Source organism: Cavia porcellus, unplaced genomic scaffold (genome assembly GCF_034190915.1).
Source record: "Cavia porcellus strain 051 isolate PalLab524CR breed Dunkin Hartley unplaced genomic scaffold, mCavPor4.1 scaffold_30, whole genome shotgun sequence".
Lineage (NCBI taxonomy): Eukaryota > Metazoa > Chordata > Mammalia > Rodentia > Caviidae > Cavia > Cavia porcellus.
The window spans coordinates 8,490,470-8,634,648 of record NW_026947513.1 but is presented as its reverse complement, the minus strand read 5'-3'; the positions used below and the strand labels follow the sequence as shown (position 1 = coordinate 8,634,648).

General features: G+C 36.2%; 1 protein-coding gene across 1 annotated transcript; it reads right to left on the bottom strand.

The window, feature by feature from the left end:
* Positions 1-24,358: 24,358 nt before the first annotated feature.
* Tbc1d19 (TBC1 domain family member 19) lies at positions 24,359-143,950 on the bottom strand. Its single transcript, XM_063240565.1, has 21 exons — positions 143,714-143,950; positions 119,035-119,107; positions 118,165-118,210; positions 114,531-114,606; positions 95,066-95,140; positions 94,348-94,411; positions 93,298-93,344; positions 90,409-90,519; positions 86,413-86,485; positions 71,523-71,561; positions 69,653-69,765; positions 66,727-66,801; positions 65,820-65,882; positions 55,990-56,074; positions 53,748-53,792; positions 40,347-40,379; positions 37,776-37,885; positions 35,891-35,982; positions 30,653-30,768; positions 25,562-25,632; positions 24,359-24,566 (listed from the first exon to the last, which is right to left on the bottom strand). Exons 1-21 carry the CDS (start codon positions 143,810-143,812, stop codon positions 24,492-24,494), a joined length of 1,581 nt encoding a protein of 526 aa, XP_063096635.1. The 5' UTR covers positions 143,813-143,950; the 3' UTR covers positions 24,359-24,491.
* Between the last annotated feature and the right edge of the window lie 229 nt (positions 143,951-144,179).

Here is a 144,179-nt window from a genome sequence, read left to right as displayed (position 1 = left end):
CTAACTGCATGAAGTTTCACTTTTTGAGAAAGTTTTAATCTAATCTTTGAAACTATTTGGATGACAGTCAGCATTGGAAAATATACTTCTGCTTTAAAAAAAAGAAAAAAGGAAAGCCTTATTCCTTAGGATTCAAAGGCTGAACTGAACTCATTCAGAGGTAGAACCACTTAAAAATGTTAATTAAAAACGTATTAACAGCAGCACCATGTACGTGGCCATCCCTTGTTTTGCAGATTTTTACTCCAGGACAGTAGGCTCTGCTCTGCAAACTTCCTTCTAGGTAGACAGGGTGGGGAAAGACTATCAATGCTCTTTTCTATGCTGAGACAGCTTTATTTCTCCCACCTTGGAACTGAAGGGACCAACGCACCAGGATGCACAACCACAAAGTTACAAAGCTAATATTTATCGCCTGGCCACCTGATTTGACAGCCCACTTTGTGACCCAATCTTCCTTTCAGGAATGATACTTGGACTAGATGGTAAAAGCGAGGACCTAACCTCTGGGGTTTCCAAGGGCTGGCTCTTAGAGGCCTTAAGCGCTCATCTAATTTATTGGATGCAGAAGGCTGCCAGAGAGCTTGTAAAGGCGCACTGAACCTCCGTCTCTCAGAGATTACAGTCTGCACATCTGGCTGTTTCTGCCCTTGTCAAAGACTTCCCTCCAGAATTGCTTGGCTTCCTCCTTGTCTCCTATTAGCTAATTACTACCCCTTAAGTGAGGTTTCACTAGGCCAGTTACTCACTAAGGGGCCAGGAAATTTCTTATTTCAGTCCAAGGGAGGCATTATGAAAGCAGAAAATCCCTCTATTCTTTGTTTATTTTTGCAACCTGCCGCATATAATATGGCCTCCTCACAGTTCACGGATGCCCACAACTCACCTCCTGTTCTTCATCCGGGCCAACATCTTGTTTCCTGTTTGACCCACTTAGTCCCCAAAGTCACGGGACTTGCCTTGCTGTATCAAAAACCTACAGCCAACCAGGCTGTTGACTGCCTCCAAATCCTGGTGCATTCTGGTGTTTCAGCTTGCCCTAGCATTATGAGCCTGGGGGAAGTGAAGGGAGGAACTCTGCCTGCTTAGATTGGTCACAGGAGACCGGTGGCCTCTCCCACCAGGATGAACAGGTTGCACTGTGGATATTTTATTTGGTTACTTGCTAGCTAGGACAGGGATCTTGAGGAGGCTATTGAACCACTTCAGCCGGGAAATGACACTTTTCCTCAGCTGTCCTTTGGGGAACAAAAAAGAAGATTAATTATTGTTTGATGTTCTTAGTAGAGAGGAAAGGAAACACTTGCTCCATCTCTGAGCTGTATTAACTCTTTTTGGTCCTAGAGTGGCTTTCCTTCAACGGTTAACACTGGCAGGAAATTAAAGATTCTCAACAATCTGGGGGTAGAGAGGTTTCTCTGAAGGGTAAACTGGTTATGTTTGGATGAACAATTTCACAAAGCATTTTACTACCTGCTAGATGACCAGGGCTTGGAAAATGTCAAGACTTACTGGAAAATATGGAATGGTTCCAATTTAGAAACTGAGATGTAAAGGATTCCCTACTTGATCAGAGAACTCTTGGGTCTGTGGAATTCTAAGTGTCCCATCCTCCCAGCCACGACCAGTGAGGGATGTCAGGGGGATTTCCCAGCAATAGCGAGCCTCGGGGCAGATCTCACATTGAAGTTACTTCACCACCAAGTATCTCCACACTGCATGCAAGGGGATTTGAGCTGATCTCTGGGCCACAGCTGAGCCCACATGCCTCACACTAGTCAAGTCCCTCAGAACCTACTGATGAGAGTTGCTTGGGTCTTGCCAAAGGGGAGGACATATAAATTATAAGCTGGAGTGAGAACAGTGCATGTTGAGTCCTGCTACACTACAGTTGTCAGATTACATCTTGCACACGATGGGTGGAGTCAGGGTGAAAAATAAATCAAGTTCTGACACGCTGTGCGTCTCAGGCACTCATTTCCATATTCCTTCTTGTGCACCAGGCTTGAGTTACTTAATGTTGTGGCCAAGACTGTGCCCAGAGGATCAAAGTAAGTGCTGCAAGTATTGCTGGGAGGCCTGGACACGGGACAGCAGGAAACATAAGGGAGGATCCACAGGGAAAGAACAGGGAGACAGATGGTGAAGGTGAAGGTGAAGGCAATGGGAATGAAGTACACTATATGTTTGCAAGAACTCTTGCCCCGGAGCTGTATTCACCAGTCTGATCCTGCCTGGCTCACTCAGCCCTGGAAACTAAAGACCCATCGAGATTGAAGGTCTGCCTAGCCAAGCACTAGGTAAGAAGTGCTGGATAAACACTCTGCGAGGCTGAGGCTAGAAAATGCCAAGTTCAAGCTCAATGTGTGCAGCTTAGTAATCTTTCTTTCTTTTTTTGTACTGGGGATTGAACTTACGACCTCACATTTGCCAGGCAGGCGCTTATGCCACTGAGATAAATCCCTGGCCAGCTTAGTAATTTAGTGAGACCCTCTCAAAAAAAATTCTTTCAAAGAGAAGGGTTAGGGATATAGCTCAGTGTGAAGGCCCTAGGTTCAATCCCCAATATCACCCCCCCCACACACACACACACATAAAAGTGCTTGCAGAATCCTCTCCCTTTTACCTAGAATAATTTTTCTCACTTGTAGTTAGCAAATCAGGATAAGGCTTACCCTGATTCTGTGCTACATGTACTTATTGACATTGTAAAAGGAAGCCCAGCTAGTTTCATTCTATTGCAGAAACTCCTTGGACCAGCAACATCTGCTGTCTGGGAACTTGCTGGCAATGTGGAATCTCAGCCCTTCTGCGTGTCCACTGAGTCAGTACCTACAATTTACAAAGCATTCTGTGATTGCTAAGAATAGAAAGATGAAGAAAATGGTGTTGAACCCTGCTTCTCTGACCTGGCTATGCTTTGGAATTACCTGGGAAGTTTTAACAGTGTTGTATATAGCCAGTCATTGTGACACACATCTATAATCCCAACACTCAGAGGCTGAGGCAGGAAGATCACCACATGTTCAAGGCCAACCTGTGCTGAGGTCAAGGAAACTCAACAACAACAACAACAACAACAACAACAACAATGGCTATATGTTAATTTTAATGAGCATTGCAGTTGTCATCGAGGGTCCTATAAGAATGACTCTCATTCAGTAGCAACTGAGCAACTGAGATTTCAAATTTCAAAGTGTGCCAAGTGATGCCAATGCTGCTGTCTCAAGCAAGATTTTGAGAAGCACAACTTGAAGGCACACTAGAGTGGTCATCAGAAGGAACGGCAGTAAGTCCAACTGTGCTATATTGGAGCCCAGGTTCAAGGGTGTGGCAAAAGACTTCAGATTAAGAGTTGAGCAGATCAGGATTCTAGTCTCTGCTTTCAGATGTGGAACCTTGAACAGATTGTATATATATTACATTTCCATAATTAAAATTGGGATCCAGAACCTATTATAGCTTTGTAGAGATGACCAACTATTTCAGGGTTTCCTGTCAAAGAAAACCAAAACAAGGAAACAGATTATATAAACTATAATTTAAGAAAATTTTTCTGAAATTTGAAAAAAAGGATTCAAAATTATATGCTGAATGAACACACCATGTGTCCTGGAATATGAACACAAAACAAACAACAGCAAGACACATTCTTGTTTATTACTCTGCTTAGAGAAAAAGAAAAAATTTCTTAAGAAGCCTAGACACAACAGCAAGTGATTTCTATGAGACAGAAAATCAGATTTTTTAGTTCTAAGCCAGAAGAAAATGAGGAACAAATATAAAATACTCGAGGAAAAAAATGTGAGCTGAGGATTTTATATCTAGCTGTCACCAGATGGGGCCCAGACAGGTTCCTCCAAAGAGGGGATGGAGACCTTAACTCACCCTCACCCACAGAGTAGGCTCTTGACTCACTATGGAAAAGAATTACAGGACTTGTCAGTGAGAGGCAAAGGTAAGAAGTACACAGAGAAAGTAGAGTGAGGTCATTTGAAAGAGGGGAGAGCTATGGTCTGGGGGGAGTATTTATGTGTTTTGGGGAGCATCCTCAAGGTGGATGATCTAGGATATGTATTATAAGTGTCTGTTGGGCTAGTAGGCTAGGTTAGAAAGCACATTTGTTTGTATGCTTTAAAATTTAGAGATTTATACCCAATTAATAGTGCTATTTCCTTGAGGTCAGAGTCTGTAGAATTTGTGGATATATAGCATGGAAGCAAATTGAGCTCAGTCTCAATTTGCAAGTGGAGTATTAGGCTCAATTTACTTGTTTATTGCATCTTTTGAGGCTTAAGATTTTTGCAGTGAGTTTCCTGGAAGGAAAAAAAAAACTATATATATATGTGTGTGTGTGTGTGTTTGTGTCCTCAAGCTATAGTCTTCTTAAAAGTACAATTTTAAAATTACGATTTCCCTGTATCCTTTCCACCTATCTTTGCTTCCTCTATCCTATTGCATGAGTAAACTTACTTTCAAGTAAAACAAAAAGGATCATTGTTTCACCTATGAGTCATTTGAAAGGATCTATGCAGCAAACTTGCTTCAGACAACTAAAATGACTAGCAATGCGGTGGGAGGTTAGGGGATGACGAGCTGGCTTGTCAAATGCGTATGACTTGGCAGTCATGGAGATTCAGCACACATGATCAGAAAGTGATCAGAAAGTGCTGGTAAATTCTTCTGGTCAGTTCATCTGGCACAAAATCAAGCAGGTTTTTGATAGGCAGCCTAGATCTGATGTCAGAATGGGAGATAAGAAAGACAGCAGCCATTCACCTTGTGGCCACTGTACTCTCTTTCTCTTCAGTGGCCTGTTCCCATTCTGTAGACCACACTTGTTTTCTTCCCTTTAATGAATGTAAAACTTCACTCCTTTTGCACAAAGCTTGCACATGCCAATTCTTTGTTCAGGACAATAAGAACCTGGAAAAAATCTCTACAAGGAATTCATAGCACCTCAGGACCACTGGCAACAAAAAGACACTGAATAAGTATCAATTATGAGTACTCATTACAGTTACTAAGACTAAATCAAAGTTAATTGTGAGGGGGGGCATGTTTTAACAATATGCTCTGAGGATGCAGACATTGTGCAACTACAAACAATGGTGCTAGAAGGGGAAGAAAATATGACGACCTTTAAACATTGTGAGACGGGGTAATAGTTTGCAGTTGAGACTGTTTTATGTGAATTGTTGGATAAAGCAAATGAAAGATTATAGCTTTTTATTGTATTACCTCATATCCTTGAGGACCACAATCATTAATGTGGAAAACAGAAAAAAAAAATCGAACTTAACTAAACACACTAAGTCTATTTAAATTGCAAGTTACCGCTGAATACCTGAAAAGACCTCATATTATTCACTTGTCTGTCACTGGGACAAAATACTTGACACACCCAACATAAACAAGGAGAAATTTACCTTGGCTCATGCTTGCAGAGGGCTCAGCCCATGGTTAGCTGGCTCCAAGGCAGAAACAGCATGACAGAGGGGCTGGTGGAGGAAAACTGCTTAAAGTATATGATCCAGGAAGCAGAGAAAGAAATGAAGGGGCCAGAGTAAGAGGCAGGGGTGGAAGATAAGAACATACTTGTTATAGTTTAGACCTAAAATATCCTCTTAAATTCTCATGTGCTTTGAAGATGATTGAATCACGGGGTCCTGCACTCCTCAGCGGACACATCAATACATGAAGTTAGGAGATGAATGCACTACTAGGAGGTGGTCCCTGTTTGTAGGTGGGTCATAGTGGGTGTGACCTGGAAGGGTGTATTTTTTATTCTTGTTCTTGCCTCCTCCTTTCTCTGTTTCTGAGCTATGATGTTCAGAGTACCTTTTCTTCTGCAGTGCTGACCACTTACTGAATCCATGAGCCAAAGTGAATCTCTCCTTCAAATTGTGAGATCCTGGTATTTTGTTCCAGTGAAAGTGACTAAAAGAGATTTTGATTACTGGGAACTGGGATTATTGCTGTGACTATACCTGAACATGTGGCTCAGAAGACTTTGGGAATAGTTTTTAGGAGTTTGGGAAAGTTTGGAGATGCTGCCACAGAAGACGTAAAATACTTAAATTGGGCTTAATGAAAGTCTTTGGCCAGAACTAAGAAGACCAGAACACTGATAGGAATGTAGATAGTAAAGGCCAGGCTCAGGAGGTTTCAGCTGGGAACAAGAACTGTACTAGAAGTTGAACTAAAGGCCATGCATTTTAAACCCAGTCAGAAATTTTGTCTTCATTTTTGCCCATGTCCTGAGGCTTTAAGGGAGACCAAGATTAAGGGTGATAAATTAATTCATCTTGTGGAGGAACTTTTAAAGCAGCCCACAGTTCAGACTGCAGCATGAGTACTTCTGGTTCTTTTAGACAGATCTACAGTGAGAATCAGGAGGAAAATAACAGATGTGAAAAGCTTGAAGTTTTATCAGAAAGGAAGCTGCTGCAAAATTGGGACCAGGAAGAGCATGGCTTCTAAAAAGATTTGCATTAAAAGGAAGCTAGCAATTTGCATCAAAATAATAGCAAAGATAGTTTAAAGTAATCTCAGAAGTCAATAAGATTTCACATCTCACAGGATCAAGGGTGCAAAGCTTTCATTTGAAAAGAAAGCCCCCCATCCTAAAGGCTGCCTAGGGGTTTGGTTCCCTAGGATTTGTTTTGCAGTGCTCATCCATTCATGTACTCAGAAGCTGCTGCTGCCATAAAAGAAAGTGGTGTGGCTCCTTTTTGAGCTGTTAGCAGAATTTGGTGTCTTTAATGTGATGCTTGGTTTTTAGACATACAGAATGTAAGAACTGCAGAATCAGACAGGCTTCCATCCAATTTCAAAGGTCTGGAAAGCCACAGTGTGTCCCTAGGCTGCCTGAGGCTGTGAGAGTGAAGCCAAAAGTATACTGTAGACTCCAGGAAGTTAAGAGATGCCAGGAATGTGAAATTTCTGCTGAGGAAAGCTGCAGAGGGTAAGCAGAGCCAGCCCATGAGACAGGGAATATGAGCTGCAACTGGCAATGTCTTAGGGTTGGGCCTACTCAAATCCCTTGGTCTTCACATCTCACCAAATCCATCCCCAGGAGGTACAGGATTTATGTTTGCCCTGCTGGATTTCAGTCTTGCTTGATTTAATCCCTATTTTCCTATTCCTTTTGAAATGGCAGTTTTGCCTTGTGCCTTGTAGGTTAATGTATTTAACTTTCTTTTTGACTTTTATAGGGGCTCACTGTTAACAGTTTGTCTTGAAGGCCAGGGATATAGTACAGCAGCTGTCTAGCAGGTACAAGGTCCTGAGTTTGATTCCCAATACCGTAGGTCCTGAATTTGATTCCCAATACCAAAAAACAAAACAATAACCAAAAAGTTTGCCTTGAGTCTCAGAGGAGACTCGGGACTTGAACCTTTATGATACACATGAGCCTTTGGGGGACTGGAGCAATTAAGGTTTACATCTAAATCATCTCCCAAAGACCAGAAGGTGATTAAACCTAGGGGTGCTGTACTCATCAGTGGATTCATGCGTTGTTGAGTTAAGGAGCTGAATGTGCTATTTAGGAGACTGGGGGGGGGGGGCGTTGGAGGTGGGTCACTGGAGGAGTGACCTGGATTCTTAATTCTCTCTCTGCTTTTGTCTCCTGCCATAGGATGAGTGGATTTCTTCTATCATGCCCTTCTACTATGCATTTATGTCTTGAACCCAATCAACTTTGGACTTAACCCACTCGAAATTGTGAGCCAAATAAACATTTTTTAAAAATCTTGGGTGTCAGTCTCAGTGATAGGAAATTGACAAATACAACAGTCTTCCAGGTCATGGCCCCAGTGACCCATCTCCTCCAATCAAGACCTATCTCCTAACAATACTTTCAGCTATGAACCCATCAACAAATGAATTCCCTGATAAGCATAACACTTTATGATCCAATCACCTTCTAAAACCCTCTTGTTTGAATATATGAGACTTTTGAGAGATGTTTAAAATCTCACAAATAAGATAACCAAACTTGTAGCAATGTATATAATTCTAACAGACTGTTGCCTTGAAATATTGTTTTTCATTAAAAAAATAAGAGACCTCCTCCTCCACCCCAGTGACCCCTGCAACCCACAGAACCATCAACAACACCTTCTCTTTTACCCTGGAAATCCCTGCAGCCACGGGATTGTCAGCAGCACCTTCCCCTCCTACCTTGGGAGCACTTGGGGACAGAGAGATTGTGGGTTGCAACTCTTCCTCTACTCCGGAGACTTCTGGGCAAAAGGACAGTTGGTCACCACTCCTACTCACCCCAGAGACCTCAGCAGCCCATGGACTATCAGCAATACCATCCACCACTTCTAGAACCCTGGTGGGCTGGTGGAAGCCTCAGCAACTCCTCTCTCACACAGAGGACCATAACAGACCTACAACAGTATGGTGAGTTTTCCCTCAAACAAAGGATCTCAGAGGATCAACAGGAGCAGCAGTGAACCCTCCCTGCCTATTGTAGGACTTTGGTGAGCTTGGCAAGAGCGTGGGTGAGTCCTTCCTTACAGAGAACACCACATGGATGGAGGAGAGCATTGACAAGACCTTCCCCAACCCAGAGGAACTTAAAAAGGGCCTAGGAGACACCCACTAACATAGTAGGGTCCCAGCTGAGGTACGCAGTATAGCCAGGTAAATCTGGCAACTTGGAACAGCCTAAAACCACAGTAAAGCCACAGTAACAATAAAGGGTTGGTTTACATCAGTATTCCTAGGAAGAATATATGACTCACTCAACAGGCCCTGCAGGAGGAATTTGGGTGGCTGGCCTCTCTCATTCATGGTGGGACCCAGCAATTGGACAAACATCACCCATGCATTAAATCCCTAAGACACAAATCACAATCAGTTGAGATTAGGGAAATTGAAAAGACCAAAATATTAACCCAAGAGGTAAAAATGACAAAATGAAAAAGCAAAATGCAATCTCAAATATCCAGCCCATCAGGCACAAGTATAGGAGACTATTTGAGGACATTAGAAGTCATATACCTGAAATTTCTGAAAAGGTAGCAAGTGAAATAAAAAACAAATCCATGAAGCCATAGAGGAAATGAGATTAGAAATAATCTCTCAGATAATGAAAGAAATGACAACCTTAATAAAGGAATCGCTTACCCAACCAAAAGACCCAACCAAAAAGAAGAACTATATGCCATTTTCTCGAATGAACATTGATGCAAAAATTGTCAATAAAATACTGGCAAATATAATGCAGCAAATCATCAAACAGATTATACATCATTACCAAGTGGGATTTATCCCAAGAATGTAGGGATGGTTTAGGAAATCAATAAATGTAATGCACCACATCAACAGAGATGAAGACAAAAATCATATGATCATCTCAATAGAAGCAGAAAAAGCTTTGGATAAAGTCCAACACTTGTTCATGATAAAAACCCTACAGAAACTTGGAACAGGTGGTATCTACCTTAATCTGATAAAATCCATGTATGACAACCCAGTAGCCAAAATTATACTAAATGGTTAAAAACTGAAAGTTTTCACTCTAAAATCAAGAACAAGACAAGGATATCTATTACCACCACTCCTATTCAATATAGTTCTGGAAATTTTAGCCAGAGCAATTAGACAAAAGGGAAAAACAAAAGGAATGATAGGAAAGAAGTTAAATTATCACTCTTTGCAGATGACAGGATACTTTTAGAAGACCCTAAATACTCCATCAAAAGATTAATAGAGTTAATAAGCAAATTTGGCAGTGTAGCTGGATACAAAGTCAACACTCAAAAATCAATAACATTCTTTTACACAAACTCACTGATAGAAATTATGGAAATAACACCTTTTACAATAGCATCCAAACAATGAGATACTTAGGAGTCAACCTAAGAAAGGATGTATACACTGAAAACTATAGCACTCTAAAAAAGGAGATTGAAGAGGATATCAGAAAATATATATCTTGTTTTGGTTAGGAAGAATCAACATTGTGAAAGTGGCCATACTCTGTTATACAGATTTAATGCAATCCTGTTCAAAATACCTATAACATACCTTACAGAGAAATATCTGTAACATGCCTTACCTTAGAGAAAACATTCCTAAAATTCATTTGGAAACAGAAGAGACCTAGACTAGCAAAGGAAATCCTGGGCAATGAAGACAAGGCAGGAGGCATTTCAATTCCTGAACTGAAATTATACTACAAAGGTACGGTGATAAAATCAGTATGGTACTGGCAAAGAAAAAAAAAAAAAAGACCTGAGGATCAATGGAACAGATTAGAAGATGCAGACACAACTACAAAGACACTCATCCACCTTATTTTTGACAAAGGGGCTAAACATGTTCACTGGAAGAAAGATAACCTCTTTAATAAGTGGTGCTAGAACAATTGGCTTTCCACATGCTGAAGACTAAAATTAGACCTATATGTATCACAATGCACTAAACTAAAGTCAAAATTGATCATAGATCTATTAAAATAGAAACACTAAGTCTAGTGTTTCTAGACAAGGTAGGAAGAAATCTTGAAGACATAGGAGTAGGCAAAGAATTCATGAACAAATGCCAACTGCACAGGAAGTACTTCAAAGAATCAACAATTGGGATCTCATCTTATTAAAAAGTTTTTGCACTTCAAAAGAAATCAATAGAGTGAAAAGAAAATCCACAGAATGGGAAAGAATTTTAGCAGCTGTCTCTCAGACAAAGGACTTCTCTTCTATACAAAGAATTGAAAAACACTAGGCCCCCACAATCCAAAGATCCAATCCAAAAATGGGTATCGGAAATGAACACACACTTCTCAGATGAAGAAATACAAATGGCAAATAAATAAATGAAGAAATGTTCAACATCACTTGTCATTTGAGAAATGCAAATTAAAACAACATTGAGATTCCATCTCCCTCCAGAAAGAATGTTTGCCATCAAGAAATTAACAAATGTTGGTGAGGCTGTGGAGAAAAGGAACACTTATCCACTGTTGGTGTGAGTGTAGACTGGTGCAGCCACTGTGGAAATCAGTATGGAGAGTCCTCAAAAAACTAGGATTGGAAGTCCCATTCAATCCAGGTATTCTCCTTCTGAATTTTTCCCAGAAAAATTGAAAATGTCATGTCACAGCAATGTATGTACACCTATGCTTATAGCAGCACAATTTGTAATAGCTTGATCTTGGAAACAATCAAATGCCCATCAACCACAGAATATATAAAAAAGATGTGGTATTTTTATACAATGGAATATCACTCAGCTATAATAAAGGATAATCTTGAGGCTTTTATAGGCAAAGGGAGGCAACTTGAGATTATAGTCATAAGTGAAATAAATCAGACTCACATATGTAAATATTATATTGTCTCCCTGGTGAAAAAAATAAATAATAATAAAACCTGAAAAATAATAAAGTCCAAAACATATAATAGCTATTATAATAATGAAAGGGAAAAAGAGTACTCAAAAGGAAAGAACAACGGAGATAGGGGAAAGGAGAAATGGAAGTAAGAAAAAGAAAATATGTACACAGGCAACACATATAACTGTATGTATGTAGACGTGTGCGAGAGAGATTACTACTAACACTGTATGATAATCTCAGGAGATACAGAAAAGACATTTTTTTTCAAAGTTCAACATCTGTTTCTAAATCTTTCAAAAAACTTGGAGTAGAAGGGGATTTCTTAAACTTGACTAAAGGTGTCTAAAGGTGGCTACTCACGCTCTACATTTTTATTAGTGCATACTGTTTTATCTGTACATACATATAATACACTGTCATCTGTTTTTTTACCCAGGTTTTCAGATTCCGTGTATGACAGAAAATACATGATATCTGACCTTGTGAGTCTGCTGCTTTCGCTGAATGACAGTCTTCAATTTCATCCATTTTCCTGCAAATGACAAGGTCTCATTCTTCTTTATGGCAGAATAATATTCCATCGAGTGTATATACATTCTCTATCCAGTGGGCCCCTAGGCTGTTTCCATAGTTTAGTTACTGTAAATTATGCCACATTAAATGGTTACACAGGTATCAGCATATATTTTGTACTCTTGATGATAGTCATTCTGATTTTGATGAGGTTGAAACTCACTGCAGTTTTGATTTGTATTTCCCGGATGGCTAAAGATGCTGAACATTTTTTCATATATTCATTGGCCTTTTGTACTTCTTTTGAGAAGTATCTGCTAAATTCGTGTAGTGACGTGTGCTTATATGCACGCTTGCATATGTGTGTGCGTGTGTATGTGTGTTTTGAGTTCTTTATACATTCTAAATAGGTACTAATCTGTTAGAAGAGTATCTGGCAAAGGTTTTCTCCATTCTGTAGGTTGTCCTTTCATTCCATTCACCATTTACTTTGCTGTGCAGAAGTTTTTAAGTTCCATGCGGTTTGGTTTGATTCTTGCTATCACAATCTGTGCTCCTGAAGGCCTATTCGGGAAGACCCAAAGGCTCCTGCTGTGTTGTAGAGAGAGACTGGGAAGAGAGACAAGAGGAAGGGATGTACATGAGTAAGTACTGGGTACCAAGCCAGAGTGGAGAAACATGTCCTCGGTCCCTCCCTTCCTTACTGAGATAGACGTCTTGGTGAAGGGCCTGAGGAAGGCCCTGCACAGTGCCTCCCAGAGCAGGCACCTGGACTGGAAAAATGGACTGACTGACTGGTTTTCTTTCAAGGATACAGTAGATTGCTGTGCAGTGAGTCTGGTGTGGGGAAGGAAGCTTGCTCCCTTGCAACTTTTAAAGCCATCATAGGGCCTGTAGTTTGCCAGGAAAAAACCACATGTATTTTGGGCAGGGAGCTTGGGTCCTCTATAAAGAGATGCAGAGAATATGGATCATATAGAGCAAATGAGAGCCATGCCACAGCCAGAGGGCTGAAACCGATCTACAGACACGAAGTCGCTTGTGTGTGTCCTGCAACTGTGTATTCTGTCATTTCTCACATTGGCAATTTTTGTCTTTTCCTGATCAGTCTGGTAGCATTTTATCAGTTATAGTGATCTTGCTAAAGAGCTAACAACAGTGTAACTAAGATCTTGCCTCTTCTTTTTCTCTGTTTTTATATTCCATCAATCTTTGCTCTGATCTTTGTTCTATTTGTTTGGTGTAATTTACTCTTAGCTCTTCCTAGTATTTTTTAATGTAGTAAGAGCACTTCACAGGAAATCTACCATCTTAAAACTTTAGGTCTACTACAGTATTATTAACAGGCACAATGTTGTATAGTAAATCTTCAGAATTTATATATCTTGCATAATTAAAAGTTTATATCTATGTGTAGATATTTTCCATTTCAGTCTCCCCACTACTCCTGACAATCACTGTTTGTTTTGTTTCTGAGTTGGGCTATTTTACATACCTCATGTAAATGGAATCAAGTAAGTGGTATTTGTGGCTGCTGGCTTGTTTCACTTAGCTTAATGTTCTCAAGATTTATCCATGATGTCACATATCGTAATACTTATTTTTCAAGGCTAAATAATATTCTGTGATATGTTTGCATCACACTTTATCCACTCATTCACCAATGGGCATTTAGTTTGTTTTCATATCTTCACTTTTTCAAATATATTTGTATTCTTAAAAAGTCTTGAGCTCTGTTCTACTATGGAGTTAAGGTACATGGAAGTCATGTAATCCTCTTGAATATTGCTTTTTAAATTTTGCAAGGAGGGACTGGCACAGCAGTTAGTCCAGGATTAATGGTCTCCACTAATGATGCATAACCCTGCTTGTATTCTACTTAATGGGGCATGAATTATGAGATTTTTCGTTCTGGCCAGTGGGAACAGACTGCATGTGTGGCCCTGTGTGAGGTCAAGGGATTGTCCTTTGGGTCAAGGGATAATCCTTTGGCTTTGGGTGGCTCTTCCCCAGTAAAAACTTGCAGACTTTTGCACCTCCTTGGTTTCCCTCTCGGTGCATCTCTCTCCTCTCATACTTTCTTTCAAACTCTTGTTGCCGTGGCCTCCTTGGACTCACAGTCATCTCAATGCAAGGAGATCTCCAGCACTTCCTAGGTTTCTTCCTCTTTGTTTGCATAATGGAAGCTTTCTATAGGCAGTAAATTGGAGCGATTGCAAGGCTTAATGTTCTTAGGGCTGATTCCCCACATCTTGAGAACTGCTCTTTCATAGTCAGATTCCCAGTGGTTCCAGGAGAAGGGGACTCTGATTCTGGTCACTCCTTTATCTCGGTCTGCATGGGTTACTATATTAAGATGACCTAGACCGGGGTGGTCTGAGCACAGTTCACAGCTGCAGAAACGGAAGTTCAAGATGAAGGTGGTGGTGAGGTGCAATTCATTTCTGGGACTTTTCTTCCACTGGCCATCTCACTGTGTCCACCCTACTCCTCTTTGTGAACATTTAGGGGACACGGATTATCAGCTTCACCACAGGAGCACTGTTTTTATGAGCTTTTCTAAACCTAATTATCCCTCAACATTCCTACTTCCGAATATGGGGTCTTCAATATGTGAATTGAAGGGGAACACATTCAGTCCACAGTCTATTTTGAACAAAAATGGAAATTTCTCCAAATTGTGTGTGGGCTGTTTTGTTTTTGTTTTTTACTTCATGCTGGGCTTTAACTTGTGACCCTCTTGCCTCAGCCTCTCAGAGTGCTGGGATTACAGGTGTTAGTCACCACGCCCAGGGCCAAGTTGTGTTTTGAAGAAGACTAAATCTGCAAGATGTCACTAGTGTATGCAATGTTAAGGAAATCTGGGTTAGGTAATCAGTTTGTTTTATAGTCCTTAAGGCCTGTAATGGACTAGTGTGCAGTGTAAATTTTCATGAAGAAACTACAATATGGAACATTTCCCAATTTTTCAACAGTCAAACTCTAAAATGATAGGGTACTTTTGATGGGTTTTAGTGTTCTAAGGTCAGTTTTTACATGTCTATTATATTAATTTTTTTTATCACTGGCACCAAGCACCCAACACACACAATTTAGAGGAAGGGTTTTTATTTCCTTACATCGCAGTCTGTGGTTGTCTGGCACCAGAGCAAGAACATCACAGAAGAGGGATATGGTGGGGCAAAGCTGCTCACTTCCTGGTGGCCAGGAAGCAGAGCAATGGGACACAGCCAGAGAGGAAGGGGCCAGGGACCACAGATAGGACTGCAAGTCACACCTCCATGACCCTCCCAGAGAAATCTAATCCTCTAGGCGGCTCCCAAGTGAATTAAGTTGACAGGTTTACCTATCAAAACTATTCACCTGTTAGTTTCACATCTCTTGACGATAAGAATGGTTTTTCTTCGTCAGGGTAAAGTAAATATTTTATATGTAGTATCTTATTTAATCTTCATTGTAAACAGCCCCATTTGGCATTATAGAAATGAAGAAATCAATGCACATAAAGGTTAGGACACAGAACTAGCAATGGTGGTAGTAGGATTCAAGTCTGTTTCCAGTATAGTGTAAAGAAAAAGTATGGGGATATTGTGAAAATATTTGCTGCAAACGGTAGCGACTATTTTGTTGGTCTCCAGTCCAGAAGTTGCTAAATATGCATGCTTCTCTACAAAGCACAGGCAGGAATTCCCCTCTTCCTTCAGTGATCTCCCCTCACACAAAAGAGGTGTCCAGCGGTTCACTGAAGAGCCAGGAGGCAGTGCTGGAGGTGACCCGAGCTTTATATTGGCAGGAGGGGTCTGAAATGTCAAGCAATGTGTCATTTCCATTGTCTGGCTGAGGCACCTACCTTGTCCTGAGGCTGACGTGCTGGGGTCGTGTTCTTTCCAGGAGAGCTCCTTGTTCTCTCTGCACCCTCCACAGCCTTTCTGTAATGAGCACTGGCCTGTGTCCTCCGGAGCTCTGACAAGGTGGGGACCACTCTCGGGGTGTGTCTAGTTAGCTGTCTTCACACCCAGATCTCTTTTCTTCCCACGCATGTATTCAGTTCGTTCTGTTTTTTAGGCTCTCACACACGAAACATATACTCATCCATTCACTCTTCTCCTGTGCTGGGGGAAGAAACCATCAACACAAAAAAAGTGCAGTTCTGCACTCCTCCCTCCTTTCCTACACGGGGTAATCTGTCACTCAAGTATGGTAGAAAACCATGGTATGGATGTAAGTTAAGTTGTATGTCGTGATAATTTATTCTTTTTTATTCTGAGAAACTTTACAGTGATTCCATTTTTAAAGGAAGGATCTTTTTATCTGAGTAATCAAAATAATCTTTCCCGATGCCATGAGCAAGTAGAGACAATAAAGGAGAAGCCGAAAGAGAGAAACCATTCACTGGATAGAAAAAAAAAAAAAAAAAAGCTGAGCTCCCAAGCCAGCGCACAGCTTGAGCGGAGGACCACAGCGCTCGCCGTCTAAGGCAGCTGACTATAATTAGACCACACCCGGCTTCCCGAGGGAGCAGCTGCCCCACAGAGGGGGACGATCTGAACCGCAGCAGTCCATCTGCACATTCTTGTTTATCCCCTTCTTCATCAGACTCAAGTCCACTAGCTACCAATTATCCCAACTTTCTTCCTTTAACTTGATCGAATTTTTGCCCCTAACCCACATCCTCAAATTTCTGCCCCAGTAAACTGTTTTCCTCTACCTCTTAGAATTTCCAAAGTGTTATCGGTTTTTAATACCTTCTCTGGAGGGTCATCTTCTACTTAACTAAAAGCAGTCTCTCTCATCCACAGTGCTTCAGCAGCAGCCGAACTCCTCAGTGCCACTTTTGGAGCGTTCTCCTCCTGCCCTCTTACAAGCCCTCTGTCTGTGGAGGCTCACTCCACCTGGTGATGCCACTCTGCCCCCTCCTGCTGCTGTCACCTACCGGAAGTCTCCAGGTCTTTGTTCTGCATTCGCAGGAAACTCCTAACTCAGGAAGCCTGTAACTTCGTTCCCTGCTTTATTCCATTCTTCTGATCCTTCTTGGTGACTTCATCGTGTATGCTGGTGAGTCATCTCACACCGCGGACGATTGCTGTTTTGATTTTCTCATTTTCAATGAGGTTCTCTTTTACTTCAGTATTCATCATGCCATATATCTTGGCATCAGCAAAGATGACACTACCTCCAAAAGTTTAATGTAAAAATATCTATAAATACTAACCTTCCAGGTTGATTTCCTTCACAAGTATCATTCTTTCAAAGGTAATTTTACTCTTCTTGATTCAATCCTTGCCTCTCTATACAGCCATCACCAATTCCCACCACCTTGCATTTCTCTCCTAGTTTATAGTCCATGACCTATCACTAGACAAGCAGCTTCTTCCTTTATATCTTCACCTTCTTGGTCTTGTCAGATGAGATGTGGGGCCCAATATTATTTAGTACTCTTTATACTGCCCTAAGCTCATCAGTGCTTGTGGTAGAAAGCTAAAACTTAGACTGATGAAAGCAGGTGAAGAAGACACATCATCTTTCTTAATGACAGAGTTAATTCCAGGAATGTGCTTAGTTTTACAGTATAAAGTAGCTTTTCAAAACTGAGACTCAGACTCATGCACTGAGTCACACACAGCACTGAACAGCTGTTGCCACTGCCCATCCTCCCTTGAAACCCTTTATCATGGGATCCAGACTTTGTAAAACTTGCATAAACAGAGGAGTACTGCAGAACATATGTTCACTGCGGGCAGCTGGATTCCAAGAAAAAGATGAGAGACAGAGACTGGCTTTCCACGCTCGTGCCATTATGCCAACCCATCTGTGATCTAGTTCATTTTTCTCCAAAGGTAGAGGGGTGAGGGCCAGCTGGAGGTCAGAAGCATTGCAGTAGAGAAAGACAAAGGAAGCATTAGTACTTGGTGACAGCATTTTCCCTGCCCTCTCTCTGCCTCCCCTGCACTGTGGTCTTTTCTCTCAGCATAGAAAAGTAGAAAGTATTCTTTGAAATGCTCTTATACGTTTCATATGAACTGGTCATTATAAAAACCACAGAGAAACTAGGCAGCCAGAATCCCTTATTTTATAAGAAAAGGAATTAACCAACGTGAGCTAGTTATTGCCGTGTGCTGCAGTTAAGAAGGTAAACTAAACTTACCCGAGAAGAGCTAGGGTAACTTCCTCTGGTTGCTCTAACAAGTGTCTCTACCTCTACACTCTAAGGCTTAAAACAATAGTTTTATTATTCTATAGCTCTGAGGCTCCATAGTCCTAAATATCAAGGAGTTAGGGGCTTTCTGGAAGCCTCGGGGGAGAACTGGGGCCCTGGCTTTGCCCCTTCAGGAGGTGCCTACCCCGCCAGCGCACCATTTTCAAAGCCAGCAGCACGGCTCCTTCGACTATGATGCAATCCCCCGTCCCTTCTTCACATACAAGGACACCTGTCATTTCACGGGGCCTGTCTGATAAGCTAGGATAACAGCCGCGTCCCAGATCTTTAATAACATCAGCCAGTCCCGGTGCTACGTAAGGTAACACATTCACAGGTTTCAGGGATTAGGACTTAAATATCCAGGACCATCATTTTTTCTACCACAGGACAGATGGGACCACTAATTCTAAAAAAAGGTGATAGAATTCTATTTACTGAAGGGATATTGTTTCTTACTACATTATTACTGAAAAATAAGTCACACAAAGATGCATATGCATTGAATACTCATCACATACTCTGGTCAGCGTAGATGTTTGAGCAAATGTATACTATATATCTAAAAGGTTTAAGGATAAACAATAGTTCAAGAAGTAATAAAATTTTTAAATTAACATGACAAAAGTGTTGATAATGCCTGAAACCAATGCTTAAAATACTGATTTTAGGAAGTCACTGAGATGATCACAGCAACATAAAGTGTTCCCTGGCCCGCCATTGCTGGATGTTAATCTCGCTCTTCCAAATCTCTGTTTCACTCCCTCTATTATTTCATACCCAAACTGGCACCAATATTACACGCATAACAGATTTTAAACTATTTGTTATTTTAAGAAAGAAGCATATTTTTTTTAAAATGAGATGAATGGCAACACTTCTGTATTCTGCTGTGGGTTCTAGTCAGTGAGAAAAAGAGAAAGAAATAAAACCCACACAGATCTGCAAGAAAAAAACAAAATTGTCTTTATTTATAGATGATATATTATATATGTAGAAAATCCTAGGGGAACTACAAAAAGGATAGTGGTAGTAAATTTAGCAAGGTCTCTGGGTACAAGGTCAATATAAAAATTTTATTTGTATCTGTATTTTAACAATCAACCATTGGAAATTGAATTTACAACAGGATCAAAATGTGGAATAATTATGGATAATTTTAACAAAATATGTGCAAAAACTGTACACTGGAAACTATAAAATATTGCTAGGTGAAATTAAAGAAGACCTAAACAAATGAAGAGATATGCCATGCTTATGGACTGAAAGACTCAGTATTGTTATGATAGCTTCATTCTCAAACTGCTTTACAGTTCTAATCCTCTCTCAATAAAAATTCCAGTGGGCTTTTATCTTTTTTCTTTTGGAGAAAACTGATAAGCTGATTCTAAAAGTTATTTAGAAATGAAAAGAGGCTAGAACAGACAAAATAACTTACTGTAAAGCTACAAAAATCAAGTCAGTATAATAATGCAATAAGGGCAAACATAAATCCTTAGAGCAAAATACAAACGTGCTGATCTAAAAGTGAGACACATATTTCAGTAAATGATGTATACTTAAGTGCAAAAACAGACAGCACAGCTCTTAACTTACATCATACACAAAAATTGATTTTAAAAAGTGGGCAGACCTAAGTGTAAGTTTAATCCATAAAGTTTCTACAACATAGGGGAAAATCTTTGTAATATTGAGTTATGAAAAGATTTTATAGGTAGCACAAAAAAAACTATATAAGAAAAATTGAATAAATTAGAAATAACAAAATTAGAGCTTCTGTTCTTTAAAAGATAGTTAAAAATTAAAAGAAAGTTTATAAGCTGCAAGATAATGTTGAAAACCATGTAGCATATCCAGGATAAAGAATTATTATCACTTAATAAGATTATTGATTTAAAAAGGCAGGTTTGAATGGACATTTTACAAAAGGCTGTTGAATGTAAAAAAGGCAAATAAGCATAAAAGAAGTTCATTGACAGAAAAATATAAGAAATTGTACTCGAAGATATTTGCCCCAGAGAAATGAAGGCATATGTCCATATGAAGGCTTGTAGTCAGTAAAAAAATGCAATGAACCGCTGATCACACAACAACATGGACAGATCTCAAAGTATTATGCTGAGTAACAGCACATATGTTGAAATTCTAGAAGTGAGAAATCTAATCTTTAGGGTGAGAAGCAGACAGGGGGCTGTCCTGAAGTGAGTGTACATACGGAGGACTGAATAGGAAGAGGTGTACAGGGAACTGTCAGGTGATGGAAATAGTCTGTCCCTTGATGGCGGTGGTGGTGACATGCATGTGTACACTTGTCAAATCTAATGTAACTGTATACTTAAAATGAATTTCATTTTACAAAAATATATAATTTTATGGTACATAAATTATACCACAAAAGAGATGACTTAAATAAAAAAAGCTGAGTAAAGCATTTGTGTTTTTTTTAATCAAATATTCCTTCTCTTTAGAACTTCTATGTGCAACTTCTCAAATTAACTTGGTGGGTAAAATAGCTGTGTGATATTGGACAAGTAAATTATTACTCTGAGCAAAGAAAATTCCTTCAACAGTAAAATGAGTGACTTAGATTTCATGACTTCACTAGTTCATTCAATAAATACTTATTATAGCTACTATGGGGCAAGCACTATGCTAAGTTCTAAAGATATAAAGCAGGAAAAGAAACTATTCATGACTTCAGAGAATCATATTCTAATGGGAAAGAAACACTAACATATGATTATAATACAACATATGTATATGAGGGTTTGAGGAGCAGCCATAGCAGGAGCAATCTTCCCTGATGAACACCTGAGCTGGGTTTTGAGGTACAGATCAAAGAGAGAAGAGGAAGCATCCCAAGTGGAGGGAGAGGTATGGGCAAAGGAAAGAAGGCAAAAGATACATCTATGTTAGGTACTTCAGGTAGCTGAGGAGGTCTAGAAGTTAAAAAAAAGTGTAATGCTCTAGCATGAGCAGTGTGTAGATGGGATGCCACATCTACTGATATCCACTCGGTGTGGGTCACCCACATAAAGAATAAGCACCATCACTTAGAAAAGACAACCTTTGGGGTTATGTAACAAAAAGGCCCAGTGGGAAGGGAGCCCAATGGCCAGTGATTTGAACATGAACAAAGACAAAGAGCACCTTTTCACGCTCTCCCTGCAATGCTGCAGATACTCAGACCCCACATTCTTTTTATCACGCTGCTTTCCTGAAAGATTATGCCAGTCTTGTTCACAAGTTTCATTAGCTTTCACTGGATGTAGAGCTGGCACTGATCCTGAAGCAATGCCTGTGGCCAGAGGGATGGTACATGGTGATTGCTTGGCCAGCCCAGAGATCTTAGGAGTAGGAGTGAGCTTCACTTGAATTACACCAGGACAGGGCAGAACTGCAAAGCAAATTCAGTCTTTGTGGAAGAAGAGAGATCAGAAATGGGGGAGGAGATTATGTTTCAAGAAAAACAGATCTCAACAACACTGGAACAGTCAGGGAATACAAACACATGGAGAAGTTTTTCTTGCATCTTCCATACATAGATAGGATGAGTCAGTGAAAACTGCCTTGAGACTATAGTGACAATCAGAACATGCATACAAAAAACTCTCACTCAGTATTATAATTACCCTATGAATGGGTGAATAGTTTTATGAGAACAAAGAGAAGGGAATAATTCTAATTTACAAGCGCTGGTGTGTCTTCACAAAGCGGAGATCTTTTCAGTGGAATCTGGACAAATGGAAAGAGTCTTTCTGGCAAAGATGAAATGAACAGCTATAGCTGGTTGAAGACCAGCACGCAAATCTGTTGAGGCTGAAGTACAGAACAATGGATCAGTGTTGTAGGAGCACAGAGATGGAAAGACCAAGCTGCAAAGAAGTATTCCTGCCATGCTACAGGACCTGGACTTTATTCTCTAAGCAATGAGGAACAATAAAATTAACCCAATTAAATCTGCGCTTGGAGACATACAGGAGTAGACTAGACACTTTTTGAAACAAGAATGAAGAAATTAAGTATAGAGGATGACACTAAGTTACAGAGTAGAAGACTGAGTGGGGCAAACCTAACGACCTCTATGTCTCCTGCAGTACAGGAGAGCACATGCTGAGTGTGAAGTGGTGCTATGCTATTAAGACAAAATGGAAATTTCAACTGGCTACATACTGTACTACTAAATATTCTGATCAAAAAGGTTATTAAGTGAACTTCTAAATATAAGGTCGTAAGATATTAGCTTAATGAATGAACTGAAACCCAGGAGGGCCAAACACACTGCCGTAGGCTATTTCACATCAGTGCCAATTGCCATAGGTAGGAGAACTCCGTATCATTGGTCACTCGGCCTCATGATGATCGCCAGCAGAGCAGATGTGAAGAGGGCCAATGGTCAAGAGGAGATGGCAAGGGGAAGGAAGCCAAATGAGGTCACATGAGGAGGTGCAATTAAAGGTGGAGTGGGTACGGCACCCACATTGATTTTGGGGTGCAGACTTAAAATTGCTGCCTAGAGCCACTTGTACCAAATGGAAGAACCTGCTCTGTCATGGTTTATTCATTTTTAAAACAGACACAGTGTCAATTTTAAAAAGAAAAATAATACCAATGCTAATGAAGTTAGGTATTATTCATAAATTATCTTTTACCACTTGATCTTAAAATGTCATAAAATTAATTACCAACAATATCTTATATTTGTTTGATGCTTTGGAGCTTAAAATATCAATTTCATATAAATTTTTTCATCTAGTCCTACACAATCCTGTAAGGTAAACAGAGTAGGTATAATAATTTCCTATTGCATGACTCCCTCACTCTACCCCCAAATTATAGACAATAGAAATATAATTAATTAGGCACTTATACCGAGAACCAGACTTCTCTAATCTGCTAGAACAGATTTTTTTTTTTAAAAAAAACTTAATATTCTTCTAAAGAAAGAAGCAAAAGATGGGCATAGCTGTACACATTTGGCAATAACCATTTAAAACACATGATTTTCCTAAAGTTTCTGCCATTTATAATAGCCATAGTTGAGTGCATGAATGTGCATTTGCACAATACATGATTATAAACATGTAACTTCAAAAATCAATAAAATGGAGTTTATTAAGATTCAATCCCAAATTAAATTATTATCTAGTCCTCAAGAGTCAAGTCACCAATTACCAGATGAATATTTAATAGATACTTTGAAATTTATAAACCATTCCAAACTTCATCACACTTGAAGGCTTGTGCTAAATTTCATACTTTTCCTAACATATACTGTCAAAAATAAAATATTCACAAAATATTTTATGATAAAATGATAAAACTCTAGCCAATCAATAAGGGTATTAATTACTGAAGTGATCAGCATCCTGAATTTGAATCTAAAATTGAAAGACGATTGTTTTTTAATTTTCTCAATATATTATTATTCTATGTCATTGAAATAGTAGATGACGTAAGGCCCTTTATTTATACTAAGACGAAAAGATTGGATGCCTTGCATAATACCTTCTAGAGTAAATGTCTATTATCTACTTGTGGTTTCTCTTAGCTTCTCTTAGTGTTACTGGTAAATTCTGTTAAACCAAGCTTCAGAAAACCGGATATAGTTTTGATTCTTCATTGGCTTCGTTCCCTGGGATGTCCTCCTTGTATTCTTCCAAAGAAACAGAATCTGGTCCCATGCCTCAGCAGTGGCAAGGCTTCTACACAAGACACAGAAGGCTGACAAGTACAAAGGGGTCTGCCTATAACTACCTGCCTTTTAGAGAGGAAAGAAAAAGGTATTATCAGATGGAGATAATTACATTTGCTCCTTCCCAGGAGAAACATTTAAGAGAGAAATAAAATGGAGAGGAATCTTGAAAATCCTCAGTAAGTGAAAAGTAACTAAAAATAACAAAGTACATTGAGATTTATGTGTTTTTCAAGCCTTCACATACCACATCTCATTTCTGCTTCCGAGTGAAGAGCAATTTATGACAAACAATACATTATCTAGGGATAAATTTATAAACTGTCATAAAAGAATTGCCCAAGAAGCTACATTAGCTCTTGAAGTTTATTATAATATTTTTAGATCTTATTGCATATATTGTTACATGCCTTTTACAAGTTAGGATATCTATCTATCTATCTGTCTATCTATCTATCTATCTATCTGGCTATCTATCTATATATAGTGTACTCATTTTAGCAGAAGTTATTTCTATTGCTTCTCTCTTGAAACCAGCAGCATGCAACATAATATTTGGTGTGCAGTTATTGTTTCAAAAACTGAAAAACTACTTAGCTTTAATTGAGGAAGGAACATGATCTTTATTGGCTTATATGCAAAGTTTAATTTTGGTTTTATGCAGGGTTTGCATAGTTCATGATTAGTTTCTAATGAAAAACTTCAAGTGTTGTTAGTGACCTTGAAGAAGATCAGGTGACAGTAGCAAACAGAAAAATTTGAAGAAGAGGCATAACTTTTAAAGTAGAAAGGTCAGCAAGAACTGCCTGAAACAAAACAAAAACAAGAACAAAAGAATTATTAATAACAAAGTCTATGAAAAAAGGCACAACAGAAACACCATCACAACCTAAATTTTGCATCAACACCTACTCTCTGTTCTTCAGATTTGTCTCAAATCCTCGACTCTACAACTTTACTTTTCTTTCTTAAATCTCTTAATGTTGTTACATGCACAAAAGCCAAAATGTGCAGTAGAAAATAACCTAGACCTTAGTCTTAAGCCTTCTTCAAATATACAAGGTAGCATGGGTTTATAAGAGGTCTAACATTTCAACTTGCTTCTATAAATAACCATAATTATGAATCCTAGACCTGTTATTCTAGTGTAAGGAATAACTGACTGTGGGAAATCATTCTGAAATGGAACTAACATTTATTCAGTTGCAAGATACATAAACATCCTCTTCCCTTTAAACGAGGCCTGTAGCAGCTATTTTTAGGATAGGATTTATATCTGTATGAAAGATAACAAGTAGAATATTACAGTAAGCACCATTTAGTTGAACCATATTTTGGGTACAAATTATACCATTGAAAATATACCAGCCTTAATTAACTCACAATTAAAAATAACCAAAAAAGCTTATATGTCGTTACTATGCCATCCACACATGCACTCTTTAACTTTACCAACTAGTTTTTCTTTGTTCTGAGAGTAATAATCTGTGGGCATGAATAATTAGAAAATTAATTTTAGCTGCAATAGTTTCAATTCAAATTCCTAGGTATCTGGTTTCTCCAAATTGTTGTAGTGGTTTCCTATAATAATTCTATTTATGACCTCTTCATAAGAAAGTTGTTTTCAAGTGATTAGGGAATTTGAGAACTTAGCATTACTTAGCTTAGAACTTATAGGTTTTCCCAGAGTTCAAAGAGTCAGCCAGCAACAGTGTGTGCCCTGCATCAGACACTAAACTGAGTGAGCCTGGCAGTCTCTCAGGAACTATTTCCATCCCGTCCGAGTGAAACTTATCCTTACTTCAGCTGCAGCCAGTGATGTCACCTCCATCAGGTTCACTGCTCGGAAAGCAAACACGGCAGCTGCCAGGACTGGAAAAGAATGCACACTATTTCAACTGTTGGCTACCTCAAGATCTGGACACAGCTACTGCTATGGCCACAGGCCATGAGGAGACTCAGTCCTGGGGCTTCACACAGCTGCAGCCCTGCACTCTGAGGTATGGACTCATAATGAGTGGAGAGTCCACTTACCAGGACAGTGCCTGATGGGTCACAAGCTCCAATCCCACTGTCGTGGGGAAAAGGCAAACCCAGTAGCCCCACCAAGTCAATTTAAGAGCCAGGTGTGGTGTGCATGCCTACAGTCCCAGGACTCTGGGAGGCTGAGGCAAGAGAATTGCCAAACTCTAGTCAGTGGGGACAATTTAGTGACTCAGCAGGACCCTGTCTCAAAATAACAAAACTTTTAATAAGGGCTGAGGCTGTAGCTCAATGTGCAATGTTGGGTGCAATCCCTAGAACTGCCAAAACAACAAAAGAGTCATTGTAATAATCTGTTTATTTCACAATGAAAATTATAATAGTTAAAAATGACATGAAACTCTAGTAACTGTCTTTTTTTTTTTTTTTTTCCGTTTTCGTTTTTATCGGTACCAGGGATGGAACGCACGACTGCCTGCTTGCAAGGCAGGCGCTTATGCCGCTGAGCTAAATCCCCAGCCCCTCTAGTAACTGTCTTATAAATTGAGGTTTATTTTGACAAAGCTGTTTCTTACTAGTGCAGTGGAGACCAAAATTTTAAATATATGAGAATGTAGTACCACATATACCAAGGAGGTGTGCTAATGTAAACACGGTAATAAAACCTTCTCTTAAAAATGTTTTATAACATTTTATTATACTTATGTTTCTTACATACTCAGTCCTAACTTTCCTAGTGTCACAAATAGACTTGTATGGAGAGGGTTACTGTGGGAATGACATTAATGTTGGGTAATGACTGTGGGCATTTACATTAATGTTGGCTACAAAAAAAAAAAAAGAAATCATAGGAGATTTTCAAGTTTAACAATATTCACTAAATAGGAAACATTGGGAATGTTGTCATTAAACACATCCAAAGGAAAACAGTTATGTTAAAATGCAGTACCTATTGATATATAGACTAAAATAAAACTCCATGTTAGAGAATGAATTATAGACAACAGAAGGCCCCATGTTAGAAGGAGGGGATCCTCATACAGCGAAGGTATTGCCAGAAGATAAATTTTGACTTCTTTTTTTCTATCATTATTGGTGAGAGTATAATCCCTATCCATCAAATTACTGAAATTTACGAAACTAATGGTAATAAGTTCTAAAAGTATTTGGAAGACTATTTCTTAGCTATATTTCATTGCTAACTCAAATATGTATATTTTAAGATATAGTTTTTACTATGAAAATAATAATAGCAGTTAATTCTGACATGAGTACTAGGAATTAAGACTGCTTTGGGCCATTTTAATAATGTAGAAACTGAGGGACAGTGAGCAGGTGACAGGCTCAGAGTCACACGGGCAGAGAACAGTGGTGTGGACATGCTGCCTGGCTCTGAGGCCTGTGCTCTAACCCCCAGGTGACCACCACCGAGGCTGGAGGTAAACAGTACTGACTCGCACCGAGCCAGAAGCCTGCACCTTCCATGGGGGCTGTCCTCCGCTGCCCCTGCACAGTTTTCCAGGGAGGGCGTGCACGATGCTATGTGGCTCGGGTCCTGACGGGAAGTGGTGGTGCCTGGCAGTGGAGCCAGAAGCCAGGTCTGACCATCTCCCCAGACAGGGCAAGGTGTAACCAGTGACAGGAGGCTTAGCACCCTTACTAGGAGATGGGAGATTCGGGACAGGTTGGCAAAAAGCATTAGAACCAGTGAGGGAGGAAATCCTGGAGAGAGAAGAGAGCGGTAGTAAAGTAAACTTAAAAATCCGGGTTAGCTGGATTATTATCACTAGATAGCAAAGAATACCAGATATCTGGAACAAGGAATTTTCTTTTTAACCAAAAAGAAGAGTATTTTAAAGTTCTGCAGCTCCATATTTACATCAAAGGAAACCATTTCTGTAGGGCAGCAATTTTTCTACAGCTTTCTAATGTGCAGAGTCATATTTTGGTCAGTGGAGATGTCTCAGAAGCTAAAGTATATGATCTCTGCTTTCCTTCTGGTGTCGAATGAACTGTGTGGCTGAAAGCTTGACAAAACGTGCACATTTCTGCTGTAGCAGGAGTTTTATACAGTGGGAGACAGTTTTTACAAACGTAGGTTAAGGCCGAAGGTGGGGTGGGAGAGCAGTTCACTTACTGACCTCGGCATCCAAAACGCTTATGTGCTCATAACCCCTTATTTACCTTGGTGTCACATCACAGAAGTTCCTTTCTATCTGCTTCATGTTTACTTTGCCCAGCCCTTTTCAGAACAAGTTTGTTTGCCAAGGAGACAAGAGCTACACTTGGGGTGTTTCAGCTGAAATCGTGCTTCCTATGAAATACAGGAATGCAGTGCAGGGTTACAGGGCCTGCAGGAGGCTCTGGGTTAGATCCTCAACGCCATCACAGAGGAGAGGGATGGGTGGAGACTAATATTTGCTTTTGGTATTTTAATCTATTCTGATTATTTTAATTCTAAACAACTGTATCATGAATATTAACATACCTTGGTTTAAACCATTTCTCAAAAGGCTCTCATTAACAAAGCCAGTGCCATTTAAAATTTTTTTCTGACACCTATATAGCAATTCACTTGATCAAAAAAAAAGGTAGTCTCAAAATACCCATATCTGAAATGCATAAAATAATCAAAACTGATTTTTGTACTTCTACATGAAATTATTCTCGAGGCTTTTTATATGAAGCACAGGACAGGGAACACCCATTTGTCTAGTCCCATTAATAGATGTTGTAGAAGTCTTCTCTGTTGATTTTTAAAAAAACACTCAGAGAAAGTGGGTGGATACAATAGTTTGAATGGCATTTGATACCCATTCACCACCAACTTATTAATATATTGAGCTCATAGCGGAGTGCCTGACTTAGAGCAAATACCGTATTCGGCATATATTTCTTCTTCTTTCAGTTTACTAAGTAATAATGAGGCACAGAATAAGAGAATTTATAGTAGAAGAGCCATTCCAATATGTTTTCAAGTCAATCTATCTTTTTAAAATTTTATTTTGAAAAGAAAAAAAAACCCCAAAATTTCAAAACACAAGTAGAAGATAACAATAATTAATACATTGCACATAGTTATCTTTAAATTAGTTACTGAGTACAGGATATTGGCATTTAATTGTCTAATATTAGCACAAGTCTTTCTTTTCAATGAACTAAGAGAAATTAGTAGTATGACTGTATTAACTATCACATATATTTACATTTATATTTTTTTCTTTCAGCTTCTCACACTACCAATCAATCTTTCAAGTCATGAAACTTCTTGACTCTTTAGGTGATAGTTAAAGAGCTTGTTAATAACTGGGAAAATCCCAGTTATTAGAAAGTACTATCTTATACTATTCTTTCTTCTAAAATATTCTCTAACGTTTTTTTGAAAAGACAACAAATGCTATTATGATACTCAAAATTTCTGGCATTCCAGAAGAGAGTTACTAGTCAAAAATCTTGTTATTTGAAAAGGGGTACAGCAAACATTGCTGAGCCTGGAAAACAGACTTTGAAGAGAAGTGGGGGGAGATAAGAGTGGACAAAAATGATAATGACCTTGGTTTAAAAGGGGGACATTTTAACAACTCATAGTACCCAGAAATGAAGTGGGCCCCTTGCTAAGACAGGGATGACCCTACTCTGAAGCATTCAAATAGTAAGCAGAGACTCATCAGAAATGTTTGAAGAAGTTATCGCAGATGATCTCTAGTAATGTATCCCTTCTCTCCCTGCTCCCTCTCAATGTAGGCCCAACCAATTCTACGCAAAATGTATTTATATGTTAAAAGGGACAGGCCATTCTTTCTTAACTAATTGTTTGTATGTGATTTTAAAGTGTTGAGAGAGAAGAATCTAGTATTGTTAAGAATGTAATTGAGATAGTATCTGATTAAATCAAGGGTGAAATTTATTTACAAGGCACTTTGTTTTATTATAATTTTCCCTTTCAAAATATCACCCAATTACTATAGCCTTATCCACATTCAATAAAATGTTAATATAATACCTAGAGAATATTCATGCCACATTTTTCTTCAACTATGCATTATTCCACAGTAGCCCAGAGAGATGACTTTAAATTGTTAAAAACTTTAGGTTTGAGGTAGGCAGGACCACTCTGCCAACTTTCTGCTCTTCATCCATTGTTGTGACAATATTCTGATTATTATTTGAGTATCTTGATAATCCTAATGATAAGAATAATTGAATCTACTGCACACCACAAAGCAAAAAAAATAACTAGTAAGAAACACGTGCCTGGTGTCTTCCTATATGATTGCCTTGATATATACCTGTTGTACATACTACTTAATTATTAAATAGAGATGAGTCTCTGGCTTCCTGAGAACAAGAAGAAATATTTTTGGCATGAGAGAATAGCTAAAAGGAGAAATTCAGCCACCAGGGTGGAGGTCAAATACTATTAGCAAAAAGGGAAAGGTTTTCAATTCAGTATGAACTGAGACCTAGAAGAGCTGAGATTTCAGCTATGTGGGCCATGAGGCTTGTTCTCGGTTTGGATTTTAGGCAGTTGCTGAGAAGGAGCATGGCACAGCTAGCCAGGTAAGCCCAGAGCAGGCCAGGAGCACACCTCTGCTCTGCTGCAGGAAGAAATGAGCCCCGCCTACTCTAGAAGAGGGGCCAGTGGAAAAGGCAGATGAGGCTTTCCTGGGAGCCAAGAAAAAACAAAACAAACAGAAAAACTAGACATACATTGGTTTTAGTTTAGACAGAAGTATCAGGAGAGCAGGATCTCAGGCGCTTGAACTTCTAAGCCAGATGACCCTAGTGAAGATTCATGCATTACAAGTGACAACTACAGATTCAATCTCCAATTACAGACAGTGACTATTAAAAAGAAATGGGCCTTACTATACAAATGTGTGTCTGACATATAAGCACTTACTCTTACCAGCAAGAATTTCCAGAGAGTTGTATCCTAGGATTCTATCCCACAATAGCAAGAGTTGATCTGTAGCCAAGTATCCAGAGAAAGCACGAACCATCCACTTAAAGGATATACGAAGTCTATAGCAAGGGAAAAAATGAAATTTAGTTTTACCGCTGTGCTTTTTTCTTACAGAAAGGCAGTATCAACTGATTCTGTTGTTAAGGCGTCTCTTTTGAGTCTTACAAATCACCTGGACATTTAAAACTTGAGTCCTTTTCTAAAATCTAAAAAGCACAGTGGTAAGAAATTACCAGTCCTCAACTTAGTGGTCTTAAACTATTAAGAGGAATTGTTTTTCATGCTGGGCCCTTCTTCATGTTGAATTTGGCCTTCATAAATAAACTCACATCTACATTATATTTTTCAGAGTGTGACCAATTTGCTGATTTTTAAAAGTCACAATACTTAGAATTTTTATTCAAAATACCTGCAAGACTGTATAATGGCTTTGTATTTTTTCAAGTAAATAATTATATCATTGTATTTCAGTTAAATGGATAGATAAAACAATAGGGTATTTAAAGGGCAAATAATTTTAAGGTTACAGGAGACCTTAGAAATAGATTTTTTATTTTAAATTCTTCACTTTAGTAGGGTTATCAGAACTTCACTTTAGTAGGGTTATCAGAACTCTGAAAAAACAATGAAAAATTAAATTCCATTCCAAAAAACAAATTTACCATCAACAAAGCAAAAACAGAACCCCTAAAATATATGAAATCTCAATATTTACCAGTAATATGTTAGATTCTCTCTGAACTCAGGAAATGAGCTCTTTTGTTCTAGAGCCCCAAGAATCAGTACCTTATATTTTCCTACTATCTATGAGCATATAAAAATTCTTGACTGCCCCCAAGAGGTGCTAGTCAAACTGTTCTGATATTATTTTGATAAATATCTATACTATTCTCTTAAAAGAGAAAAACAGACTTAGAGATTATCTTATATTGATTCTCTTAAAACTGCAAAATGAAAAAGATCCCCAGGTTTCAGAAATTTGAATAACCACTGATCTACTATAGCATAGCAAAGTACATTTAGGCAGTAGTATTGATAACATAGACTTTTTGGTTGGCTTTAAAATGTCGCTAAGCCTGCCTAGCAAGCATGAGGTTGTAAGTTTGATTCCCGGTACAAAAAATCTCTTCACAGATACAAAAAAAACCCAAAACAAAACCCTACCTTTTGGCTGTTGGGTACTTTAATACTTAAATAATGCATTTGATAGCCAGGCATGGTGGTACACACATGTAGTCCTAGCACTTTCGAAGGTTGAGGCAGGAGGATCACACATTTCAAGCCCCAGCCAGGGCATTTATCAACTTGGCAAGACTCTCTCAAAATTTTCAAAATGGGGGGCTGGGATGGCAAAAGCCCTGAGTTCAGGCTTATTACTACAAAAATAAATTGACATCTAACTCTAAATTATCTTCAACTACTTTTATTTGTTCAAATTCTCACAGAATTTTATTAGAGGAGTATCTCCTCCCACACAGACAGCAGAGCATCCATTTTACAAGGAAGTTACTGAGTATAACACCTGTGTAGTAGGAACTGCCCTTACAAATGTTCGCTTGTACAGGCTTTGTATGAGGAAGACCCAAATGAAAATTATATACAATGACCAAGAAAAAAATCACAGAAAACAAACAAAAAGTTACATTACTGAATAGATCTGACAGAAAATGACTAAGAATCAGTGAACTCGAGTACAGATCAATAGAAAATGTGCAATCTGAATCTTAACCATCAGAAGAAATCAGGAAAAAAGGATTTAAAAAATTAATACAACTTCAAGGATCTATAGGACAATTATAAAAGTCTTAACATTTGTGTTAATGCAATCCCAGAATAAGAGAAGAATCACTATGGTGCAGAAAAAAATATTTGAAAGAATAGTGCCTGAAAACTCCCAAAATTTGGCAATAGATTCAAGCTCAACAAGCCCCAAACAGAGTAAGTGCAAATAAATCCATGCCTAGATACATAATAATCAAACTTTATCTGTAGCTAAGAACTAAAAATAAAGAACTTGATAGCAACCAGAGAAACACAAGAATTAAAATTATCTTCTCTTGAAATGGTTGGTAGAATTTGCTAGTGAAACCAGACAGGTCTGGGCTTATTTGAAGGTAAATGTGATCTTAAAAATAATACATATTGTAAATTACATGATACCTATCAAAAAATATTTTAGAAGTACAAATAATAATTCAACAGTGAAGATAAAATTCTCAATTTTCAAAATAGTAGAGATAAAATGCTCAATTTTCAAAAGTAGATAGGAGAAAAAAGTAGTAGAGAATATATGGAACAAATAAAATTCTACCAAGATGATTTCAATCCAATGGTATCAGTTACATTAAGTATAAATGACATAAACACACTTCTCAGATATAAACATACTTCCTATATGATCAGATTATCATACAGGAAGGCTCAACTATACTTTTGATTTAAAAAACCTACTTGAAAACTAAAAGAATTGATGTTTGATATGTTAAAAGTTAAAGAACAAAAAAGAATATACCGTACAAACTGTAATAAAAAAAACTGGAATGGCTATATAATATCAGACATAGTAGAGTTACTAAGAATAAAGGTCATTACCTGGTAATAGGTAACAAATCCCTAAAAACAGAGCTTCCAAATACATGCAGTAAAAACATATGTAATGGTGGAGACAAAATTTGTAGAAACTCTCATATCCCTCTCAATAATCAATAGAAAAAGTAAAAAAACTTTAATAAGGAAGTGGGTAAAACTATATAGAAGGGTTGGACATTATTAACAAGTCTGACTTTGTTGACATTTACAGGACATGCTGCCAGAATGTGTGGAACAAAAATTCGTTTCAACTGCATGTGAAACACATGAAACATCTGACAAGATGGATTATATTTTGGGTCAAAAAACAAACCTTAACGACTTTAAAATAATTGAAACACTATAAAACATGTTGTCTAACCAAAACAGAACTAAAAAAGAAATCAAAGGCAGAAAAATATAATACATTCCAAATATTTATATTCCAAATAAATCAAGCAACATACTTCTATGTAACCCATAGTAAAGGAAGAAGAGAATTTTAAAAACATTTTGAATGGAATGAAATTTTTTTTTTAAAAAATCAGAATTTACTAGTTTGTGAGAAAGCGGTACTTTGTGGGAAATTTATAAATGCTTTTTAGAAAAGGAGAAAAGTCTCAAACCAGCGACATAACTTCTATCTTAAGCAAGTAGAAAGACAAGAGCCAAAGTAAACCTAAAGCAAGCAGAAAAAAGAAAATAAGTGAGACCAGAATCTAGTGCAAATGAAACAAAAAACAAGAATAACCACAAGAGAAACAGAAAGTAGTCCTTTTAAAGATGACTAAACATCTAGCAAGAATAATCAAGAAAGAGAGATAACATAAATACTAATCTCTGTAATGAAAGAATCAAAGCCACTATTGATCCAACAACTATTAAAAGGTAATTAAGAGTAATTATAGGATATTAGGAATTTAACTGATAAAATACACATAATTACTGACATTCATTCAAACAGAAAAGGATAATCTGGGTAGTCCTACAGCTGTTAAAGTAATTAAATTACAAATGTTTTAGCAGGATGAATTTTCATTTATGAAAGTCTTTTAAAATTAATTTCTATCCTCTAATTAGAATTTTTAATACTTTCTTTTACATGAGAATTTTAATGTATATCATAAGCTACTGAAATACGTTTGTTCCTCTTAATAACCAAAGAGTATAAATAGAAAAAGGAATAAACTAAGTGTCTTCAATTTGGCCTCTTTAAAAAAGCCTAATATACTCCAAAGTTCATTTCATAATAGTAAAAAAAAAAAAATAGGTTAACTCCCTACAAGTTTAAGAAAAAAAGATGTGCTCGATATAAAATATTTCTGCTTGGGGTCTGGGATATAGCTTGGCAGCACAAGCACCTGCCTGGCATGTGTGAGGTTATGAGTTCGATTCCCAGTACCAATAAAATACAATAAAATATAATATAATAAAATATTTGTGCTACATTATTGTCCTATAATCTCAATCAAGAACAGAATATTTTCTTTTTGGTACTGGAATTTGAACTCACAACCTTACACTTACCAGGCAAGTGCTTGAGCCCCGGCCCCTAGAACACAATCTTATTTTTAACAGCTACAAAGGAAAGAATATCAGCTCAAAATTACCTATGGGGGATATGAATGTTTTATAATTGGTTTTCTAATCTAGAAGTACTTCATCGAAAGCAGATGTCACATACAGACTTTTACACAGTTCTTTATCTGTGTAGAAATAACTCTGTGAGGTAGATAAAGTCAATGAAAATCAATTCCTTTGATTTTAAGATAAGGAAATTGCAGCATATATGAGTTCACAACTGTCCTGGGATTGCATAGCCTAATGAAGTGAAATGGGAAACTATTGAGTTAAACTTACACACACTCCCATTCAACTGTTGTGGAGAAGGCAGACACTGCATTGTTCTTTTTCCATTAACTCCTTTTGTGGTCACAAATAATGAGTTCTCTTATCAAAAGCCCTCCTTAATTGGGGAACCTAGGTGCCCAGTAGATGGGAATGGACACTGATTAATTGTTTAGCATGTCCTGTTGCTTTAGATATTGTAATTTAGGAGACACAGACCCATAGAAGTGAAGCACAAAACCACTTTACATATTCATCTACAACTCTCATTGGTATCAGTGAGTGAAATCCAAACTTTTGCAAGGAGAAATCATAGTACAACCTCTGTAGGTAACTGACCTGCTCTCTAACCAAAGACAGCAAACTTAACCTCCGGGACTGTTGTAGGTTGAGCCCCTACAGATTTAGTCCAACCTCACTAATTTCAGTGTTAGCACATTTTTCAGGGTGCATTTGCTTCCCAAATGTTCACATCGGTTTTGAGCTAACACTTCTGATTATGAACAGAAATTAGCTCATTTTGGTGATTCTTGTCCCAGACACAAAAAATCCTAGTAAGACTTTATAAGGATTTTAGTAATTCTTTCAAGAATTTTTAATACAAGATAGTTACAATTTACTACTTGAAAATCATTGTTTCATTGGGGAAATTGTTAGTTTAATTTCTCTGAAGAATTACTGCATTTTCACAAGTGCTTTACAATGGTTAAAAAAAAAAATAGCTCTCCTGTAAAACTATTCAGTTAGGAGAGGAAAAATACTCACGGTTGAGCCCCAATTTCCCGTAGATGATAAAAGAGTTGTGGAAGATAGGTTTGAAGAAGGGTTTCAAACAGCAAACAGAGTGACACAATACCCTGAATAGAACAATAAGCCACAGGAGAAATAGATTGTTTAGTATTTAAACATTAATTATGCTAATAAATTATCCAAATAGAAAATAAGACTATGAACACAAATATTCTTTATACAGTGTAAGAATCAAAACTGGGGATACACTAATAAAGTTCTAACGCTGTATTTACAGTTACATTTCATGTCTTTCTATGTGTCTTTATACCTAGGGACATACTAAAGAGTCACCTTTTGCTGGCACATGCCTGTGATCCCAGTACTTAGGAACCTGAGTCAGGGGAACTGCTGTGAGTTTGAGGGCTCCATCCACAGTGAAGTTCAAGGCCAGCCTGAATTACTGAACTACATAGTGAGACCTCTGTCTCAAAAAAAAAAAAAAAAAAAAAAAAAAGTCGCATTTTAATTACAGTAAGTTCCCCACAAAACCCTATTAATGCTTGATGAGTCCAGGCAAACATTATGTTACAGAAAACATACTATTTCTTGAACTACTTAGGCCTAGCAAAATAATTTTTTTTTTTTTTTTTAACACATGACAGTTTTCAGGTATTTGCCTGGTGCTGAGCCCTGCCTTCCACTCAGTACGCCATGTCCCAGTCCCCTCACTCTCTGGAGAAATTACTCCTTCCCTCTCTCATCTGTCTCTGGAATCCACCTCTGAAAAGACTGATGCTGGCTGCTTGAAATTCGTATGAGGAAGTTTTCAAACAAGAATATTTGATTAGGATAAAGTTTTTGTTTTTCCTAAAATCTATTTTCTTCAAAAGGGCATTATTTGTAAATTGTGATAAGTAACTAAGCTGATGGCTTTCAAGGTTATTATTTGACGGCTCTGAATGAAGTCTTTCTTCCAGCTTGGCATTCCTCTGGGTTGATCTTAGGAAGGAGGTTTTAATCTTCTTTCTGAGTTTCTGAAGAAATAAGGCTGTCACAGTTCCAAACAGCTCAGCCTGGCTGCACACCAGAAGAGGAGGTGACTGCTGTTTTATTCCACTGAGTTGACAAAGGACAGGCAGGGCCGATCCCGGGTGGCAGCCTGCAGACCAGGGACCTCCAGAGCACACAGTGTGGGGTGTGAGCGCCCCACAGCCACCCACTGCAGCCGGGTATGGGGTGGCCAGGGTTTCAAACTTGGGAACATAAGATGGTACAGAATTGAAAAGTAAAATTCTGGTGCTCACAAAGATATTGTATCAGTATTTACTGTTAATGCTTCTGATCATTCTAGATTACATGTTAACATAAGATAACAGCTAAATCATGTTCTCCTAGAGACGCTCGAGGTCGTTGGTGGTGCTTCATCTGTTTATATGTGACATCCTGATTCTGCCATTCGTCAACGTTGGCTAGCCATGCAGGAGAACAATACTGGCTACCAGCAAAATAGGATAGGAGCACCTAGTTTTAAAGTAGGAAGATAAAAAAGTTCTTCAGCTCAGCAGTAGTCACATAGACGACCACGGAGAAATTTGGTGGCCCCGATATATATTCCATTATTAACCTCATTTTATGAAGGAGGAAGTCAGCAGGTAAGCATCTTGCCAAGGATAAATACAGCCTTTCTGTTTTTCTCTTAATATATTAAATGTAAATTTAAATGCAGTCAATAAGAGACCTTGTCCCCTTTTATTATTGAACATTTAAATATCATTCTTCTGTTCTTTCGTTTATGCTACAGAAGTGTTTGACATTATAAACTAAAATCCGTTGCTTTATAACTTAATGGCATAGGAGACTTCTTATTACAGCAAAGAGCAGATCGCAGTCCCATTTGATCCGGATTTTACCGACTTACAGAGGGGTGCGAGGAGATGGAATGCAGTCTGAAGAAGAAGCGCACGTACATCTCGCGGAACGTCTGGTACAGCTTGTACGGTTCATGGTACAGAAAGCAAAGCGGCGCGACTGAAAGAGAAGAAATCCACGGATGACTGCAGAGCCAGCACAGCTTCAGAATAAGCCCATGGAAACGAAAGTATCAGGGTACTTAAAGAAAACCAATGTGAGTGGTTACTTATTAAAATAGCCAATATTATAGAGTCAGATACACCTTCGGGGTGTGAGTGTCAGAGTTTGAACTCATGACCTCAGCTTGCTAAGGCAGATGCTTGCGCCGCTGAGCTATGGCCCCAGGCCCTGTCCTACACATTTTTAAAGAATAATTCATGCTCTTTAGGTACACTGGCACATGCCTGTCATCCCGGCAACTGCGAGGCTTACGCAGGAGGATCCCAGTGAGTTTGAGACCAGCCTAGAATACAAAGTGAATTCAAGGCCAGCCTGAACTACACAGTGAGACTCTGTCTCAAAAAAAAAAAAAAAAAAGAATGAAAATCGTGTTCTAATTGAAGTAACAACTTTAAAAAGGCAACATAAAGCACCAATACTAATACATGGCATTAATACAAATTTAAAATGAAAGTTTTAGAATTTATATTTTCAAAATGATACATGTAATATCCTCTAATTTGTAACATTTACTGACATACAAGAACTTGTAATATGAAAGTGATTATTGTCATTGCTGAAATGCTGAGAAATTTAAAATAAAACATTTCTACAAATATATAACACAACATTGTAACAACTTTTGTAATCATTTTTGAAGATATCGCAATTACTTATGTTGAATTTCCATATGTAATTATAAAATGGAGAATTTGTAGTTTATTACATATAATATGTTAAAAATCTATTACTTAACTTTTTAAGTATCTCTTTCTATTGGTTCTTCCACAGAAATGTTTTGCTTATTAACTTGTACTGTAGGAATTTATGAAATTATACTACACACTTATAATCTGTATAAATGGGACAAAAAACAGCTCAGAGAAAAGCTTTAAATGGATTTTTTAAAAGTGGTAATACAGCATACAGAAATCCAAACTAAAGTGGCAAAGTCCTAACCAGGGTCCCTAAGTCAATTTATTTATTTACTCAGTACAATTATTATTATTATTTTGGTACTAGGAATGGAACTCATGACCTCATGCTTTCCAGGCAGGCACCTGTGCTGCTAAGCTAAATCCCCAGCCCCTCCCAGGACTGAACTATAATTATTTTACTATATTGATTCTAACTAGCTGCTCCTAAAGTATTTGTGAATGCTTAAAACAGTTTTCTAAACAGTATACATAAACTCTATATCAAACAGATTACACAGTGTACTGTATTTCTTTAGCAAAGAAATACACTTCCCCTTGGAAGTATAAGTCCTAGCCTGTTAAATGATCATAAATTTGAATAGGCAGAGCCTGACTCAATGATGAATTCTGAACAAAGAATTGTTAGATTTAAACTTTCATGACATAAAATATCTTTTAAACCACTCAAATACACCTAAAAATGTTTACTTGAAAAATTCTTGCAGTTGGAATTATTCAAATAAATACATAAAAGAGCTTACACTTTTATTATTAGAAGTAAAAGTTTATATGCCTAATATTTTAGATTCTATTTTAGAATCTGTTTTAGATTCCTCATATATTTATAAAAGAGAAATACACTGCAAGGCCAGTGTACTATTAAATGTTATGGAATTTGCATTTAGTACATTATAGACTGTAAACATCACTGAGATAGCATCATGCACAGCCCCTAGCACCCTGCATCTTTTTCATTGTGTCCTCAGTTTAAGTTTTATGTCTTTGATTGAGTGTCTGATGTTCAACATGATGGTGCTTTTTACAAATAAAAGCATTAACTTCTTGTTACAAAGATAAAACATTAAAGTGTTTCTTTTTATTCTAAAGGTAAGAGGTAGAAATAAAGGGAACAACAGTAAAAAGTTTCTTTGTAATATATAAAAATTTAAATCTTAAGTGGCACTAAGGTACTGGGCATTTCCCTTGCTATCCTCATTAAGCTTTTCATTCTTCACTCAGTGACAGCGTGAGGACCAATGGCACTCAGCTCTCAAGCCTGCAGATGTTTTTTTCGGCAGGCGACTGAACGCTTTAATGAAACTGTTGCTGTGCACACAGGAGTCTACAGAAATCCTGAGCTCACATTGTCCCTTATGACTCCTTCTGACTTATTATTTTTTAGAAAAAGATTCATGTAAGAAATAATTCAGGGATTTGGGCACTCTAGCTTAGCGCCTACAGCTAACTATTACTGGGTATCTGTATTCTATTGAATTATAAGATGGTAAACTTCAGATAAATTTCTAATTCTAACCTGTCAAACACCTAAAATTATGATGACTCTTTATTTTCAACTCTTTAATTGGACATATTAACAAATTCTAAACTCTATGTTTAAAAATGTTCATAATTTGTTAAGTGTGGGGGTGATGTGATAACACAGTATTCTTGTTTAGATTTCCTAAAATGTAATAAAAACAATATTTTAAAGTCCCACTTACCATACATTGAAAATCCATGAAAAGGGATTACACCTAAAAGATTAAAAACAAAGTTTCTTTTCAATAAGCAGCATAGCTCTGCTGGTTAGGCAAACTTAAATGGATGACTACGGCTATTGCCTATTTTTTGCTTCAGCTTTGCTCAGGAATATCAGAAAGACTTAGTGATGGTAACTGTTAAGTTCTTATGTACCTTTAGCAAAGCAAACTAGAAGTTAAGATGTATGTCCCACTAATTTTCTACTAACAATATAGTACAATTAAAAGCTGAATGTGAACACACACACAGACATATGACAGGGAAGGTCATAGATTCGTTTAAGAACTAATGACAAAGGTATGACAAAAAGTCAATAGATGGTGTCCCTTCTGAAACAACTTCCTTCTGCTTATTAGAATCCAATCTGCTAAAGGACTAGTAAGCTTTTCAAGGCACTTCTTTGAAAACATGGCTTTAGAGAAAAACACCATGATTGTTAATAAATCTACTAAAAATTACACAATGGACGTAGGTTAGAAGAAAACTAGGCAGAAATATGGCCCAAAGTCGATACTACAATCTTTGGCAAGAATTATACACAAGTAAAGTAAACATCCTTTTCAAAGAAATATGCAAAACTTAACTTACTGTGCTAAACATCTTGTCATATTCTAAGTGAAAATGTACAGTCTAGGTTCAAAACAGAATTTCTTTAATAAATACCACTGTGTATCTAACGGTGCACTAAATTAGGTTACAAACAGTACAGGAGAAAGCTGAGAAGTTTCCTTTTGTGAAATATAGTACAGAAATGCTTTATTCATCCAACTTGTTCTGAGGGAAATCTTAGTGCTGGCAGGTCATCTAGGGTAAATTCTATGAAACGATAGTTGACTTTCTGCTTAAAATATATCCAAAAGTAGAGGATGCATTAATTCCTAACGTTGACAAGGTTTAATTTGGGAAGATTTACTCCAGTACTGAATCAAATACTGGTTTCCTGTAACACCTTTTTCCTATTCCTAGTTCTGACCATAAACATCACAAAAAAAAAAAAATGTATGAACAGCAGTAGATTAAAACATTTCAGGAATGTTTGCTGTGCCCCAGCTCTACTGCCATCAGTTTTTGCTTTACGTCATTACGAGTTTCTTTAGTTGTTAGACAGAGTGGGCTTAAATTGCTTTCCTGTTTTATTTCGCTCTGGGAAAGCTGCAGTTTACCACAATCCTTAAAGTAGATGACTAAAATCTCTTAAGTATTTTTCCTCCTAGGTACCCTACAGCCGAGACAGTGCATTTGAGCATTTGTTTCCAGATCGAAGTAAAGGATTACATTCTTATCTGTCACATTTCTTGTTTTGTGAGCCATTCCCATTGAAGATAATGCTGAGTTCCCATTCTGCTATCTATTGTGTTCCTTATTCTTCTTGGTTCCACATTACTGGAAAATTTGATATGCATACTATCTATGTTCTCATCTAAAGCAATATAAAATGCTGAACAAGACAGGGCAAGGGCAGTAATTGTCATTAGAAACCTCCTTTCATGTTGGTATCAGTTCATTAATCAGCACCATACTGCAATAAGGCAAGAGCATGAGTGGGTGCCAGCCAGACTTGCTCGGCTTCATCTGGCTTTGTCACTTAAAAGCTTTGTGTACCTTTGGGTAAGTTTCTTAGCTTCCCTAAGCTTCAGTTTCCTTATCTGTAAATCAGAGATAAAGTTAGAAACTACGTAGTAAAATTGAGATAATGGCTGTAGCTTAGCCATTAATAAATACCTTGGGCCTGTAATAAATGCTGATTGTTGGTATTAACATTCACAAACTAGTTCATATTTCTTTGTTTTTTCTAGAATTGATTTTATAAAAACAAAGTATGAGGAAATCCAGTCATAGTTCTGATCTAGTTTGCCAGGCCAACCGGCTTCAGACATTTGTGCAGGTCACTTGTAAGCTTTGTGATTCTCAAGACCTACCTTTCCCTATTTTTCCTAGTCTTACCATACATTGCATAGATTTAAACTGTCCAGCTCTGGCTGAATCCCTTGGCTTATCAATTTTCTTGCTCATCTTTCTGATTAGCTACCTAACTTTTTCCAAAATGTTCCTACTTTTCAAGTGTTTAACACCCAGGTTAGAATTACTTCCCTCATGTTAGGAGACTGATGTCACTGACACAGACTCCCTTACTTGTTCGGTATATTTCATTCTGTCCTCACTGTCAGTCTTAGAGGGGGAAACACTCCTTTGGTTTCTTAGAGATAATACCTTTACCTGGGGTTGAATCATGGTTCCTTAATGTTCACAGTTATTGGCAACTAAGGTGTGTCCTGTGAGCTAAAAATGCCTTTTACAGTTTTAAAGATTATTTATAAAAACAAACAAATAATATGGACCAGCAACTGTTTGTGACCAGGAAAACTTAAAATATTTACCAACTAGCTGATGATAGAAAAAAAGCTTGAAATCTCTGCTTTGGAATCCACATATACCATTCAACAAACATGTACTGAGTCTTTGCTATGTGTCATTATTATAAAGACTGGAGCTGACCTTTTATTGCAGAAAGAAAAATCATGATAAAATAAGTGAATGCATGTCAGATAAGTGGTAGGAGAGGTAAAGAAAGACAATGGAGGGAAGAGGGATGGGGGCTCAGGGGGTGAAAGGGTGGAGGAAATCATCCTGATGAAAGAGCTGTGGAAAGTTTGGAGGGGAGAATCATCTGATAAGAGTGACCAGGAAGCTTCCGGCTTCAGTGCTTAATGTCATGGATAGGAAAAGTACACTAAACACATCCAGTCTTTCGTGGAGAGGGGGGAGCCCAGAGATAAGCGATGAGTATGTCTTATCAAAAATATGCATATCTTTAGTCTCTCCTATTTCACTACAATCATTCAGGCACGGATGTTAGAAATATCCTTGCTGTTACTGCTTGTGTTTAGATGTCCCCTCAGAGCTTCGTGTGATCACGGACAGGGCTTTTTCAGAGGTGACTGGATCTAGAGTGTGTGACACTGGAATTGATTCCTGGTGCAGAGACAGGCTCAGGTGTACTAGGATTAAGGGTGTGAGTGTTACCTGCCCTAAGTAGACTGGACAAGGTATGAAGGACATAAAGAGCTGTGGTCAGCCCTGTTGCTTTGCTACCTTCTGTCTGGTGTTTTCCGTTTCTCTTCTGTGATGCTACCCTGCCTTGGAGCCAAGGTAGCATCACTTCTACAAATTATGAACTAAAAAATCTTTCTTCCCTTAACTTATGAAGTATTTGGTATTTTGTCTCAGTGATGAGAAAAGTAATTAAGACACTCATATATCAACATTATCAAAAGTCTAATATAATCTCTTTCCTAACTTCAAAGCCAAGCTTAATAAAAAAAAAAAAAACCGTACTCACTACATTTACTTCCTCATAACCCTCACACACTCGCAAATGGATTTTTATCCCTATGGCCCTAATTTCTGGTCAGTAAATATGAGCATTTCCTCTTGTCATGTGCTCAGGTTAATGGCCTCATGGCAATTGAAAGTTCCTCTCAAACTTGACCCTGCCACGACACTGATGACCCTATGTAGATCAGCTTCTTAATATTCCACAAACTTCTGCTGTTGGGTTTTTTTCCCTGTCTTTGTTATGTTTTGGTTAATTATTTTTTCTGTCCACTCCTTAAATATAGCTATTATATCACACTTGTTTTCCTTCTCCTCCCACCAGTATTCTCATCATTAGCCTACAATCCATGCTAAAAAGCCCAACATCCAAAGGCTTCTTCTGACTGTTTCTATAAAGGACTCACTGCCTCCTTTGTTGTTTAGAGAAGAAAACTCTGAAATATTTTTCTTTCTAGTTCTCCCTCAGCCCTGATACCTAAATGTGTGATGTTCCTTTCTGGTCCTTGTAGCAAAGAAAGCACTAAATTTTTCAACCTAATGTCAGCAGCTTCATTCCTTTTCTCTTTTTCCTTTTTATCGGTACCAGGGATCGAACTCACGACTGCCTGCTTTCAAGGCAGGCACTTATGCCTCTAAGCTAAACCCCCAGCCCCTCATTCCTTTTCTCTATATCACAAATACAATGCTATTCTGCCAAACTGACTGCCATCCCTTCAGACTCTGGGAACAGGACAAAGGGTCTTCCCCATCTCCAGCCCTATCCCTGACTCACCCCTTCAAGAGTGTAAATAATGCTCCTCTTGGAAAGATCTCCCTGACAGTCCCTACTCCTCATCCTGGGCGGTTCATTAAGGAGTACTCTCCTATCAGCTGACTTGCCCTGATGAAGGTATCCTCTGTGCATCTAGAAAATGCTGCACAATTCTGGTTCCACCACTTTCTGTCTGTAGATATTCAGGGAGGTCAACCTGTGTCCTCATTGAAAACTGCTCTTAGACAGAAGATCGGCTTGGGCTGAGGTCCTCGCTCTGGCCCTCCTCTGCTTGTCTGCCCCTGTCCCACAGCTCACATCTCTACTTGCAGATCACAGCCCAGGACTCAAGACTTTGAAATTCCCAGCCCTGAATTCCAGCTGAAGCCAGCGTCCGGGATTTGCATGTTTCCTTTGATGGGGCCATTGTCCTGACTCTGTATGCTCCAGGTCACAGAGGTAGCCAAAGGAGCTATCTGTGAAAACATGAAGCCTGCAGAGATGAGAACAGGTTGGGGAGGCTACAGGCCAGGAACTGCTGAGAAGTTTAAGAATTCTGAATTTGAGCCTGGTCTTCCAGATGGTTATGAAGGTGTATGTGTCAAGGCAAGAAAACAGAGTAAACAGTTTATTAGTCTGATTTGTGACTTTTAAATACTTAAGACTTATGACAGGTAGACCACACTGGTACTACTGCATGGCCCTATAAAGATTAAGGATAGACCTGCCTTCATCTAGTGACAACAGCAATGAGATGGTGATGATTAAATAAGATAATGTATGTACTACAGCAAAATACTTACCCATCAGGACTTAATACCCGTTTCATTCCTGCCCTTATCTCACTGTCCTATTATCAGAAGAAATCCTTTGAATGCAGGAACTACTTCTTATTTATCCCTATCCCCAGGGTAAGTACAGTGATCACACTATGGTAAGTATTTACTAAATACTTGCAGAACAAGTATAGAGAAGCCCTAGGGAACCTGTCTCTACTGGTTTTTAGCCTTTTATATTTTTGCCTATTTCCAGGGCTTGAAAGTATCATCTAACAATGTGTCTGAAGTAAATGCAGAAAAATTTGTGACTTGCAGAAAACTATTTATGAAGCACTTTCAATAGTGAGATTCGGGGCTGGGGATTTAGCTCAGCGGCATAAGCACCTGCCTTGCAAGCAGGCGGCTATGAGTTCGATCCCTGGTACCGATTAAAAAAAATGCAATAGTGAGATTCTTTTCCAGCTTAAAGGTGTTTTGCTTTTTATAAACCAAATTTTAGAACCAGATTAGATTGACATTGAAAGTCATTATGTATTCCGGATGACAGCACAGCCAGCAGCTCCAGCTCTCCAGGGCACTTAGCAGGAGAGCTCAGACTCTCCTTCCAAGCCCCCTTCTCTTTGTGTGTCTTTCACTGAGTCTTCCTGGGAACACCCTTCCTTCATTCTCACATTTCCCCCTCTGGGGCCTCATTGTATTTCTTTTGCTAATTATTGACTAAGCAAATAGTAATGGTTATCTATGTCTTCAAAGTTTTCTAAATAAACATGTTGACATGTGAAAAAAAGACTGAGAGAACACTGAGTTAATAAATACAGGCATATTTTCATATCTTAAAGAAATATAAGTATATATATTATTTTCTAAATACCAAACCTTGAGTATATTGCTATTATATATTCTTCCTCAAAAACATTTTTAGTTTTTCTCTTAAACCAGTAACCTCAACAAGCAGGTTAAGGTAGTTAGAAATAAACATATTATTAATCATACTTACTATTACTTTCATATTCTACAAATATTAAGAACTGCTAGCACAAAGACACCTTAGGATAAGGCACTTTTAATAAGGAATGAAACAATGAATGAATTAGTAAACTACAAAAGCGGATGTATATACTAAATCTACATTCACTCCAATTCCCAAGTTCTGAAATTTACTTGCTCCACAGACTACTAGATTATAAGTTACCTGAAGCAAGGACCCCACACTTCATACTGTATATTATTGTCAGCATTTACAAGTGAAATACTCAATACATATTGTTGATTTATAAAGCCTCAAAATATCAATGCACATAATTATTTATAAATAAGATAAACACAGGAGGCTCTCAATAATTTAACTTCAAAAAGAATAAATGATCAATGACACACAGACATAAATTTAAATTCCATGTGACTTTGGGCAAGTTAACAATCTCTCTCTACCCACATTTTCATTTTTGAAAATGGAGATAAATAATACCAAAGACACTGGGTTACACCAAAGCACAAATGAGTTAATGTTTTTAAAGTGCACCAGTATAATGACTAGCATACTTCAAGTGTCCAATAACCTTAGCAATTTTATGCTCTCTGAAGGGAGAGTACCATATTTAAGCATGTGCATAAACCTACAGAAAAAAATTTTTGCTTTAGTTAGCTAAGAGCATACTTCAAGCAGGGCTTACGGATCCCAAAACACAGTCTGTTTTGTCAAAGAAGGACAAAGTCAAATCCTGGCAAACACAAGCAGGAGACCTAGGAAGTGGTGAAGAATCTATTAACACTCTGGGGCGCATACACCCAGAACATTCCTTTGATCTTAGAGGTTGTCATGTTCTTGGCCAGGTTGTTCAAAATCCTTTCCTTTGCCTTTCATCACTTCATCCTTTCAAGCGTCAAACTTCTTTCACCTGGTTGCCATCCAAGAGTGTGCTTCCAACAGGTATTAGGATGGTGAGGACATACCTCCCGTCTGACCTCAAAGTTCTACAAATCTGCTATGACTAATTAAGATCTTACCTTTCTCTATAAAAAAAAGTCTAACATGTTAATTGGCTACACTGTCCAAGAATAAAGAGATGACTTCATAGACCTTTGACAAAGCTAAGAATGGTAAGCACTGTCAACAAAAATAAATCTTGAACAAGATGAGCTATAAATAGCAAATATGACTCAGAAAATACCCAACATTAACATACTTTGCACTTACTATGTATTTTCCCTTCCTCTCCACTGTCCATATAACTCTCACATCTGATGCACTTTCACGCCTGCTGAAAGTAAATGTTAAACTCTTTCACCTGCAATTACTTTGCACAGTTTAATTCATTTGTTGAAATAATCATTTCCTCTGTTTATTCTTATTCCACATATAACCAGCAAAATAGTTTTAGAGATTAGGACAGTGGATAAACTATTTACTAGCTATTTCCATTATCTTTCTGAATCAAAACTTACGACTATAATTTTCTTACTTTATTTTCAGTAATGAACCTTTTCTAAAACATTATCATACTTAAAATCTATCTAAATATCACACTTGAAATAAAATTTTAATGATGCTTATAATTATGCCTAATTTTATCCTTCAGGAGGATTTAGGGTATGAACTCTTTGATTTATTTATAATTACTACAGATGACAGAGTACACTGCTGTTTGTCAACTTTATATTGCAAAGAAATTAGGGATGATATTTTTAAATATTTCCTCCAACAGTTTTTCTAATACATTAAGTACACTGTGTACTGTAGGACAGTTAGCCTACTTCACACCCCTCCAGTTTGTGACAACTCTTCAAACTTCACTAAATATTCCCTGGTGTGCGCATTTGTATATGTCTGTGTGTGTGTGTGTGTGTGTGTGTGTGTGTGTGTGTGTGTGTGTGCGCGCGTGCGCACGTGCTCGCATGTGTTGGGGAATTACCTCCCTGGTTGACAATTACTGCTCCAGAGTCCTAAAACTTCTCTACCCAAGGCTCTTTAGCAATTAAAATTATTTTCCTCTTTTGTAGGAAATAAATGATACTAACAAATTATTTTAAAAACACGTATACTTTATTCTCGACCAGATTTATTTGTACTTTTCCTGTGAGGCAAGAAAAAAAACCTCTTCTATTCTTATTCCTCTGTATTCTTCATTCCTTCATTAATTTGACTCAGAAATGTTCACTGAGTACAGACTTCATGCCACGCACGATTCTAGGTGATCAATATGTCAGTTATCAAAAAATGTGATGGTCCTTGTTCTGTTGGAGTCCATATTCTAGGGGCACCTTTATTCTACACAACAGTCAAGGTGGTCTTTTTAAAGCATTAATCAGGAACTGGAGGAGTAATAATCAAGAGCAGTCAGTGAAGCAGGGTATGTACTCCTAAACTCTGTCCTTCCACTAAAGTAATAGTTCAGCTGATAAAAATGCTAGAATCAACTTTTTACATACTTATTTTAAACACTTACAACAATCAAGGGAGTGCTTAATAGAGACTTTTGGTGAGAAAGAATTATGGCAGTTTTATTTCCTTCCATTCTCTACTTTCAAACATTCCCTACTTTCCAGCTTGGCAAGAGCTATGAAGATAGCAGCCCACAGTCCTGGTGTAGCTTGGCAGTGCAAGAGGAAAAAATACAGATACTGTACATATAAGCAAAAACAAACAAACAAAGAAACAAACTATGCTTGTGTGTTTTGACTGTCTAGCAGCTACCTGAGGGACTGGCTCACATTTACCTTAATTCTACTTGTCTAGTCTCAGAGTTTTCTCAGGACCAAATGGCTTGCCAGGCAGCATTTGTCAAAATCATTTAAAAGTGAATGGATTAGCTGGCTCCACTAGGAGAAAGATTAACAGATGGGGCATGTAGTAGACAGACTGTAAAGCAAGGGAAGGATGAGAGAAGAGGCTACCCAGGGAAGGACTTCAAAAGCTCCTAAGTACATGATCCATGAGGGTCTAGAAAAGACAGGAGAAGACCTTAGGCTTCTAACTCTGACCAATTTTTAGACCCTGGGCAAGAAGGAAGTTGAGGCTAAGGTAGAGTTGTAAATTCCACAGCTAAGCCTTGAAGAAGTGATCTACTCCAAGCCACTCTGCAAAAACTGGGAGAATGATTTTGTTTGTAAGTAAATGACTATCAAATCATGGGCTGACCATTTTCAGTCTCTGGAACAGTGACTTCAGTGTGGCACACAGAGGTCAATACAATTTTTAAAGAAAGGATTTAGAAAACTCAAACATAATAAGCAACAATAAATTCTGGGGTGGAAGAGAAGATCTCATTTCCAGAGTTATCATATTACAATAGTCAAGATAGCCAATTTTCAACAATGGAAAAATTAATGGACATGCAAAGAAATAAGAAAAAAATTAATGAAAATTGTCCTTGAGAAAGTCCAGACTTCAGAATGGTAGACTTTTAGTCAACTGTGCCCGTGGACGACTTTCCCCTGTCTCTGTCTCTCCCACCTTGCTTTGTATCAATGCATTCCCATTTGTCTCAGTGGCCATGTCGGTGTTCTTCACGTGATAAGGAGTTGCTCCTACCTGTGTCCTTCAAACATGGTGTGCTCCTTCCAGAATACTCTTCTCTTGCTTCTCTCATAGCTCACTCTGCATATTCCAATGTGTCTCCTCTTGCCTCCTCAGAGTACCTTTCCTGGTTGTCTCATCTAAAATAGCCATGTCTACTCCAGCATCTACAGTTTCTGTTTCCATCCATTGCTTGCTTTATCATACTCTCAAATTTCTCTGACTAGTCTGGATGAAAATTTTTCTAGAAAGTATTTTTAAAATTTTTATTTTTCTCAGTACATCTTTGTGGTATACTATGACTGCATTCACTGTGAGGAGCTGGCACATGTACATGATACACTGTAATTCTTCCTACGTCCTCTTCCTGTCCTCACCCCTTCCCTTCTCCATCTCTTGGTCATCTTCTCATTTACAAAAGTTCTAGCTCTGTTTCCTATTAGCTATCTTATTTTGTTTTTTAATTTCTTTATAGTTTGCATTTCTTTTATAACAGAAACCATGTGATATTTAAGCTTATGTTCTGATTTATTTCACTTAACATTGTGTTTCAAGGTACATCCATTTTCCTTCAAATGACTCAAGTTTATCCTTCTTTATAGCGAAAGTCCAGAACCTACTGTATGCATTTTTTACTTTCTCAATAATCTACTTTCTTTTCCTCTGGAAGATACTATAATAAACTCAGTAAAATTTTTTAAAGCATTAGGATAAGGTGATAAAAACATTGCTCCCAAAGCCAGAAAATTTAGATTCAAAACTTGACTTTTCTACTCATCAGCTTGGTAGGTTAACATTCTGTACTTCAGTTTCTTTACCTACAAGTAGGGATAATATTAGTATTTGCCCATAGGAGTATTGTAAGGACTAAATGAGTTAATACATACAAAGTGTTTAACCACTGTCTTGTGTATACTACTGCTTAAAAAATGTTAGCTGCTATTATGATTACTATTACAAGTATTAGCATGGATATATATGCACACACACATACACACATACATCTTGAGCTCACTATGAAGATCTTACTTTTTTTTGAGACAAGATCTCACTATATAGTGCAGGCTGGCCTTGAACTTAGGGCAACCCTCTTGCATCAGCCTCCCAAATGCTGGTATTATAGGCAGGTACCATTATACCCAGCAAAAATCTTAAACTACATGTTGTTGACATGCTACAGTCAACAACATAGTGGTACCTGTTTAAAGGTCATGTGGTTATTGGCTTTTACATAAAATTGTCCCTGCCTGATTTGCTGGTGTGCTCTTACATACTGATTTATAGCTTTTATGGTTTCCTATGTGAGCTCTCAAACTTTACTTCTCACCATTGCTGGTCATATTTCATATCTGTATTAGCCTCTTTCCACTCTTCTATTTTTCTCAGGGGGGATAAACCAAGTTTGTTGAAGATATATTTTAAATAATAGCTACTATTTTCCTATTTTCAAAATTAAGTTGAAAAACTCCCCTCTGAATAGAGAAAAGAAACTTGAATTCATGGACATCTCTTTTGGCTGTTCAGAGATATTTTTTTTTTACCTTTCATTTCTTAGATAAATGTAAAAAGTTATCAGAACTGTCAGAGATGGTAGATGTAATAATAATTTTGTATGTATACACAGATATTAAAGTTAATAAACCTAGGAAATGAGTTCAAATAAATATTCATTACACTTCTACTACATGCTAGATACATACTGAGGGAACAAAAATATAATCCTGGACTTCTTGAAGTTTGCAATATCAAGGAAGAGATTAAATATCAACAGATAATAGTAAGAGATAACACAGACTTTCGACCAGGCACTCTGTGGCCTAAAGGAAAGACCCTTACCCTAATGGCCGGTGGGCACTGGGAAAACTCCTGGGGAAGAGTAGGTTTAGTCTGAGCCTTGATGACAGCCAGGCAAAGAAGATTTCATGGGTTAGTCTAAGGGTGGAAAATGGAGAGACCATGGGGTAGGAAGAGCAGAATGCATGGCTGTCTGTAAAAAGAATAAATAGTTTGATACTGTTATGATAAGAAAAGAGAGAGATAGGAAACGGAGAAAAATTTTAGAAGACAGAAAGTAGACTGAACAGAAATCACATCTGAAAGATCCTCACATGTACATTATGTGGAGAAGCCTGGATGTTATTTAAAATATAGGAGCCATGAAAAGATTAAAGCATCACACATCAGCAATATATGCATACTCATATTGATAGCAGCACAAGTTTTTGTAGCTAACTCTTGGAAACAGCTCAGATGTCCATCAACAGATGAATGGGTAAAGAAAATAATATATAGTAGAGTACTGCTCTGCTATTAAGAAGGGTAAATTAGAGACATTTTTAGCCAAATGGATGTACCTTGAGACCATACTTTTAAGAGAAATAAATTGGACGTGTATGTTTAAGTATCACCATGTTTCTTGTGTGAGAAATAAAAGTGTAAATAAAGACTAAAATGGGCAACAGATACTGTGGATATTGGAAGAAAATGTTCAAATGCAAATGAGGGTGGGGGAGCAAGGAGGAAGGGAAAAGGAAAAAAAGAAAATAGAGAGGAAAATGAGGGAAAATAAAAAAATCAAGATATATTATGTACAGATACAAATCGCTTACAATGAATCTGATCATTATATATATCAAAGGTGTAGTAATACAATTAAAATTAAAAAATAAAATACAGGAGCCATTCAGAAGTGTTTGAGAAAAATGGCAATGTACATTTTTAAGTTTAAATGCATAACTCAGTGGAAGACAGAGTAAAACTAGAAAAAATGCAAGAGAGACCAGTTAGGCAGTTGCTGTGATAAACTAGAGTTAGGAGAGTTTAAAAGAAAGCCAGGCAACAGTGAGGGCCCCAGTTGTATCTGGAAGATACAACTGGGATACTTAGCAGATGAGGGGCTCAAGGGTGACTTCAGGATTTCTAGCCTTTAGGAACACTGTGTATTTTGAGTGCAGGGTGTCAGTGAGAGAGGTGCACAGGAGGATAAAGTGGTGAGTCTAGGCTGAGACACATTAAGTTCCAGGAGAAGTCAGAACTGGAGGTAGCACTTCAGGGTAGCACACTGATTCATGGACGCACCTAGGGAACGCTGGAAAGAGAAGAGCCCGCTCAAAGCAGAGGGCAGCTCTTGATGCTCTGAAAGAAACTGGGATTACAGGGCCAGGACGGCACCGTGAATTTCAGCTGTGAGTTTCGGACGCCGTGACTGACAGCGTTGAGCAAACTCATCAGCTGCGTGTCCTGAGCGTTCACTGCGTGGCGGCACTGTGGGGCCTCATGCACGGCATCTCACTTAACCCACGGTCCACAGCTAAACTGATGAATCTGGCATTCAGGGAGATCCTGTCACCTACCCGAGGCCATGGGCTGAGCTGAAAGCCTGAGATCGGACCCCAGGTCTGCCGGGCTGCAAAGCCCATGCTGTTAACTCCCTTGGAGAAAAGAATTCCTCAGCGCGCCGCTTAATATTATCATGATAAGCACAGCTATGTACTGCTTTCCAAGAAGTGTATCCTAAAGCTAATGACGTAAAAGGCATACTTAATCCATAAATATTAACAATGAGGTCATATGATCTCTTCATAACAGCAAATTGACTACGTCAGCAATGCTTCTTCATAATCTTTGCATTCATAAACACCACACTGGCCGACTTGGGGAGACCACACCGCACTGACTGGAACACGGGTCCAGCAACGCCCAAGGAAAGCCCAAGTCAGACCTACTGGTCAGCGCTCTTCGGAGCAAAGCTAAGTACCCTGGCCTAGACCCTTAGGGCTGCTCAGCTTTCTCGAAAATGTACTAAAGAGAAGCAGAGAAGGTATGTACGGGTAGCACAAACCTACCAGAAGGGTGGAAAATTTTTATTTTAGATGATAATTTAGTGTCCATTTAAGAAGTGAATCAGAAAATCTATTTCTATTATAAAAGTTGTAATTTTCCAATATCCCACTAGAGGAAGCAATAGCATTACTCTCACCGTTTGGTGGATAAAACACTGCATATTCTTCTAATCCTAGTTTTCCTGAAAGAGAAGATAACAGAGGATTTCAATATGATTCTGTAAAATAAAATATTAAAAATTATACTAAAAATGGAATTTTAAGAACTACAATGCTTCAATTTTACTTCATTTCATGACATGGAGCTAATTTGAAAAACTGCCAGCCAATTTTCTGATATTAGCAATCCTTTCATGAATTAAAATCAACAACATATCCCAAAATATAAGGAAAGAGATATAAAATAAATAAAAAGCAACACATTTAAACTCATTAAGAACTTAGGAGGAACCTACTTAAAAGCACAGAACTGTTTTGCTAAATATAAATTATCCTAATCTATTCATCAAAACAAGCCCTATGTGTTGCAATAATCTTATTAGGTTACATTTTAATGGTATGTGCTTAAAAGTTTAAAATTAAGTTTCTTTAACTGTATGATGATCATATTTTCTGAATTCTAAATAGTTCATATGATCACAGAATGGAGGTAAATATTTGAAATCAGAATTGTCCTAGAAATGTAAAGACTACACTACAATTAGATATTTAGCTGACTTGAAATAGTAGCTTTCCCTCAAATTTTCAGGGTTCTCAGATTTTTCCATCTTCCACAGAATATCTTTAGGTAGCTTTTATCTTGACAGTTTTTTTTAACACTTTTTAGCCTAAAAAAGACCATTCATTCTTGCACAGGGTTTTAAAGTAAAATTTTTAAATTAAAAAAAGTATTTTTGTTTTTGTTTTGTTTTTTGATTAAGGGTAGTGGCAGAGGGGACAGGAAGAATACGAAGTGTGAGCTGTTTAGGTCAGGATGAAAATGATGAGGACCAACCTGTGTAAGGAGAGATGGAATAATAAAAGACAGACAGACACATGCACTGATGCTCATCTAGATGTAGATACATGAACAAAATGAATGTAGTGAATACTCCCTCCACTACGTGGTTTATGATCTAGAATAAACTATGAAACTAGAGTTTAGTAATTTTTTTCCTTTTAATGAGTCTTAACAGTGAGATACAGGATAGTTTTTCAGGATCTAAATATTTTTACAGTGGAGGAAATAGGAAACCTTTCACAGAAGGGACTATATGGAGCTAAAATGAATATGGCATATTGTGGAATAACCAGGGAATTAGTTAGCTAAGTTAAGACTGTTGACTGACACAGGACCTTAAACTGGATGCCTTTACAGTTGAGCCCAAATAGGTAACTACATCCATACACAGTTTTTCAGGAAATTTCTTTAAAATTCATTTTAGAAGCAATGGAACTAAAAGCCCTAAATTGGGTGGAGCCTGATTCCAACACAAGGTGGCATGGCTGCCCTAGGGCAGGATTTGGAACAATCACCATCAGGCAGATATCCCAGACTCAAGAAATACAGAAGAGCAGGCTGGGGATTTAGCTCAGTTGCACAAGGGCCTGCTTGTCAAGTGTGAGTTTGATCCTCGGTATCCCGCCCCCAGAAAAAACCCTCAGAAGAAATAATTCCTTTTTTCATGGAAATAACAAAAGGAACACACATAGTGATAAAGAACATTTGCTTTTTCCAATGGTAACAAACAGTGACATACATGCCACAGGTTTGTCACCACTGAATATAGTAATGAGCTTTCAGTGCTAACTTCCACAATTTCATAGAAGGAAATTGAGAGGGCTGTCAGCTGAAGTCAGTTCCATAGCAAGAGAAGAAGGCACTAAAACAGAAATTAGAGAGCTAACAGCATGTAAATTATATACAATTTTAAGTGTGGCGGAACATTTTGAGAAAAGAAATGCAAGAAGTTTAAGACATTAAAAAACCAAATCTAGGACCGGGGATTTAGCTCAGCAGCACAAGCACCTGTATAGCAAGCACAAGGTCATGCGTTCAATCCCTGTTACCAAAAAACAAAAACAAAACAAAACAAAAAACTCATGTGATACATTCATACTTAGAAAGTAAAAGTCAAGAGGAAAAAAAAAAAACCAACAATAGAGACAGCAAACAGAGAAGGCAGAGAGGTACATGAATTCTGTTTCTTGGAAGCATTTAACTGACTTGTGATAAACTGCTTGCGCACTGATTTAAGTGATGGGAAAAGGATGTTCATCGGAGAGGAATCTTAATTTATAATTAAAAAAATAGGTAACATGAGTACATGCTATAAAATAAATGTTCTTGGATTTGGTATTATCTCAAATAATCCCTTCTTAGAATTAGTAAAATATTACCTCTTATGTATGATTTCGGTGGTGAAGCACTGTTGTATGCAAAGTGGCCCAATACAGACGTATCCCGGGAAAAACAAAGTAATACCTAGACATGATATGAGGAAAACAAGCAATTAAAGACTGTTACAAAACTAGATAATGGGGCCGGTGATAGAGCTCAGCAGCACAGCGCCTGCCTGGCCAGTGCAAGGCCCTGATTCCTGGTACCAAAAAGAAAAGAGAAAACGTGTTGCCATTTCCTGCTTGGGAAGTCCTGAGGCAGTGGAGGGCCTAGGTCAGCACTGGCCGTGCAGTGGCAGAGTGAGCTTTCTGGTGTGGCCGAATTAACTGGTAACAGTGGGGTGCCAAATACAGATGGCCAACTTCTCCCAAAGACTTCTCATTGTTGGCCACCTAAACTTGGAACAAGAGAAAGTGCAAGTTGCTAAGTATCAGTCGACTCTTTTCTATGTTTTACCTGGAACTGAGAAACAGCTAGGTCACCGTGGCGGCAAACCTATGCATGCATGCCACAGTGTTTGTTTGCATCCCTGAAAGTTCTAAAAGGTTCAGCATGCTAACCTAGAAGTTTAACTGGTGAGAAATGTATAGGATAGACTCTAGGTAGAGTGGCACAGAACAATTTAGGAATAAAGTGGAACTGAACTCATTGCTGGGGTGCAGCAGGCAGTTGGACATGTCAGCGGTAGAGGGAAGGTGACATGGTATTTGGAAGGCATGACAGCAGCTTTAGAACAAGTGGTTGCCCAATACACCATAGAAGTCAGTTATCCTGATCTGCAGATAGAGTGACAACTCTACCTGGAGATGAAAATAGATGGGAGAGTACAGGATCAAGGATGCCCAGTACGGGAAAGTGGACTGCAGAGACTACCATGGAATTTGCAAGGAGGTGTCCAATCCCCAGGAAAATGAATAATGACAAGAAATCTGGGTCCTGGTATGAGAAGACTTGGTATTCTAGAAATGCTAACATGAAAATCATTCATGACTGGAAAATGCAAAACATGGACACAGAGTTAGGGTTGGGGTTGCAGCAAGAATGAATGGAGAACAGAATGATTTTATGTCTAAGACACAAGAAAGAGGGGTTCAGTTTCTTTAGAGAATAAATGTAGGGATTGAGCATTAGGCTCAGTGGTAGAATGTATGTGCCAATAACCCCATCACACCACTGATTGGTTTTTATTATGTTTTAAAAGAATATATATGTGATACTTTATGATAAAAAATTAGAAATGTAAATGATAAAAAAGGGAGAAAAATCAAGAATCATACCAGCATTAATATGAAGATGTATATTATCTCAGACTTCTTTTATATACACATACAAAATTTTCAAACAAAAGGGCTATAGTTCTATAATTTATTTTCCCTCAATATTATAAAAATACTCTTCAGGTACACTTTGAAGTATATTGTGCTATATGGATGAATAATTATATAAGCCGTCTCATTGTTGATTATTTAATTATTTCTTCTTTATCCCAATTAAAAGCAATGCTGTGATGAACTTCCTTATGTACAACTTTGGTTACTGTATTCATATTCCTAAAACCGCACCATTGGTCTGGTCAAATGCTACAGACTTTTATTTTATTTTTTTGAGATAGGCTTTGGCTATACAGTTCAGGCTAGCCTTAAACTCACTTTGTAGGGGATAGTAATGTTAGAAGCTCTAGGCTTAAATATATCCACCTACAGTCACTGTGGCCCTAGAGAACACAAGATATCTGAGACTGTTCTAAAGAGAATACCGGTGACTGTAAGGTGATAATGCCAGAGTTGGTGTGTTAGTGTGTACTGGTGTGTAGCCCTGGTATACAAGGAAAGAGCTGCCAACTCCTATTCTAACAAGCAGTTTTAACTTTTCAGATTCTAATTTTTGCATCTTTAAGGAAATACTAATTCTATTGTAAATTTGCTAGAGTATGTGACTATATAAAGATGACATTTTGATCAAATTAAATAGAGAATTTATGATTACATAAAGGTTAAGTAGAAATTAAGTTTTATAGGGGTAAAGTTATACATGACAGTGATTTACCTTTTTAGAAGAGTTATAAGAAACAATATGCAAGCATGATCTATGGTTCATATAGCAGGCTTATGTCTAAAATGTTTACATTTATACTACAAACGATTTACTTGAGTCTAAACTTTTTCTTTACCTGTAGAAAATATATTCATAGTAAATATTTCTGAGAAATAAACTGTTTACATAATGAAAAGCACAAAAGAAATGCCAGATATGCTGGAAAATTACTTTTACATACAAATACTATTCACTTTTTTTCACTTGTGGTAAACTTGCATTTTTCTCCAAATCATTCTGAAGAACTTGAAATAACAAAATTTCAAGAATGTCCTTTTAAAACACTGCCCTGATTTAAATTTTCATGAAGGACAAGTGACTTTCTGAGCATTGATAATGGACAAACTCAGCTTGATGTCCTGGTAGCTCTATGAGTTTGGGCCCTGAGAATCTGCTTCTTCATTTTTAATAAGGAAGTAAAGGCACCTTATAGGGCTGTTATACAAACTGGTTAAAAAGTGGATTCTGGGAAGTAATGAAGTAAGAAGTGATAGATAGATCATAGGTCTATCTTTCCACCTAGATAACAATTGGACTGATAGAGCATGTCTGAATATAAGAGTTAAGGAGTTCTGGACATTACTGAAGTCTTGTAACTTTCAGGATAAGGCTTGAGGTTATTGAGGTTGAGTTGGTCGATTTCACTTCTTCATACAGTGGCATCTACCCATCCCTAAACCCTTTGGAAAGCTGCTAGTTATACATGTTTTCCAGGTGCAGCATGAAGGACACTGGAAAAAAAAATCACCCTTTTCTCCAAATACTGTAGTATTTGTGCTCTAATTGCTGCTTTTCAACCAGAGAAGAAAAAAGAGGCAGAGGACAGGGATGTAGAAAAAAGTTTCACTATTGTTGCACATCTTCCCACAAGCTCCTCCCCCTCATACTGAAGTGACTTTCAGGTGATTTAAAGGGATGGTTCCTCCCTTTCATTTTTTTCTTTCTCTCTTTTATCAGACATTATAGAACAAGACATTCAAAAACAAATGCATATATGAAGAAAACTAGAAAGGGACTATGAATGCACAAAGAAAGGCACATGCTCAGTAAAGACCTTAAATTTACCTCTTATGTTAATCCTGGGCACATCAAGAACCTACAATAACCAAAGAAACAAAAACAACAAAACTCAAGGGAATAGGGAGAATATTGTTTTTAGAGAAACTACATAATTATAGTCAACTGTTTTTAGCAACAATAATAAAAATCACAAGGAATATAAAGAAACTGGAAAGCATGGCCAAAGAGGGAAGAAGTCAAAAGAAACTTTCCCTGAAAAAAAATGACAGCAAGTCTACTCATGACAGAACTCAAATATGTTCTAAGATGTGAAGAAAGCCAAAAAATTATATATGAAAAGATGGAAATATTAAGAAAGAAACTTAGTAAGAAATTTAAAAAAGTAATTGTGGACTAAAAAGTACAATAACTGAAAAGTTCATTAGAAAGATTCAAAGGTACATTTGAGTAGGCAGAAAATAGTACACAACCTTGAAAATAGGAAATAGAAAAAACTGAAGTGAACAGAGTCTTAGAAACCTACACTGTATCATCAAGTAAACCAATATATACATTATAGGGATCTTAGAGGAGAAGAAAGAGAAAGAAGAAAAACTGAGAAAATATTTGAGAAAAATGGTTTTGGATGTTCCAGGTTAAGACACTAGTGATAAGGAGATAAAGGTGCATGGGAATGCCAGCTTGTGCAATAGAAGAAAACTGATAAAACTTCCTGTCCTAGGGGCCAAGTGAGGAAATAAAGTCAAAGGGGAATGATTGGCTGAATTGTCAAGTCAGGGCTGCCAGTGTAGCTCAGTAGTAGTGCACTTATCTATCAAAGTGAAGCCCTGCATTAAAAATAAATCAGAACTGAGTAGTAGGGTGAGATAAGTTTTAATATCTAAATGTAGAAACTGCTCTTATTGCAAGTAAAATTTAAAAAAGGAAAGGAAAATAATGTATAATGCCTTTAAATTGTGAAGGGAAGATGAGTTCAGTGTTGCAATGCAGAGATTAGACTTATCGTAAATAAAATAACAAAAAGAAAAGAAACCTAGATATATCAGTACAAATGCAGGTAGGTGGAGCATATGTGACAGTGAAAGCATATGGAAGTTCTCTTTATTATTGTTTTGGAAACTGAAAGTCATGAGGTAAGAGAAAGAAAAAAGATGGACATTTTAAGAGATGGGTATGAAAAGTCATCTAAGAGAGTGGGTAAGTGAATGAACTAAGAAAATAAAGTAGAATTCACAAGAGGAATTTAAGAACTCAATGCTAGTGGTCTTGAATTTAAACTAAAGCACTTAATATGGTTGCATCTCCAGACATGTTCAAATGTTCATGGCAGCCACAGAATTGGTAGAAAGTTATATTGCAACAAGGTTATGGTTTTATCAGATAATTTCTATTGGAAATTGGGAGAAGGGCAAGGGAGTTGAACACATACATATTCAAGAAAGAAATGATTATGATAGATCATACTATTGGTATGTATTCTACATTTGCTTTCTCCTGTCTGTTCATAAAGATACTGCTGTATGTCAGGGTCTCCTTAACACTAACCTGAACTACTGGAGCTATTTTTACTGTCTAGCCAGCTAATCTTTCCTCAAAAACACTATGCTCATTGTTTATATCTATTTTTATCTTTCCTATTTTCCCCTAATTGTTTGTCTTCAAGAACTAGACATTTCTTAAAATTTTTTATTTCACAGCCATCAATGAATCCTGCATCACTCTCAGAATTTTAATTATTTTTGTATAGAAGTGTATATAAACCTGTATTAGTGTATTTATCAAATTAAAACTATATATATCTTTCCTTATTTTCCACTATGATGTGAGATTAATAAATATCTTCTTTTGTTATCATTGAACACAGTGCCTGTATCAGAATAGACACTAAATTATTTTATTAATTGGCTACATGAATAAATGTTATCTTTCTTAAATCCCATTCAATGGCATAAAAATATTCGCAAATAGGAATATTCCTCAGTTTTCCCATTAAATACATGATAGAGAAGCCAAGTATATGATGAAAGATTTGGTATAAAACACAAAGTATTTGTGTATTTCCTTTATTATATTAACTTTTTTTCATATTTTATACACTTTGGACAATATATTAACCTACCTTGGTTATAATAATGCCATTCATTACTGGAACCTAAAAATGATATTCTGAAGACATCTGATTAACTTCTGTTAAAGAAATGTCTTTATGGGCCAGGGATTTAGCTCAGCAGCATAAGCGCCTGCCTGGCAAGCACGGTGCCAAAAAAAAGGAAATGTATTTGATTGGTATCATTTAAAACTTTCAGCACACTAAGTCTCTTTTTATTTGTGTATGTTTGCAATGCACAACAGTTGTGTTTGTCTGGGAGAAATGGTACGTATATGTAACATTCTTGATCATTTTCAATATCTTACCTCTCTCACTATCCCCCCCTTTCCCCTAATTCCTTTCTTTATTTTCAAAATATCTGCTCTGTTTCCTGTCATCTTTGCTTTCTTTCTTTCTCCTTCCTCATTTCCTTTTTCATTCTTTTCCTTCCTTTGTTCTTTTATCTTTTAGGTTTTTCAACACTAATTTTTGTAAGAATTTCATGCAAATAAAAGCTAAGTTTTAAAGTACTTACAAGTTGACTTATTATTCAAAACATTTATATTGAATGTCCCTTAATATTTCTATAACGGTATCTATAAAATTTAGGTAACATGAATGAAGGCATTCAAGAGCAGAATCTGCATTCTTGTAAGATAAGAACATATTTTCTTTAGAGAGGAATTGCTACATATTTTCTCATCTCTGTGTGGACACAGAAATGATACGTGTCATCTAATTTTGCAGTCTAGTCAGAAAGCCCAATAACCAAGTATGGGCTGGAAAGATATAGGGCCCCCAGAGCATCAATAGAAATGTTAAATTCACTCCACTGTCATTGACAATTTTCCCATAAAGCAGCTGTGTTTCTAGAAAGCTCTTTCAAAGAAAAGTCTGTAATTAAATATAAGAAAGCTTTCTTCTGTCTTGTCATACACACATATAAAATACTTTTCCAAGGGAATAAAAGGATTCAATTTCAGATAACAGAATATTTTTTGCAATGTATATACTTCTGTAGTTTTATTAGTTAAATAAGTGTTATGATTTAGATCTAGATGTTCCTCTAAAACTTCATGTAATTATAAGAAGAACATTTGTGAGATGATACTATGAGGATGCTATAGCTGACTTTCCATTAAGAGGTGGGTATGACTGGAAGAGGCTGGTCACAGAAAGAGTGATCTGGAAGGGTTATTGCCCACCCCTGTCTCTTCCCTTGACTCTCTCTGCTTCCTGTCTGCCATTAAATGAGAAGTTTTTCCTCTGCCATGCCTCCCTGTCTTGGAGCCAGATGGCTACAGAATGGACTTCTACAAACTGTGAGCCGAACCAAATCTTTCCTCCTTTCAGGTGTAGGTGTTAAGTATTTTGTTCCAGCAATAGGAAAAGTGACAAGGACAATAAGCTTCTAATAATTCAGAATGAGTATAAAATAAACAAAGGTGTCAAAATGTAAAGCGTTTAAGTAGTAAACTGATCATATGAAGAAAATTTGCATAATTCTCAAAAAAGAGAAGTTTAGGTATTATATTTACTCCTCTACTTATGTAATAAGGATAAAGATTCACATAAAAGCTTTTTTAAACAGATGAATGGATTTACCAATGTAGTAGACATCAAAGCTGAATCAAAGAGATACAAAATTGTAAATAACCTATTATCAGCCAATGAAATTGAAGATATAAACATATAAAATATATAATTAAACACCTACCAACAAAGAAAGTCCAAGTCCTGATGGATTCACTGCTGAATTCTACAAGAAATTTAGGGAAGATCTAATACTACTCCTCACACACTTAAATGAAATAGAAGGGAAGCAACACTCCAAAATCATTCCAGGAAGCACTACTCTGATACCACAACCAGAGAAAGATCCAAACAAAAAGAGAACTACGGATCAATCTCCCTAATGAACACAGATGCAAAATCCTCAGTAAGATAATGGCAAATAGTATACAACAAATCATGAAGGATGTTATACACTATTACCATGAATGCATGTTGGACTTTTTCAAATGCTTTTTATGCATCTATTGAGATGATCATGTGTTTTTTGTCCTTTGTTTTGCTTTTAAGTCATGCAGAATAGAAGAGTTGTGTGGGCAGGAAGGTTTCCACTCCGATTTCAGAAGGTAGTGTGCTCCAAGACAGCATGTGTGAAGCTGTGAGTATGAAGCCAAAAGTGCAATGCAGACCCCAGGAGCTTAGAAAAGCCAGGAATATGGATTGTCCAAGGAGCAAGAAGAGGAAGCAGAGCAGGTCCAAAAGAGAAGCCATAGGAACTACAACCACCGCAAGTACTGTGGGGTGGAGCTGCTCAAGCCCTTGGAAGTTCACATCTTCCCAGACTGCCTTGAATGCTGCACATGGAACTACAGGACTTAATGTTTTTCCTGTTGGATTTTGGACTTGGTTTGGTCTCATTCCTTTGTATCCCCACTTGTAACTTTTGAAACATCTGTACAGACATCTATCTTGTGCCACTGAATGCTAGAGGTGTTTAACTTTCTTTTCATTTGTACAGAAGCTTACAGCTAAAAGTTTGCCTTAGATCTCAGAGGAGACTTGGGACTTAAACTTTTTAGCAATGTTGAATCTGTTAGGACTTTGACAACACTTGCAAATGGACTGAAAGACTTTTGTATAAAAGAATGTACATGAGCCTTTGGGGGGGGCAGGGGCAGAATGTAATAGTTTATATCTAAATAACCCCAAACTCATGAAGTCATGGGAGTGGGCTTCTGAGCTTGTGATTGATTCATGGTCCAATGCTGGGACCACATCTGTGAGTACTACACCTGCCCTAAGGCAGCAGCCTACATACAATACAAGGAACAGAAAGAGGCTTGACTCTATGTCTCTCAGCTTTTTATCTGTCTTGTCTCTCTGTCTCTTCTTGCTTGTTGTTCTGCTCTCTTCTGCCCCCAGGAAGTGTTGCCCCTCTGCCATGTGCCATCCTGCTGATTATGGACTAAAGCCTCTATAAACTATTAGCTAAATAAATCTTTCCCCCTTTAACTTTGAGTGTCAAGTATTTTGTCTCAGCAATAAGAAAAGTAAGACATTGCTCTTCTTCAAAGTCAAAATGACCATGAAAGGTAAATATTTTTAATCAATTCAGGACATTCAGCAATCACAACAGTACAACTAAAGATGTTCATAAAAGAGAATTTCTAGAACTGCTTCAGAAGTGGCAAGATTGATGAGATAAATGTTTTGAAGGTAGGGATAGTATATGGAGGGGGATTAATGACAAAATGTCTATTATTGTAATACTGGAATTAACAATGAGCACCAAAACACTTTTTAGGTTATAAAAACACAATTGTGAAATGATCAAATAGAGTAGAATGATATAAATAAAATTATGCAATGTATGACATAGTGTTTTTAACCCACATATCAAATGTCTAGGACCTTGTTGTATGTGTTTGCATTGGGGAGTATGGGTTGGTTACATATAGTAAATGGTACTTAGATAAGAGTTCAAAAAAAAAATAGAAGTTTACTGGGTGAAGTGAGGAGGATAATGGTCTGTCATATGAAAGAAACTACAGATCTTAGGGCCCTCAGATGGAAAGAAATATAGTGAATGTGAAGACTAGTACAGCGATTAGAAAAGCATAAAAAGTGAATAATGAAGTTGAGAGATGGGGCAGGTCCTACATAGTTTTGTGGCCTTTTTTAAGAGGTTCTTATGGTGTTTTATCTTCTCTTCTAAACATCTGTACACAGCCAACATCATTATCAAACAAAAACCTGCTCATCCAAACAGTTGGTACTGATTTATATTTAATCAAAGCAGAAATTGCTATATAATATATCTGGATACTTCATGAAATTTTTATTGACATTCGCTTGAAATCTAATTATTAATCTATATGTACAATTTTTTTTATATGTACAATTTTTAAACATCATCTAGGGAATGCTGTATAAAGTATATACTTTCTATTTATGATAAATGATTTCATTTTAGATATGAAAAAGACCTAGGTAGGATCTGTATGTCTACCATATTTGTACCTAAAATGATCAAATAGTAATGATAATACTCCTAATTTATTTCAAGACATTTAATTGTAGATTTGGTATTTTAATAGAAACTATCATGTAAAATGCTTTCTATTTATGATAAATGATTTCATTTTAGATATGAAAAAGACCTAGGTAGGATCTGTATGTCTACCATATTTGTACCTAAAATGATCAAATAGTAATGATAATACTCCTAATTTATTTCAAGACATTTAATTATAGATTTGGTATTTTAATAGAAACTATATGTAAAATGCTTTCATGATATTTTAATAGAAACTATCATGTAAAATGAATTTGATATCCAATTTAAGAATCTGTCCTAACAACAAAAGTAGGAATCTTATCTGCTAATATCTCCTTTATGTACCTAAAAGGAATTATTCAAAAGTTTATATGGGAACTTTTATTCCATTACCCAATCCTGCAATGAGAATCCCATACCTTACCATATCTTGCAGAAAAGTTAATCTGATAAGCATGGCTTGAATTTCACAAAGATTTAGTTAACAATAGAGAAATCTTCCAAAGCATAATGATTTAGACAACTAAACAATTATATATTTTAATTTTCAAACTTACCTGATATAAATAATCTTCAAATACAAAATAGTAATCATCATTGCTTGCTGTCAACTTCACATCCTATAATTAAAATTAAAGTATACTGAAAAAAGCCCAAATGAATCTTTCTATAGTCCTATAGAACATGTGTAATATTTGGAAACAATACTGCAATGAATTGAGTACTTTATGTAAGATTACAAAAACTTCCCAATTAGATTTTATCAGTGCTATGTATTTATTTAATATGTGACATATTATTTGATCTCAAATTTCTTATACTTTTAAAGGATTCACTAATAACTATTTATTTCAATTCTATCTTTTAAACCTAATCATTAGATGTCTTATGGCTTGAAAAGAAAAGTGATACAAACCTAACACCCAAAAGTAACCATAACAGTCTGGCTCACTTTCACTGTTCAAGAACACATACTTCCTATTCCTTCAAAATATCAAATGTCTCCCATTTTTTAATGATTACTCACTTGCAAGTTACTGCTAGTTACTGGGAGACTAGTAACATTGATTTTCTGACTCATGACCTCATCTGTTAAAAGCTAGTCCATTGAAATCTCATAGATTATTAGCTCTTTCCTTTAAATATAACTATCTTCATTTCCTGACCTGAAAGTATGTTAAAAAATTTTTACTCTCTCTATGAAGTTTTAGGCTGTTTGAGAAATACTCTCTTAACAAAAATATAGGAGGGCCAGGAAAGCAGTATGAGGTAGTTTCACAGGAAAAGAAGATATAGTAAATGCAACCTATGCATTTTGAAGGCCAATCTTAACTTTATAATGATCACTTAATATTATTTTTCAAGTTTAATATATATTACTGTGCATAGTACAGGCCCTGCATATTGAAAACTAAATTTTAAGTGATAGTAATCAAGTGAAAAAATATGCATAATTCTACTTACTTTATAAATTAGACTGTCCACCAAAAGGTCATGTTGTATCACATTGGTCTTAAGCTGCTCATAATACAAGATATCCTAAATTTAAAAGTAAAACAAAAACTTAAAGATCAATAATGTTTATAAAGTCAGCCTCAACTTCAATAAGCAATAATCATTAATGTTATTATAAACAATAAGAGGGTAAGATCTCTGTTTTGTTCATTACTATATCCCTATGGCTTACCAGTATTAGATGTTCAATAAATATTCGTGTTCCTATCATTTAAGATAACATATGGTACATGGTAGGTATTCAATCAATATTTGTTAAAGTGATTATAGTTTAACTTAATAAAAAATACAGTATTTTTGAAATAGCTACCAAGTGCTAGGTATTATTTTAACTACTTACACATGAATGAATTCACTTCCTTCAGTACCAACAAAATGAACCAGATCACTGATTACTACTTATCCTAACATTTGAGAAGGTAAACTAAGATCCAGAGAGAAAACTAACATCATGCCTAAGGCCATCAGGCTAGTAAATTTCATTCCAAAAAACCTGGCCTCAGAGCTTATAGAAACATCTAGGAAGATTATACTGCTTTTCTAATAACTAAAATTCTCTTAAAATAATAAGTTTAAGCATAATAATCACCCTGGTGTTAAACACAGTCATATGGCACTGTACATCTGTTATATCATAGATCAACAATTGACATCTACAGAGCATTTCATCCAACAACAGCAGAATAAATATCCTTTTCAGCAGCTCATGAAAGTTTCTCCAAAACAGAGGATTCTGAGGCCATAAGAAAAGAATTTAGGCATCTTGAATTTGAAGTATTTGTAAGAAATAAAAGTGATTAATCCATGAAGCAACTTCATCTGAACTTCAAGAAAGAGATCTGAGCTGGGAATTATAGCTCAGTGGCATAAGCGCCTGCCTGGCAGGCACAAGATCTTCAGTTTGATTCCTGGTACAGATATCTATCTATCTATCTATCTATCTATCTATCTATCTATCTATCTATAGAGAGAAAGAGACCTGACATCATCTATTGATTTTAGGTAACTGGTAAATGAAGCTATGGGAGTTTGAGATTTATCCTCAGTACTGGAAAACAAAACAAAACAAAAAAAGATAAAAGAGAAAGAAAAGAAAAGATATATGGGGATGAAATGTGAAATACTGTTTATGTCTCTACCTTCTCAATTACATTGAAGTTTAAGTGATTAAAAATAAATTGAGCAAAATTTCTGTTCAAGCATTCATGACAAAAATATTCTTTCTTCTGAATGTATGACTATAACAATTGTTTGGGAATAATCCACTGAGATTGGAATAATTCACTCAGATACACTTCACTGAGATAATTTTAGAGATTATTTAGAGATAATTTAGAAATTAAAACTGGTAGGTTTTTAATCAATAAAATTAACATTATTTTTCTGAAAATCATAATTTCTATTCACTAATATTAAACAGACTTGTCACTTTACATTTTAAGAATCCAGGTGACAGTTTGTTCTAAAATACAGGTATAAAAACCACTTTTAAGCATTGTAAAGTGTTGATATTTTTAGGAACATCCTCAATTTTTTCTTAAAAAGGGAGTATTTACTTTTCAGAGACAGAATTTGTCAACCTAACTTCTGAACAGTGAAGTTGTCAGGTTACAGACAGTAATATCCAGAAGAGTTATATTTTCTACAAGATGACACACACACACACACACACACACACACACACACACACACACACACACACAAGCTCCATTTATGTTAAAATTTATTTTGGTAAAGGTCACCTCTAAACGGTACTGAAAAGATTAGCAATATCATTTTGTCTAAAACTGCACTGAAATCACAAGTTTTATTCTTTCAAAAAGAAAGTGATTTTTTACAGTATTGTTTACAGGGAGATTTAAAATATACACATGTGTAAAGGTAATTTGCAATGGTGAGATTGCAGTTTTTATTATTGATATTAATAATGTTTGATATTCTTAAAACCTGCATTATTAATTATAATTAATTTATAACACAATTATATGTAACACGTAATTATGAATAACATTAGTGGTACCCATTTATGTGCCAAGTACTATGTTAAAAGAGTCTCAGAAATAACTGTTTATATTCATCATAATAACTTGGTGATATAAATATTACCATGTATATACAGATTAACAGGTTTGAAGAAATTTAAGCCATTTGCTCAATGATATATTTTTAGTAAGTTGAGAGAGTTAGGAATTAAAACCAGATTTATATCATTCTAAAATTCATATTTTTAATCATAGGCTGGGGAGCTAGTGTGGTATCCATTAAAATTTTAAATAGATAACTTCTAGGACTAATGAGTTTATACTATATTTATACATACTCTAAAATGAATATTTCAGGCAGAATCAACTTGTCTTTATTAAATAATTAGTCTTTATTAAATCCATTACTTGCCTGTTAGAGATTTTCACTTCATATTTATTACATTTTCTAAGATTAAATATTCTTATGCTCAGAAAATAGTATTTTTATGCAGTCTGTCAAATTTTAGAACCACACAATTATTGTCTATTCCAAAGGCAACTGTAAGAACAATGAACTCATTTACTTTACAGACTTGCCCTTTCTATTCTAACATTCTAATTCCGTCACACATGTTCACTAATTTAAATAATCAACTCCTCAAAATTTTACTCATTGTTTTGTTGTATGTGTATATAGGATCACACTACCTGATTAAATATGAATAACAAAAACTTCTACATTGAATGTGCTGTTTAAATTATGCGTTAAATTGTAGAACTCAAAAATTACAGTTATTTGGAAAATAAAAAGAGGAATAAATAGTGAACTAAGAAAAGTTTTTCTATTTTTAATAATTGATCTTTGAAAAATAAGCACTAATAGCCCACCTTTGACTCATTCTTTTTCTTACCTCTGGTTGACTGGAAATATTTAAAATGAGGGCCCACAGTTCAGCTCGCAGAGCTGTGGGACTTCCTTGTCTGATATACTGTTGAGCAGCAGCACTGTCTTGTTCTGCTAGAACTGTTAAAAGTACATTAAGATCGCATGAGCAAATTCACAGTGTAGGAAATTCACTGCAATCGTCAGGGTAAATTTTTTGGGAGGCCCACATTTAGTCTGACATAATTACATCCTACCGTTACTGGATTTTGATACGGTTCTATTAGACAGTCCATGTTTCAAGCCTTAAATTTTTCGAGGTGCTAGCCAACTTGTTAAACATTTTGTGGTTATTTGGTTTTTTGTTTGTTTGCTTATTGGGGATAAAACCCAGGGCCTCCTCAGCCCTTTATATTTTCATTTTGAATTTTGAGACAGGGTCTTTCAACATTACAAATCTTCCTTCCTTAGTCTCCTGAATAGCTGAGGTCACAGGCATGAGTTATTATCACATCCAGGTAAGCTTTTAAAACATACAATTAATATATGTTTGCCAATTAGAGTCATCTTGGGAATTGGTATATATCCATATCACAACTTATTTTTTAGTTATTTTTATTTTTTAGTTAGTTTTATTTATTTAGTTATTTTTACTTCCCCTTTGTGGAGTACCTTGAGATCACTTTGCTTTAACTATAGCTTCATGAATCTGAAATTACTAGGCTATGGAGTATTTTTGGACTCTACAATCAAGTTGTCATATCTACAGAATATTTAAAATTCTTACATTTTCTACTAAATCATGTGAATGTATCTAGTATTGAAAGTACAATGGGATGTGAGCATCAAAACTAATTTATAATAGATAAAAATAAAAGATCTCTATTCCAATGGAAGACTACTTTGCTATCTGAAAAAAAATCAACACAAATAAATTTTTAATGCAGTGAAAATAAAGATCTGATAAACTTTTAAAGGCTTCAAAATTATTTGAAGCAGTCAAGTTCATAAAACTAATATATTTTTGCTTTCATTTTCATTTTTAATTTCTTTTTGAAAATATCAGCTAGTCAGTCTGGAAATAAAGGTCCAAAAAATAAAACAGAAGACAGAAGACTAGACAACTGCTGGTGTTTCTCTAATAGTATTATATTCTTCTGTTTCCTCTGAAAAGGGAAAAGGATCTTACACTAAATAAATATGGCATTGCTAGAACAAATAAAAGGATCACGTAAAACAGAGATGAGACACATCCTTTAATTTGCACCTGTGTCTAATGAAAGTGTCAAATCCTACAAACGATATCTTTTTAATAGATAAAATTTTGAAAAGTTGTACTAGGGAGATTGGTACACAATAATATAATTGTCACAGAAAGTTCACTGTGACCGAAAGACATATCAGCACTTCATAGTTCAAAAACAAAATAGCATCTATTTAAAAAAGAGAGAAAGTGCAAAGGAATCTTCAAAAGGTGGGGAAAAGTATTTCCCAAGGTATAGAGAGCTGCATCAGTTATTAATTCCCAACATCATGAACAGTCAGTATGAACTGTTAGTTACAGTCTCTCCTGAAGCAGAAATGTATCTCATTAATACCAGTGAGAAGTGTGTGGGTACGTCAAGGGGAAAACCTGCCTCTCTGATTATAAAATGGAATTCTACTGTATTTCCTTTTCAGGAAACCAGCTGTGTATAAGTTTATCCAATATTCCCTGATAAAAGTACAAGGAGGCATATTCCCCCTAAATAACGATTCTCCTACAATATCTACCTAATTCAATAGTACTCCTTTTTAGTTTTTTCACATATTAATTTTCAGTTGCTCTATAATTTTATAGAGACACATACATAGAACTGTTGGATTTTTCAGATATAATAAGTATAATAAAAATTTACCTTTTTGTCCAATACGCACATGCTCATTTTCAAAAAGTTCTAAAAATATTGAAAGAAAATAAAGTTATTAGGTACAAATATAATCAGTTACAATTAGAACTAAAGGTAATTTTTTGTTCGGACACTGATACTTTTAATTACTTTTAAAGTTGCATGGCTCTATAGAACACTGTAAGAATATTTATCCTATACGTAGAAAAATCTTTTATCTAAGTTGCTTCAGAGTAATTTCAAACCAAGTGGTCCACAAATCTGTAATTTCAGCACATTACCTGCTCCCTGCCTCGAAAGGCTGAGATAGGAAGAAAATTCAGTCAAAGGGCAGTCTGGGCTACCCAGCAAATTTGCAGCTAGCCCTGACTATACTGTGAAACTCTTATCTCAAAAGAAAATTTAAGAAAAATAAGACTTCATACATTTAATTGTAGGAAAAAAATAAATGGTGTTTTCTTTGTTAAGTATCTTTTCATAACTCAAAAATATTTCTACATATTCACCTTTTTTTATTTAAAGAGAAAAAAAAACAGGAAAAAAAGGGTAGAAATAATACAGCATTACAGAAAAATAAACAGTAAGAAATCACTAGTTGATAAGTTCCATATTGTCATCTTAGAAATAGTTGTTCAGGTTATAAAATTAAAGCACACAAAGTGACATTCAGATAGTGACACTGCCAACAGTTCTGCTCAATGATCCAACAAAACTTAGTAATATGGTTATCAGTCCTACACACTTGTGTTTTATCTTAAAGAGGATAAGATTAAACATATCAAAACAGAACAAAACAGTTCATAAAGAAACAATTTAGGGGCTGGAGATTTAGCTCAGCGGCATAAGCGCCTGCCTTGCAAGCAGGCAGTCGTGAGTTCGATCCCTGGTACTGATGAAAAAGACACACACACACACACACACACACACACACACACACACACATACACACACACACACAAAGAAACAATTTAAAGAAATACAGATTTCAAAGCAAGTCCACTGGAGATCTTCACTGTGTATCTCATTGTCTGTAGTTTTCTTCCAAACAGTTGTCCCCATCTTCACACACATTGAATACATACTGCATGTTATAGAACTAATCAAATCATTACAGGATGGTAAAGGCTTTTAGGTCTTCAAGACCTGACATTGGGGAAGACAATAATGACTACCATGTCTCTCATTCTCTTCATAGTAGCTGTCCTTAGCTTTACATATACTGAAACTGAACTTAAGAGACCTAGACTAATATCACTTTGAACAGTGAATAATAGTATTGCTAGATTTTATATCATATTTTATATCATAATGTTATAGAATTAACATTGGGTTTCTTAGTGTCTCTTCTTCTTCAGAGTATCTGTTCATTACATCGTGCATTATATAATCTGTTCCCGTAAGTACTTTAAAAAATTCTTCCCATGTGTGAATTTCTACATGTATATCTATCCTCTCTGTATTATAGGGAAAATCAGATCATAACAAGACAACAAAACAAATTCCTAGAAAGACCACAATATTAGGTGATCTACTGTAGTTACTATGCTTTCTTCTGTTATTTTCAATAGACTTGTCCACATCATCAGGCTTAATATATTAAGTATAGTATTACATAGCTATTTTTATAAAAATACAACTTTGAAGACATTGTAGGACTTGAAAGTAGTTAATAATCAAAACCGGTATGGATATCTTTTACATCTTGTCATCTTCAGAGTAGCTGCCTCTATTCCCAGACCTGATACTATCAAACATACCAAATTCGAATAAAATCAGCCAAGGCAAAAACCACGGTCTAACAAACCAGATTCAAATAAGATCAGTTATAGTAAGACAATGTAAGTAATACAGGGCTTCAGTTCAAGTTAATAGGAAATTAAGGATAGGTACTGTGGTATAACCTGCTATTTTTGGGTTAGATGTCTGTGCCCTCAAATCTGATATGAGTGGACAGACCAGAACAAAATAAAATCAAACCAAACAAGAGCAATAAGACTACTGTGACTTTTAAATCCTGATACACTATTAACAATGACCTCTGCCTTCCTTTTTTAGGCTATTTTTTACCTTTCCCCTTCTGAGGATGCTATGTATGTTTTGGGTCCCACTAGCCTCTTCAGCTTTTAGATTAGGGGGCCAGCCTATTGTCTATCTGAGTGTTTCTGAACCTTTTTACCCCTGAGCTTGATCTTGAGCTGTACTCCTTTATTTACTAAAGTCATAGGGTTTTCCTTCCTTCCAGCTGTGTAGTTCTACACTGCCCAAAAGTGTCACAGCTTTCCAATCTATCTGCGGCTTCTGGATGAGTTGTCACTATTTCTCTCTGGTTTCTGTCACATATAGCATTGCTTTCTCATCTTTGACTTTTAGTTCATTTACCCTCTTTCAGGCTGAGTGTATTTCCTATTCATAGCATCTCAATGGAACCTGCCTCCTAATCTACTCTGCCTGTTTTTTTCTTTTAATTTTAGTGTATCAAGGCTATCTATATTAAAGATTATAGCTTAAAGATCTCTGCCTCATGTCTGCTATTCTATTTTTCTGCTATAATTTGTCCACTTTCCTGCATTTCACTGTCTGCCTTGTTCATTGAGGCCTCTCTGCCACTGTTGCTGGAATCCTGGTATTTTTTTCCTCTCTCTCTGGAATGTTCTTCAGCATTTTTTGTAGGGTTGGATCAGTGGCCATGAACTCCCACAGTTCCTCCTTGTCTTGGAAATATCTTATTTCTCCATTAATTTTGAGAGAGAGTTTTTCTGGGTATATCAGTCTTGGTTGCAGATTATTTTCTTTTAGGGCTTGGACCATTTTCCCCCAGGATCTTCTTCATTTGAAAGTTTGCGTTGATAAGTCTGTCATTATTTTGGTAATTTTTCCATTGTAGGTAATCTGCTTCTTTTTCCTGACTGCTTTTAGTATTCTGTTCTTTTGGTGGATTTCTGAAATCTTGATTATTATATGTCTGGGTGTAGATCTGTTTTGGTTATAGGTGGCTGGAGTTCTGTATGCCTCATTTATCTAGATATCATTTCTTTTTCCTACGTTTGGGAAGTTTTCCTTTATTATATCTGTGAATAGTCTTTGTAGTTCATTTTTGGTTACTCCTGCTTCTTTGCTCAAATGTTTTATTCTTAAGTTACATTTTTTTTTTTTTGTCATCTTCTAGCCTTTGAATTGTTTCTTTCTGGTTTCTCATTATTTTTAAGAGATCTTTTCTTTCACGATCATATATGATAAATCTCTCTTCAAGTTTCAAAAGGCTAACTTTAGTTTCTGTCAAGGCATTTTGCCAGTTTTCAATGGAGTTTTTAGCTTCCTGGTAATCTCTTTGGGTCTGTTTCATGTATTCTAGGTTGTGTTTAAATTCTTCATCAAAGGTTTCTCTTTCTTTTCTGAATTCTTTTGTTCTTCCATCTGTGTTCTCCTGGGAGGACCTTATCATTTCTTTAATTAATCTTTTTATATCTTGCCTGACTTGGATCAGAAGTACAGTTTTAAATTCATCTATGAGGTCATGAAGGTATTTCTTTATGTCTGCTGATGCTGTGTCTAGTATTAGATGGTTACTGCACTGGTTCTCTTCTGTATTTACTTCTCCTGGGCTTATTTTCCCAGGTTCAGCAGCTGGAGATTTTTTAAAAATTTCTATCTCTTGTCATGTTTCTGGTTTCTTTCAGACTGATGTGTCCTGGGGGTCTCTGGGCCTCTCTGTATTGCTCAGGGTCTTTCTGAAGCATGCTGACTGGGGTTTTGCTGCCCTCCCCAATTTGCTGAGGTACACGCAGGGATGCAGGGATGATGCAGGCTAGTCTCAAGCCTCTGAGCCAGTCAATCCACAAGTTAGGCTGTATCTTGTGGATGTCACAAAGTTGTGAAAATTTTGTACCTGCTTATTGGGTCCCAACCAGAGGCGTAGCTCAGCCCCAGCAGATCCCACCAGTTCTCTCTGCACAAGGGGCGGCTCACTGACGTCACCGTGGTGCCGGGCTCTAAATTCCAGGATGTCCTCCACCAGTTCTCTGTGTGACAGGTGCAGCCAACTGATGCTGCCACAGTGCCAGGCTCTGCCCAGCTCCAAGATGTCCTCCAGCCAGAGATAGCAGCTGCGGGACCCAATCCCTAGCACTCACCAGGAATCAATGCAGTTCTTCCTCTTGGGTCCACTCCACACTGTGCCACATGCCTTCACTGCGCTCCCATCACAGCATGGATCGGTCAGAAAACTGCATGGTGTCCGGCTTCAGCTCCCAGGTGTATGGGCCTCTCGCGCTCTCCTCCAGTGAGGCCAGGTGGCTCTGGCTGCTTCGCAGGGCCCCAGGACCCAATCTCCAGCACTCACTGAGAGCCAACAAAGCTCTTCTCCTTGGATCCACTGCTCACTGTGCCACATCCTTCTGTTAAGGGCCGGGGTTTGCCAACTCCCATTATCGGCAGCTGCGGTGTCACCGCAACTTTGGATCATCCGGGTGCACCTAGCACAGTGTGGAACGGGTCTCAGTGAGCACGTCGGGTTTCAGTTCTCCACCTGCACTTTTCCTTCCTCTTCCTAGTTTTATTTTTCCCTTTGGTTACCACCTTGGTTAATAAGAATTGTTATCCAATCGTCTGGCCCTCTCCATGTTGTCAAATTCTAGCATCTGATCTGACTTCTCTGCGGAGGCTCCCCATTCAGCCCCCTAGCAAGCCGCCATTTTTTTCTCTCCTCACCTTTTATTCTTAACAATGCAACACTTGTGGACAATATAATTTATAAAGTCTTCAATCTGCCATTAAAGTATATTTAATCATAGCATATCTTTTATAAGTAAAACTCTACTGTACAAATGCCACTTTAAAAATATTTCATAGGAAGGATTACTTGTTTTTTTTTAAATTTTATTTAAAAGGAAAAAGAAAAAACAAAACAGTGTAAGGGTACAAGTAATACAGAACTACCAAAAAAAAAAAAAAAAAACAAAACAAACAAACAAAAAAAAACCCCAGTAAGAAATCACCAGTTAATAGATTACACATTATCATCTTAGAGATAGTTACTCAAGTCACAGGATCAAAGCATACAATGTGGACATTCAAACAGTGAGACTGCAAACAGTTGTGTTCAATGATCCAATCAAAAACATTAATATGGTCATCTATTTAACACACTTAAACACACTTGCAGTTGTAGGATTACTTGTTTTAAAAGTATGATCATAATTTTAAAAGATTCATAAGATAGGTCATGTCAAAATTTAAAAACTGTGCACTAAAAAACACCATTAAGAGAACGAAAAAATAAGTCACAGAATGGAGGATTCTATTCGCAATATGTATGTCTGGCTCACACGTAGAACATATGAAGAATCTACAACTGTTAAGACATACACCTGTTAGACACAAATAGGCAAAAATGGTGACTTAACAAGTTATCAATACATAAGAAGCTGCTCAACCACTTTAGTTGTAGAGAAAGTTAGAAACATGAACTATCAATTACCACAAAAGTGAAAATGAAAATACTCATAAGTCTAAATGTAAAAAATTTGGAGCAAATGAACTTTTTATACAAAGTTGGTGGGATCGTAAACTGATAAAATCCCTTTTGAAAACTGGCAATATCCTCTAATTGAGAACACATACATATGATATAATCAGTAATTCACTCTCAAGTATATGATCTAATAAGTTAATTCTGATACAATATCCAGAATTCATGGGACATAATGAAAGGAGTCCTATGAGAGAAATGAGAAGAGAGAATGAGCTCAAATAAACAACCTAATGTTGAATCTTAAACTTCTAGAAAAAGAACAAGTCAAGCCCAAGACTCATATGAGGGAAGAAATTATAACTATTAGAGCAGAAATTAATGTAATTGAGACTAAAAAATATATAAAGAATCAATGAATCAAACAGTTGGTTCTTTGAAAGATTAAATAAAATTGATTAAACCCTTAGCCAAACTCATCAGAAAAAAAGGAAAGAAAAGGCTCAGATTCATGTACGAGTGAAAAGGATGAAATCATAACAGACCCTGCAAAAATCCAGAAGATCAGTATGTACTTCAAGAACCTTTATTCTAATAAAATGAAAAACATAGATTCCTAGGTATATATGAAATGGCAAAGCTGAATCAAGAAGAAATAAAAATTCTAAATAACACAATATCTAGTCAATGAAATTGAAAATGTAGTTTAAAACCTACCAACAAAGAAAAGCCCCAGTCCTGATGAACACAGTTGTGTTCTACAAAAAATTTAGAGAGGACCTGATGCTCTCACTCCTCAAACTCTTTAATAAAATTGAAAATGAAGCAATACTCTAAAACTCATTCCTCAAAACAAGTATTACACTGTAAGATATTCACAGCAGTTCTCTTGATAATTACCAAATAGTGAAAATTACTCAAATGACCATCAACAAGAGGCTGATAGTAGTATATAGATATAGATTACACTATAGCAATGACAATAAGTAATGTGTAATTCTATACAAAACTACACTTCTTACAAACAACATTGAGCAAAATAAACCAGACCCAAAAGTGTACAATACTGTGTAAAACGCAAAATTGGGCAAAACTAATCAATGATGTTAACAGTCAGGACAGGTGTGTCCATGGGGTGGTAGAATCCATAAATGTCCCGAAGGGGGTGCCTAAGTGTGTTCACATTACAAATTTTCACTAATCTGTGATTATAATTTATATATTGTTAAGCATATATGTTATATTTATTATAGTTATTTTCAATTTATAGCAAAACAAACAAGGATTATAAAACCATGAGAACTATTAGATCTTTACCAATGCTAGAAAAGCATCAGTTTTCAACTTTCTTTCCTCTTCTACCTCCTGGGATAGGGCATGGGCCTTGAAAGAAAAGAGAAGGAGACCTGTCCTAGGTTAATATTTTAGGTTTTCTATGATGTCCAGCATTGACCCAGCTGAATATAAAATGTTACTGAACGTCCATTTTCCACTTGCTAATGTCACTTGTTGCATGTATAGCTGTCTCAGGAAAGGTGGAGTAAAGGCTGCTAGGGTAAAAAGAGATGAATAACATCAACAAAGCTTGGGTAATTCAAGAGCGTCTCAATGCAGACTAAAGTACACCATTATTCCCAAAGTGAGTGACAGAGGTAGCTAGTTTTCTATTATCTGCAATACTTTAAAAATCTAGTTTTGATACATAAAACTGTAACACTATGGCAAAATCAGTACATTTTCTCAACCAAAGAAATATTAATACATGCTTAATATATTTTCTGGGTCAGATAAATTTTTAGATTTAAAAACAATCCATAAAATTGGTGGGTTTTTTTTTTTTGCACTAAATAGGATATCGAAAGCAAAGTATCTAATTTTTTAAAAGTTTATTTAATTCCTAACGTCTTTGAAATAATTAGCTGAGTAGATTATACAATGACACAGGCAAGTATCTAGGATCCCTGCAATACAATCATTTTCTATCACTATTTGGATATATTTGTTTCAAAAGCTATATGTAATTAGGTATGATTGCCAAGGCTTGGTAACCAAGGATCAAAAACTGTCTGCCAATTTTTGTTCCCTAACAGAAGTAGATGATATTACTACATAAAAGAGTGCTTTATTACCTAAAGTATTTCATGACTGTATATGTCCTAATAACTACATATGTGCACCCAAAGAAAATACTAGCAGTATTCAAAAAGACTCCCTTATAGAACTTAACTATTATGTAACATACAATATTTTTGCTTTGTAAATGCTATTTTTTTTCTAGCTTAAGGAGCCCAAAGAAGTCAGAATTGCCAGTTTATAATTCTGTGTTTCTGAGAGTGCTCTGAGGACCACAATATGTTAATATACGTATCTATGTTAATAAATCTTGCTTGGAAAGTAACTTTCTGTGATAAAGTTAAGTCAGTTTTGGAGATTTTAAGCTAAAATAAATTGCTTAGGACTTCTCATAGTTTTTAAGCAGTGACAGACACTGTTTACCTTAATAAGTTATATGGGAAGTCCTTCCCAAATTTTATTTGACCACAAGACCCCTATTTTATAGGGCATCTAATCACACTTCAGTAAATGCTGTACCAACTAATTTTTTTTTTTTTTTTTTTTGTCTTTTTCATTTTTACCGGTACCGGGGATCGAACTCACGACCGCCTGCTTGCAAGGCAGGTGCTTATGTCGCTGAGCTAAATCCCCAGCCCCACCAACTAAATTTTTTAAAGAAAGAACAAGTTATAGGAAACATCTTTTCAGCAGAATCTTTTCCTAATAATATTTGTTATTATGTAAATTCAGAAAGTAATAATAGACATGTGACCATCAGTGCAGCTTGATCCTGCCAGACCGTTAACCTTATAAGTAGTGTCCACAGTAGCTGAGTGTGTGTGTGTGTGTGTGTGCACGCGTGTATGCGTGTGTTCAAAATAAAGGCAAACCTGTGAGATTCTGAAAATAATGGTTATGCTTAATTTTTTTAAACACTCACTATGAATTCTATAGTATAATAAAAAAGACTTTTGGTTTCTTAATTAGAGCTAATAAATAAGTAAATCATGAATACATTTCAAGTATAAGAAAATATCAGTGATGATAAAACATTGATAACAGGGCTTTTTTTGTTTTTGTTTTAGTTTTTTGTACCAGGAATGAATGGAATTTAGGACCTCATGCTTGCCAGATAGACACTGAGCCACTGAGCTATATCCTCAGTCCCTGGTAACAGGTTTTAAAGATGAGTAACAACAGTTTGTCTCACATAAACTTAAACACAAAACTTATCTCTAGTCAAACACAAATAACAGTAATACTTTCAAACATTTAACATTATTTTTCCAATTTAACCAAAGGAATAGACATTAAAAATAGTGAACAGTAGGCAAAAGTAGTCAAAAGTGATTACATGTAAAAGTAGTATGATCCTACTCTTTTGTACGGCAATTCTCAAATAAGAGACAAGCTGAAGTACTGTATGATGAAAAGCAACGTCATGGGAAGAGCACTAACCCAATTTATAACAGTCTTGTTTTGAAAAATAAAACAAAAATAACTGTGTCAACTGAGAGATTATTGACCTCTTACAAACAAGTTTAGGTGATCTTCCCTCTGCTCCAACTTCTCTTTAAACACAGTATAATAGCAAATACTGTATGGAATCCTCTCTATTACTTACCACCATGTTTTCTGGAGAATAAAGCCTATGTCTCCTATCCATCTATTCACCAGTCCCCGTTCCTCAGCAAGATCCCAACACACATTTGTTGTATACAAATTAATCAAACAGAAAGGAAACCTATTCTTTAGGTTAAGAAATACTTAAGGTTTTTAGATCATTTCTATTAGAAGATTTGGAATAATTTTATATGTCTTAAAGATTACTTTAAAAGTAAAAATATAAATGCAATTGAACATTGTGCTACTATTTCCTTTCCTATATATGGCTATCACTGGCCATATTTGTAAGATATTATGTAGAGAAATTTATCCTTATAAAATAAGAATAACAACAGTGACAGTATAGAGGCAGCATAGCATAGCATACTTTCCAGATAGCTTAGTTTTTTTTTTTTTTTAAACTTTATTTAAGAGGAAAAAGAGAAAAACACAAAACAAAACAAAGTGGTGTTAGGGAACACATAATACAGAACTACAAAAAAAATAACAGTACGAAATCACCTGTTAATAGATTACATATTATCATCTTGGAAATAGTTGCTCAAATCACAGTATCAAAGAATACAAAGTGGACATTCAAACAGAGAGACTGCAAACAGCTGTGTTCAATGATCCAAAAACATTAATATAGTCAGCTATTTAACACCCCTAAACACACTTGCTGTTATATCCGTTAGAGCTCTTTTTTTTCCCCCTCTCTTTTTTTACAACAAAATTTACACATTTTGGGTTTTATTACTCCTTAGTTCTTATTACTTTTGGGGGGGGGGAGAATAAAGTCAAATATGGCAAAACAAAGCTGTCAGTCAAAACCAAGGATAGACATAGCACATGATGTAGAACAGAGTACAAGGTTATCAACAATGGTTATCAACGTTGTCTCTTGTTTCCTTAAAAAGATTTGTCTATCTCATTAGATATTATAAAATTGGACAAAACAGTAGAGAACAAGACCAATAAAACTTAGGCATTGTAAACATCACAGGACTTCCAAAGGAGACAATAGTCAAAGCAGAATGGGCATCTTAGTGAATCTTACTACCTTCAAAGTAGTTGCCTATGCCCTCAAACTTGATACTATCATACAGAATGGAACAGAGTCTAATCAGTCAAAACAAGATCGTGGGAGTATTACAGGACTTCAAAACAAGTTAATAGGAAATCAAAAAGAGTTACTATTATATATCCTAATTTTTTAAATTTTTCCCCTTAATTAAAACAAACATAAGAAATAACTAAATAATTTTTTTAAAGAATAAGGGAGAGATTGAGTTAAAACAGGACATAACAATATAACAATAGAGGTCACAGCATGACTGTTTCAGCAACCTAGTGCTTCACCACCAAATAACCCGATTTAATAGTAGTTACCATAGTGTCTGTCTTTTTCCTTGAAATATTTGGATAAAACTTCATATACTATAGCTTCAAATATTTCCATATCAAGGAGCCCAGAATAAAGCCTTTCTAATTAATAAGTGAAAACTTTATAAGGCTTCAAGGCCACATAATGGGGAATCATGATTACCACATATTTTTATATATTTGAATCATTACTTACATTAGGGAAACTATTCGGTATTCACACATGCGAGATTGATTTATTTCACTTATGAGTATGGTCTCAAGCTGCGCCCATTTATTGATAAATATCTCAATGTGATCCTTCCTTATAGCTGAATAATACTCCATTGTATAGAAATACCACAACTTTTTTATCCATTCCTCAGTTGATGGACACTTGGGTTGTTTCCAAGATCTAGCGATTACAAATTGTGCTGCTATAAACATAGGTGCACATATATCACTGTGGTATGATGCTTTCAGTTCTTCTGGGGATATGCCTAGAAGTGGAATAGCTGGAATAAATGGGATTTCCAATCCCAACTTTTTGAGAAATCTCCAGACAGATCTCCACAAAGGCTGTACCAGTCTACACTCCCACCAGCAGTGCAGGAGAGTTCCTTTTTCCCCACAGCCTCTCCAGCATTTGTTGTTGGTTTTCTTGATCCTGGCCATTCTTTCAGGAGTGAGATGGTATCTCAGTGTGGTTTTAATTTGCATTTCTCTAATGACCAATGATGATGAGCATTTTTTCATGTATTTATTTGTCATTTGCATTTCTTCATCTGAGAATTGTGTATTCATCTCAGATGCCCATTTTTGGATTGGATCTTTGAATTTTGGAGGTCTGAGTTTTTTTAATTCTTTGTATGTTTTAGACAAGAGTCCCTTGTCTGAGAGAGAGTTCACTAAAATCTTTTTCCAGTTTGTGGGTTTTCTTTTCACTATGCTGGAGATTTCTTTTGACATGCAGAAACTTTTTAATAAGAAGTGGTCCCAGTTATTGATTCTGGGAAGTATTTCCCGTGCGGTTTGAGTCCTGTTCATGAATTCTCTACTTACCCCTATGTCTTCAAGGTTTCTACCCAATTTGTCTTCCAATAGATTTAGTGTTTCTGTTTTAATATTCAGATCTTTGACCCATTTAGATTTTAATTTAGTACATGGTGATAGACATGGCTCTAGCTTTAGTTTTCGGCAAATGGAGAGCCAGTTTTTCCAGCACTATTTATTAAAGAGACTGTCGTTCTTCCAGTGAAACTGCTTGGCTCCTTTATCAAAGATAAGGTGGTTGAGTGTGTTTGTAGTTGTGGTTGTATCTTCTAATCTATTCCATTGATCTTCGGCTCTGTTTTGATCCCAATACCATGCTGATTTTACTACTGTTGCTTTGTAGTATAACTTCAAGTCAGGTATTGTGATGCCTCCTGCTTTGTCTTTGCTGCTTAGAATTGCCTTTGCGATTCTAGGTCTCTTCTGGTTCCAGATGAAATTTAGGAGTGATTTCTCTAGATCTATAAGGTATGTTGATGGTATTTCTATTGGGATTGCATTGAATCTGTATAACAGTTTTGGGAGAATGGCCATCTTCACAATGTTTGTTCTTTCTATCCATGAGCAAGGGATGTCTTTCCATTTTCTGAGATCATCTTCAATTTCCTTTTTCAGTGTATTATAATTTTCACTGTATAAGTCTTTCACTTCTTTCGTAAGAGTAATTCCTAAGTATTTCATTTTTTTGCTTGCTAATGTGAATAGTCCAGTTTCTCTTATTTCCCTCTCTGTGATTGTGTTGTTCGTGTATAGAAATGCTATTGATTTCTGAGTATTGATTTTGTATCCAGCCACATTACTGAATTTATTTATTGAAGATAGCTTAGTTTTGAATCCTGGTTCTACCACTTACTATTTTGTGACCTTGAACAAGATACTGTATTTCACATCTATACCTCACCTTTAAAAAGGTGGCAATACTGCTATACCACATCATAAAAGAAAACTAAAACCATAATGAAACCCCACTATGTACCACCAGAAAGACTAACACAGAGAAGGGCTGCATTTAAGAGGATGTACAGCAACTGAGACTCTCATGCATTGCTGGTGAGAGAATAAAGTGGTACCCTGAAAATGCTTTAGCAGTTATCTACTAAAGCTGACCATATATATTTTTCTATATGAATTATATATGAATAAAAGTTTTCTTCTAGAACCAAGAAGTTTCATTACCAGGTCCATATTCATTAGAAGTATACATATGCTGTTGCTCACATGCTCACAGTATCTTCCTTTGTAATAGCCTCAAACTTGAAACTTTCCAGGTACTCATCAGAGTAGAGTGGATAAATGTGTGATGTGCATGGACAGAAGAAAACCATCTGCAAATATAACAATATAGCTGAATTTCTCAAAAAGTCAAACATGGAAGAGATACACTCTGTGCTCCTATTCATAAGAGATGCAAGTTCAGGCTGAACTAATCTATGTTGCCTGAAATCAGAATAGTGGTTGTCTTTGAAATGAAGGATGAAGACTGAAGGAGACTAGAAAGGGAGCTTCTGTTTTATTATTCTGGGTAATATTTTAATAGATGTATTTGAAACATAAAAATTGATGGAGCTCTTCCATATTATGACACACAAGGTTATGATCAAAATATACTATCAATGTTTAAATTTTTAAAATGTAAAAGCCACATTGCTATTAATTCTCCTCAACATCCTCCCTCTGGCTGTGAACACACCTGTTCCATCATTCTTGCCACTTCCTGAAGCAGTTCTTGAAGTCTACTTTTGTGGATGTCATTGTGAGGTGCAGTAAAAAATGCACAGAATGCTGTCCAGTGCTGTCCAGAGGCAAGGAACATAACACTATGGTGTGTCTGTGTCCTCCTTACTCATGGGTCGCACCATGCAACTTCTGGCTCTTTCCCAAAGTCAAAATGACCCTGAAAGGTAAATGCTTTGAACTGATTCAGGACAAGGAAGCAATGACAGCACAACTATAGTCACTTGTGAAAGAAGACTTCCAAAACTACTTCAGAAATGGGCAAGAGCAATGGGGGAAGTGTGCTTTAAGAGTGGAGGAGCATTTTGTGGGGTCTGACAATATTACCTGCTTATTGTGATAAGTGTTTAAAATTTAAACATTCACTGAAGTTTTCAATCATACTTGTATGTATTTGTATTTTTCTATATTAACTGTATGTGAATAAAGTTTTTTAACTGATAATATATATCTTAAGAGCTGCTAAGAGATGCATGTACTATAGTATGTGCTAGACATTTATTATTAATCATATGTTAATAATAATGATAATTATATAGTACTAGTTTTATAATAGTAATAAAAAATAGCAAACATCCTTAGGGAAGAAAAGTCTGCTATGGCTGGTATCTGCATGTTCCCTCAAACCTCGTGAGATCACAGGTGGGGTTTTTCAGAGCTGGTTGGATGTAGGATGTACAATACTGGGATTATGGGTATATGATCCTACATTAGTTCACTGACTGGATTAGCATAGTTCTGGGTGCCAGGCTGGTAGCTTGGATGGCATACTAGGTAAAGACAAACTGCCTGCTGGCTGCTTCCTGCCTCCAGCTTGCCATGCCATAAAACTTTTTCCTCTGTGCTGCTCCTCTGCCATGTCACCCTGCCTTGGAACCAGCTGACTATGGACTAAAACCTCTACCAACTGTGAGCTGAAATAAAACTTTTCTCTTTTAACTTTGGGTGTTAACTATTTTGCCTTAGCAATGAGAAAGGAAGACAAAACCCAAAGATGTGTGCAGCTTGTTCAACTCACATAACCATCCATGACAGGGAAAAGACTAGAACAGTAAGTACTCTAACCAATCTAGTACTATTTTCAGTTCAATACTGGTCTCCCATACTTTAAGTTGACTTTTCTTTCCTTCTTATTACAGTTAAATACCACTTAGGTCTTTTATGAAAAGTATGTTGTATTTCTGCAAGAAAAGAGAAAAGCTAGAAAAACTGCCTAAATGATTGAGATATAAAAGACCGTGCTTTATAAGCCTAAGTTTACTTGAGGGAGATGCCAGTGTTCATTTGGCTTGGTGACTGGAACATGAAAACTGATGACACTGTACAGGAAGGGAAATAGAAATGATGCCAGTGGAAAGTCTGGCAACAAAACATATACATACACTTTTTGAAATAATTTTAACACTTTTGAATAAAAAAGAGAAAACTTTGATAATTATAATATATAGAATCTTATTAAATAATTAACAGTAAGCAGACAGTAAGCATGCTAAATTTTCAACTATAAAATGCTAAATTTTCAACTGTAAAAATTTACTAGGTAAGTTTGGAAATAGAAAGATAAACCTTACACTCACTGTTATCATTTATTAATCATATGTCACATGGAGAAATACTAACCAGGAGGCACTTGTGTGGAATCATCTATACCCAGTTGTCCTGTATTTAAGCCAAGCTCTACAAAGCATTCTTTCTGAAAAATAACATATGTGGAATTAACATACATCTCAGGCTTTGGTACACATTAAAAGGTTTCTTCACTTAAACATCAGCCTAATTAAAATTCACAATGTAAAATGAATCTTTGTTTCATTCATATATCTAAAAAAGAAAAAGATATCAGTAGACATCAAAATAGTAGTGCATTAGTCCAAAATCAAGGAAAACAATTCTATTTCTGTCATTATAGATATTACTATATAATATTTTAATATTTTCATGTGAAATAAATATGAATAGAAAAGATATAGGCATTCAGAAAAAACAGTATAATGGAAAAAGAAAAATGTATTTCTCCATCTGTAGAGCATTTAGTGGTATTCTTATTTCTCCTCATTTCCCTACATAAAATGTTCCTACATTGATGTCTTCTGATGAACACGAGTGTTGCTTTTGTTAAAAAAATTTTTGTTTTCCAGAAACTGTTCTTAATTTTGCATTTTTAGATAGCAGACCAGTCAGTGAGGTAAGAAATTATAATTATTCTTTTCAGTAGAGCACTAGTAACATTTGAACCTTTCCTAAAACCTATATATACATGAACATGCATACATTTACACACATATTTGAGGAATAAGCAGCATCTATCAATTTTATCTTCTGAAATCACTGTCTAAAATTATCAACATAAACCAGCATCTGTGATTTCTATGACATGCTATTTTACTCACTCTAAACTAACTAAATACAAATTAAATGAATTCTTAAGTGAAACTGGATTATCAAATGCTTTGCTAAAATAAAGAATAAATTAGATACAGTCTTCAGACTTCCTCTACTGACCTATTAACATCTAGAGAAAAAGTAACCATGTTTGTTTAGTACTTTTTAAAGCACCTAATATGACTCCATATTAGTTTTATTATTTGTATTTCTTAAGTAATTAAATAGTTCTATGAATATTAACATCAGTGGTTTGTTACCATTCTAACTGCTAAAACCATACTTCCTTTCCCTTTGAAATGGAATTAGTTTTAATCTTCCCTAAATATCTATTATTAAGTTAATGATTTATTAATGTTCTTCACACACATACACAATATTAAAAATATTTAATTTTTATTGATTTTCCCTAAATATCCATTATTATTTAAATGAATGATTTATTAATGCCCTTCACATACATACACATATATTTAATTTTCATTGATTTTAAGTATTATATTCAATTTTTAACTGAAGTTGCTTTTATCTATACTTAAGGAACTGAGTCTCACATTGCTAATTTTAATAACTAAGCAATTTAGGATGATTCTTCCATTTTAATCACTGTCTTCTATTTATTTTGTGACACTCTTATTTCACTTAAGTTATCAGATTTTTAATGATTATTTCATTTTTAAAAAAACACTGATCCTCATACTATGGAAAAGATTCAGTATCAATAAACATTTTGATATTAAGTTCTGAAATCAAATGGAGAATTTTTTGGTAAAGCATGTTGAGAAGCATGAATAGAACGCTGAAGATAATCTTCTAACTCAGTGCTCTGGACTATTTCTTATGCAACATCAGCTGACATGTGCCTAGTCCCAGACTCCCCTCAAAATCTATCTCTAGCCACACCTCCTGGGAAGCCTTCCTTGATATTCCAAGAAGACAGAGCAACACTAACATGTATACATTATCACCTATTCACAACTTCCATTCACACACATGATCAAATAAACACACTGAAACTGTCCTGCTGTTCATCTTCCCACTAGCCTGGACCTGCTGGAAGATAAGGACAGTCTCCTACACATATTCGCAAGCCCCATTCGTATCACAGTACCTTCCATAGCAAAGGGCATTTACTGAACCATACTGCCGAGTTCTAGTGCCAACCTGCTGCCTCCATACGATTGCATCAAAATTTCACCGTAAAGCTAATGAAACCTCAGTTTGAAGAAATTTCCCTGTATTATGACTACCTAACATTATGACTAGGTTTAAGGAATTTCCATTATTGAATCACAGAATTCACTGAGCCCCACCAAGCTCAATCAATTACATAAATTAAATATTGCAAATACCCAGACAGACAGACCAGGGACACAGATAAACCATGCATCTTGGAGTCACGATCATCGCATCTCCAAGCAACGTGGTACAGGGGAGGTAGGGACAACTATTCCTCATGAATGGACAAGAAAAGAAGTACGACCCTTGGTGTGTACAGACATAATTTCTTGAAAATTAGCCATATAAGATTTTGGTTCTACAGTAACTAAGAATACACTCATATCAACTTACGCACCCTTTACTGTAGTCCCACTTATGTACATGCACCTTTACCTGAATTATCTTTTCCCTGTTCTTTACCTAGCATACTACTTCAAGATCTAGTCCGAGTAGAAGAATTTCTCAGAAGACTTCTACCACTTTCAGAAGAAACTGCTACTTCCTCATCTGGACACCCATAGCACTTTGTATCAACCTCCATTTGTAAGATTCGAAACACATTTTAAAGATAACTTGTAAATTAATTTTTATCAAAATTATAGTTAGAATTCTCAAGTTCCAGAGACATGCCATATATATGTATGTCCTAGAGCGGCTATACATAAAGTACTAAAAACAGGGTGTCTTTAAACAATAGAAATTTATTCTTATAGTTCTGAAGGCAAGAAATCCAAGACTAAGGTTTTAGGCCACGCTCTTGAAGATTCTAGTGGGGAATTTGTTCCTATATTTCTCCTGGCTTCTAGTGTTGCTGCATCTCGTGGTATACCTTGCTTGCAGACTGTCACTCCAGTCTGGCTCCACTGACCTGTGGCATTCTCCCTGTGTAGCTCTCTTCAGTGTCTCTTTTCCTCCTCTTATAAGGATCCCAGTTATATGAGGTGCAGGCCCCTCTCTACTCTACTGAGACTCCTTTAATTTACGTATATGGAGAGAAAGCGGCTGACACAGGAACATGCACAAGGATAGTGAAAAAATCTGCCAAAAACCCAGGCTGGAGCAGGACCACTGAGTACTTCTAGGGAGATTGGTTACCAGGCTTCCGGCATGCTTCTGTGCTCCTTCCTATACACAGGGACAAGAGAGGGAAGCCCTTGCTCCTGCTACACAGAGTCTCTTAGAATCTTCTATTGATAAAGCCTGATGTCAAGCCAGCTGGCAAAGTGACGACATTTATAGGATTCACCTCTATTATAATAAAGCAAAGTACAAAGCATGGATGTGGAACTAAAAGATTAAATTGATTAGTAGCACACTTCTCATTCATGCCTTCTATGTTCTAGAGACATTTGGGGTTGACACTCTTCTCCTTATTTAAGTCATTTATCATGAATTCTCTACCTTAATACCTTAAAGCTTAGAGTTGTAAGTTGCTTTCTAGTTTCTCCACAGGCAGTAATTACAGTTTTGTGCTCAATACTGTTTTGGAGTGATTAGCAAAAGAATAAGGAATGATAATATCTTAATTCCACCATCTGGAAATACTCCCTTGTTTCATTTTTAAAATTCACAGAAATGTGATGCTCCCTAGAGTAAAGACAGCCTCTAATTCATCTGTCTCCCTCGGTGTCTCATCATGTTACAGAGCTCCACGAAGGCTGGTTATTTTAAATAAAAGGTTCTTTCTTAAAAATAATTTTACAAAATTCACAATTTGTTTGATCATTTGTGTAGCCATACATCAAGCATCTGACTCCCAACAATCTGTCTCAAATCTATGCTATTTATTAAAAAAAAAGAAGCAAAGGCATTTACAAATTAATGTTAGTTCAGTTCTAGTTCTACAAGCAAATCAACTCATTCTTTCTATAAACATGTTTGGAACAAATAAGAACTTTACTAATTTGTTTAATGAGAGTATTACTGTATTGTCTTAGCTACATGGCACAGGAACATTTTTCTAATGGGTGTCTTCTAAAGTATGCTAATTTATTTTCAAATGTCTGTACTTACCAATTCAGGGATATCTTTTACTTTGAGAGGAACTTGGATTAAACCCAAATGAGTCCTGAAACTAAGAGAATCACCATTTTCATAATTTGGGTTGCGAAGATTAATTAATACCTTTAAAAACAAACCCGACAAAATTAATTAGTTTCTTTATGGGGTGTTTATACTTCTCAGTGATATTCTTGGCATATCACCACGAAATTAAAATTTGGGATTAGATATACACCTGAATTACATTTTAAAATAGTATAATATTGTATTGGAACATTTAAATATCATAAATATGCTTTTAAGATATTTTTAATATTCTAATTGATGAACTACCATATAAAACTTTCTTTAAAAATTAAGATTTAATTCAAAATGAAAATTTTTGGTGGTTAAAATAAAAACTATTTCACTATATTTCACCAAGGAAAGTGATAGAAAAACTAACTGCTTGATTATAACAATCAGGGAAAATTTTAGAACTCCTATAACACTTCAAAAAAACAGAAATTGACAGAGATTTTAGTAAAGAGCAATACTGTAGGATGTTACCTCCAAACAAAACCCAGAAGAAAGAAAGAAAGATAAAAGAAATTTCAGAAATAGAATTAACAAAAAAAGTCATTTTATAAGTCTTCAAAAATAACCGGGTAAAAACAATCTCAGATATTTATATATCCTTCAATCTAGAAATCTCATTTAACAAATACGAACAATTTTTTCTAAAATTGTAAAAATTATGTTAAAACTTAAAAATCAATTCTATTTGTTTTTTAATAAGAGGCTTTAAAAATCAACAAGATTAAATGTATATTAATAGAGAAGAGCATAACATAACCTAATTTCATAAATAAAGGATTAGACTCCATGGGAAACTAACAAACACAAAAAAATAGAAAATAGAGAAGAAACTGGACTACACAGACAATAACAAAGAGAAAATATTAGATATACAGAAATCCTCACTGTGGAATATGAAGGTGTAGAGAAGGTTCCTGCATTAAAGAAAAAGGTCTCAATACTTCTCAAGGACACAGAATGTTAGGAACCAGTGAGGAAAAATTAGGTAGGAGAACAGGGCAAAAGGGGTATCTGGGGGGCGGGAAATGATTCAAGTATGTGAATGCATTTACAAACCTGCCAAAATGAAACCCATTACTCTGCATAACCAACAGGCACTAATAAAAAAATGTGAAGAAAGTAAAAGAAAAAACCCAAACACCAATTCCACTAAAAAAAGTAGAAAACATGATAACCATATAAAAATTACATGAAATTTCACCCCATTAGCACTAGAAATGAGTGTGTGACAAACTTTTAATAAGCTAAAGTAAAAGTATTACCATAAAAGTTACTTCTTACCAACTAAATATCTTTTAATTAAAAGGAGGGTATTTACAACTCTAAAAGACCTGATAAATTTCTAAAGGAAACTGTGTCAACAAAACTGGCATCAGAGAAAACAGGTTCAATAAAGACACAAAGAAGCTAAAGCAGGAGAATGGTAAGTTAAGAGTCCAGCTGGGCAGTTCAATGAAGCCCAACCTCAAAATAAAATAAATAAATAGAAAGACCTGAGGATGTAGCTCAGGGGTAGGTGTGTCCCAGATCTGATTCTAGTACAACAGAGGGAGGGAAGAAGAGAGGGAAGGAAGGAGGGGGAGAGAGAGGGAGGGAGAGAGGGAGGGAGGGAGGGAGAGGGAGGGAGAGAGAGAGAGAGAGAGAGAGAGAGAGAGAGAGAGAATGAATGAACATGAATGTGGGGCATTTATTCACTGCTATTCATTCACTCAAAAAATATTCATTGAGCATGTGCTAAACACTGTCCTAGCTATTAGTTACAGAGCTGTTAAAGACATGAGTAAAAGCAAGGAGACTAATACAGCCAAAGTAGAACAAATCAAGAGAAAAAGTAACAAGAATGAACTTAGGAAGGTAATGGAGTCTCAGATCAGATAGGTACTTTGAAACATGTCATGCCTTTGGCTTTAAAGAATGAGAAGAGAAAGAACTGGGTAAAGGGGGAATGATTCATGCTGAATTAATTTAAAGACTTCTTCTGGAAGTTGTACTAAGAATAGAATCTAGGTGAATAATGGCAGAAGTAGGAATACCAGTTAGGAGAGTATTACATAGTCCAAACAAGAAAATATGGTAGTTTGGGTGTTGCGGTAAGGTGATGACAAGTAGCTTCTGGGTAACATTTTAAATGTAAACTGGCAGGATGATATGGAGGGTCTAAGAGAAAGAGTGAATGCAAGGCTGGTGAATTAAATTGAGTTTCAATGCTGTAGATTTCACTTGAATGTTTGCTACTGCCTCATCAACTTAGTTCAACTCATCCTTACTAATAGGTCGATATTACCAATGGACCTGTTCATCCGCCTGTACTTTCTTTCTCAAGGAAAGTAATCTCTGTCCAAATATAGATGCTTTGAGACCATTATTATCTATTATCTCAGACTCTAATCAGTTCTCAGATCCTCCTAAAAATCTTCAAATCTGTCAGATTCTTTCTTTTTCCAATGCTGTTCTCTTAGTTCAGACCCTCATCTTGTCTTGTCTAAATGAATAGGAGACAGGAAAAAAAAAAGATTTACCAAGTCCCTATATAAGCCAAGCCACAGGCTACACAAGCCACAGGCCACTGTGGCTACACAAGCCACAGGCTACACAAGCCACTGTGTTTTTAGATAAAAAAAATCTTTCATATTGATTTATCCCCCTCTGATTTTCCCATATCCTAGTATATTTTTAAGAGAAGCTTTCAACAAAAATTTGATGTTTTTCTGCTTCAATGGATCTAAGATATTTTACATAATGATTTCTCTGCTTGGAGATAGTCTTACATCATTGTGTTTCTCACATTTTTCTTCATTAGTATATTCATCAAAATGAACCTACCTCAAGAAAATCCTTAGGTGCATAAACAGGTCGGAAAAGGCTTAAATCTACAGTAAGATAAATTAAAACAAAAAATCAGTTAATGTCTGAAGCCTCTTTCCTATGTTTCTGTGCATAGATTAATTTGAACATTTGCAGGATACTGATTGTCAGTGTTTTAAATATTAAGAACACAAAAGTGCAGACATTCCCCTTAACTGCCTAGATTATATATTATAGAAGAAAATTAGAGTTTACTGTTTATAAACTGTGATCAATAATTTGTAATTGAGTCGACAAAACAACGTGAATATAATGCAAAGCTTCCATATGAAAATTCTTTTTTTTTTGGTACTGGGGATCGAACTCATGACTTTGCACTTGCCAGGCACTTATGCTGCTGAGCTAAATCCCTGGCATATGAAAATTCTTAAAGTTCTCAGAACACAAACAGTGAATTGTTTGTGAATTTCCAGCTGAGTTAAACTGCTCTACCTTGGAATTACAACTGCACACTGCTCCTATCATATGGCACTTATATCTTGCCTAGTCTACCAAATTATCATTTTAGTAGCAGTGAAGTTACGAACATGTCCATATAAGCTTCTATTTGTCATATTAAATAAAATCCAGTTTTTGATGTTGAGTAGATTTTTTCATTGAACTGAAAAATTCTTAAAAACATCTTAATCTCTTGAAATTTATTTTTCACTTTTTAAGCTATCTTTCATATCTCAATGTAATTAAGCCTGCAAAATGTTTACCTTAATTAGAAGAGACTTAGCAATCTACTAAATAAATTTTACTTACTCTGTATAAAAACGTTTTTAAATGCTGCTTTATAAAAGGTTAGATGGTTTAAATATTCTCAGAACAGTGGAAGAACAGAGATAAAAGGAATTCTTAAACTGCAAAGTAGAAGTTTAAGGAAATAAAACAGATGACAGGAAATTAATTTGGAGGGAAACTTGCAGTCTTCCCAAAAGAACTGCTTATTTAGTTACTTTGGATCCACCGTTAAGAAGGCAATTCTTTTCCACAGCTACACTGTGAAGAAAGTTCTTTGTATACCTGGTTCGTCGGTTCCCATTTCATTCCATTTATTAAGAAGTTCTTTCTGTTGTCCAACTGGTCTCTAAAAAAGATAATGTTAAAACTGGTTTCACTTTTGAAGATTAGCAACATAAATAAAGTTTAATTACTCTGCTGTAACACTGGGGAAAATAATTTTGTTAAATATAGCAAATTTTTTGGAATTAAATTTTAATTTTTTAACTGTTACAATAGCTCAGTAGCTCAGTTGGAATATGGTGTTAATGAGTGCAAGGAGAGAAGGTAGATGATCTGGACAATCCAGCAAATTTCACAAAGAAAAACTGCTCCTCAGCCACATATTATATCTTCTACCCCATCCAACAAGCTCAGAAATGCATCACAGGGCGCCTGGCGAAGAGAGTGTCACTGCTCAATTAACTAAAATGTAAGGAGACTAATGGTAACTGAAATCTTTAAAGTGCACTTATTATCTTTATAGTCAAATGTTTAAATAATCTATATATACATTCTATAGTTCTGCTCTCAAAAAACTATTACAAGTCATTGAGCTACACATAATGGAAATCTATATAAACTATACCTACACAATTAGCATTTAAAGATTTTATTTTAAAGCAAGATGATATAATAGTAAAAAGGGAATAATGTGCCTGACAGTTATACAACCTCATGACACTTTTCAGTAGTTAAATTCACAATAAAATAGCTAAGCATAGAACATTAAAATTTGTACCTTCCGTGCCAGTGGGATACTCAGTTCAGTGCACATACTATTTAGACTCTTCAAAATTCTTTTTTCCCAACTTCCCTGAAACATAAGGAATGATGTTATTGTTTTTGTCAATAATATCCAAACTAATAATAAATTAAAATCATGAATTACACAAAAATGACAAGGCTGGTTGGAATTGGTTATCCTTATTTGTTCACTGGACAAATATTAATTATTCCCCTCTGTGTGCCAGACAGTACTAGGCTTGGTGCTGTGAATTAAGCAGTAGCACAGTTTGGATATGGAATATCCCCACCAACAGCTCATGTATTAAAGGTTTGGTCCCAGGGTGGTGCTACTGGGAGGTGGTATAAACTGTGTGAGGTGCAGCTGTGGAAGGTCCTTAAGTTACGGGAGGCATGTCTTTGAAGGGAATTGTGGAACCTAGCTCTTTGCTCTTTCTTTTGATTCCTGGCCACGAGGTTATGTGATTTTGTTCTGCCATATGCTTTTCTTCTATGGCCACCCAGCACCATTGCCAGCCAGCACAGATCTTAAACGATTATCTTTGCCTAATTATGCATTAAAACTTCTAAAACTGTGAGCCAGAATAATTCTTTTCTGTATATCTACTTATCCAGGGTATTTTGTTATAATGTCAGTTAACTAACATAAGCAAGGAATAATGGAAAATCTCAGTCCTCACAGAACTGACATTCTAGTTGTGGTTGGTAATGAGTAAAAAAAATGTCATTGTTATACAGTGATAAACACTATAAAGAAATAGCAGTAAAAGAAAAATGTAAGTGAGAACATTTTATAAATGTTTGCTACTCATTCTATTAAAAACCTACCACAACGCCATTCCCACACCGTTATCCATAATCATGATTGTCAACTTGACTAGGCTATGAAGCACACGGTTTTGGGTGTATCTGTGGGGTGTCTGCAGAGATATTTGGAATGTAGCTCAGCAAAGTGAGGTCAGAAGACTGACCATGATGGTGTGTGGCACCATCCAATATCTTTTAGCCCAGAGGGAATGAAAGGGGAAATAGGGAGAGGAAGTCAGCCTCTATTGGAAAATCTCCATTCTGCTTTAGTGGGTGCCATGTTTTGCTACTACCATCACCTATGGACAGCAGACTGTAGTTCTTTAGTCTTTCAAATCTGCAATAAGCTTCCAAGCCTTCAATCTAGAACTGACTGTTGATTCCTCTTGGTCTGCAGCTTTCTGAAAGTGGGCAGTTACTGTATATTCTAGATCTCCAACATGCACATAGCCATTGTGCATTATCTTGCTTCTGACTATTAAGCCTATTGAATAAACCTCCATGTATAACTGTATATATATATATACTGTATATATTTTCAGATTTTGTTCCCCTGGATAATTCTAACCAACACACATACCTAGAAAATTACTCATAATATTTCACATTATTGTTTAATATTTAGTTTATATTCCAAGTTTTTCAGTTGCCTATAGAATATCTTTTATAGGTTTTTTTTTAAGTTCAGAGTTCACTCATAATTCATGAGTTGCATTTGGTTGTTTTTAATATAAAGTCTCTCTGTCCTATCTATTTTTGTGATATTGATTATTTTGGAAAGACCAGGCTAGTTTCAGAAAGTGTTACAATCTAGATTTGTCTTACTGTTTTGTTTTTTTTTTTTACCAGTATTGATTACCTTGTTTTCTGTTCTACATTTTATAAACTGGAATTTATAAATTCATTTTATTAGTAAGTTATAGATTTTATTACCCATATATATAATATTGTAATACGCTATTCTTTTCAGCACCAGGATAAAATGCTTTATTAATTTTTTTCAATTCACTAAATTATGCCTAGAGGTTATTTGTAATTCACTGAAGCCCAGTTAAAATAATAACTAAGTTCTTTTTTTTTTTTTTTTTTTTTGTCTTTTTCGTTTTTATCGGTACCAGGGATCGAACTCACGACTGCCTGCTTGCAAGGCAGGCGCTTATGCCGCTGAGCTAAATCCCCAGCCCCTAATAACTAAGTTCTAAACCTCAGATATAAAGGATGATTGTAGTCATTCAATAAAGTAGAATAATAACAATAGTTCTTTTAAATGGTTGTTATAAAAATTGAAGATGTTAATACATGTAAATTGCTTTGAACAATAACACAATTATGATAACAATAATTCAAAAACTGACAAGTTTTTCTCAGTTCTGATTATTCATAGCTGGGGTTTTATTGCTATTTTATTTATTTTTATTTTATTTTATTTATTTTATTTTATTTTTACAAGGTTTCATTACATAGTTCAGGCTGGCCTTGAACTCACTATATACTCCAGGCTGCCTCTGAACTTACAGCCATCCTCAGACACTGAGGTCATGAGTCCCTTGGCTCCAGAGATCCTCAAACAAAAGAAGAAAGCAGATGAACACTTGCCAGAATTTGAATTGGATAAATTTGAAGACTCGCCTGGCTACAGTTTTATGGATACTTATTTTTGTTCGGGTCCTGTCTGTGGAGTTGAATACATAAGCTCTAATTCTCAAAAAGAAACACGCAAGAAAACAACATGGTCATGCTATTAGCAAATAAAAATTCAAAGTACACTAGCACCAAAATAAGTTAACTAAAAGTAATGCTTCCTACCCAACAGACTTACAAAATAAACTCGAAGCCTTAAAATGTTATTTAACAGGAAAACGAGTGGCCTTTTCCATTTATAGTGTTTAAACAGGAAGCCATTTATGTTTTACCCAAACCATAACTTTTCTGAATGAAATTATTGCTTCAAATCAATTTACCTAAAAATTGGAATCTATGGTATGACTCAAAGAATTTAAAGAGTTTTATAAAAAAAAGCCATTAAAAGCAAAATATTTATTTTTAAAAATCAAAATTGTATTAAAATCTTTTAAACAGATATGGTAGCCTTGCTAACTTTTTATAATAATGAGTGCAAATAAATATTTATAAACCACATAATAAACATATAGCATGTTTAAAAATCTTATGAAATTATAGAACTAAAGTCATTATCTTGATAAAAAGTAAAACAAGAAAAAAATAAAACAAGATAATTGTACTCTATATATGTGAAAGTATTTTAGTAATTGTTCTCTACTTATAAAAACGACACTTTTATTCTAGATAATTTAAAAAACAGAATATGTAGAGAATAAAATAATAAACATTCATAAATTCCTCACTAAAAAGAAAACCAACTGTTTTTTTTCTATGTGTATTTATAATCAAGACACACATATATACATACAGACTTTTTATTAATGTATAATTGCATACATTTATATATGATTATATCATATGAATTGTCCCAGTTCACTGAATTTGTTCAAAAATTATACTTTTCATACCTGTATAGTATTATATTTTCAAGACACTGTATTACATTAACAGCAAGCTCTACTACTATTCATTTAGATTCTTTTTGGGTCCTACCTATAATCATGAACATAAACTTCTTGTTTCTGATTTCTTTCCTTTATATAAAGCTCTAAAAGTAGAATTACCAGATTAAAGGGTATGAATATTTTATAGGATCCTACACTCTTTTTGGAGCATCTACCAAGAGCAAGGCACTGTTCAGAGACACTGTGGTGAAAAGACAACCACTACTCTCAGCAAGACTACAGAAGCTGCAGCAGTGATGCAGAGAACTCTCACGCACTGTGGTATGGAAGTACAGGGCATCTTTTGGGTGAAGGATGCTAGACACAGAAAAACTGTTGGACTACTTGAGATGTGAGGGTCAAAGGGCCTCCTGCAGAAAACAGCAGAACCTAATCATCTAAATGAGGTACAAAAGTTAGCCAGAAATACACAGAACTGGGGGAGGCACTTTCAGATGGAAGCAATGACATAAGCAAAGTTCTGCTGAAGCAAGTGAAGGAAGTTAAGCAGGAGCTCAAAGACAAATGTAGACGTGCCTGGCCATGGAGGCTCAGAGAGAAGGAAAAGGGAAGGAGGGTGAGAAGGCAAGAAGATGACAAAGGGAATAGCACAGAGGGGCAAGGTCATGCATAACCTTGCAAGCTACTGTGAGGGATTTCAGCTCCACTCGCAAGGCTAGGAGTGTTAAGAAACGGGGTAACAATTCAGAAGGCCAAAGGATCAATAAGGAAGGAAAGAAGACTGCAGTAATGTAAAATTAATAGAATTGTCACTTTTTCAAAGGGGCCTAGATAGGTAGAAAACAGGGTAAGTTCAACTGTAAGATGTATCTTGAGTTTTCCCAAACATGCTTGGTCTAGATCCAGATTGAATATCATCAGGGAGTTCTGGAGCCAGACTGCACAGGTCAAATCCCAGCTCTCTGGGATATTAGCTCTGAGAAGCTGGACTTACATAAGGCCATGAGAGTGACTTAACTCAGAGGACCGTAATGGATAAAACATTAACATGGTAGCTGGCATACAATTAGAGCTCCATGTGCTTACTAGTATTAGTTCACAAGAAAGCTTTTGCATTTACAAACATCATGCTGAATATTACTCTTTTCTACTACTGTCTCAGAAATAGGTACCAAAGTAGTTCCCAAAGTAGTGAACATGGAAATGGGTTTCATTATCATGTAAGTTTAATTAACACTGGATTAAATAAATTAAACAGCTTTCTTACTGCAGAACTTCTCTGAGCCTGTTTTAACTTATCAGAATAAAATTGTGAGCAACAAAAGGGATGTTGAATTACAACACAAACATCGAAGTAAATATACATGAATCCTAGTGAATGATATAGCTGAGTAATGAAGCACTGGACTAACATGCAAGGACCTTGGTTCAATCCCCACCACAATCAACCAAAGTATCAATAAAACCGGTAAGGAAAAAAAATCTATGTCCATATTAATATAAATAAATGATGGAAAAAGTAAACAGGGAAAAATAGATTCTTTCAACAGAGGAATTCTAAGTAGAATTAGAATTTAGTTGATATTATTCCCTTACGGAGGTGGAGCAGAATTCCCCATTCGTTAATATGGTCTATTTATAATGACTTCCATCCAAAAAACACAGCAAAGTGCAAAGAAGAGGAACGAAGAACAACATCACAGTGGAAAAAAGTCACAAATTCTACCTCAACCAGATGGTTGGGGTCAATATTATTAACAATGCTAAGCCATGTTGATAGTACATATCTTGATATGATGTAATAAAGGTAAATATTACTTTATGCCTGTGATCTTTCTCTGAAAAACTCACAATTCCAGTGTAGTTATGAGGAAAACATTAGGTTATTTCCAACAGAAATATATGCTACAAAAACTGTCACAGTCATCAAAAATAAGGAAAGTCTGAGAAGTTGTCATAGCCAAGAGGAGCCTAAAGACCCACAACAACCAAATGTAATTTGATATCCTGGGTGGGATCCTGGAACAGAAAAAGGACATGATGTTAAAAATGGGGAAATTTCAAGAAAGTATGGATATTAGTTAATAATAATGTGTCAATTAATACTGGCTCATAAATTTTTTTTTATTTAAGGAGAAAAAGAAAAAACAGAAAAAGTGTACAAGTAATACAAAATTTAAAAAATAAACAGTAAGAAATCACTAGTTAATAGATTACATATTCTCATCTTAGAAATAGTTGTTCAAATTACAAAATTGAAGCAATATAAAGTGGACTTTCAAACAGTGAGAGTGCAAACAGTTTTGTTCAATGATTCAAAAAACACTCAGTAATATGGTTATCTATCTCATACACTTAAACATATATGCAGTTATAACCTTTAGAGCACTTTCTTTTCTTTTGTACAATGACAATTACACATTTTGGGTTTTATTACTCCCACAGTTCTTATTACTTTTTTTGAAGAGAGTAAAACCAAATGTGACATATCAGAACAGAATCAGTCAAATCAAAAGGATGGACATAATAGATAAAGTAAAAACAAAATATAAGGTGATCAACAATGGTTACCATACTGCCTCTTGCTATTTTAAGAAGAATTGCCAGTTATAATAAAATTGAACTAAACAGTAAATAATAAAACCAAAGCATTGGAGACAAGATTTTAAAAGAAAATAATAGTCACCCGGAATGGGCGTCATAATGATTCTTATTGTCTTCACAGTTATGCCTATACTTTCAAACTTGGTACTACCAAGCAAAGCAGAATAGAGGAAAATCAGTCAAAACAAGATGGTGAGGGCAATACAGGATTTCAAATCAAGTTAATAGGAAATCAAAGTAGGTTACTATAATGTATCCTGCTGTTTTTTTTATTTTTCCCTTAATTAAAAAAATAAAAAGAAAAAAGTAAATAATTCAGAAAAAGGGGATTGAGATAAAAGAGGGCATAACAACAGAACAGCGCAGGTCAAAACATAACCATTTAAGCAAAATAGTGTTTCACCACAAGATATCCTGACATAAAAATAGTTACCATAGTGTCTCTTTCCTTGAAATCTTTGAGTATAACTTCGTATACTGTAGCACCAAACATATCAAGACACTATAAAACCATTCAAGAGAATGATATTATTACAGGGTATTTAAAACCAATTAACAGAAAATGAACAATGGTTTCTATATAAACTCCTTGTCTATAAAGGTTTTTGCTTATATTATCATATATAATAAAATCCAATAAGATACAACCTTTTAAGACCGATGGAGACAGAAGAATACAAGTTTGATGGGACTTCAAAACAAGATGATACTAAATCAGCACTAGCTATTATTGTCTTGTTTTCTCCAAAATAGCTGTTCCTACCTTCCAATCTTCTCTGCCTCATTTCTGTTGAGCTCTTTTTCTGAGCTCGTTTCTTGTCAGTTTGTCTTCTTCATTTCGTTTTCTACTCCATTCATTGTGGCCTCTCTGTCATTATTTCTGGAATCTTGGTATTTTCCTTTTTTAGACTATCCTGCAGTATTCTCTGTAGAGTTGAATTGGTGGTTGCAAATTCCCTTAGTTCCTCTTTATCCTGGAAGCACCTTGCTTTTCCATCAATTTCTAGGGACAGTTGTGTAGGATATATCAATCTTGGCTGGAGGTTATTATCTTTCAAAGCTTGCATTATTTCCCCCCACGCTCTTCGTGATTTGATGGTTTGTGCCGAGAAGTCTGCTGTAATTCTGATGGTTGTTTCCTTGTAAGTGATCTGTTTCTTGTCTCTGACGGCTTTTAATATTCTGTTCTTATATTGGACTTCTGGAATTTTGATTATTATATGCCTGGGTGTAGCTCTGTTTGGGTTGTAGGTGGCTGGAGTCCTGTATGCCTCATATATCTGAGTATCTTTACCATTTGCTAAATTAGGGAAATTCTCTTGGATTATTTCTGTGAATAGCTTTTTAGTCCATTTGTTTGCATCCCCACTTCTTCTCTTATGTTCTTAATTCTTAAGTTCTAGATCCTCTTATCATCTTCTAGCTTTTGTATTGTTGCTGTTTGGTTTTTTTTTGTTTGTTTGTTATTTTTAAGAAGTTTTTCATTTCATGCTCCCATATTACAAATCTGCCCTCCAGTTCAGATAATCTATCCTTAGTTTCTTTCAAGCTGTTATGCCAGTTTTCGATAGAGTTTTTAGTTTCCTGGTAATCTCTTTGAACCTGCTTCAAGTATTCTATGTTTTCTCTATTTTCTCCATCAAACAATTCTCCCCTTTTTTTTCTGTTCTTCCATTCCACCATCTCTTTTTTCTTGGGTGGTGCTTAGCATCTCTCTAACTATTCTGCTTATGTCTTGCTTCAGGTCATTAATAACTTCATTCCTGAACTCGTCTATGAGGCTCTGGAGATAGTGCTTTATGTCTATTGGTGCCGTGTCTGTTACTGCATGTTTCTCAGGATTGGGGGCCGAGGACCCTTTCTTGTTGCTCCCTCTTCCCATATTCTTTGTTCCTTATATATAAATGTATATAGGAGGCCCAGCTTCCTTCCCTGTTGGCCACAGTCTGTTTGAATTGCACCGGCTAGGTGTTCCCACCCACCACAGTGCACCAGGGAGACACAGACCAGGGCAGTCTATGCCGGCCCGCCCCTCCAGATCAACCTACCGAAGGCTTCACCGCTAGGGTGCACTTCCAGGTTCTGCGACCTGGGTTGGGCTAGCCTACTGGGTCTCAGCCAGCAGCGTCTCGCAGGCCAGGCACTCCCCACCAATACCGCTTGAGAGGGGAATACGTGACTGAAGTCACTGCAGCATCTCGTTCCAGGAAGTCTGCCCTGTCCGAGTATGTCCTTCGCTGAAGCCTCCTTCTCTATGGAAGGGTCCCGATCCGCTCACTCACCGCAGGTCGATGCAGGGTACCCAGCCAGTCTGGCTCCCAACTCCATTCAACACTTCCCACTCTCAGAGCCTTTGCACCTCTCTCCCCACAGTGCCAACTGGGAAGCAGCAGCAGCTGCAGGAAATTCAAATCGCAGTTTCCAGTGGCTCGAGGTCCGGCTTCTGTGCTGAGACCTTATCTGTTCCTGCTGTATCACTGGGATTGCGTTTCCAGTTGGTTTCTCTTAATTGAGTTCGTTCCTGGGTTGGCAAAGAATATCCCCCCTTGCCTAGGACTTCCTGCCCAGCACCATTCCTGGATTTCAAGTGGCTCATAAATTGTTAACAAATGCACCTTACTAACATAAAATGTTAATAAAAAGGGGAAACTGGGGATGGAATCTATGAGAACCCTCTGTACTGTTTTCTCAAAACTCTTTCTAAAGAATATAGTGTGTTAAAAATACACATGTTACAGATTAAAAACTGGTGGTCAACTTAATTCCAGCTGGATTACATCAGCATGGCATTGAGTGTAGATGGTTCACCTGAGGAAAGTTGCCAGCATAAATAGACATGGAGAAGGAGAAGCTATTGTGTTGAGGTGTTGTGGGTTCTCCTATGAGTTGCTGTTTAAGCCATTGGTTCTCCTGGAGAAGCTCTGGTCCTCACCTGGAGCATTGCTTCCTGCCTCTGGAGAGGAAGATATGTGCTACTTGGTCTCCAAGATGAACTCATCACGCTGGCTTCCTGGCACGTACTCGACTGTGCTTACCGTTGGAGTGTGCCTTTTCAGTTCCAGCGTAGAACCCTCAACCTATCAGCACAGCTTCTTCACTCTGCTGGTGTACACTTTCTGGCTTCCACTGCTGACCTTTGAGCCTTCCCAGCACAGGTCCATAGAAGAAACTAACGTGATTCCTTCCTGTGGGCTCTAGACCTCCAGTTGAACTCCTGGGAGGCATTGTCATGGGCTCTGATCTTCATCTGAACTCATGTGGGACATTGCTGTGGATTCAGGTCCTTGGCTAAATATTCTATGTCTCTGGTGTTGTGGATAGATTTCCTGCATTTTCTTGTGCCAAGTCTGGTTGATCATCATAAAACAGTATTATAAACTCCATGCCGTGCTTCTAATTGTTCTCCTCCCAATCCCTGATTACAAAAACACATTATACTGATTGATCTAGAAAAAAGTAGTGTGTATAAGAATTTTCTCAGAAATAAATTTCACAACCTCATCTCTCCAGAAAATCAGTTCCTGTTTAGCTTGCCAAAAGCCACAAGCTAAGTTATCTCAACTCTGAAAACACAATCAAGAGCTAAGTGAGGTTACAATAACTCATAAAACATTCATTAAGAAAGGCTTAAATTTTTCCAGCATACAGTTCTAAAGCATTTTCTGGCCATGCTTTACTGAAAAAAAGAGGAAAATAAATACAAAGTGGATTTTTAGAAGTTCTTTTTGGTTGTGAAGAATGGAGAACAATATGTTAAAAAACCACATGGACCCTGTCCTTCTCGATCCTCCTACAAAACTTCTTAGCCAACTCCCTACTACACAGAGCTTTCTATCTTGTGTATCAGCTACTGTGTCCAAGGCTTTTTTTCAATTATTAACTTGGTATACTTAGCCAAAAGTAGAATCTGTATCTAATTTCCTTTTTCATCTCCACAGCATAATGTCTTCTCAACAGGTATTTTTAAAATGAAATATTGTAATAATAGGTAGAAGAGATGGCACATTCCTTTACTGTTCAACATAAACATTCCAAATTCATGATATATAAATATCAGTGTTTTAGATGTGACAAGTATGCAAAAAAGTTTTTAAATTGTTAATTCTTTGAAAAGATATAGTTAAAGTCAGAAGTATCTAGGAAATTAATAGAATGTTTTGTGATAAGGGTTAGGAAAAATGATAAAGTGCTCTAAGATTTTAAGAGGAGAGATCTTTTTCAACAGAGTTAATAATATCAGAGAAGAGAAACACATTGTGACCATTAACACTGATATGTCAACTTCATTAGATTAAGAAATGGCTGACAGATTAATAAAGGACATTCTTGGTGTGGCAGAGAGGGTCATAGAAGCATAGCCTTGGGGACTACATATAGTCTTTGCTCATTCCTTTCTGGTATGCTTGCTTCCCTTGCTCTGCTTTGCTAGCCCACATAAACTAAGCAACTTTGTCTCACATGCTATTCCACCATAAGGTTTCTACCGTGAAGCTTGCGAATCATTGAACAGCTTAAAACCATGGCTAAATTAAAACTTACATCCTTTAAACTGTAGATGTTAGGTATTGTGTCTCAGTGATGGGAACACTACTGGTACTATGAATGGGATTGTTACTGTAACTGTATGTGACCATGTGGTTAAGGAATCTTTTAAACTAGTAGGTGGGAGGAGTTGAGGAAGGCTTGCAGATGTTGGCAAATAAAGCCTTAGAATGTTGTAAGCAGAACTTGATGCCTGATTCTGATTACAGCTTAGAAGATCAGAATGCTGACAGAAATGCAGACAGTAAAGGCCAGGCTCAGGAGGTTTCAGTAGAACAAGGACTCTACTTGCATTTGGAATACAGGCAATGTGTGCTATGGTCTGGAAAAAACTTTGTCTACATTTTATTCATGTCTTGAGACTTAGCAGAAGTCTAAGAGCAATGAACCAATTAACCTGGCAGAGTTAATTTCAAGACAGCTCAGTATTCAGGCTGTGGCATGAGTACCACTAACAGCTTTTAGCTATATTTATAGTGATAACTAGAGGCAAAATGCAGAGCAGAAAATTTTGAAAAACTCAAGTTTTGGTCCTGGAAGAATTATGTATAAATTTGGAGCCAAACGGAATGTGGCTGCTAATGAGGTTAGCAATATTGAAAGGAAACCTAGTACTTTGTACAGGGATAAAAGAAAGATGCCATGAGAGAATCCCAGGAAACACAAGACTATCTGCTGCAGAAGCAAGGGTGAAAAATTGCCAAACTTTCATTTGAGAAGAGAGCCCTGGGACTTTGCTTAAAAGAGCCTCCCTCCTAACTTAGCTTCCTGGGATTCATTTCACTATGCTCAGTGCAAGTGTTCAGAGACCACTACAGTCATGGTCCATGGAGACCCAGATAATGCCTCCAGTGACAGCAGAGTTTGATGTTATCCAAGTGATGCTTGTTTTACTGAAAGGCAAAATGCTAGAGTTGTGTGGGAGACAACTCCAGTGACTCCCTCTGAATGCAAAACAATTACTGTGACTCTGATTATCTGGAGACTCCTCCTTATAGTGATATATAAAAAGCTGGCTAGGGTATTTCCTTCTATCTTCAATTAGCTCTAAGCATTACAAATAAGGCTAGCCAACAGACAGTCCTATTTCCTTGCATAGCATTCTCCATACAGTACAGAATATGTACAGGATATGAGCATATGAGATGTTAGAGCCAACAGTTCCAGAAATGTCAATTGAGTAGAGCCTCAAGATAAGAGGCTATGACTACCCAGGGCATAAGAGTTTGCATATCAAAAACTGAAGGGACAGTCTCCCAAACAATTCCACTGCTACCTTAATTGGATTATGTAAATTGATTCTTCTGTATATCTTTATCTCTGCAATTTACAATGATGCCATTCTTGCACTGGCTATACTGCTTAAGTTACTCAAGTAATTCCCACCTCCTCACTGTCACTCATCCCTGAGCCACCCCCTTTTTTTCACAAGATAGCAAATCTGAGAGAGGCCTAAGATCAAGGCCTTTGTCCATATGTCCTGGGGATTTAGCTACCCTTTTAGCTACCCTTAACTTGGAATATGTCTTGGTGTTTTTACTCTCATTGTGGGTTGCATTGGTGGTGGTAGATTGAAATTAACTTGCTAGGATTCCAATAACGTCTCAAAGGGATTACAAATATAACTTTTTGGATTGTGAGGAAAACTAGAAAGAGGATTACAATACGTGGATGACTGAACTCGATATTTGGGTTTACAATAAGTTGTGGGATAAAAGAGGCATCTCCCCTACTTTCAGACGAGATGGGTGCGTTCAGGGTGGTATGGCCGTAGACATCTCTCCTACTTTCAAAGAACACCTGGAACACCAGGATAGGAATGCCTGAGAGAAAATGCACAAAGCTATGAAAATGAAACTTAATGTGCACTGGAGACCCCAGGAAGTCAGAGATGCCAGAGATGTCAAATGTCTGCAACAAGTCATGAGCAGAACCAAGCCATGTGGACTGTAACTGGCAAAACCATAGAGGTGGTGCACCGAAACCATTTGGAACTCACATTTTACCAACATGTGCTCTGTATGCCAGATACAAAGCTACAAGACTTAATGCCTGGCCTGATATGTTTCAGTCTTACTTTGCAAGTAAAACCCTCACTGAAGGTTTGTTTAAAGGCAGTAAGATACATTATTAATGTTTATCTACTTGTACTTTAAAGTTAATAGCGTCAATAGAACATGTTTCTCTAGGTCCTAATGTGCTCACAGGTTGGGCTTTTGAGTGTGATTAACTCATGGGCATGTTATTTTGGATTAGTTCACTGATTAGTTTAGCATAGTTCTGGGTGGTACTAATAGGCTTGCAGTGTGGATGGAATTAAAAGGAAAAGGAGGAGGAAAGCTAACTTCTTTTTGTCTGCCACATCATGAACTGATCCTCTTTGTCCATCTACTATGCTACATATGTTGCATTGGAGCCAGCTGACTCTGGACTGAAACTTCTGCAAACTGTGAACTAAAGTAAACCTTTCCTCCTTTAACTTGTAGGTGTTGGATATTTTGTCCTAGCAATGAGAAACTGACTATGTCAATAGAATATAAGGAGATAAATGAGATAGACTGAGAGATAGGAAGGATAAAATAAGTATAGAAATTGAAGTACATTGCCTTGCACTAAGTTATCATTACCAGTATCACTCCACCATCATCATCAATATGGTAAAAGCTTTGGTTATAATAGAGAAAGAGAGAGAGAGAGAGAGAGAAAACAGTAAGCCTAACAGAAAAAAAGTTACAGAACTTAGGAACTATTTGAAAGTGGAACAAGATCAAAGATATTTGAAGTATAGTAATGGTGATTTACCAAAAAACCAGAATAGACTTCTTTTAAGAATAATAATTTTAAACATACTAAGCTCAGTTTTAGACATTTTGAGTTTGATCACACAGAAGAAATAGCTTATCCCAGAAGTCTGGAGCAAAACAACACGGCAGCAATGAGGAGGGCAGTTAGGAAGCCTGGGTGAAACTACTTGAATATTCTTAATACAGCAAGCGGCAAAGATTAAAATGACTGATAAAATGGTAGAATAGGGAGCTACTTGAACATAGAAAAGTTTTTGAACAATCTAAACAGAAAGGAGATATTAAATAAAGAATAAAAATGTACTAACAGGCAGCAAGCAGAATCCACTGAAAGTTAAATGAATTTAGACTAATTACTAACACAAAATTATGCAATTGTCCCCAGAAGTAGTCAACAGTTGGTTAGAAAAGGCACACAGTAGATGTGGCCTTAGGCTAAGAACTAGAATGGCAAGCAAAAATAGGAATCTGAAGGTGCTGGGGACGGGGTTGTGTAAGAATTAAGCTGCTGGCCACAGTGCTCTCTGGCTGTGTTGGGAAAGCGCATATTTACAGTCTCCGAAGTAAGCTGAAGACACTAGCTCACTTGCAATTCAAGGGTCTAACTGCCAACCTTGGAGATAAGATAATTCTCTGAATTAGCAAGACTTACTGCTTTCAATGTCTGTTTTGCCAGCTCAAGGCCTTGCTCATTTTCATACTCTTTTGCGTTGGCCATGCCACACACTTTCCTGCACACTTTTGGAGACATATTCCACTGTGGCAGTTATCAAAGAGCCCTGCAGTGAACCCTCAGTCTCTTGCCCAGAGTTACAGAACATAGTGGGAAGAAATAATAAGAAATGAAATAGAGGTGCAAGTGACCAGTTGTGCCTGGGAATAAAAGGCCTTGAGGCAGCCAGAACCTCGGTATTTATTCATTACACCTGAGTCAGGGTCACTGGGTGAAGGGCAGTGGGTGTTTCAGCAAACAGTGATGGCTGACTCAGGTGGGCTGGTGAGCATTCTTCCAAGAATAAGGAAGAAGGGAAGGATGAGGAAACTGCAGTTTCCACAGGTGCCCTTATCATGGTCAGCAGGTCTTATCTTGCCCTGTTAGCACCACAGCAGTCATTAGCCCTAGGACCAGAAAAGAGCATGCAGTTTCCATGTTCCAACCTGGCTCAACGGCAAAAGGAGGACAAGCTTAGGATGTCTCCTAAACTCAACTTATAATTCATGGTCACCAACGACATCCCTCTCATATGATATATCCGTTAACTACTGACAGTCCAAGAAGTCTTTATTTTAGCTCCAAAAGAGTTCTGACCTTAAGTTGGGGATTTAGTTCAGCAGGACAAGCACCTATCTGGCAAGTGCAGGGTCCTGAGTTTGATTCCCAGCCACCCCCCAAAGACCTTCCTGGACCTCCACCAACAATATTACATTGTCTCTTTTATTTTATCCTTTTCCATACACTTGTCCACAGGAGTGAGATGTTGGCCAGTTCCTGAGATGAAGGAATAAAAGAGTATGAAGTGTGGGGAGAACCTAAGGGGTGGCAGCGATTAGATCTAGACTACAAACTTACAGTGCAGAAGAGAAAACTGCCTAAAATAACAAGGAATCAACGAACTAGATGTCACAAGGAGACCAAATTTATTGAGTGTCTTCTGTGGGTTAGACCCTGTGGCAGATGCTGAGTGTAAAAAGCAAGTCAGTGCTTTAAAAAAAAATGAGTAATTTAGTGCAAGGGTTGGCAGACCTTCGGTATAAGGTCAGATAGTAAATATTTTAGGCTTTGCAGGCCAGAAGGTCTCTACTGCGACTACTTAACTCTGTCATAGTGCAAAAGCATCTGTAAAAGCATAATGAATGAATATGACTAATTTCCAAAAAAGTATGCTGTATTAATTGATAGAATTTCCCTGCACCACAAGATACTCTTGTTATCAGTGTATTTACTTATCATTTCTTTCCCGTTATAAAATAAAAGTTTCCAAGAGATGAAAAAAATCAGTGAACGTCCATACACAAACCACCTAAATTCTAACGTTAACATTTTACTATTCTTATTTAATACATATCTAACATTTATCCAGTTCTCTTTCCATTAATAATCCATCTCATTTTTGAATGTGTTTCAAACTAAGTTGCAGACATTAGTATACTCTCCACCAGATATTTCAACATGTATAGTTAACTAGAGTTTAATAATTTTGGTTCATTTTTCCTCCTTGAGATAAAATTTACACAAAACAAAATGTACAAATCTAAATGTGCCATTCCATGAAGTCCAGTGAGTATATATTATGTACAACCTAAATCATTACTAATACACTAAACATATCATCCACAATAAATCTCCTTATATGTACTCCCAACAAATCTCTACCCTAAACCTTCCAGAGGCAATCATTGTTCTGAATTTCTTCTACCATAGATTAATTTTCTCCATTCTTGAACTTCATGTTAATGGAAAAATATAGTATATACTTTTTACGTAAAGTTTCTTTTACTCAATTAAATATTGTGAGATTCAGTTACACTACTATGGGCATCAATAATTCCTCTTTATTTCTGAACAGTAGTCTATTGCCTGAATGAAATAGCTTATTAGTCTCAAACTAATAAACAGCTGAGCTAGCCCCAGTTTGGGTTCCACATGAATACAGCTATGAGAGTTCTTATATAAATCTGTGTAGGAACTTGAACCTTTATCTTGGTTAATATCTAGGAATGGAATTTGTGGATCACAGGAGATATATATTTTTTCATAAATCGTCAAATTTTCCCAGATTGGTCATGCCCTTTTTCACTTATTTCAATGAAACATATAAGATTACAGGTTATTCCATAATAACCATCATCATTTAGCTTGGCCATTCTGTTAGTGTACATGGTAGTAATTTTTATGTGTAATTTTGATTTTTATATTTCAACCAGTTAAAAATGTTATTAAAAATTTCTAACTTGTCAGCCCTACAAAAATAGGTGGAGAGGCAGCCCATTTTCTGTGTCCCTTCTGTACTTCTTAATAGCTTTTTTCTGTCAATAAATTCTTCCTACTTTTAACCTCCATTTTTCCTAGAATTCATTCTTTGATTTTAAAAAACACAAATGTGGTGTTTCAGACATCCAGCAGGTTGGGAGTTATATTTCCCCTATGTCATTGGAAGCCCCATTGAGATACTTGCATGTGGGTAAGAGTTTACTTTTTTTTCATAAATCCTGGATGTGAATCACTTAGAGTAATGAAAATATTTTATGTTTCAACTTTTTATGTTATGTCTTTACCATTGCTTATAATTGCTCATGCTTTGTCTCATACAATTTTATTAAAATAATGATAAGTTTAAATTAAAAACATGAAAGGTTATGATGCTTCTCTAATGGGACATTTTATTCATCTTTTGTATATGTTGCATTTGGACTTAGTTGCTGAGTTTACTAGTGTTCCTTGTTTGACTTGCCTGCTGTGATTTGTTATCTTGAATAGCAGTGATAAGGAAACAGAATATTATAGCATCCCCTAAAGGGCTTTGACATAAAATGCTGTAAAATGGTCTTTTTATGAAATCTAGCTCATACTTAGAAAATATGCACAGGATTCCTTTCACCAGTTAAAGACACAAGTCTATGGCCATTCTTAAGACTTGGAAGACAAGTTTCACTGAGATAGAATGGTTCTGATCCTCCTCTGTACTCTACAGGAAATGTCGAACCTGTTCTGCTTCAGTTTCCTTTCTGGTCTGATCTTCCACTGATGAGGAGGCAATTTTAACTCTCGAAATTCCCCATTCTAGCCTTTCCAGGGTGAGAATGAGATTCAGGGGCAAATTGTTGCAATAACTCACCATGAGCATGAGAAAAGAAGATTTCTATTCTCTGGCTTGACTTCTAATCTTTTCCTGCCACTTTGTACATTTTTTTTTTTTTTTTTGTCTTTTTGAGACGGGGGTCTTTCTATGCAGTTCAGGCTTGCCTTGAGCTCACTCTGTAGCCCAGGCTGATCTCGAACTCTCAATGATTCTCCTACCTCAACCTCTTGAGTGCTGAGATTACAAATGTGAGCCACCACACCTGGCATTTTTTTACCTGTTTTTGAAGGCATGTATAAGTAAAGACCAAAGAACTCTATCACAACCTTTTTTGCCTATCCAACAACTAAGTTAAGCCCATAGAAAGTGAGCTTGGAATTTTCCTGTTCATGAGGACACACATAAAAACCATGTTCTGGCTTAGTCTTTTGGGCAACAGGCTCCCCAGGAGACTCAACCTGAGGACCCCCACCCCTGTGGAAAGAACCAACTTCTGGGTGAAACTTGAAGGAGCCATTTTCAAAGCACAACATTTTAAGGGCCCAAAACACATTTAGTCTAAGGGAGGATCTCCAATCATTTCTCTCCCTTTCTAGGTCTAGTTATCATTTACGTGTATAGAAAAATATTTGATAATATGTTGTGGACTTTGAAACCTCTACTGCAACTATATTGGTTCATCATAGCCTTTTCCCACCTCATACCCACCTTGTGATTTCACATTAATACTGATTACCTAAGTGACTATGCTTGTAATCTATTTATTGACTATAGTTCTGTCCCACCTTGAACCTGCTTCACCTCATGGCTTCACCTCATGGTTCACCTCAGCGAACATCCTTGAGAAGTGCTGTTGGTGGGCAACCTACTTTCTGAGACCCCTTCTGTCCCTCTCTGATAGACGCTTTCTTTCTCCTAATAAATTCTTCCCACTCCTAAAAAAAATAGGCAGTAGGCTGGATTTAGCCCATGGCTACAGTTTACTAATAAGTGATTTAGTAGGTGAGTCTGAAAAGAGAAATTTTATATATATTTCAATATATTATCATCAACTAGCAGTAGTTATTATTTGTCTATTTCTTCTTTCAGTCATTATAGAAAACTAAAGTTTTTATTTTATTTCTTATTCTAAATGTGCTAAAACTGTAATGTGGAAATTTTTAATTATACTCTCTAATCATTTTGGGAATTAAAAAATAATTTAGACCCAATCTTCTCAGTTTTATTTTTTTGAGTTTAAACCTTTACAACAGAAGACCACACAATTCTTCCATATCTGTACTTAGTTATGCTTTATGACAAATTGATGAATATCATAGGCTCTAAGAGTCTCTATCACCTAGAGATAGCAATATATTGCATATTTTCTCAAACATTTCCATGCTTCTGTATGCATTGCCTCCTTCTACTGCTTAATTTGGAGAGTTTTCAAAACGAAAATAAAAGGTGAAAAATAAAAATCTGCCTAAAGTCCACTTCTGTGGAACTTGGCAACTTAAAACAGCAGAAAATTTTCAAGATCAGCAGAACCATGATGGTAATAGTTGAAGCCAAATGACAGGTTCAGGGGAGCTTTTTAGGGTATATTTGAAATTTTTCACAATAAAAAGGCTTAAAAATTTCTGAGGCCATGCTGGAGAGTGAAGGTCAGTTCTGTGATGGCCACAGAGCACTGCAATGCTGGTAGTCACAAAGCCCTGGCCAGCACTAAGAGAAGGAGGTGCCATGAACCACACCATGCCAGAGGGAGGTGGCCGAGGCTCTGCCCACGTGATGATGGACAGTTACAAGAGTTAGCAGCCTGTGACAGAGCTTACCTATTCCCATTTCAGTAGATTTTTATAGATTTATTGTTTAAATTAGTTTATTCTTTTAAAATGACTCTTAATTTTAGCTTACCTATTCCCATTTCAGTAGATTTTTATAGAATTATTATTTAGTTTATTCTTTTAAAATGACTCAATTTTAGCTTGTGACAGGCTATTGTGAGAACAAATGTATTTCAAATACAGTTTTCAATAACGTGGACTGAAAAAGTCAAAAAATTTTCAAGAGTGTCAGTTCACTTACCCTTCATTCTTTTCAGTATCACAAACCATGAAGAATACACTGTCATTTAATACTTTTAACATATTTTTAAATTTCTACCCAGTATGGTAAGTGATTTTCTACCCATATATTCCATTGTTTTCAAGGATTATTGGCTACTGAAAACAAAAAAGAAAGAATATGAAAGTACCATTAACAACACATTAAAGGTTTTCATTCAGTCTTTCATGAACTGAATATTATATTCTCCTGATATCAATAAGAATTTTAGTCTACATTATATAATTTGATATTTAAAAACAAAACAAAAATGAACACTAGCCAACCTGTGCTTTTCTCATGTACACCAGAGGCTCTTTAAGGTGTTCAGGAGGAGCAGCGGGATGACGAGGTAAAGGGTACCTACAAGCAAGAAAAGGCAGCTAAGTATTATGTATTACTCTGGAACACTGATTTGCTTGGTAAGAAGTTAATTACTTCTGTATTCCATATTGTAAATTAAACAGAATATTTGCTACTTAAATCTGTGTGTTTCACAAGATGCAAGGATCTACTGAAATTTTAACTCTTATCATATAAATTCCAAATTAAATTTTAATTATACATTAAAAGTTAAATTGAATAATAGCCTAAATTCATCAGTTGTAGTAATCACACAAATGGTCACATGAAAATTATCATAACAGTTAATAATATAAATAGTATTAACTTTAAGAGGAATTCTTAAGGTTAAAAAAATACATTAACTTGACAATATATCAATTCATTTCTCCCTATTTTCTTGATGATTATATATGTATTTGATAATTTAAATAACATAAATATTACTTTTGATAATAGCCATATTTTAATAGATAATAAATTCACAAATATGCCAACTTTAAAAATTTTAATGTACGATATATTCTTTTTTTTTTTTTTGGTCTTTTTCCTTTTTATCGGTACCGGGAATCAAACTCACGGGCGCTTATGCCGCTGAGCTAAATCCCCAGCCCAACGATACATTCTTTTAATTTTTGAATAACATTACATTTCTTACTTGAAAATATATTTTTTATAACAAAAGTAATTTAGTTCATAAACATTTGAGCCATTCTAGGTACTGAATACATGGTAGTGATTAAGTAAATATCCACTGTTCTCATGGACTTAACTTTCTAGTGAAGACATTTAATAAATATGAAAACATACAAACATGTTGAGTAATACAAGATAGTAACAAATGCCATGAAAAAACTAAAGCAAGGCAATGAAACCAGTAATCTGGGGAACTGTGAAGGCTTGTGGGGAATCTGACACTTGAACTAAGACAGGAGTGAGAAGGAGCCAACTTTGCAAAGAATGAGGGGAAGAATGTTCTGGGCAGAGAGACAGCAAACACAAGACTCCCAGGTGGGAATGTTTAGGATGTTTCATGACCAGAAAAGGCCAAAATAGGTGGAACTGAACAATGGAAGTGGAAACTGGTATGAAATCTCACAAAGTCAAAAAGAAAACATAGTGGTGCAATAATCTCCTTCACAGCAATACTGAAATTAGTCTAGGATTTATGACTTTTACCTACACCAAAATAACATTGTTTCAATAATAAAGAACCACAAATTGAAGTCTCAAGAAATTTCTGGTCCAAAGTGGGACAGCAGCATGTAAAGAGTTGATATTCCAAAACACCTGTGTCTCAGAGCTGAGATGGAAAGAGTTCAGTTATCCACAAGAAACATGTCTGGGATGGAAAATAGCAATCAGTCCTATCTAATCTATAAGAAAGTTTTAATAATTGATTATTTCTGGCAAATTACTTTTTCTACAAACTGCATTCTGTATACATTTCCTCACACAGATTTTTTTTAAATTGATAGACTCTAGATACCCTAGTATTTCCGGTCTTACATGTAAGGCAGTCTAAAAACCATCTCACATTGCCTACTATATCATTTATAAAAATACACATAGTTTGGTGTTCCAAATTCTTCTGTTTTAATAGTAAATATATCTAAATTTAATAAAAGTTAGAAATTTAGGATTGAAACGAAAGCATTTACTGATGAACTGTGTGTGCTTTGTACGTGTGTGTGTTTAACTACTCCAGTGATTTAATGTTAGCTACCTAATATTCCTATTATACCTTCTGCTTTACTTACTGACCCATATAAAAGTTGCTGGCAATGAAAAAAAAGGTGACAGAATACGCTAAATTCACTTTATTCTTCTAACTTACATTAGGGGAAACACTTCTTCTCCACTCCCGATGTGCCTTGCCATGTGAAAAGAGCCTCTCCAGGGCTTACACAAACTGTACTACAGATCAAGTCTAAGGCTTTATTCAACTTTTATATTTAGGAAGAATATACTGAGCATGCTCACTCTGATCCAATGATTTTGGGCTGAAATGCTAAGTAAGCTATTTAATTCTGAAATTCACTGTAGGGCTTACTTTGCTCCCTGACTGAGCTCTGCCCTCCTACTTAGTCTTCATGAAGCACATAAAAGTCATTTGATCTATTTATCTATTTGTTCAGAACCCAAGTGAAGAAGAAAGGTAGTGTTAGCAAGCTCCTACAAAAACTCCAACAAGCTACTTAAAATACTATTTAAAGTGCTATTATTCAGAGTCTTAAAGATGTAATAATGAATGAAAGGAGGTCCTTGTCATCAACTAAAAAGATAGACTCACATGAAACTATTTCCAGGAATGTGTCAGAGTACAAAAATAGTATGATGAGTAAAATCATAGGCATCTCTGTACATATTTATATTAGTATGTCTACTATATACTGTGAATTAAAATCTTACCAGTTATGATATTCACCTATGTATCTGGTGACTAGCGCTACCAAAGGTATGGTGATAGTCAAGGTCAGTTATCAGATAGCACTTCTATCTGGTGTTTAAGAAATTGAAAACCAGTTGAGAAGACAGTGCTAAGTAAAGAAATAAAAGCACTGAGAAAAATTTTGTATCAAAAGCATTTGTCCACAGGCTTCACCTGAGTATTTTAGAAACCATCTAGAGAGGTGGGTTATATCATTTCCAGTTAACACGAGATTAGAATGGGTAACTTAAAAAGAAAGTATTAGATATTGGAGAATGCTAAAAACAGACAAAATGATAATTATAAAAAAGAGACAGAGAAAATTAGCAGACATAACAATGAAGACTATAAACTCCAGAAGAGATACTATTTTATTTTTCTATACAATATACCCAGTGCCTAGCATAGTGCTGGTATATAGTAGGTACTCAGTAAATGATGAATAATGGGATAAACTACAAAAGCTAATGTTCTGGATGTAAATTTTTGTAATAGCAAATAGTTCTGTAGATCTAACCCTGACGGTAAATCTAGATAAACAAAAACACTGGTTTTCTTAATAATGACACCAATTTTACAAAGAAAAATGTAATTATCTTTAGAATGGTCCATGTATATAAAAAGGTTAACATAAAAATTTGCAACAATAAAATGAACATTAGTAAGCTTCAGTTTTTTGCAATATTAAGAGAAATATTTTATTCCCTAATAATACTGGATGAATGAATTGTTAATATAAAGCTTTGAGTGGTTAAAAAATAAGCCTCACCTATTTATTAGCACTTCTCATGAAAGAGTATAATAATGTTTGGTTTTTTGAAACAAGGTATTACTATGCAAGACTTAAACTCACTATATAGCCCACGTTGGTCTCAAATTCACAGCAATCCTCCTGCTTCAGGCTCCCCAATGCTGAAATTACAGGCATAGACTGCCATATTTGGTGATTGTGGTAATTTTTAATTGCATTAACTTAATTAAAATTTAGGTATATACCTAAAATTAATGATAAATTATCATTATCTAAGTTAATGATAAATGATAATTCAGTGTACAGAGAAACACAATACACATAAAAATACTGGTTTTATTACTTAGTAAATATAGCTAAACAAAACAGTATTTCAAAATAGATGGGAAAAACTCACACGTTCAGTTCACTATAAACAGCATTCTGAAGTTTCTTCTCCCAACCTGTTTTTTTAAAAAGAATACAATGTATGAACATATTAGTTTTTAAAAATAAGTACACATCATAATGAAATTTAACTCACCAAAACTTTGCCAACATATTCACTTGTGAAAGAACTTTGTCAACTGTCAGACACTGTATAAATTAATATTAAGGCATTGTTTCCTACTTTACTTACTTTACTTTAGCTCTTGGCTACTACTGAGAAGCAAAGTCATCAACATGATGTTATTTTTAAGTAAAACTATTGTACAATTGCTGAAGATGTCCTATCATTGTGAAGATGCTCAGTGAATGCCAAAATCTTAGGCATCATAGTAGATGTGCCAAGGGGCAGGGTAAAAAGCAGTTTGGCACTTGACATAGGTCACAAATATTTAGTTTTAATATAGTCAATATACTGGAAGATGAAGTGAATCCTTTCAAGTTATTACCAGTAATACCTCAGTTCCTGTATGCAGGAGTTGATACAAGACAGATGGTCTCCTTGATCTACACAAAGATTAAGATTTTCTTTATGTTTTCTTTGCAAAGAGAAAAATAATGAAGAAGGAAAAAAGCCTCACTGACAATTTAAAAGCAACTTACTTAAAGAAATAGTTCCGAGTTTGAGGATATTTTTAACCAGAAGGCAATCATGATCTAAAATTAATCACTGAAGCAAGTCATTCCCACAGTGTTCCCGAATTTTTGTACCATTTTATTAAAATATCTGATAGTTCCAATTCTCCCCAGCAGTAACTCATTCAGCCACAGTTTTCACAATTTCTAATAAGTGACTAAAAGTCTGGGGATAATTAAAAATTAGGAGAAAAAAAGTACAAACCTGTTATTTTAAAGAACTCTTTTATATCTTCTTTTAGTGATTCAAGTCTAATCTCAGGTCTCTGAAGACTGGCCTAATTTTTAAAAAAGAAGAAAGGAGAAGAGAGGAGTTAAAAATAAATCATTTGGAAATGATTTTTTAAAGGAATTAAATGATTTATTAAAGGAATTAAAAGCAAATGTCCAAATATGAGTAGTATTTGAGAAATCTGCTTTGAGGTATAGGACCTTAGAAATATCTGGATAGCTCATAAGAGAAAAGATTTTTTTCATATGCTTTAAAAATAACCATTTCTGTGATAGTATACTTTAGTCTACTAGAAAACCAAACTTACAGATGATGAATGCTTAACACATTTATCTAGGATCTCCAATAGGAAAGATACTCAGATTTTATAAATCCATTCTCTGAACATTTTATCTAACACATATGGTAACTATATTCATTGACCAAAACACTAGTTCATCCATGTAAATGGGTCTTGAGCAATGTCTTCCTCTTTGGATTGCTCCTCTATGCAAATGTGTTACATTTATTAAAAATATATGTGACAATTAGTTCATAGATGTTTATTATTAATGTTTCTTAACCTCCAAGTACATACTTTCTACTCTACTGGGTTTTTATACTACAATTTTTACAACACATAACATTTTCCTATTTCTAGTGGCTTGGAACACTCTCATCACCTAAAGCTTCATCAAATTCTAGAAGCATATTTCTTAAGATATTTCTGTTTGGCTTTTGCATAAACATCCCAAACATAAGAAATAAAAAACTGATCTGATCTTCTACTTGCTGCTTGCTCTTTTTCTTCTATCTTTAAATCTTCATCAATGAAATTACCACCCACAGCTTCTTCTAAATAAGAAATGTCAAACTTCTTCCCAATTCTATGCTAACTCTTCCATAACCAAATCCCTTTCTAGAGCAATGGCACTGGCAACAGTTTGTTTTATATCCCTATTTCCACATTTAAAAATAAAACAGGACCAAGCAATTAGACAACAAAACCAAAATTCCAAGGTAATCATTGTAAAGTAGGGGATATTGTCCACAAATGCAAAATACAATCAGCTGGGACAAACAAATGCCATAGACCTGTGTGGCATTAGCATCTATATAGGATGAAGCAGAGGGAAGCAATGGGATGTAAGTTGTATGTGAAATCAAAAGAACCTCCAAAAAGCCAACAAATATGCTCTGAAACACACAATGAGTCAATTTCAGAACAGGAGATAATCTTTGTACTATAAGGCATATTCAGGAAAGAATAAATATTGACAGTAATCAAATTTTTGGGTGACAGAGAACTAATTCATTACCTTGAAAAACTATAAACAAAGAAAAAGGCATTTATCCTGCCTTCCCATAGGAATTGAATCCTGAGTAACCAAATAATAAAGTAAGGGAAATGTCTCTGCATAAAAGCATTGCAACTAATAAGTAAAACATATAATATAATCAGAGTATCACAATTTTGCAACCAATGAACTGAGCAGAAATAGCTATTAACAATGCAAGAGACACTTAGACAGTATGTGTTTCTCAATAAAAGAACACTCTACTACATATAGCCATGACAAAGTGTAGTGAAGCTCTGGATCCAGTTGTCAATTCACAAGACATACAAAGCACAGAACATGCTGAGTGGCAGCATAAGCTCACAATCAGAAAAGCCCACACTGAAGGAATTCTAAGATCAAACATCCCAATTCCTCAGATAATAAATTGCAGAGAAAAAGGAGGGAAGAACGTGCAGATTTCAAAATACTTAAAAGATACATAAAATTATGTTAATTGGCAAGACTAAGCTATACTAAAAGATACACAGTTAGATAATAAAAGTATCAGGTAATACTACAAGTGATTATCATAAACGTCAGATCGTCAAGGAGGGAAAAGTTTGAGATTAGGATGTATAAGTAGAGGAAATAATTGGCAAAGTTTTACTTCTTTTTATGGGGTAATTGTTCTGGTCATTCGCCATAAAACAACACATTACAGTTTGTTTACTTTCTATTTTATAACAAAAAGATTTTAAAAGACATGGAAGAAATATGTCTCCCCATCTATTCTTTTTCTCCATCTTACAGTACCATCTTTATCCTAAGTCTTGATCACTTACTTAGATTACTGCAACAGCCTTTTGCCACTTTATTCCCCACGTGGCACTCACAAATCCCTCTATTTTTTCTTCTTTCTTAGTATGTATTACTTCACAAAATACTGTGAATTGATTTACTTACTATGCTTATTGGTACACCGTCTGCCTAGTTACACTGCTAAACTCTTCTAGAGTGGCCATCTTTGTCTCATGTACTGTTGTATGTCAAACAACCTAGAATTACTATTTTTGCACAGGTGCTCAGGAAATGCTTATTGAATGAATGATCAATTTTTCCCTTTTCCAATCTCTCATTCAGTGTTTTGTTCCTAAAGTATTGACCATGGCTCTCCACAACATACACAGAAGTTTAAATTTGTCAACAGGTTTATTTGTGACCTGTTATAATACAAACTAAACTTGTCTGTACAAATTCACCTCTTGCTGTGCTTTACCAAGATACCACCTTCTATTTCTCACACGCATGCACATGACTATCTAGTCATAGTGAACCTTATTCTCTGATAGCCCTGTCAAGTCCCTTATGGGCTCCAAGCTTTTGTTCATGCCCTTTCCCCCAGGTGGAAGTGCTTCTTGGCCAGCTTGTTAACCACTGAGTAGGCTCTACAGTACTGCTCACTTATCCCTCCTTTGTCAGCTCCAACCAGCAAGAGTGAAACATTATGTTCCTCTGTTACAGAACATAACAGATTACAATGCAATGTTCAGCTCACTAATTTAACTTTTTGATTAGACAATAAATTCAAGGACAAGGACCAGATCTTCATTTCTGCATCCCAAGCATTACTATGGCATTAACTGTTGCTTCACAAAATTATATTAACTACCCATTGCCTATGATTTTTAGCTTGTTTCCCCTCAAAATAAACAAGGAATTTCATAAAATTATTTTTAACTGAACAGAATGGTTTGAAGTCTCCCAGGGAAGATTTTAAAAGCTGTAAAAACCCCTCTTCATTATTCAAAAGGGCAAAGGCAAAAGGAAATAAACTTTATTTTACTAGCCTACATTTGAAAATAATTCAGAAACAACATAATTTAAGACATTTCAAGAGGAAAAATGGTTATTCTAAGTGTTTCCAATATTTCAAGGTCATTAGACTCCCTAGATATACTCTTTTACACCAAAAGAAAACCAAATTCATTAACCATTTAAGCTAAAACAGGTCAACGACAAGAGAACAACAAGGTAAGGCACAGCAACTCTAAAACATGATTTAGCAGGAAAAAAAAAAACACTTTTGCAAATGAAATATAAACACTATTAGGAATTCTATGTATAAAACACACTGAATGTGGTATTACTATACAGTGAGTCTAACATGCCTTTTTTCATTAGCTAGACTTAGGGTTAGCAATAGGAAGGTATACCTTTATTCTGAGACAGCCTCAATATCTAATTTATTTCTTTATGCTGTTTAGGTTGTTCAACATAGAGGGAAAAAACCCTGATTCATAGAAATAAGTCTTAGCATTTCAAATAGATTTCCAGGCAATCTCAGCACATTCCCAAATTAAAATGATGCAGGAAATTGAAAAAGTACTTGGAAATTTTTGGTTTAGAGATAAACCCAAAAGTTATTTGTCATAATTGCAAAACTCAGACAAAGAGCTTCTGATATTTACAATGCTAAAACTAGGCACCACATGTTATTAGTGCTACAAGGTCCTACTGGTTGTTTTGTCATATATCTCAGACCATGTTGAGCCCCTGTGTTTGTGCTTCCCCTGGTCAACACCAACCGTAGCAAGACCCTGGTGCTGTATTTTCACTTAGACAATGCACCAGGAGCAAACATTTTGGGGCCTAAATATCTGAGACAGTGCATCAGTGAGTCTTCCTCATCAGTAAAACATTTGTAGCCTATTCCAAATACATGAAGAGAGACAACAGAAGCAGTTTTTTTCTAGGATCTTCCCAAAAACAAATTAATTTAGAAACAGAGTAGTGTGCTGTACACTAAACACTTGATACTTAACGATTTTAAAGTGCTGTTTCTTAGTATAATTAATTAAATATTTTAAATGAATAGAACTTTTTGGATATATGAGAACACAATTTGAAATGCTCTTGGGACTAAATGAGTTACTTGGCTGATCAAATCATTTAACTTCTCTGTACCTTAGTTTTCTTCTTTATTCAATGGGGAATATAACATCCAAACTAAAATACTATGAATCTACATAGCCCAATATAAGTTAAAGTTACAACAGCAAAGGATTAAATATTTGTAACATACTAAGAAGGGAGTTAGTGGGGGTGAAGATAGAGGTTTCAAAAATATCTACAACAAAAGTTAAACTTTCTACTCACTATAAGAACTATGATAAACTCTAGCAAGAGAATAAACGGAAAACTCACAGTTATGCCCTGCATACATACTTCTCCCATTTATTTATGACTCAGAATCTTCCATCCTTTGACATGCCTAACAACACATGTTTTTCCTCCTACAAACAAACACATAGATCCAGTGTCTTCCTCTACTATAACAGTCTTAACCCAAAACCTTGCAGCTAGAAAATCTTAAATTTCTAATCTTCTTGAGTGAAAGAAACCAGGGAGCAAAGCGGCTGAAGTAGTGGCTGGGTCAAAGAAGCTGGGACGTAAGCTGAGGGTAAGGACTCAGTGAAGCATAACACAGGGCAAAGGAGTCCCAAAGATCCTGTAATTCTCTCCACCTCGGTGCCATCCTCTGCGCTGCTGATAATGCTAATCCTGGACTTTGCCCTTTCCTTCAGTGCTCATCAATTACAGAATGCCAGGGTTAGAAGGAACTGTAAAGTTCAGCAATGTCAACTAACCATAGAAGGCCTGACTCCAGGGAGTTTCCAAGTGAGAAACTCCAACTAAGAAATACTAAACTAGTTGGAGTTTAGTATTTCTTAAACTAAGGGGCTGGGGGTTTAGCTCAGCGGCATAAGCACCTGCCTTGCAAGCAGGCGGTCGTGAGTTCGATCCCCGGTACCGATAAAAAATGAAAAAGACAAAAAAAAAAAAAAAAAAAGAAATACTAAACTAGTTCTTAGTTTTGTTGTTCCTGTTGTTTTATTTCTGTTTTGGAGACAGAATCTTATTATGTATTTCACGCTGGCCTTGAATTCACTGTGTAGCTCTGGCTGGCCTTGAAATGAAGCTGATTTCCTGCTTCAGCCTGCTGAGTGCTGAAACTGCAGATGTGTGCCACCACATTGAACAAGCTCTTTAGCTTGCAAACTTTAAATCACCACTTACTCATTTCCATCCTTAAACTATTCTGTTAGACAGCTCTTCCTTATGAAGAATATATACTGCCTATAATATCTGCTACCACCATTCCCCCATCCTGGGGTCACAGAATAAATGTAACCCTTCTCTATAATAAATACTAGCTATTGTTTCTCCCCTGAAACTTCTCTTTTCAAGGATACACACATAGTATTCTCAAGTTCTTTAAAATCTCTCCTTAGAATAGTCTTCTTACTACCTTGCAGTTTAATTTAACAAATATATTTCACTCATTCTACCAAGCCACTGATTCTCAATCTTTTCTTATTCTCATAAAAATTACAGAGGAGGCCTGCATTCTACCTTGCGATTTCCAGCCCATGAGGAAGTTTTGGGGCATTGTTCCCAGACTGGTAAGGCCCACCCAGGGTCCCACAACACTGGAGGACACAGTGGAGGGTCGTCCCTCCAGGCCTATTTAGGCCCCATCCAGTAACCCCCGAGTGGCCCACAGCCCCGGCATTCCGCCTCATCAGCTGAAAGGGTGTGCAGCTATCTCCAGCACACAGGGACGCCTTAGTGTGTCACTCCAAGACTGGTAGAGCCCTGCCAAGTGACTCCAAGTGGCTGGAAGCCACATGGTAAGGTCTGTCTAAGGACCTCTACTCAACTTGGGAAACTCCCTGCAGTACGGATATTCTCAACCAAAAAACACAACTAAGACTTGCCTTTGCCTTCCCTAAGGGAATATAGGAAAATGACAAAAGGCAAGAGCAAAATGTCATTTCAAACCTCCAGCCCATCACAAGCAAGCCCAGGAGACATGGACACAGAAGAAAATGTAAGACATATACCCGAAACTCCTGAAATGATAGCAACTGAAATAAAGGCACAACTCTAGGAAGCTATAAAAGAACTCAGATCAGAAATAATCTCCCAGGTAAAAGAAGAAATGAAAAATGTAATGGAAGAAATGCTGAACACATCTAAAGAAGACATAGTTAAAAAATTAAAGTAACAATGCAAAAAGATGGAAGCCTTGAATATAAGAAACAAACAGAATTTATGAAACAGATTCAAAGAGATATACAGGAAATCAAAAATTCCATCAAAAGTTGGCAAAATTGCCTCAGTGAAAGTGAAGACAGACTTTCAGACCTTGAAGACAAGATTGCAGCTAGTGAATGGGAAAGGAAAGATCTTTTTAAAATAACAAGGAAACAGGAAATAACAATTCAACAGCTATAAGATGATGAAAGAAAAACAAGATTGATAGTATAAAGAGGCAGATCACCTATAAAGGAAAACTTAGCAGAGTCACAGCAGACTTTTCGACACAAACAATGAAGTCAAGAAGAGCATGGAGTAAAGTATTTTAGATCTTAAAGGAAAATGACTTCCAACCCAGATTGATGTATCCTGAAAAACTTTCCTTCAAAATGGATGGAGAAATAAGATACTTCCATGACAAAGAACAGCTGAAGAACTTCATAACCACTGAACCAACCCTGCAAAGAATACTAAAATAGATTCTAGATAGACATAGGAAAAAATCACTAAGCAAGGCAAACAATTAAACAGAGGGGGAAGAATCAACAGCAGAAAGATAACATATCAAAAATAAACCAATATATATCAGTTATAAACTTGACTGTCAAATGGCCTCAATTCACCAATTAAAAGAAATAGACTAGCAGAATGGATCAAGAAATAACATGCAACCATATGCTGTAAACAAGAAACGCATCTAACCCAAAGGAAACTCATACACTGAAAGTCAAAGGATGGAAAACAGTATTTCATGCAAAAGGAACCCCCTCCCAAAAAAACCAAGGGTAGCTATTCTGTTTGTAGACAATGTGAATTTCAAACCAAGAATAATCAAAAGAGACAAAGAAGGCCACTACATACTAGTTAGGGGAAAACTTTAAGAGGAAGAGATAACAATCTTAAATATATATGCACCAAATTTGGGAGATTCCAGCTATACAAAACAAATAATAACAGAAATGAAAAATCAAATAAGCAATTAACACAATTTTAATGGGAGATCTTAGTACCCCATTGATACAAAGAGACAGATCAAATAGACAGAAAATCAGCAAAGAAATAACAAAACTGAATCACACCTGAATAAATGGACTTGGTGGACGTATACAGTGTTTCAGCCAATATCAGAATATACATGCTCAGTGGTACATAGGTTATTCTCTAAAATAGACCATATACTAACCCACAGAACATGCTTAAGTGAATGCAAAAGAATTGAAATTATCCCATGCGTGTTATAGGGTCATAATGCCATGAAACTAGAAATTAATGACAAAAGAAAATGCAAAACCCCCACAAACACATAGAAATTGAGTAATACACTACTGAGCAATCAGTGGGTCACACAAGAAATTAAAGAAGAAATTAAACAATATCTACAAGTAAACAAAAATACAAATATAACTTATCGGAACTTGTGGGATGCAATAAAAGCAGTCCTCAGAGGAAAATTTATTCTGGTGAATTCCCACATCAGGAAAACAGAATGAACACAAATAAACAACCTGATGCTACACTTCAAATATCTAGAAAAAGAAGAGCAAGTCAAGCCCAAAGCCAAAAAAAGGGAAGAAATTATAAAGATCTGAGCAGAAGTCAATGCAATAAAGATTAACAAAACAATAAAAAGAGTAAATGAATCAAAGAGTTGGTTCTTTGAAAGAATAAAATTGATAAGCCCCTAGCCAAACTTATTTTTAAAAAAAGGAAGGAAAAAACTCAAATTCACGCAATAAGGAAAGAAAAGAGTGAAATCACTACAGACCCTGTAGAAATACAGAAGATCATCAATACCTATTTTGAAAACCTCTACTCTCATAGGATTGATAACATAGAAGAAATGGGCAGATTCCTGGAAACATATGAATTACCAAAGGAGATATAAAACTGCTGAATAACCCAATTTCAATTAATGAAATTGAAAAGGTAATTAAAACCTTAGCAACAAAGAAAAGCCCAGGTTCAGATGGATTCACTGTAGAATTCTACAAGAAATTCATAGAAGACAATGCTGGCACTTCTCAAACTCTTCAATGAAATTGAAAGGGAAGCAATTCTCCCTAACTCATGCCTCGAAGCAAGTATTATTCTAATACCAAAACCAGAGAAAAACCCAACCAAAAACGAGAACTAAATGCCAGTCTCCCTAATGAACACAGATGCAAAAATTCTCAAATAAAATACTGGTAAACAGAATGCAGGAAATCATAAAGATTATATACCATGACCAAGTGGGATTCATCCTAGGTATGCAGGGATGGTTCAACATACATAAATCAATAAATGTAATCCACTATATCAATAGAGCCAAAAGTAAGAATCATATGATCATTTCTATAGATGCAGAAAAAGCTCTTGATAAGGTCCAACCCTCATTCATGGTAAGAACCTTATAGAAAACTGGAACAGATGGTCTTTACCAATATGATAAAAAACACCTATGGCAAACCAACAGCCAGCATCATATTAAATGTCATTACGTCCTTAAACATGGACTAATAAAAAAATTTTAAAGTAACTGTTTATTAAAATAGCGTTTCCTTTAAAAATTCAAGATTCGTGGACTAGGAGGAGAATCAAGAAGCCAAGCCACATCCTCGCATGAGCTAGTGGCAGTCACTGCACAGGAGGAGAAGCAAGAAGCCAAACGGCACCCTCCCATGAGCCAGTCCACATATGGGTTGGGAGACAAGAAGAGGCCCCTGCCCTGTCCTCCTGCCCCACCTTGTAAGCATCCAGCTGACTTAGAAAAACACAGGTTGAGATGATAGCAACTGAAGTAAAAGACAACTTAAGGCATGTATTGTTTGATTGACTTTACAGGCCTAAAACCAGTAGTCTAAGGATCAATTTAGAGGATAACAATATGCAATATAGCACCTAAGGGGGATTTCCCACTGCCTTCTTCTTGAAATCCAGTATTGTTCTCACTATTTTGTTTTGTTTATTCCCTTTAAAATAAAAAAAATCAAGCATAGAATCACCACATGATCCAAGAATCCTACTTCTGATTACATATTCAAATTGAAAGCAGAAAATTGAACAGATACTTGTACACCAATGTTTATAGTAATATTCATAACAGCCAAAATGAGGTAATAATCCAAACATCTATAGACAGATGAATGGATAAGCAAAATGTCATATATGCATGGAATAGAACCATGTTTAACCTTTTAAAAAAGAAATAAAATCCTGATACATGCTTACAACATGGACAAACCATGTGAAACAAATGAAATAAAACAAAGCACAAAAAGACAGACACTACTATTTCACTTATACCCAGAGCAGTCAAATCATAGAGATTGGAAGTAGAATGGTGCTTGCCAATATTTAGGGAGGCATTTTTTAATGGGCACAGGGTTTCAAGATTGGGACAAAGGAAAAGTTCTGGAGCTAGATGGTTGTGATGCATGCATCACAGCGTGAACATACTTTATGCCAAGGAACTTTATCCTTAATGGCAAAAGTAGTAACTTTTATTTTGTGTATATTTTACCATAACAAAAAATCATCCAATTCATTTCAAAATAACAGTGTAAACTCATTATATATAAGTTTGTATATTTTTATTTAAAGTAACTATTTCAGAAACAAAAATTAGTGAGATGGGCTGGGGATTTAGCTCAGCAGCATAAGCACCTGTCTGGCAAGCACGTGGTCATGAGTTCGATCCCGGTACAAAAAAAACAAGTGAGAAAAGGGCATTGTGTTTTGCAAATCCCTTAAATGTTTAGTGTAATAGAAGACAACTGGATTCCTAAATTACCATAGTACATAAGCTGTGATGCTATGTTGTTTTGGCTAATGTATATGAAAACCAAGACCTAGATTCACATATATACAAAATGTTAAAAGGGTAGCATATTTTACCTTCTTTCTCAAGTAACTGGAGATATTCTCCTTTGATTATACACCAAAAATGGATACACAGTTGTTTCCTAAATATTAGTTGTGATATAGAATCATGCATCAAGACATTTTTCATACTCTATAACATAAAAATGCACTGGCTTGCCTTGTACTTTAATCTTCTATCTACACGTTATTCTGTAAAATTATGCATGCACAATATGCTGGCTAACTAAATCACTTCACTAAAACATTGCATTAAACAATATCAAAACATACCATTCATTAATATCACTATCAAAATGATTGAAAAAGTTTTCAAGTACTGTGAAGCCATCCAATTTAAAGTAGCAGATATAAGTTTTCCAAAATCTAATTTGTATTTAAAGCTTGAATTTTATTACTGGCAATGCATAAAGGCCTTGCTTGGAGTCACAGGCTAACTTTTCTCCTTTTTTGAAAAAAAAAAAGGTCATATAATTAAATAACAATATAAATTTTTATAAATAACAGCTTTGAATACATATGTACAGTAAGTATGAATAAGTAAAATTTTAGTCACTTTTTCAAATGTTCTATTTTTTAAAAGCAGTTCATGTTTTAACTCCAATAATTTCATTAAGTGCTTTTCTTCTACTTAACCATCTTCTTTAAGCAGGCAGCAGAAATGACTTACGTATACTTTCCTTTAACGGAGCAGAATAGTATAAAAATGTGTATTCAGAGGGTGAATTATTAAAACTAACAATTTTTTACTGTTTCATTAAGAATACTAAAATAAAACTATCTCTTTTCTTCTCCCTACTGTAATATGTTTATGTGCTGAAGAATATAGTAACTACTAGTAGACTTTGGTATCAGTTCCTTGATTTGTTTATCAGCAATTAAACTCATTACCATTGCATTTATATAGTCATTCTTCTTTCAGTAACTAACTAAACAGTTCCTATGTGCGAACTGGAGAAAAGAAAATCAAGGAATCCTCCCTCAATTCTAGGAACTCACAGTATATTTGACAATATTTTTTAAAAAAACTTTTAAAAAGTGCAATTAAAAATGATATCATGCTTTTTCCTTTTCCATAATTTCCAAACATCCCAGTCATTAACTTAATTGCTTTGGATTTTGTCTAATTTCTCTCAAGAGCCCATCATCACCACAGAGGAGATGCTCAATTAAAACATGTTAAATTAGGTATCTCCGTTTCTTCCTCATACATTTGCTTCTTTCTAAAATTGTGGAGCAGACTTGTTTCTGTAACCTCAGTAGTCCCAGTGGACACACAGTGAGCCAGGAATAAGTTTTAGCTTCACACTGGAGGTTTGGTCTCTGTGAAAACTGACCATGTCTCGTACTCAATCCGTGTTTTATAACCAAAGCGCTGCTCTGGCTTCTCTCACCTAAATATGGATCCCTCACTAGCTTTCCTTTGCTAACATTGCAAGCTGACCCACTTTTCTGCCAAGAGTGGCTGTCTTATCTGTCTTTGTTTACATCTTTAATTCTAAACTTCTTTTCATGGTATACTTTATGTCTAAAATAGTCTTCTGTTCACATTTAGTAATCAATCTCCTCCCTCTCATTTCAACTTGGTCTAATTCAGAAGCCCTACATGACTTTTTCTAAGCAACTCACTGCTGAAATAAAACATGAGATGAACTTACAACAGACAAACCCACATTTTAATATTCATCTTACAGCTCAAGTACATATTTTGCACTCAGATAAGAATTTCCTTATTTTGAAATCCTATACACTATCATTCATTTCTTCACTGCCTACTTTCCAGAATTAAAGGACATGTCACAGTAGCCAAAGAAGAAATGGGTAAAGATAATACTGCTTCCTGTTTCATGCCAAATTCAGAGTTCCTGAATTATTCATTTCAATATCATCACTATTGAGATGGGTTTTAGACACATTACAGCAAACTACGTATTGTTCTTTTATTCTCCAAAGACTGTCTTCTTTGAAGTTCCTTCTTTTCACAATTGTATTATTTTTAATGATAACCTAAACAAGACTTATTAAATACTTAATGGGATGGAAATAACATTTGGGGTTTTATCTACATCTATTTTAAGTACAAATAAGTAATGACAAAACAAAATAACAATGTTGATGTGATATCCAATATGGAATTAGACTATTACAGTATCTAACATGAATAAGAAAATTCAATTTTAAGATGCAGGTTAACTTCCTAACAAAATAACTCAGGAATATTCAGAAAACAAAAAAACCTCTCTTTTGAGAAGACTTCACTATATAAGACAATATATTAAATAAAATATCATCAGTGTTTAAATTATATATGCTAAAAGAGGAAAGCCAGTGGCCAGAGGAAAATCCAAAAACCACTTATATTTGACTTTCAAATAGTCGATGTAGTTTTATTTTTCTAATTAAGTTGCTTTGGCAATTCTTGAGCATATGTGTCATAGCTTAAATATGAAGTATCCCCAGCGACTCATGTATTGAAGGCTTTTTCTTTTATACAGAGGTAAGGCCCAGAGAGGTAACTGGATCATGACGGTTCTCACTTCATGGGTGGCTCAATCCACTGCTGCACGGGCTACTAGAAGATGTGGCCCCGTGGAGGAAGCAGGTCCCTGGGGGCACGACCTGGCTGGAAGTATCAAGGTCCCTGTTCTTTCCTCAGTATCCCATTTTGCCTCCTGGATGCCATGAGTAAGCAGCTTTACTCTACCACATGATCCCTCCCCATGATGCTCAGCCTCAACCACAGCCCCAGAAACGATGGAGCCAGGATGGAAACCTCTAAAACTGTGAGCCAAAATAACATATGTGGTTTTTTTTCAAGTCAATTTTCTCAAGTATTTTGCCACACCAGTATAAACCAGCATAATGTTCAAAAAGAGAAAATGGAACAGCATAGAAGATGCAAGTGGCAGGCAAATATGTTCCAGGTTAAATTTTAAAAGGCAAATTAAAAAAATAAATAGCCAGTTATTTAAAAATATATCAGTTTATTATAAAATTACCTTTTAAGAATCATCTGATTTCTATGAAGCTGTGTTAAATGATAACACAAAAACAAAGCTGACAGACTGATTTCTAAGTACAAGCCTGCACTGGCTTTTACACAGAGACTCGCTGTACTCTTGCTCCGGCCTCCTCAGTAGCTGAAACCAAAGCTCTGCACTACACGTCCAGCTTGCACTGTTTTTTAAAAATCTACAGCTATATTCTTTTAAAGTATGAATCTACAGTATTACAAATCTTTTATTTTACTTAACCGCTAGCCAGATCTCTGTTGCTGAATTTCTCTTGTAATCACCTCTTTATGCTGCTTTATCTTCCTATTTCCTTTCCTAACTTTCCATTATTTCAAAGCAGTTAACCTTCTGATTCATATGTACAAATCCATTATCCTTTATGGCAAATTCTAAAACCTTGGAAAGCTTTAAAAATCAAAGTTTTTCCATAACTAAACTGATGGCAAAATCTGTCCTGACTTGAATTCATTTGGTGGCAAAACCTGAATTGACATGTGGCTATTTATATTCCTTATTCATCAGACAGTGTGAAAAGTCACACACTTTGCTGCAGAAATATTAATATATTTATAATTACAAAGTGCTGCCAGACTCTGATAGGAATAGCAAATAGCACACAGAATATATCTGAGTTAACGTTCTAAAATTTGAAAAACATAGTAACTCCTAAGCATAAATGGTTCCCTCACTTTGGATAAGGAATTATGGACCTGCATTTATTTATAAGATTACCATTTCTCCATAACAGTATGCTTTTATTTTATTTGCTATTGCATTCCTTAGGCACCAAATTATGTCTGATATATAGCAGTCTCAATAAAAACTTGTTGAATAAATTAACAATCACAAGTAGAGTTTGTGAGAATAAAATAGAGAATAAAAAATTTCTTCAAGATAGTAATCATAAAATAAGATTTTCTTACATGCAGATCCTGAATCCCTTATTTGCAATATTCAAAATAAAACTTTTAAAATGAAAATTTTGTCATTACTCTTTATTTTCTTAAGATTTCCCACAAATTTAGAAACAGCTACTAATTTTTTAGATCTCAAATTTGAATCAAAAGAAATACTATAAGGAAAAATATTTTCAAAGAAAACAGTTCCACAATAGAGTTTGAAATCCTCAAGGGCAAGAATAAATTTAGTATCTTTTATTACCTAGTGAATTATCTGGCACATAGCAGATAATCACATAATTTAAGAATGAACCTTAAAAAGAATGGAGAATCGCTCCATTTAATAAACACAAGGTGAGCTGTGCGAGGTGTGGAATGCAGAACCAGAAACATATTGTTTCTTTCTGCCTCCTAGGAGCCTTTAGTTCAGAAGACAGCAACTGAACACATATAGGTATGACGATTATAGTAAGAAACAAAATACCAGGTCCAATAAACCACAAAAAATGTGCTAAGCTAGGCTGGGAGGTCACAGAGACCGATCACAAAGAGGGAAGGGGAACAGCGGGGTGAAGTGTGGGCAGTGCTTCAGGCACAGGAAGCAGCTTGCACAGTGAGAAGGGAGCGTGCAGGGCAAAGCGCCACAGGCGACCAAGGGAGTAAATGCCAGAGCCTCAAAGCTTTCAGGCCAAATAAGATGCCAGACATTTTCATAAGGGCAGTGAGAAGCACCAAAGGGCAGTAAGCAAAGAAATACCTCGATTGGCTTTGATTTTAGTTTTTGTAGTGCTGAGGATTGACCCCAGGACCTCTGCACATTACATGTCCAGCTCACTCACCCTCCCTCCTCATTTCCCTCTCCCTCCCCTCCCTTTCCCCCTTCTCTCTCCTTTTCTCTTTCTCTCTCTCCCTTTTTCAGTCACCAGTATTTTCCTAGCAAAAAGCAGGAATGGCAAGGCATGGTGCGGAAAGCCTGTAATCCCAGCACTCAGGAGACTGAGGCACAAGGACTGCCATGAGTTAAAGCCCAGCGTGGGCTACAAATGACTTCAAGGCAGCCTGAACCACCAAGCAAGAACCCGTCTCAAAAACAAAAACAAACAAAACCCAAGAATTTGTCAGCAGAAAACTTTCATTAAAAGAAATACTGGGAAGATTTCTTATGGAAAAACTGGTAATAGTATAGTCCTCAAGAAAACACAGAAATACAGAAGAGAACGATAAAAAATAAAAAGGATGAAAATTTATTAAGAATGAATAAATACTGATAATATTACAGCTATAAGACAATAATAATAACGTCTGTGGGATCTGAAATACACATAGATTTAAATGCATGTCAAAAGTAACAAAAGGAAGAAAGGGTACAGAGGTCTGTGTCCTAAGGTGCAGTATTACATTACGAGGAAACAGTAAAAGTAATCACTTACATATGACTATATTTAACAAAAAATAAATGCAATAACTTCTAAAGCAGTTACCTAATGGACAGAAAAAGGTAATGGAAAGTAAAATATAATAAAATTATTTGAATAATCTAAAGGAATACAGCAAGAAAAGATATGAAGAAAATGGATCGAAAGAAACAAATATTAATACTAGAAATATGAAACCACAAGTGCCAGTAAATCCATTAAATGTAAACAGACTCAATAAAACAACTAAAAGACTATGATTGTCTTTTAGTCTTTTAAATATAGGTTCTAGAAATGACTATATAATGCTTTAAAAGGCATACTGTACATATAGTCACAGAGAGGTTAAAATCAAAAGGATGGTGGGTTCCCTATCATGAAAGTACTAACTAAAAGGACATGGGTATAACTATCCTCACACCACACATGACAGATGTTAAGATAAGGACCTTACTGGAGATGTAGAGGAGTATCTCATAGTGACTAAGAAGTAAACTCAGCAGGAACACGTCACAGTGTAAATCTGTATAAAACCAATAAAATAGCCTAAAATAAGCAAAACTTGAAAGAAACAAAGGAAAAAAAGATAAATGCAATAGTCTCCCTCTTACCTGCAGTTTTACTTTCTATCATTTTGGTTATCTGAACTAACCTGTAACTCAAAAATATTAAGCAGAAATTTCTAAAACTAAGAATTCATGTTTTAAATTGCATGCCACCCTGCACGGTATGATGAAATCTTGTGTCATCCTATCCTGAGACATGAATCATCCCTTTGTCCAGTGTTCTAAAATGGATAGATAGATGAGAGAGAGAGAGTCAGAGACAGAGAACTACCCATTATTAGTCACTCAGTAGCTGACTAGGTTATCAAATCAAGCCCATAGTAAAGCACTGCTTGTGTTCAACTAAATCATTTTTTTCTTACTAATGGCCCAAATATAAGAGTAGTGATGCTGGCAATTAAGATATGCCAAGATGAAGTCATAAAATACTTCTTTTAAATAAAAAGGTGAAATCTCATATTGAAGTTGCTAAGATGTAGGATAAGAATAAAACTTTTATTCACATAGTTGTTCTATTTTTTATTTTTAGCTATTGTTCAACTGTTATCACGCCTAATATAAGTAAAGTTCACTATAGCTGTGTAGGTATAGGAGAAAACATAGTGTTTGTGGGGTTCAGTAGTATGCTTGGTGTTAGGCATTCCCTGGAGAGAGGGACTAGGAACATATCCTTCATGGATAAACAAGGACTAATACATGAGCATAGTAGAAAAGTTTAATACTTTTTCATTAGCTGATGAACAAACTGCAAAAGACTCAACAAGAATATAAAAGACTCTTCCAAGTACATTGGTACATACCTGTTACGGATTAAGAACTGGTAGTCAACTTAACACCAGCTGGATTACATCAGCATGGCACTGAGCAAAGATGCTCCACCTGAGGAAAGCTGCCAGCATACGTGCTGGAGAAGGAGAAGGAGGGTGTTGAGGCTTTGAGGTGTTAATGCGTTGTTGCATTGAAGCGTTGTGGCATTGTGGGTTCTCCCACGTGTTGCTGTTTGAGCCATTTGGTTCTCCTGGAGAAGCTCTGGTCCTCATATTGAGCATTGCTCCCCGGCTTCAGAGTTCCTGAACTTGCCATGCTGGCTTCTGGGCATGTACCTTGTCATCTGTGCTTGTCATCAGAGGAGCTCGGGGCCTTGCGTGTCACTGAGGATGGTGCTTTGCAGGACATCCCTGGTCTTTCTTGTGAGTGTGACTTCTCGGCTCCAGTGTAGAACCCTCAACCTACCAGTACAGCTCCTTCACCCTGCTGGCATAGACTTTCTGGCTTCCACCAGTGACCTTTGGGCCTTCCTAGCACGGATCCGTAAAAGAGACTGGCGTGAGTCCTTGTGGGCTCTAGACCTCCAGTTGGACTCATGGGAGACATTGTCATGAGTTCTGGGCTTTCATCTGGACTCATGTGGGACATTGCTGTGGGATTTAGGTCCTTGACTAAATATTCTATGTCTTTGGTATTGTGCATAGATTTCCTGCATTTTCTTGTGTTAATTCCCAGTGACCATCATAAAAATAATATTATAAACTCCATGCTCTCTGAACAACCCCTGATTACAACAATGCCTATAATCCCAGCTCCTTGGGAGGCTGGGAGAGGAAGGCTGCAAGTTTACGGCCAGCTGGGAAAGTTGAAAGAACTTCTTTCAAAATGGAAACTAAAAAGGGATGAAATGCAGAAAAAGTATTTCATGGATGATGATACTTCACACAGAAGACTCTAAAGTCCACCAAAAGACTATTAGATTTAATAACCAAATTTAGTAGGATAGCTGGATACAAAGTCCACACTTAAAAATCAATAGCCTTCCTATACATGAATAACAAATTCACCGAGAAAAAAATTAGGGAAACAATACCTTTCATAATAGCATCCAAAAAAATGTAATATCTAAGAATCAGTCTAATGAAGGAAGTAAAAACCTCTACAACGAAAACTACCATATTCTGATAAAGGAGGTCAAAGAGGTTATCAGAAAATGGAATGATATCCCATTGCTCTTGTGTAGGAAGAACTGATATAGTGAAATTGGCCATATTTCCAAAATTGTTACACAGATTTAGTTCAATTCTGATCAAAATTCTAACAGCATATGACAAACCTAAAATTTATTTGAAGCCAAGAGAGACCTAGAATAGTAAAAGTAATTCTAAGCAACAAAGGCAAGGCAGAGAGCATCAAAATTCCACACTAGAAATTATACTGAAAAGCCACCACGATTAAAAACAGCATAGCATTGTCAAAAAACAGACCCAAGGATCAACGGAACAGACTAGAAGATGCAGAAACAACTCCAGACATATTTAGCCACTATATCTTTTGACAAATGGGTCACATACCCTCACGGGAAAAAAGAGAGCCTCTTTAATAAATGGAGCTGGAGGGCTGGGGATTTAGCTCAGTGGCATAAGCATGGCCTCCCAAGTGCAAAGTCATGAGTTTGATCCTCAATACCAAAAAATAAAAAATAAATGGTGCTGGAAAAACCGGCTCTACACATGCTGAAAATTAGACCTACATCTTACACCATATGCTAAACTAAAATCAAAATGGATCAAAGATCTAAATAGTAAACAGAAATGCTAAGTCTATTGGAAGAGTGAATAAGTAGAATTCTTTAATACAATGGTGTAGGCAAAAACTGTATTTACAAAATGCTAATTGCAAAGGAACTATCACAAAGAATCAACTACTGAGATCTCATCTTATTAAAAAGTTTTGACACAGCAAGAGAAACTGCCAACAGAATGAGAGATAACCCATAATGTGTGAAAACAAAAATTGCCAGCTGTTCCTCAGACAAAAGACTACTCTCTAGAATATATGAAAAACTCAAAAAAATCAGATGCCCTAAATTTAAAGAACCAGTCCAAAAATGGACATCTGAAATGAATAGACACTTCTCAGAAAAAAGAAACAGAAACAGCAAATAAACATATGAAAAAATGTTCAACATTATTGGTCATTCAAGAAATGCAAAATGGAAAACAACACTGATATCCCATCTCACCCCAGAAAAAATGGCTATTAGCAAGAAATCAACCAATAACAAGTGCTGGCAGGGCTATGGGGTAAAAGGAACACTTCTCCACTGTTGATCAGAGTGCAGACTGGTGTTACCACTGTGGAAATCAGTATAGAGATTCCTTAAAATAAGACAACAACAAAAAAACTAGAAGTTCTATTTGACATTGCTACTCATTTTCTTGGTATCTTCTCAAAAAGATTTAAAACCATTGTGCCATAGCAATATAAGGACAACCATGTTTCTAGTGGCACAGTTTATAATAGTCAGATCTTGGAAAGAGCCCCAATGCTTATCAACTGATGAACGGATAAAGAAGATATGATTCTTTTATACAACAGAGTATTACTATACCATAAAGAAGGATAAGCTTAAGACATTTCTAGGTAAATGGGTATACATTAAATTCATATTTTTAAGTGAAGTAAATAGGACCCACATGTGTAAATACCACATTGTCTTCTGGTGTGAGAAACCAAAAGTGTAAATAAGGGCCAAAATGTCTAATAGGTATTGTGAAATGGGAAGAAAATATTCCAGTGCGGAGAGAATGAAGAGGGGAGATTGGAAAAAGGAAAAAGGAAAAACAAAAATGAGGGAAAAAAGGATAAAATCGAAACAAAGCTTTTGTAAATGGGGAGCGGGAAGGGTTGAAGATGGTAGCGAAATAGGAAAAAATAATCAAGTTATATAATGTACAGTTACAAACTCTCTATGATGAATGTGATCATATATATATATATCTAAGATGTACCAATAAACATTGTTGTTTAAAGAAAAAAAAAAAGACTTGAACCCAAACTATGAGACACATTCTTAAAACTCTGTAAGAAAATAAACCAATTAAAAAGAGGGCAAATGATTTAAACAGTCATCTCACCAAAGCAAAGAAATAGAAAAAGACAAATAGCAAATAAACATGAAAAATGCTCAATACCATATGCCATTAGGGAACTGCAAATTAAAATGAAGAATTTTCACAGTGCACATTAGAATGGCTAAAATTCAAAACAGTAATAACAACTAGTACCACTGAGGACATAGTGGGCCAGAAATTCCCATTCATTATTTTTGGGACTGCAGAATGCTATGGCCATGTTGGAAGACAGTCTCACCAGGCAACACAGCAATCACACTCTCTGGTATTTACTGATGAACATAAAAACTTATGTCCACACATAATTTTCACGTGAATGTTGATAGCAGCTTTATTTGTAAAGTCAGTTTTATTGGTACTCTTTTGCTATACATAATGGCCTCATTCATCACAGGTAACTTGTATCTGTACATAATATATCTTTATTCTTTTTTCCCACATTTCCCTCCCTCGCTTCAACCCCTCGTCCCCTCCTTATTTACAAAAGCCTTATTTCCACTCTCTTCCTTCTAGTTTCTTTTCCCCCTTTTTTCCTCCTTCCCTCCACTCTCCACTCCCTTGTTCCCCTTCCCATTTAGCTATTTTCTTCCTACTTCCCCAAATCTATCTTCTCAATATCAGTGCTTATGCACATTTTTGATTTCTCACACAAGAGAAAGAATGTGATATTTAAACATGTGTACTATTTCACATGTTTATTTCATATGGCAGCTTTATGCACAGGTCTCAAAACTTGGAAATAATGAAACTACTGTTCAACAAGTCAGTACATAAACAAACCATTATTTATCCATATATTAGAAAATATGGTGATCAAGTCATTATAAGACATTAAAGAACATGAAATTCATATTAATAAGTTAAAGAAGCCAGTAAAAATACTATGTACTGTATGCTTGCAATTACATGACGTTCTTTTTTTCTCATTCTTAGTTTATTCTCTCAGGTATTTTACTACAGTAACAAAGAAGTGACTGATATAGTATGAAGACATTTATGAAGTTACGGCTTATTTGCTAAGCACTAACCAAGTGCCAGGTATATGTACATCATTCTTAAAGGCAAAATTTTACAGTCAATGAAAAGAGCACTGGTAGCAAGTCTGAGAGATGGGCTAAGAGAAGGATGAACGGGACACAGGGAATTTCTAGAGCAGTGAAGCTACTCTGTTTGATGCTGGAACACTGAATTTATAACGTAATATATTTGTCAAACCTGGGCTGTGCAACACAAAGAGTGAACCCGAGTATAAACCAAAGACTAGTATAAACCCTAGTATAAAGCAAAGACTTTAGTGAGTGAATAGTAATGAATCTGTTTGAGTCAACACTCAAACCCAAGATGTGAATTAACAATAGAAGAAAGTACACGCAAAGTGAAGTGGGAATATGAGAACCTATGCTTCCTAGTCAAATTTTCTGTCAACCTAATACTATTCTTTAAAATTAAATATATAAATTTCAGAAATCTTCCTAAACAGAAAAATTCTAGACATACCCTTCATTGGTGAATTCTTCCCTACATTAAAAAAAAAAAAAAAAAAAACTCTCAAAAAACTCTTGGAGAAAATAGAAAGTAAAAAGGAAGAAATATAAGCTTACTCATTTTATGAGGCCAGCATAGCCTTGATATAAAATTTGACAGGTCTATTACAAGAAAGAAAATTACACCTCAATCTCTTCCATGATATAGATGCAATCCTTAAACATTATTTGAGCTTAGCTAGCTCCATTGTAGAAAGTGACTACAAGGAAATGTCACTTACCATTTAACAATGAGGGAAAATAGTATAACCCATAAAATTACAACTTTTGAACCCATCCAATAATTGTAGCTGTTAAGACAACAAAATAAGCGATATTCTAAAGATTATGAAATTTCTCCAAGGTCAGACAGGACCTCAAACTATTTTACCGTAGGCACCTCACAAGGGGAAAAGGAAGCTACCATACAAGGGAGTCAGGAGAAATCAACTAAAATGTTAACTGCTACAGAGTAAGTGTGGGCTCGAGTGTCAGTTCAAAACAGTTGGGGGCACAAAACAAACGAGGAAATTCATATTTGGTTTATACTTTCTTCCATAGGTACAAAAGACCTGCCACAGATACAAAGCAATGCTTGGCTGTCAAAAAGAGAGGGGAAGCAACATGACAGTGGTAATAAAAGCCCACCTCAAGGACAAGGTACATGGAATTAGAAGAATTAAAGAACTGCTGAACCTACCACATGCCTACCACTAACTAAAAACAGATAGTTAGGAGACGCACAAGAGTCTGGGGCAAGCTCTCCATCAGAAAGTACAACAGAGTTCCCATACCACCAAAATGATACTGTAACTAGTAACAAAAACTTCAGCAAGGTCTCAGTCTTTTAGTCAATAGATGCTAAATGTATTAGCAACAATTGTATCTCAGTGTACTAAAAATAATTGAAAGTTGAAATGAAGAGAAAATCATTTATAATAGTATCAAGAAATTCCTGAGAGGAAAATCTTAAGTGTGCATGACTTGGATAGTAAACTACAAAATACTAACAAGAGAAAAGATGATAGAAATAAGAAAGGAAATAAACCACGTTCATGGGTCAGAAAACTCAGTATTGTTAAGATATCAGTTCTCCTCAAATTAATCCACAGATTCAACATAATCCCATTCCAAATTCCAAAAGGTTTGGTAGTAATTTAAAAGTTGATTCTAAGTCCTTTACTTTGCCATATAAATTTTAGAAACAATTTTTTTAAAGGGAAATAAGGACTACCTGATTTCAACGGTTGAAATTGCATAGTTACAGAAATCAGTGCAGGGCAGTACTGGCATAATGATAGACAAATAGATCAACAGAATCCAATAAAGTGCCAGAAATAGTCATAAATATATGTGCAAATGATTTCAACAGGGTTGCCAAGGAAATTAGTGGGAAAAGGAAAAGTTTGTGAATTAGTGAAACACTAGACAGCTACACGGCAAAAAAAAATTGAGCTAAAAATCCATTTGAAGTTATTTTTGTATAGGAGGTAAAAGTTAAAATGGATCACAGACTCACATATAAAAACTAAAACCATAAAACTTTTAAAACCAGCAAACAGGCATGAAAAACATTTTGAGGCCTTGGATTACGTAAAGACTTTTAGATAGGCCACAAAAAGCACAAATCATAAAAAAATGAGTTCGTTAAAAATTTATGTTATTCAAATTAATTTTTTTGTTCTTTGGAAGACCCAATTTTAAAAAATGAAAAGATAAGCCATTGTCTGGGGGGAAAATAATGGCAAAATTCCTATCGGACGAAAACGTATCATATATAAAGAATACTTACAGTCCAGTAATACAAAGACAACGCCCTTTTTTAAGTGGGCAAAAGATTTGAACAGATTATTTCACCAAAAAGGATATAAGCGCTTGAGAACATGTTTAATATCATTAGTCATTAAGGAAATGTAAAGTTGCAATGAGATACCACTACTGTATACCCCTACTAGAAAAGTATAACATAAAATTAATAAACAGTAACATGTTTTTAAAATGAAAGGCCAGTGATACAGCTCAGCAACACAGCGCTTGCCTGGTAAACTCCAGGTCCTAAGTTCGATTCCCCGTACCAAGAAAAAAAAACCTGTATCAGTTGCTACTGAGAATAACAGAACAACTGGACTGCTCATAACTGTTGATGGGGATATAAATGGTACTTAGTCTGGCAGTTTCTTATAGAATTAATTATACCACAATTCAGCAATTCCACTTTTTTGGTTTTTTGAGACAGAGTCACACTATGTAATTCGGGCTGGTCTCAGATTTACTGAGATCCTCCTGCTTCAGACCACACGGTGCGGAGATCACAGGCGTGTGCCGCCACATCGAGGTGCAATTCTACTTTCATGCAACCAAGCAAAAATCTAAATACCCTAATGTATACACTAGCTCTAACCATAATCCATATTACCCAAATACCCATCAACTAACACAAGTATAAACTAGCTGTGGCGCAACCCAATGAGGAAATATTATTCAGCAATAAAAAGGAACAGAATTGCCGAAATACCAACATGGATTAATCTCAAAAGCATCATGCTAAATGTGGTTACTCGATAGTTTACATACTATAGAATTCCAGTTACACGACATTAAAAAGAAAAATATCGGACATCTGATCAGTTCACACATTCTCAGTGCCTGGTAATTAGAAAATATTCAGTGCCACCTGGGTGGCCTGTGGAGGAGAAAGCTTTGCAGCCAAGGTAAAGGGTAACAAAGTGACACAGGGGTGCGACCGTGCCAAGGGGCCCAAATCCACTCTTAGGATGGGAAAAGTGAGAGAAGGCGTGGTCCAGGCTGCTTCCAAGTACAACTGTTCCATGTACAACAGTTTAAAAGAATTAGACCCCGAAATGACAAAATTAAAGAGGTGAAACCGCAGCCGCAGTCTCCCCGGCCTGAAGAAAGGCGTCCTGCGCCCCACCCTTCTTTTACAAAGCTCCCGCCCCACTCGGGCTGGGCGAGGGCGCGGCGCCGGTCGGGGAGCCGGAGTTCAGGCGCCGGGACGCGGCGGGAGCGAGCAGGGCGACCCCGCGGGGGCCGAGGCGAGGGCCGAGAGCGCCCGGCCCCTGCTCCATCCCTCCCGGCTCGGCCCCACTCACCCAGGCCTGCCGTTCCAGCTGGGCGTACAGATTGGAGCCCTTGAGCTTTTGGACTATCTGGGCAATAATGAGAGACAGATCGGACTCCTCCTGCAACATTTCCCTGCCCTAGCCCGCCAAGCCGCGGGGACAGGCCGCCGGAGCGAAGCGAGGGGCGGCCGGGTCCCACTCAGGGCCAGGGACACTTCGCAGGACCTTTTCACGCTAGGACTCCTCCAGCGCGCGTTACCAGGCAACCGCCGGACTGTGTGTTCTTCTCTCTCAGTCCCCCTCTGCGCCTGAAGCCCCGGCACCTGCGTTCCGCCGGCGGAAAAGACCGGCGCAGGAAGGTAGCTTCATTTCATTGTTCCGCCTACTCCAGGACTGGAGAACAGCTCTTGGCACTAGAGCTGCAGCGCCTGGGCTGCGCAAGGGAGCTCAGAGAGGAGTGTGTGCGCGCGTGCGTACGTGTGTGTGTGTGTGTGTG

Excerpts from the sequence above, each read along its gene's own strand:
- Tbc1d19 (XM_063240565.1), bottom strand. The coding sequence starts at position 143,812 with ATGTTGCAGGAGGAGTCCGATCTGTCTCTCATTATTGCCCAGATAGTC. Across the intron at positions 119,108-143,713 it reads AGCTGGAACGGCAGGCCTGG|GCCAGTCTTCAGAGACCTGA; the intron begins GTGAGTGGGGCC and ends TTTAAAAATTAG. Across the intron at positions 93,345-94,347 it reads AATGGGAACCGACGAACCAG|ATTTAAGCCTTTTCCGACCT; the intron begins GTATACAAAGAA and ends ATCTTACTGTAG.